At 46.1% G+C, this 144,179-nt stretch overlaps 1 protein-coding gene across 1 annotated transcript; it reads left to right on the top strand.

Annotated features, from left to right (window-relative positions):
* The first annotated feature begins 59,055 nt into the window (after positions 1-59,055).
* On the top strand, positions 59,056-118,576 carry Slc38a4 (solute carrier family 38 member 4). Its single transcript, XM_032885629.1, has 16 exons — positions 59,056-59,119; positions 94,576-94,713; positions 97,957-98,044; positions 98,549-98,664; positions 100,682-100,755; positions 101,202-101,294; positions 103,687-103,768; positions 103,859-103,941; positions 104,034-104,092; positions 104,869-105,144; positions 105,270-105,349; positions 105,491-105,591; positions 107,804-107,928; positions 113,680-113,824; positions 114,832-114,929; positions 116,299-118,576. Exons 2-16 carry the CDS (start codon positions 94,595-94,597, stop codon positions 116,398-116,400), a joined length of 1,641 nt encoding a protein of 546 aa, XP_032741520.1. The 5' UTR covers positions 59,056-59,119; positions 94,576-94,594; the 3' UTR covers positions 116,401-118,576.
* Positions 118,577-144,179: the final 25,603 nt, after the last annotated feature.

Below are 144,179 nucleotides of genomic sequence, written 5' to 3'. Positions count from 1 at the left end.
AGTGGCCTCTCAGGCGGTTGTTTTGTTTTGTAATCCCGTCTTTGGGCATCTTTGGTGTGCTCTCTTGCAGGTGTGTTATGGTCTCTAGTTACGTACTTTTACAAGTTTCACTTTGTGTTCTTTTGTGTGTTTCTTAGGCTTTTTCTTTCTTTTAATTAACTAATTATTTTTTTTTGCCTGTCTGTCTTCTAAAGAGAGAGAGGAGGAGTGGAGTTGGGTGGCTGAGGAGCTGGAAGGACCTTGGAGAAGAGGGAGGGGAACAATCAGGATATATTGTGTGTGAAAAATTATTTAAAAAAAAACTCTACGCAAAGGGAATGCAGAAGACAGCTTCTGTGATTGTTAAGGATAAACCCCGCTCTCCTTCCTAGAAGGGAGGAAGGTGCGCTGAGGCGGGGCCCCACCATCAAATTTAGACAAAGGGTGTGTGAGTAATGAATAAGCTTATACAGCTAGCTTTATCTAATTTTTATAGGTGTGTACATTAAATCCCGTGTATTTTAAGGTAGCAAGAATATCTCTTACATCGAAAAAGAATCCATGTTTTATTCCTTTGGGGGAGTAGTCTTGAAAACTGCCTGTTCTTTCGAATTCCCTTGGCCCTTAGTACAATAGGAATTAAGCACATTAGTCATCAGATACATTTGTTGAACTGTACCACTTAGGAAACGTGGCTTTTTTCAAATTATTTTCTGAGGGAAAGGATTTCTATAAGTGGAATTTCTTCTCTGTTTACTTTTGTTTAAAACCAAAACAAATCATTCCGTTATCAGGAGATATAACAAGTAAATTTTACCGCTACCCATTACAAATAAGTAAGACCCTTCCTCTCCCAAGCATCCCTGAGTAGCAGTGCATGAAATTGTCAAAGAAGCAACCGGTGTTGATATTGTCCCCATGACTGGCGTAGAAGTGGAGACAGAGAGAGACAGCAGCTGCTTGAACTCCCTCGGTTCCTCCTGAGTGACCGCTTGGACCTGAACCCATGCACTACGCTTGCACACGATCTTAAGCAACTCCACAGTCACCGGCCACGGCTGTCCTGGTACCCAGTCAGCTCAGAAGCCTGTGTTGTTGTTCATACTTGAATGAATAGTGAGAGTTACATGTGCCCCGTAGTCCACCAACCCTATTCCAGGTCTGATTCATGAATGCCTGCGAACACAGTGTGGGCATGCTTGCACACACACGCAATGTTTGGTCCCGAGTCAATTACCCCAAAGTATAGCTTGTGTTTGAAGGCTGCGCTTTGCCAAATTCCTTGCATCTGTAATAACAAGGCCTGGGATGCTTTGTTAAGCCTCCCAGCTCACTCCTCCCAACCTCTCCAGTCCCTCACCACGTAAGTGGATGACGCTGCCCCGATGTCTCGTTTCTAGTTGCCCACCAAGTCCTAACTGTCGTCACTTCTGCATCAAAAAGACCTTTATGCTATCTCCTCGTTCTTCCGGATCTGCTGTACACTGATTCTATGTGCGTCTTTCCAAACCGCCGTACCGAGCATCACATTAAAACATTGTTCGTGGGACTGGAGCGATGGCTCAGCGGGTAACAACAGTGCTTGCCGCTCAAACAAGAGGACCTGAGCTAGGATCTGAGCATGATGTAAAAAGCAAGGTGTGGCTGGGTGCTTGTCACACAAGTGCTTTGCTGGGAGGAAGGGGGAAGTAGGAGGGTCATCGGGCTCACTGGCGGCAACTAGTTCCAGGTTTCACGAGAAACCCTGTCTCAAAGAAATAAGGTAGAGAGTAACAGAAGTGGACACTGCCCTCTGCATGTGCTCACGGGTCCACACATGTGTGTGCAGACACCACACCATGCCATCCACCACACCACACCACCCCACACCATACCAAATAAAAACAGATTTTCTGCATTGGCCTCTGCAAACTCAATGCTGTTGTTTGGATGGTGTCCCTGAATCGGTTTTCTCCCTGCCCATCTTTGGTCACCATAAACACTCGCCATCCCCGGTGATCTGGAACAGTCTCAGCCCCTGCTCCTAGCTCCCACTGCTGAGCTCTTGTTTGTGCCAGTGCGTGAGCTGCAAGGCCCTACTTGAGCTTTCCTGTCGGTCAGCACCAGCGATGCTTTGAATATCTGCCCCAGCCAAACAAAACACTTGTTGAAATTTAGTTGTCAGCGTGAGTGTAATGGGTAGAGACACGAGAATGCGGGTCAGGCCTCGCCATGTGTTTAATGTTATAAAGGGTTTAAGATGCCCAGGGTGTTGTTCACATTCTCTCTCTCTCTCTCTCTCTCTCTCTCTCTCTCTCTCTCTCTCTCTCTCTCTCTCCCCCCTTGCCCAAAGACCTTCCCAAAGCTCTTCCTGACACTGACAGCCTCACTCCCATCTCTGGGAGGATGGCTGCCTCCTCTTACCTGTTCCTGAGATGCTAACCGCACAGCACAGCCTACGTTTGCACCTTTCGTCTCCCCAGCCGCCCAGACAGCACCTAGCCCACAGCAGGTGCCCCACAGATGCTGCGGGGGAAACTTGAGGAAAACTAAGCCCAAACTTCTTGGTAGAGCTGTACCGCCGTCCCTCAGCGCGTCCACTTTCTGACCCACTCTGCTTCCTTTTCCACTGTTTTATCCCTACATCCTTGTCCAACACTTGTCCCCAACCCCAGCTTGATGATGGAGGGTCTTGGGTTACTCCCACAATGCACTTGGGATCTGCTGAAAGCGAAGGACAGGAAGGAATCTGCTCCTGTTGGGGGAATTCAGAGCTTTACAGGCGTGAACGTGCGTTTTCTATGTTCCCGATGCAGGAAAAGCTTCTCCTAACTGGACACTGCAAAGGTCGAATTCTCTGTATTTTCCTGTAGATGTTAGCGTTACATTTGGATGCGTTTGAATTCCCCCACGCGTGCAGCATAAGGACAGGAGCTGCTTTGTCCTCTTGCAGGCAGACACCCACTGTCCATCCGTTGAGAAGACGTCCATCTGCCGGAGTGCGGTGTGCCCTGGGGAGGAGGCTGAGTAACCGGCAGAGTGTATACTTGGATAATGACAGTGAGCTAACCTTTCCTCAGAACTCCATGAAACCGCGACACTCAAAGGTAAGTTGACCCTGTCGCTTTACTCCCCGTCATCTGCTGCCTCCAGGTCGAGATCATCCCTCAACATTTGCCTAAGATGTAGCATAAAGTCCTTTGAGGGGAAGTGAACGCAGTGCCCCACCCGGCTAATGGCTGCCCCAGCATTTACTCTCACCATCTGAGAACGCTCGGGGAGCTTCATTCACCAGGACACATACTCCTCTCTGGTTTGGGCCATTTACTATTCAGTGGTGTTCGGAGCCATGGCCGCGCGGCATAGGCCACACTTACGAGTATGTCGCTCTTCTGTTCTAACTGTGCACAGCTTCAGAGGGACCTGGCCACACACAGACATGGTGCTTGGCAGAAAGGAACTCTGTCTTGATAAATGCACATCCACAGTCAGGGGCAGTTGAGTAACAGGAAACGGTCGTGATAAATCCGAGCCTATCTATCAACAGTTAGGTCCCTGACGGCAGGCACCCAGTGTCATCTCCTGTTGCCTTCTCAAAGCCTGGTACAGCATCTCCCGCATAAACGCTTGGCAAACGAAGCGAAAGGTGAACAGGCAGCTGTGCAGCATGGCCGCTTAGGCACTAATTCCCTCAGCAACCCCACTGCTAATTTAACTCATTTTATGTCCTGGCTTGGGAGCGGGAGATAAAATACTGCTTTTCTTCCAGCCATTGCTCCAAAGCTAAATTTATATGTTACTCATACCCACGTCACCACAGGCTAATTAGAGGTAAGAATTTACTCCAGGTTCAAAGAAATCTGACTTCAAAGCAGAGCTGAACTCTCTTTTAAATCAATCATCTCGCATTCTCCCTTCCGCCAACAGAAAAGACAAAGTGTCATTGTTCGCCAGCATGGCGCTGAACGTCAGGTCAGCCACTCCAACCCATCTGGGATATGAACAACTATCTTTGCAGAGAATACAATATTTTATGTTTTATCAACATTATTTTATTTTATGTGTGTATTTGTCTGCATGTGTGCCTGTGTACCACATGCAGGCCCGGTAACCAAGGCGACCAGAAGGAGGCATCGAGTGCCCTGAACCTGGAGTTCCAGTCAGTTGAAGTCTTCATGGGGGCATTGGGAGCCGAACCCAATCGTCTGCAAGAGCAACACGTGTCCCTAACTAGTGAGCCGTCACCTCTCCAGACCCCCAAATTCTTTACTAAGTCTGTGGCAATGTGCAAGGGGACAAGATGGCATCATTTGAGTGGACTTCGGATTTATCTGATCACTGTGACACACACATTGCAGCTTCCATGGTGAGAATTTTTTTTTCAATTTTTAGAAATTTTCTTTTGGGGGTGACAAGGGTGGAGGACTGGGAAATGAGTGGGTTTGGGGTGCATGATGGGAAATTCACCAGAATCAATAAAAAAGTATGCTAAAAACTCCCAATGACATTTAGATACGTGTCACCTAGGGATGATTGTTAGAACTTTGACAATCTGATAAGAAGCCACCTGGACAGCGTGATATGTGAAGCAAGGGAGCAGGAGAGAAAGAGGCCGAGGCCGTCATAGCCTCGTGGTACAGAGTCCTGCTCAGCGTATGCAGCCACAGGACCTGAGGCACAGGTCAGGTCAGGAACCAGAAGAGGCAAAGGAGGAGACAGTGGTGGCCTGACTTCTCAGAAAGCCTAGTCTGCAGACAAAGTTTCATGTGACATTAGACTCACTCTGTGTGCATGGTCGAGTTGGCCTAGGCTGCCGCCTGTGTCTTGGAGAGTTGCATAGCAATTTCTCAGGATTTCTGGAAGGTGTTGGTACCTGTCTTTTCAAGAATAGTTGAGACATGATCAAGAAGAGAACACGCTCCCATTATTCTGAAAAAAAACAAAAGAAGTCAAACTGAAGTGTCTCTTTCCGAGGGGAGAGCAGATTGTTTGATCTGAGCTCAGCCCAGCTCAGTAATTACGAGGCATTTTGTCTGGTGTTAACTTAAATCACTTTCTAACTACTGACACCTATTAATTTTCTCCGTTAGAGTCCAGTGGCTTTGTTTCAAAAGTAGATGGCCATGGTTTTTAAACCTCCCAGATGATCCTAGTAATTTGAAAGGTCATTCCTAATGCTGTCATTATGTAAATATTTTAGCCATAAAGCCAAACACTGAGTTTGGTGGGAGAAAACAAAGTGAGGGATTTTATTATTTATAGAAAACCGGAGACTCTCAGTAGCAGATCCAAGCTACTGGATCCGTTTTAACCTCATTCTAGAATACTTCTTGTCTGAGTTATATTTAAATAATAATATTTCTTGCACCTTAAGCCACCTGTTTTTGTGGGGTGCGGGGGACAGGGATGGTGTGCACACATGCGTGTATATCCCCATGCCTGTGAGGGTCAGGGGTCAATTTGGGGGGTTGTCCCTCAAGGTCTGTACCACCTTGTGTTTGTTTGGTTGTGCATTAGTTTGTCTGATCTAGGGTCTCTCTCACTGGGGCCTGGACCTCATCAGGCAGGCTAGTCTGGATGCCTAGTGAGCCTCATGGATCTGCCGTCTCCACCTCCCCAGATACTGGAATTGCAAGCACGCATCTCTGTGCCCTCCTCATCCATTGGCTCTCAGGATGAAACTCGGGTCATCAGGTTTCACGGCAAAGCACCACGTGGACTGAGCCATCTCCTTAATCTCGTCCTACTCCGTGGACTTGTTCTGTGTTTGCATGCTAGACCTTATGAACTCTCCTATATCCAAGTGCTCTTTTCCCCTCCCTGCCCAAATGCCTGACTATAGCATTCTTTAAAAAATATTCATCTAGGGGCTGGAGAGATGGCTCAGTGGTTAAGAGCACTGACTGCTCTTCCAGAGGTCCTGAGTTCAAATCCCAGCAACCACATGGTGGCTCACAACCATCTGTAAGGGGATCCGATGCCCTCTTCTGGTGTATCTGAAGACAGCAAAAGTGTACATATAAAATAATTAATAAATAAATATTTTAAAAATATTCATCTAAAATCTTTATTTGTACACGTGTGTGCACATGCGTGTGGTGTTATTAGAGCTGGCTACTCTGTGTTTGGCGTGGCAGGTGGTTGTGACCCCCTGACACTGGTGTTAAGAGGTGATCTTGGGCCTTCAGGAAGAGCATTAAGTTCTCTTTAACTAGTGAGCCCTCTCTGCAGCTCCCTGAGCAGTGAACTCTTAAATGCCAAGCTGAAGTTTGTATCATCGTTCTAACGTTGCTGCATAAAACATCTGCTGTTCCCCTGCTTCGCAGTTCTGTCTGTAGCTGTTTTGACTTTCAACTTTTCTTATAATAAAAGTTTGGGGTAGGGGCATATGCCGCAGCTTGTATGTGGAGGTCAGTGGACAACTTTGTGGCGTTGCTTCTCTCTTACCAGTCCCTGCCTCCTTTGACGTACAGTTCTAAAATTTTACAAGCATTCACCTAGATTTTTAAAGTCTTTCTTGGAACCTATCTGTTGCATGTTCGGGAACAGGCCGCACTAATTCCCCAGAATCCACGGATAAAAGACACAGACAGAGCTGTTCATTTTCAACTTGCCTTTGTAGCACAACTGTTGGGCACTACTATCTCCTGCCTGGAAAATTGTGTCCTTGCTGACATTCTCATCTCCGTACCTCCCACCTGCCCTAACTTTAGTCGCTCAGTTAAATCTAGTCCCTGCTAAACTCCCCTGACCACCTGTAGGAACCACTCCATCTCAAGATCTCAGGTGACTGGTCAACTTCTCTCCATCACATGCATGGCGGACTCTCCTCCCCTCCCTTATGTCTGTCTGCATTTTTCTCCAGGGACCCGGAAGTCCCGCCTCTTCCTTCCACACAGCAATTGGCCCATGGCTTTCTTTACTGACAGACCATGAGCCAATCGGGGAACAGGATCTTAGCATCAGCCCCACACTGACACCTATGAGGAACTTTTCTCTACTGGATAGTTTCTGTTCTTATTTCTCAATTATTTCCTTCTTCTGTTCATCTGCTTCCTTAATGCGTGTGTGTGTGTGTGTGTGTGTGTGTGTGTGTGTGTGTGTGTGTCCTGTTCATGTGTGAATGCCAGCAAACACATGCCACAGTGCCTATGTGGAGGTGGGAAAACAGTCCCAGCTTTCTCGGTCTTCAACATCCACATTGTTTGAGACTGGGTCTCCTGTTCATCGCTGTAAATGCCGGACGAGCTGGCCTCTGGGCCTCTCCCCATCCCGCATTACCATAGGAACACTGGGATTGTAGATGTGAGCTTTTGCAGCCAGCTTTCCTTGGTGTCTGGATACCTGGACTCCAGTCCTTGTCATTGAGCTGTCCTCCCAGTTCCTTGGCCTCCTACTCTTTAACTAGGTGAAGCAGGATACTCTATCTTGAGACAAACCTCTCGGGTCAGACTCTGGGTTTGAATGACAGCAGGGCTCTCATCAGCTGCACCATGTTGGCATTTCAGAAACCTCTTCCACATATCCATCGCGAGTTAGCTCTCTGTTGGAGGGTTCATGTTAGGACCACACAATAGCTACAGCTGTGCATACCCCAGCGAGTCAGGAGGCAGGGGTCGAGCGTAGAGGGAGCTCAGCATTCGAGATTGGCCCAGGCAGCTTGAGGCTCCACAGTAAAAGAGTGTGAATGGAAGTAAGTTGTATGGAACATGCTCAGAATAGCCTGGTCACACCCATAATTGCCCGTATGTCCTTCTGTATGTGCTCTTCTCACATTGTTCTATGAGTGAATTCCTATAATCATTTTGCCTGGTTTGTTAATTCATGTTCAGCAAATTAATTAATTCCTACATAAAAATTAATTACCATGTGGGAAACTATATCCAGCAGCATGTGAGACTGCCAAAGCACTTAGGTTCCCGGTTGACCTAAGGCTTGAAACCCCAGAGACCCTGAAGGGACACAGAAGGTGTTTCGCCTGTTCCTGGTCACCAGGCCCCCCCCCATAGATTTGTGGCCATCAGTCATATGGGCAATGCCCCAAGCCCCTCCACATGTAGAGGAAAGACTGGATCTCCATTTTAATGAGGTACCTAAAGGCCTGGAGGGCTTAGCCAATAAGCTTTCCTTCCCAAGCACTCCTCCCTGCAAAAGGTACTTACCCTCAGGCCCACCCTGAGAAGTGGGGTACTATGGTTCTACACATCCACTTTCCGCAATGACGATAAGTGCCTTAAAACCACGGACTGCCTCTTCTCATCAGGATCTGCAGTGAGGAACCGTGGAGAAGACCTTCGCCTATAGGTCACCATATGACTGATGGCCACCATCTAATCTCTTGTAGAAGGCCTGCCTCTCTGTGCTCCCAGAAATGACCAAGCCAAGCTCAAGCCGACAAGCCAAGAATTCTCCCCGTAGGACTGGCCCAGGCTCCCCTTTTTTCCCCCTTGGCCTGGGGCTAGATCCAGCCTGTGGTCCCCCACTCCATTCTCAGCTCTTCCAAGGGATCCAGTGGTGCCTGGGTGTCTGAGAGCCTGAGAACCAGGCGACCTGGCCTTGGGGCAGGCCCGGGGACCCCTGAGCCAGCCAGAGTTGGCAATCCTAAGCCTCAGACTGCTCTTCCCCATTCCCGGAGTGGTGTCTTGTGGCTTCCCTACGGCCTGACACTCACCCAGCGACAGTGTGCGGTAAGCGCAGTCACTTCCTGTATCTTGCCTCCCCTGTGGCAGAGCAGACGCAGGCACCATAACCCTACAGCAGCAAATCTTTTCTTATTTATTAATTGCTCCATTCTCATTAAATTGTAAACTCTGGGTTTCTGATATCAATTCTAGCTTGCTTGCTTATTTATTTATTTATTTATTTATTTATTTATTTATTTATTTATTTATTTATTTATTATGTATATGTATGTGGGGCATGTGTGGGGACAACAGAGGATAACTTGTGGGAGTTGGTTATCTTTTTTCCACTGTGTGTATCTAGGGATTGAACTCAGGTCACTGGGCTTGGCTGCAAGCCCCTTTACCCACTGAACCATGTTGCTGACTCCTGACGTTAATTTTTGCTGTAAACATTATTGTGTGTTCACCACATGACGTGCGTGCATGTGTGCGTGCGTGTGTGCGTGCGTGTGTGCGTGTGTGTCCTGTTCATGTGTAAATGCCAGCATACACATGCCACAGTGCCTACCGTTCACTAGGACTGGCTCTGCTTCCTGGCCTGTTAGTCTTTCGGAGTGCTGGTGACTTGTTTTCTTTCTCACGTTGCTGACGAGAGCTTGGCCAAGAGTCGTAGTCAACTATACTTCACTCTCTCAGTTAAACATCATTATCAACAGGGGTCCAAATAGGAAAAAAGAAACCACGCTAGGTATCAATCATGAACACGGTTCAATCTGCTTTCCAGTTCTGAGTGTGAACTCAGAGACTTGGGCATGCTACCCAAGTGCTCGCTCACTGAACTGTGCCCCTGACCCCGAGCAGGTCAGGTTTCATGAGCAGATTCTTTAAAAGGCTCTTGGAAGGTTCTGGTTGTGCAAACATGGTAAAGATTAAACAAACAAACAAACAAAAAACCCTAAAAACTACAGAAGACACATTTTGGGGGGCCGAAGAGGCAGATTTAAGCAGACAGACAGATGAATGTGGACTGTACTGCTGATATTGGAGCTTGAGTTCGGAACCCAGGGATTTTATCTATCAGATTAGAATAGACAGCTGCAAACAGCTGCCTCCAGGGCTGGGAAGCCTGGTGCTCAGGGAAGCAGGTGGGCTCAGACAGTAAGAGTGGGAACCACAACTTGCTGGTGAGTGCACGCTCTGCCCCAGATCGCTACACATAAGTTCTACAAGCTACTGTGTCAAGTAGAACTGGTTTCAACTAGATCCTCTGTTTCCTGGATTCTTTTCAGAAAATACTTAAAGAGTTATTTTAGAGAAACATTTACTTTTTTTTTTTTTTTTTTTGAGACACAGTTTCTCTGCGTAGCCTTGAAACTTACCCCAGGCTGGCCTCAAATTCACAGAGGTCTGCCTGCCTCTGCCCCTTCTTTCTGAGTACTGGGAGTAAAAGGCCTGTGTCACCACCACCCAGCTAGTGGTCTTTAAAAACAACAAACCACTTCTCAAACGAGAATTTAGAATTTAGTCCCCCTAACGTGTGTGTGTGTGTGTGTGTGTGTGTGTGTGTGTGTGTGTGTGTGTGTGTTGTGTGTTATGGACTGTGCACACAGATAGGCATGTATGTGGGTACACAGTCATAGGAGCCTAGGGCCCAACGTGAGGTCTCTCCTTCACCTTTCCTTTTTGAGACAGGGTTGCTCATGGAGCACTGAGCTCGTGCATTTGGCTGTGCTGGCTGCTAGTGGGCCTCATAGATCTACCTGTCTCCACAAATGCTGGCATTACAGGCCTGTGCCTCCATGCCTGGCTTTTTATGTCGTTTCTGGCAATCCACATTCAGACCCACAGGCTCGTGTGGCCCGTACTTCTTCCGCACCTCTTCTCTAGCCCACAAGTCCAGTTTTACCCTTACGGTTGCCACGAGCAGTCGGTCCCCTCCTTTCTCTTCTTATTCTAACTCTATATTCCGGAAGACTTTGGTCCCACTGGTCTAAGTAGTCGGTATTTTTGCTGTGCCCTCTGAGGCAGACGACGATAATTTTGTTCTCTCGAACGTTTTGTTTTCTGTTATCTACAGAGCTGCCAGACATGAGCTAGAGTATCTTGGTGACTTGGATGCTCTCCAGACACGAGTATCATTTTTCAGACCATAAAAGGAGCCTAAGTGCTTTTGGCAAGCAGGGTAGAGCTGACTCAGCCTCTGAAGGGCTAACTTTATGCTGTTGGGAGCATCCGAGAAAAGGGACCACAGGAAGCAGAGGGGCCTCCACAGATGAGAGTTCTCAGGCACACTGTGCCAAGAGAGAATCCATCTGCAATGTGGAGAGGAAGGAACTGGCTTGTGTGCCCAAGACTGCTAGACCCCAACACTCAGGTTCATCCCTGTATATGACAGTATCTCTTCCTAAGGTCAGAAGTTGGTGACAAACTTCAGATCTCACAAAACTATCAAGAGAGAGAAAACTTCAAGATGTGCCCATCTCCCATTAACGTGTTGAACGAGTTATAATTTTCTGCATTAACGTGTTGAAATGTATTAACAGCTTTGCCCATTTCACTGACTGATTTGCAAGAAGAGCAACTGAGTAGATACCTTCCAGTTTTCCATGAGTAGCTTCAGGGACAAGCCAGGCCTGTCTGGTCCCCTGCCAGCCTTCGCCCTGTTCCACAAATAGAGCAGCGGTGCGTCGTCTGCCTGAGGTTGGTACTAAGCACACACTTGTGTGCACACCCTGAGCTTACTGCCTCCCTCAATGTCCACAGCCCCATCTCAAATCATAGCTAGGAATAGAAGGAAGCCAAGAAGCCAAACACTGCTCTCACATTCCAGAACCCTCACAGGAGCGGAGTTACTTCAACAGGCAACTGAAAGTCGGTTATGGAGCAGGAGAGTTCACGTGTGTGAGGGAACTGTTGGCGAGATGGCTTCTGCTCTGGTCCTAGGTCAGAGGCTCTTGAAAGCTAGGCACTTGGCTCTCTCGTATGAATTCCTTCTTAGACCACGGTGTCTGCTCAGTTATGAACACACAGTAGGACTGCTTAATGCTGCTGACTTATCTAATGCCAACCGCGGGCTCTCTTCCTTGTGTGCCTTCTGATTGATCAGTCGGTTAATCGTGCAGCCCTGCTGTTAAGGAGCTAATTGATCTGGCCATCTGGGTGCGCAGGTGAGGCCCTGGAGCAGGGCTGACAGACACTATCCCACAGAAGCCGCACTCCAAGCTTCCCTTTGCCACATCCTGTTTTTAATGGAAGTACACCTGGGAAGGAAGGCCTTTCTGTCTGCTGACAGAGAATACAAACATCCCGTCTCCCTCACTTCCTCTCCCGTCCTCTCCCCCCAATCCACTCATCCCCAAACTCCATCAAGCGTGGCAGCGTTAAGTGTGATGTACTTGTTGAGAAACAGGTGGCTGGTACCCCACCCCGAGGACACTTCCTTCACTCATTTCTAGGATGGGACCTGAAGCCTACGTCCCTAGCATTCACCTCTGAGATGCCTAAACAAAGCAGGACGTTCTTCAAAGATGTGTCTTTGCAGCAAAAGTATCTACCTCACCCAGTGTAAGTTCTTAGCCCTATAGAGTCTTACCACCCAGGCAGCACCGTGTCCACAGCACCAACCAGGTTCCCACACTGAAAGAATCCTTCAATTTGTCCTTTACAAAAACACCCATCTCCCCTGCTCCCAGGGCCACAGACTGCTAATCTACTTTTCACTTCTGAGAAACGTTGTGTCACAGGGGTGGGGGTGGGGGAGGTGGAGGAAGCTAACTCAGAGGGTAAAGCGCTCACCACACCAGCTTGAGGACCTAAGTGTAGATCCCCAGAGCCCAAGTCAAAGCCTGGTGTAGCGTGTGCTGTAACTATTGTGGGAAGGATGGGAGTGCGGAGGGAATGGGTCACCATGGGGTCACCGCTTCTGAGTTGCATCCCTGGCCCTTCAGCCCATTTGATTATTTTGTTGATGACTTTAGTCTACGTTTTGAAATTTCTTCGAAGATCCTCAGCACACTAATCCATTGGATCTGGGGTTTGCAAATGTTGCCTTCTAGCCTGTGGCTTTTCCTCACCTTCACACCTTTCAGTGAATAAAAGCTTTTCATTCTGGTGATGTTCATTTTATTGATGGTTCTCCTTTGTAGAAAAAAACGACACACAGTAACTCAAACAGAAGTGTGACAAAGGACAGATGAAAGTGACAGTCCACACCTTTCCAGAGTAGCCTGTAAAATACAAGTCAGAGTAACATTGTTTCCATCTCTAAAACATCTTAGGGCTTCCCACTCCTTCCAAGCTCCTAGTGCCTTAGCCTGCCTTTAGCCTGCCCTTAGCCTTGCTCTATGCCATTCTTCTCTGCTTTCCCACAAACAGAATGATTCTGGGTTTCTGGAGAGACCCTGGAAAGGCTAAGACATCTTCAGGGTACTTCCAGCCCCATAAATCCCCTTGGTGTTTTGCTGCATTTCTGTGGTCCCCCTTCCATGTGGTGCCCAATGCTGACATTTCTGAGCTTGAAGCACCGTGTGTGGTAGGATTAGTGCCAATCTTGTCTTGACATAGCCTATCAAAATGTCCACCTCATAGGCAGTCCACACTTGCCTGCCTGGCTTCTGATTCACAGCCTTCTCCGAGTACCACCCTGCAAGGAAAGAAAACAAAACCAATTTGAAAAGTTAACTTGCAAATTGCCGTCGTCATGCACAGGGTTTGTGATAGCCTTCAAAAGACTGCAATTACAGAGCGGCCTTTATTATCCAGTTCTGTGTGGCTGGTCTTCAGGCAAAATGTGTTATAATTAGCTCATCAATTGTTTCTCTAACTCCTTAATGAGAAATATTTTCCCTGTCTTAGAGATGAGGGAACCAAGCCCAGATAGGTCAGAAACCACATCTAAAATCACCAGGAAGTCTCCCGGCTTTGGCTCTATTGAACAACACACTGATGTTGGTAAGGTTCACCAAAGCTGGATGGCATTGGGAGAGCATCATCTAGCACAGTGTTCTGTGTTGGACCATGAACAATCGAATAATTATCATTTCAAATGTCTGTTCAATGCAAGAACCCAACAGATACATCCTTGCCTTTGTGCCAAGTCTAAAGAGCCCCTGCCCAACAGAGCTCACCACCGAGTTTCTGACTAATGGAGCAAACTCTCGTGGTTCCTCCAGCTTCTCTCATATGGCAAGTAGACAAAACTCATCACAAACAACACTAGTTACTTCCTTCCCCCTTTTGCATAATTTGATTTGGCTTCTCTGTTAATTGAGAAACCATTGACTCTGGTTTGATTGTGTTGCTCGGATCAAACACTGACCAAAACAGCTTAGGGAGGAAAGGGTTTATTTGATTCTTGGACCTTCTTGGACCAAAACTGTTACAGATCTCCTCCTAGCCTTGCTCCCTTTTCCAGTAGGCCATAGACCTTCTGGGTCACAGTCTGTCATTGAGAAAAGTTGGAAGCAGGAACATAAGCAGAAGCCATGGAGGCTGCTGTGCACTGACTCCCTTAGCCAGGCTCATGTTTAGCGAACTTTGTCATGTAGCCCAAGACCATGTGTTTAGATATGGTAGCACCCATAGTGGGCTAGGTCCTCCTGCCATAATTAGTAATCAAGACAAACGCCATTGTATACCCAGAGGCCTTTGATCCAGGCAGCTCCTCAATGGAGACTTTGCTTTCTGATGACTAGGCTGTGTCAAATTGACAATGAAAGCAAACTAAAACGCCAAACCTTCTCACATCGTCAGGTTGACTTGGCTCTCCGATCCTGTCGCCTGGCAGAAAAGCAGGAGGGTCCACTTAAAGGGAAGAGTGGACGCTGGAGAGGGAAAGAGGGAGGCAGAGAGGGAGGGAGGAAGGAAAGAGAAGACGGTAGAAATGAAGTAAGGAAGAGAGGAAGGTATGGAGGGAGGGAAGGAGAGAGGGGTGAGTGGAAGGAAGGATAAGGTTAGGGCTCTGCCTTTGATTTAAGAGCTTCTCCCTTGCTCCAGAATTTAAATGCTCCTACCCAACTTCTTTCCCTCTTTGGTGCTGACAGCTATTCCATCCAGCTCCAGTTCCTTCTCTTTCCCTTTCACCTAGATAATCCTTCTACTAAAATCCTCCCAGATTTGGCATCTGTTTCTCACGGGACACAGACTAGCACACGAACCTAATATTAAACTAACCCCATTAAGCTCTGACTCACTGCAACCAATTCCAGGAACTCTCCCATCCCCACACTAATCCTATAATTATACACCATGGTCAATGCTACGAAGAAAAAGAACAAGAGACTCGTTGAACAAATAAAACTTTATGGCATCAGGGATTTGTCACCCACAAAGAAGCTGCACTTAGACTGAATCTTAGAGGATAACAAGTACCACTCCAGACCAGGAAGCACACAGGCCAACTGCACATCTTCACTTCTCTCCTTCAGCAACTCCAGGTCAAATTCTCAAGCCTTATCCCCTGCTCTGGAGAAACCTTTCCCATTTGCCTCCTATTGAGTGGAACATACAGCTCTTCCCCTCCTAAACCCCCTGCATCTGCCCCCCAATTGCTTTATCCCAATCCACGAATCCAGCAGGCAGTCCCCAGGAACCCACAGGGAAAGTGATCACCTGCTGAGGCTCCTTTCCCTCCCTGATGGCCACCTCCAGTAGGTCACATACATCTTCACCCCAACTTCCATTTCTCCTCTCATTATTTTTATCCTAAACCCCCAATCTCTGGGGACCTACAAGCCACTAAGCCAAGGAAGCAGGTAGGCTAGCTACAGATCTTCATCTCTCCTTCTGCTTCTCCACATCCAATCACCCGGTCTCATCCCCAGATCTGCAGCCTACCTTCTGCTATAGCCTCTCCTTGATCTCTGCCCCCATTCCCAGGGGACCAAGTAGATCCTGGTGGAACACCCTGATTTCCTCCCTCCAGTAGACCTAATACTTAGAAGTACATTTTACCTGGAACCTCCAGTGGTCACACCTGTCAGGAGAATTTCCTACAGGTAACACACAAACACCACACTTTCCTAAGAACCAGAGAGGTTGATAGAAACCAATGAACAAAACACCCACCCAACAAAGACAAAACCAGATATCAACACTTAGAATTACAATCTTCCAAAACCCAGATGCCTACACACCAGCATAAAAACACAATAATGGTCAAGACAATATGTGTCCACTAGAACCCAGCAGCCCTAAAACAGCAGGCTTGAGTATTGCAACGCAGGTGAAGCACAGGACAAAGACTTTAAAATGGCCTTTATGACTATGATAAAGATCCTTACAGAAGGAATGAATAAATCCCTTAAAGACAGCTATAAAAATATAAAACATCAAAGGGAATGTATAAAATAGTTCAAGACCTAAAAATAAAAAATAGAATCAATATAGAAACCTAACCTGAGGTAAATCTAGAAATGAAAAGTTGAGGAACTTGAACAGGAACCTCAGAGGCAATCATCACTAACAGAATACAAGAGATAGAAGAGAGAATCTCAGGCATTGAAGACATGATAGAAAAATAGATATCTCAGTCAGGAAAATCTAAAAATACTCCTGGACCAAAACATTCAGGAAATCTGAGGCACTATGAAAAAATCAAAACTAAGAATAATAGGAATAAAGGGAAGAGAAGAAATCCAGGTCAAAGGCATAGAAAACATCTTCAAAAAATCATAGAAGAAAAATTTCTAACCTAAAGAAGGAGATACCCATCAAAGTTTAAGAAACATACAAAGCACCAAATAGTCTGAACCATAAAAGAAAGACCCTTCAACAATCAAAACGTTAAATGTACAGAGCAAAGAAAGGATATTAAAAGCTACAAGGGAGAAAAGATCAAGTAACATGTAAAGGTAGACCTATTAGACTAATCCTTGACTTTTCAGTAGGGACTCTAAAAGCCAGAAGGGCCTACACAGATGTGCTACAGAATCTAAGAGACCACAGGTAGCAGCTTAGACTATTATACCCAGCAAAACTTTCAATCACAGTAGATGGAGAAACTAAGGCATTCCATGATAAAAACCAAATGTATGCAATACCTATTTACAACCCAGCTCTACAGAAGGTACTAAAAGGTAAACTCAAGCTTAAAGAGGTTAACTGCATAAAAGGAAGCAGAAAATAAATGTCAGACCAGCAAAGTCAGTAGAAGGAAAGTGTGTGCGTGCACACACACACACACACACACACACACACACACACACACACACACACACACACACACACACACGGGGAGAGAGAGAGAGAGAGAGAGAGAGAGAGAGAGAGAGAGAGAGAGAGAGAGGAATCAATCATTGGTCATTGATGTCTCTCTGTCAACATCAATGGTCTCCATTCCTGATAAAAACACACGGACTAGCAGAAGGTTTGCAAAAACAGGATCCATTCCTCTTCTGCAACTAAGAAACATTCACACCAAGGATAGAAATCACCTCAGTGTAAAAGGATGGAAAAAGATGTTCCAAGCAAGGAGACCTAAGAAGTGAACCAGTGTGGCCATTTTAATATCTGACAAAATAGACATCAAACTAAAATTACTTAAGAGTGATAGGGAAGGATGCTACATACATGTCAAAGGAAAAATCCATCAAGAGGACATTGCAATTCTTAACATCTATGCACCAAACACAAGTGTACATGTAATTAATTTTTTCAAAACCTATTTGTAATGATGGTTCTTCAATACTGTAACCTCCCTTCTGACCCATCGCCCACCAAAGGTAGTGGAAAAGAAAGGATATGGGGAAAGTGGATCTGTTTAGAAATGGCTCTTTGGAGCAAATCCCATCTGCATTGTCAGGAAATCAGTTCAATTCTCAGGTCAGCAGCAGCAACTTGAGCCACCAGCAAAGACTTCACAGATGCACCAGAAGTCCTGTTCAATAGTGTCAGGAGAGCAGCAGAAGTGACACAACCTGGCAGAGACAGCCAAGCCCCAGCTGAATCAGCACAAGTTGTAGGAGGGACCAGGGTCATCGGAAACACCAGGAAAAGTTCTCAACTATGCCTCTCAATGAAGTAAGATCGGCGAAGATGGGAGACCAACAAGTGTTGCACAGCTATCTCTATAAGCAAGCCTAGCCAAGCCTCTCTCAGACTGTTGAGTTCTATTCATACTCCCTCCAAACATCATGTGTCCTTCACAGGTCTCTCCCCGGCATGTGGGTCTAAGTTAGCAAAACTCCAAGTAAGTCAGTCTCAGCTGACATCACTGCCAATCAACAAAGTCCGTGGAAGCGGCGAGAAACTGCAGCACATCACCAGAAGTTTTTTGGTGCTTTCTGGCTATGGAGTCCTGACAAATGCAGCTCAACTATGCAATGTAAGGCAGACCAATACATGTGTGTCACTAGCGAAGAGTCCTTCATCACGTGTCCTTTCATGTGCTTGCTATAGCAGAACATTCTTTCACCTGTGTCTGCCTCAGTAAAAACACTCCTTCATGTGTTTGCCCCAGCAAAACAGCATCCATCACAACTGACTTTCCAAAGAACCCTTAAGTTTCCACTTCAGGTACCCAAGTTCTTAGAAGATTTAGGGACAGCTTAAATCACATATCGACTCTCACACACTGATAGAGGGAGACTTCAATACCCAAGTCTCGCCATTAGACAGGCATCCAGGCAAAAACTAGAGAACTGCTGCAGCTAACTGAGGTTATAAACCAAATGGGCCTAACATATTTACCGAGCATTCCAGCCAAACATAAAAGAATATAATTCCTTCTCATTATCTCATAGAAGTTTTTCTGAAATTGACTGCATACTTGGACGCAAAGCAAATCCAAACCGATACAAGAAAATTGAAATAATAGCTTGTATCCTATCTGACCACCATGGATAATGTTGGATACCAACAACAACAGAAACAATGGAAATAAAAACTTACAGACTCATGAACCCTGAACAACTGACTACTGAAGAGAAAAAAAGGGTCAAGACAGGACAAAGGAACTTGACCTTTGAGGAGAGTAAAGAGTCACAAAGCTCTAGCCGTATGACCATGGAGTTGAGAAAGAGTGGCGAGACATGAACCAGGTCAGGTGCTGGGACAGAGCAGACATCTGGTAAGATTGAGTAGTGCTTCAGAAGGTCTTTGAGGAGAGTAAAGAGTCACAAGGTTCTAGCCATATGACGATGGAGTTGAGAAAGAGTGTCGAGACATGAACCAGGTCAGGTGCTGGGACAGAGCAGACATCTGGTGAGACTGAGTAGTGCTTCAGAAGGTCTTTGAGGAGAGTAGAGTCACAAAGCTCTAGCCACATGACCATGGAGTTGAGAAAGAGTGTCGAGACATGAACCAAGTCAGGTGCTGGGACAGAGCAGACATCTGGTAAGACTGTGTAGTACTTCAGAAGGTCTTTGTTGCCTACGCTGACTGAAATGAAAGACAATGAAGTATCAGTAGTCCTCTGAAGTCCATTCTAGTCATCGTTGTAGGAATAGATTAGAGAAAAACTATAGCAGGCATAAGTCCACAGGTTGTCATTCCCTGAATATTTCTATCCTGTAATTATGCAGTCTAAGGCCAGTCTAGGCATTGCTGTGAGAGACTTTGCAGATGGAATTGAAGTTACCAATCAAGTGAACTTAAGTAGATCGTCTTAGATCGTATGGATGGGACAACCCTAATCAGTTGTCCAGGAAGAAGTGAAATTCTCGCTGGAGAGAGAGGGTGAGGAACAGAGGGGAGCAGAGGGATGATGAAGCTAAAGAAGATATCAGGGAGATTATGAGGTGTGTCAAGGCTTAGGGCTGATCTTCTTTGAGGATGCAGAAAGATTCAAGGGACAGGGGTGGGCTTTAAACATTGAGAACGGCCCCCAGCAAATGGCCAAGAAGGAATCATGGCCTCTGTCTCATACCCACATGAAACTGAATTTGGTCAACAACTTGGGTTAGCTTAGGAATGGCCATCTGCAATTTCCAGAAACGTGCACAGCCCTGTCAGCACCGACCCTGAGACCTGGAGCAGCAGCCATGCCAGAGGGGATTGCTGTGGAAAAGAGGAAGTTTCAGCTGCAGAATTGCCAATGATTTACAACAGTGGCAACAGGAAACCGACACAGGAGTAAAGGGTATCCGTTAAGAAATGAGGACGAGGGGCTGGGGATTTAGCTCAGTGGTAGAGCGCTTACCTAGGAAGCGCAAGGCCCTGGGTTCGGTCCCCAGCTCCGAAAAAAAAAGAACCAAAAAAAAAAAAAAAGAAATGAGGACGAAAGTCTACCACTCGAAGTACAGTAACATACGTGGTTGGTATAGCTATGTTGAAGGGGGAGGCAGGAGGGTTCTCGTCTGAAGAGAAATGTATGTCACAATACCAGAAACAGTTCAAAAATCAAAATCTAAGAGGAAGTGTTGAAATAATGGAAAGGAAATAGGAAGTACATAACACGGAGTAGAACAGAACAGAAAACAGGAAAAGCCATTTACAGATAAATGTTATTGGGGTGACGTAATCATATGTAAAGGTAGATCATAATGGATTAGAAAATGCAATCTTTTTTAAGAGTTCAGTCTTTGCCATGTGATACAATGAGGCTCCAGTCATGTCCCCCACCGACTTTTCTAGTTTCTGAAAATCGGCAGGCTGGTGATAAATTTTATATATTCGGGGAGACAAGAAGTAACAAAGATATTATGAAAAACAGCCAGTTGTAGGACACCCCAAGTAAAACATACTTTATATAAGGTGGGGGGTAGCAAGGCATGCCACTAAGGTGAACATCCTGGTGGTGGAGCGCCCACGGGGTGTGGGGGTGCCTGATAAGACTGTCGTTCCCTATGTGGCGTGTGATGCTGTGCCCTCTCTATGGTTGCGGTTCCATGAGCCTTGCTACAGGCAATGAGATGTGTAAGAATGCAGAAGCGTCAGGAAATGGAATGTCATGGAGGAGGAGGCAGGGCTTCCAGGGTGTCTTAGTCAGGGTTCTCTAGAGTCACAGAACTTATGGGTAGTCTGTATAGAGTAAGGGAATTTGTTGATGTGTCTGTAGTCCAGCTCCCCAACAATGGTCAGCAGCAACTGTGAACGGAAGTCCAAGGATCTAACAGTTGCTCAATCCCACAAGGCAAGCAGGTAGGTGATAAAGAGAGAGGCTCTTCCTTCTTCCAATGTCCTCATGTAGGTCTCCAGCAGAAGGTGTGGCCCAGATTAAAGGTGTGTACCACCATGACTTGCTTTGTTCCAGATGACCTTGAACTCAGAGAACTCCTGGCCTGGGATTCATAGCCACTTTGCCTCAAGATCTCCAGGCCAAGATCCAGGTCAGAAACTTGTATCTCCCAGCCTCAAGATCAGGATCACAGGTGAGCCTTCCAGTTCTGGATTGTGGTTCATTCCAGACACAGTCAAGTCGGCAATACACAGGGTAACCATCATCTTTCATGTAAGTGATATTTCTTAGTGAATGGAATCTGGCTGTGACCACAGGGACAGCCTTGACAACAGGTAGTGCAAAATGAATTCAGAGTCTTTCAGTTTTGTTCAAGACCCAAAGCCTCTTCTGAAATGCGAGACAACGGTTCAACAGCGAGGCCCTGCACAATTAACAAATAAAAAACAAACCCTGTGTTTCTGAGGCACAGTGGCACAGACCAAACATCTCTGTTCCCAAAGAGAGGAAAGGGAGCACGCAGAGCAAGATCAGGTCAAACAAGACCGTAACCGAGCAGAGCAAACACCAGACTGTGCAGCTCCAGCATCCAGGACCAGCAGCATCCCCTGGACACTGGGCTGGGTGGATCTTCATTGTCAACCTGACTCCATTTAGATTTACCCAGGGGATTCCCTCTGAACACATCAGCGAGAGTGAGGCTTTAATTAAAGAGAGAAGGCTCACCCTGTGTCTTAGGTTTGTATCACTGTGATAAAACACCAGGACCAAAAGCAACTTGGGGCATTAGCTCAGGTTACATTCCATACCACAGCTCATCACTGAAGAAAAACAGAGCAGGAACCCAGAGGCAGGAGCTGATGCAGAGGCCACGGAGGGGTGCTACTTACTGGCTTGCTCCCAAGACTTTCTCAGCCTGAGCCTTTAGACACACGGTGATATGGTTCCTCCCACTTAGATCACTAATTTTAAAAAGTGTGTCACCGTCGTGCCCACAGGCCAGTCTGGTGGTGACATTTCTCGACTGAGGTTTCCTGTCCCCAAATGTCTTTAGCTTGTGTCAAGTTGACACAAAACTAGACAGGCAGCAGACCCTGAGTGTGGATGGCACCATCCACAAGCTGGAGTCGGTTATGTAAATCTCCTCTCAGATTGAAAGGTTCTATCCTGCAGGGAAGCTCCTTAAACAGGAAGGTAGAAATGGCTTCAGGGAGGCCCTGAAGCTGACCAGATTCAGTAGGCCTCTCTTTGACAGAACAGAAAAGCCAAGCTACAAAGGAGACTCTGAGACAGGACCAGCTTCCTGGAAGAAGCAGAAGTCAGCTAAGTTGCCTGGCAGGGGGCTAAGACTGGTGGCTTAGAAAGGACTCTCCCCAACCTGTGGAAGCCTCTCCAGGCTGTGCAGTGTTTTCCAGGTTCCCAGCTTTGTGAGATGCTGGCGTGGGCTCTGCTGATGCAGCTCTCAGAGAGTAAGTAAGTAAGTAAGTAACCCTTCACCCACATTCCTGTAAATAACCTCAATTATCGTTGATTCATCATGTTGGATTTTGGTGGTGTCCATACTTGGCTCTGTCATGGCTCCTTACCTGGAGTGAGTAGATATGGATAACATCTCCTCAGGAAAAGTTTTGTTATACAACAGGGTCCCAGAATAAATAAAGAGAAAAAAAGGAGAAAGGCAGGAGAACATCAGCATGGACCAACTGCCTCATGGATCCATCACCATGATGTCACCACCGTGAGTGACTGCACGTTCAAACTGTGAGCCAACATGACCTTGTCCTTTCTTAAATTGCTTTCATTATATACTTTGCCTCTGCAACAAGAAGAGTGGTGAACAAATAGTGAAGAAAGACCAGACCGAAGACCAGCACCCAGCAGGAAAAACACCAAGCCTTGAAACTCCACGTCAAACACCCAGGGATGGCAGTAGTGTTGCCTAGGCACATCAAGAGCACGTATGGACTCTTTCTTGGTATCCCAATTTGCTTTCTACTGCTGGGATAAAAGTCACAACCGAAGCAACTTGGAGAAGCAAGGGTTTATTTGGCTTCCAGATCTCGGGCTGTTATCAAGGAACGACAGGGCAAGAGCTCAAGACAGGAACCTGGAGGCAGGAACTGAAGCAGAAGGCAATGAAGGACACTGCTGAAGGTTTGCTCCATGTGGCTTGCTCAGCCAGCTTTCTTATACCACCCAGGACTACCACCAAGGATGACACCACCCATAGTGGACAGGGATCTCCGACATCAATCATTGACCAGTGCCCCCTGCAGGCTATGCCTGAGACAATCCCTGAGCTGAGGTTTCCTCTTCTCATATAACTGTAGCTTGTGCAAAGGTGACAAAAGCCCAGCCAACACACTTAGGCTGACTCTACTAAGTCCCTGCAGCTTTCATCTGTGATATCCCACATTTGTGGCATCCCTCATATCCTGGATTCTCCTTAAAATGTCAACATCGCCTTAACAGTTTCACAAAGCCTGCTCCAGAACTCATTGTAGACAGAGGTTCTGACCCTGATATGCATTGCTTGTCCCCAGCAGCTTTCTGGATCCTTTATATAGGTCTCCATACTTTACAGCATTTACATTTTGCATGCTCGCAAAGCCAAAACTGTATGGATGACGTCTGGCTGTACAGTCTGGTTGAGATGTTATCTTCACTGTCTTGGACCAAGGGAGCTTTGGGTACATTTCCAGCTGAGTCTATAAAACCAGTTCCTGGGCTGCCATTCTCTATCAGGATATTGATAGATTCTATCTTTTCAAGACCCTACCTTTCTATCTATCTTCTCCTTCCAAATAATTGTTACCCTTCAGAGCTCTGGACTGGTATGGATAAACCCAAGGTTCACTCAAGATACCTTTCCTCCTGTCTCAGTGTAAGTATATGTTTTCTCTTTAATGGCCCTCACCTCTAACAATTGGTGATACATTGTACCACCTTACCCATTCTGTGCTTGTTCACTGCATCATTAAACCTTCTCAGACTTCTTCCCCTGCCAAACGGAACATTTTTTCGTCTTCTTGCTCACTCTGCTTTCTGTTCTGTTTCACTGTAAACTTGGCTAAGAGCAGTGGACAGTGACCACGGCACAACCTACATGTCGTATCATCTTGTATTAGGCTCAATCAAACAATTTAGTTCATCCCTTTAAAATTCAACACTACTCAGATTTCCAGGACTAACGGAATGTAGCCAGTTTCTTTGCTACAATGTAACACAAATAGCCTCTATCTGGGTCCCAATACTACCCCTGTTCCCCTCTGGATCTCCATGAGCTTGGCCTTCATTACCCATATTTCTATCATCGACTTGGCCTCTCGAACTTCCACAGGAGTGGCTCGTTACAGTCCACTTACAGCATTCTAGGGATTCTGAAGTCCACAAGTCCAGACTCTCTGACAGTCTTTCTGTGGACCAGCTCTGGAGGCTTAGGGACCATAGCCACATGGTCAGGTATCTCCAAGCCTCGGCAACAGCCCTACATTGAATTGGCAACGGTACCAACTCATGATAAAAGTGCTGCCTCTTGGGGTTGGGGATTTAGCTCAGTGGTAGAGCGCTTGCCTAGCAAGCGCAAGGCCCTGGGTTCAGTCCCCAGCTCCGAAAAAAAGAAAAAAGAAAAGTGCTGCCTCTTGGGTTGGGGATTTAGCTCAGCGGTAGAGCGCTTGCCTAGCGAGCGCAAGGCCCTGGGTTCGGTCCCCAGCTCCGAAAAAGAGGAAAAAAAAAAGTGCTGCCTCTTCTGTTTCTTCCACCACGACTGATCACGAGCCAAGGTCAACCCATCCTTCCTTAACTTGCATCTTGGAAGGCATATGGTCACGGATAGGAGAGAAATAGCTAACGCAACAACCTGGTGCTGAGAAGCGGGTAGAGCCGCTGCTGTGGCCCAGAGACACCTGACCACATGTGGCAGCAGGAGCAAGCTGCTGCTTCCCTACCTTCGAGATAACCAGGAAGCAGCGCTAAGCTGTGAACCTCAGACTCCTCCACCCCAAGTGACCTCCTTTCTCCAGCAAGGCTCCACCTCCCAGAGCTTCCACACACAACCTCCCCACACAGTACAATCGTCTGTGGACCAAATGTTGAAGCACAGGGACCTTTGGAGGGAGATCTCACAACCCTTCTGGCTACCATAGTCTCTTCACAGCCATCACCGTGCGAGTAGGAGGTGTGAGAAAGCAATGTGTTCTAGATGAAAATATTAGAGCGGAGTAGGTTGGGCTTAGTGTCTCACTGTTGAACCTGGATGGGGAGTGTCACGGCTGCTTGCTGTGTCCCTGTCTCTGACAAATCATCTTTGTGTCGCGTCCGTATCTAAAATCCCTTTCTTTTCATTTTGCTTCCGTTTTCTCATTTTGAATTATCTTCTGCTTCTCTCCCTGCCGCCTCCAGGACCGGCTACCATAGCAACACCTATCTCAACCATCAGAAACATGTCCTTGTTCTGGCTCAATTTAAATGAATTCAATAAATATTTATTATTTGCCTACAGTGTGTGTGGCACATCTCCATTGTTATTAAAAAAAAAAAATCAGCCACAGATCTTTTCTCCCATCTCCTTCCTCACAGCTCAGGATACATCAAGCCGTGCTGATAAGATACTTGATTAAAAAAATAATAAAAAGTTAAATGAATGGGGGGTGGGTACAAAGGCAAGCCGCACACAAAACACATTAACTCAAAGTTGTCTTGAAAACATCAGCAAGATATTCTTGTCACAGCTCTTGTTGTTGTTTCCTCACACCCAAAGACATCTTTCTTTTAGTGTGCAGTCCACCTGAAAACTCTAAATGCAACTGGGACTCTATGTGTGGAAGGTAAAGCCTTGGTAGAATCATGAGATAAGCCATCCATTAAAAAAATAGTATATACGTTTTTAGCTCTTCTTTATTGTCCAGCGTATGCATTCTTATAAAAATGTGTCACTTTAAGAGATGTGCCTTTCCAATTAAGACATTTCAAAGTTCTGAGGTGTGATTGCTTAAATATGCTAGAGGCCATTTATTGATTTGAATATAGTTCAGATGCTTAAGTTGGCCTAAACCCTTGGGAGGCACAGGCTCAGAGCTTAGCAAAGCTCGGAGTAGGCGCAATGGCTCTGATAAGCTCCCATGTTAAAAATCTCGATAGGGTAGCCCGTATACTATGACTAATATCCATTTATCAGTGAGTACATGACATGCATGTCATTTTGGATCTGTGTTACCACACTCAGGATGATATTCGTGATGATTTTGTTTTTAATAGTCGAGCAGTATCACAAAGTGTGAACCACGTTTCCTGTATCCATCCTTCAATTGAGACATCCAGGTCATTTCCAGTTTCTGGCTATTATGAATAAAGCTTCTCCAAATATTGTGGGACAATCCCCAGAACCAAAGAACCTCAACAAGAAGGAAGGCCCAAGCAAGGATGCTCCACGCTCACTTAGAAGGGAGAACACAATAGTCAAGTGGGCAATTGGAACTGGATGGGAGAGGGGGTGGCGAGGGAGTGGGAGGCAGGATTAGGAGTGGGGAGAGACAGGAGAGAGGGTAGAGGGTCAGGAGAATGAATAGAGATCAGTGGCTGTGCTGGTGGAGATGGGGAGGCATTGCATCTGGGATGGGGGGCTCTGGGAAGTCTGTGGAGGTGACTTTCACTGAGACTCCTGAGCAGTGGGGATATGGAGACTGAAGTAGCCACTTCCTGTAGCCAGGCAGGACTCTCAGTGGGAGCAATAAAAACACCAACCCACCCACAAGATTTGTCCAGTCTACAAGAAATACAGGGAGAAAGATGGAGCGGAGACTGAGGGATTGGCCAGCCAAAAACTGGTCCAATTCGAGACCCACCCCATGGGCAAGGACCAATCCCTGACACTGTTAATGATCCTCCGTTAGGCTTGCAGACAGGAGTCTAGCGTGGCTGTCCTCTGAGAGGCTCCACACAGCAGCTGGCTGAAACAGATGCAGAGACCCACAGCCAAACATTGGATGGTGCCTGGGGGAGGGATTGAGGGATGGGGAGGGGACAGGGACTCCACGGGAAGAACAACAGAGTCAACTCACCTGGGCCCTTGGGGGCTGTCAGAGACTGAATCACCAACAAAGAACAAGCTGGACCTAGCCCCCCCCCACATGTCCAACTGTATCTTCATGCAGGTCCCCTGGAGGGGAGATATCCTTAAATCTGTTGCCTGACTGTGAATTGCATTCCCCTAGCGAGCCACCTTGTCTGGCCTCCTGTGGGAAAGGGTGTGCCTAACCCAGCAGAGACCCGATGTGCCAGGATGGGGTAACCTGAGAGCAGGAGGGCCCCACCTTCTCAGAGCAAAGGAAGGAAAGGGGGAATGTGGGGAGGGACTGTGGGGAGGGGGAGCAGTGATCAGGTGCAAAGTCTATAAATAAATAAATTAATGGGAAAAATCTCATGGGGTCGGGGTGGGAGGATGGCTCAGCGGTTGAGAGCACTGACTGCTCTTCCAGAGGTCCCCAGTTCAATTCCCAGCAACCACTTGGTGGTTCACAACCATCTGTAATGGGATCTGGTGCCCTCTTCTGGCCTGCAGGTGTATATACGGCTAGAGCACTCAATACAGGAAAACAAAATAAAAAACATACAGTAAGAATCCCATTAGGAACCTAAAACCACAGCTGTAGCTTTTAATCCAGATGTTTACCTTCTCCATCCCCAAGACATGGATGAGGACTCCCTGGTATAACTGGTGCAGACAGAAGGCATGTGCAAAAGATGGCTTCGAGTGATGATGGGTGGTTGAGAGGTGCAGCTCGATGTTGGAAAGAACAAGAGTGTGTCACACACACACACAGCCATCTCAAAATCGAGTTCTGGGAATTTGCATTTGGAGACATTGAAGAGTACGTGTAATTCATCATGGCTTGGATAATCGTGTTCAGTCTGGTTTCCTCTTCCTTGCAGCGTCCTTCCCACGTCGTTATACATTTCCAGTCTCTAGCCTTTTAGTGAGCACAGATATGTCTAGGGCAGAAACCTCCCAGAGTCCCAGTTTCATAAACAGGGGTGTAACTGTCCTGTTAATAGCCCCACAAAGTTAGGGATGGGCCTGTTTTACTGGGGGATATAAAGTACTCAAGGACGTGTGGTTTTCCTGGACTAAATATGCCCACTGAGCTCTCTAATTTGCAATTATTTGAAAACAAAAGCTTTGCTTTGGTGTCATATGGTATTGTGGTAAAGCCCTTTGAATGTATCACATTCTACTCAAGGTAATGAGAAGTGCAATGGCCCCGTCCCCCCTTACACGGCACCAATCTCGTCCATTTTAGAGATGACCCTGCCTTCCCTCGTACCCTGGCTTCCAGGGTGTGTGATCTCCTCTGGGACTCATTTCTTTGCATGGGCAGTCAGGGAAGAAGCTTGGCAGGACGGTTCCTATGAGTGGCCAAAATGTGGCAACAGCTGAGAGTAGCAGTGTGCCCAGGCAAAGCCGGGGACACTGAATCAGTCACAGGTTCTTGAGGCCAAATGCATGCTCAAGAAAACAAGAGGCAAAGCAAGGAGCAGCTGGAGCAGTGGCAGGGTCAGGTCTGCAGAGGCAAGGCCAGCAGCAGGCAGTCCAGTTGGGGCTGGGGGGGTTGTGCAGGTGTTTGCTGGGATTGGTGTGTGTGCGTAGGGGGGATGTTAGGGGGCGGAGCACACCAGTGGGCCAGCAAGAGAGAGTGAAAACTTGAGATGTGTTAATCAGGCACTCTCTGTCTAAGTGTAATAGCTATCCCCTCTCTTCTGAGCCTTTCCTCAGACCTCAGGAGTAGTTCTGCTCAGTCCACAGAAAAGGGAAACTAAAGAAACAAGGAAACCATCTGCAGCCTCAGCCGGCTCCTACTTCACTTAGACCAATCTCTGTACCAGCACCAGGTTCGTTCCCCCCAACACACCCCAACCCCACCCCCCGCACTTATTTTTCTGTGGGGCTGGAGATTAAATTCATAGCCTTGTGTGTGCTAGGCAAATGCTCACCATGCACCGCCCCCGCCTCCATTCCCAACGCTTATATAAGCTCACGCATCCACCGTTCATCTCCCGTTCACTCCCCAAGTCCCCTTCAGCATGTTCCGTGTATATAGATATGTATTTTCATAGCCACCTCTTCCTCGGGGTCTCCCCAGCATGCCTTTCTGCTGCTTCTGGTCTCCCTGAGGCTTCTCCATTCATTTATTTTGTGAGATTGTATCCCTCAGCATCTAGCCTTCAGCCATCTTTGAATGGTGGATAGCTAGCTGGTCTCCGAGCGTCTGTCCTGTCCTCCACAGTTCATTGACCTTCCCAGTGTAACATTTTAAAGCAAAGCCTGGGCAGGATTATTGCCCAGGGTTTCTCTAACATCTAACCCATTCCTGGATTATCTCCCTGCCTCCTTTTTAAACTTAACTTTTAGTGTGAAATCATCTTTGTTGACGGTTGTATCATATGTTGACAGCAGCCATCCACAGAGTGCTTTCTGTCTCCTGTTGCTTGCTGGATATTTTGTTTCCAACTATTTGTTTGTTCTGATTTATTTTGGTTTGTAGGTGTTTCTTGTCCTGGTTGAGGCACTGTGACTATATAAGAAGAGAGTGTAAGATTACTTCACAGGCAATGGAGCCAGGGCTTGGTTTTATCCTCCACAGCTATAATGGTTATGAATACACAAGAGAGGGCTGGAGAGATGGCTCAGTGGTTAAGAGCACTGACTGCTCTTCCAGAGGTCCCGAGTTCAAATCCCAGCAACCACATGGTGGCTCACAACCATCTGTAATAGGATCTGATGCCCTTTTCTGGTGTGTCTGAAGACAGCTACAGTGTACCTATATACATATAATAAATAATTCTAAAAAAAACAAAGAATACACAAGAGACAGCAAGAGACCTGGTTCACAGCTCTCCCTATTTCTTTAAGACACTCACAGAAAGGACGGTATCTTTCATCAAGCACCTTTGCCAGGACCTTCCCACCCTTTATCTCATTATGCAAATCAGACCAGACCGGTAGACTGTGGCCTGAAGCTAGATTAGAGACACAGGAGGGAGAGAGACTCACAGCAATGAAAATCCAGAATTCCACAGCTGTGCTACCCGAGTTATCAAACACGTTCCCACACGATCCCAACAAGGCTACCCATAAATCAGACAGCTTGAGGTTTGCTAATTTATTTGTCAATTTATGGAGCTTATAATTAGTAGTAGGGTGTGGGATTTAAGATATTCTTTTATACCTGAGAACAGATCACAGAGAGAAAGACTGTAGTTAGATAAGAGCTGGTAACAAGCGACTCTGACCCACACTGAAGATCAGGAGAGCTTCCCCAAGAAACAACATGTGGCTGACAGAGGTGGCACAAACCTTTAATCCCAACTCTCCAGGGTCAGAGGCAGGCGGATCTCTGAGTTCAAGGCCAGCCTGGTCTGCAGAGTGAGTTCCAGGACAGCCAGGGCTACACAGAGAAAGCCTGTCTCAAAAACAAACAAGCAAGCGAACAGAGGGAAAGCAGCAGCATGTGAGTTGAGACCTCAGTGAAGGGTAGACAAGAGCCCCGAGAGAAAACAGGAAACCTTGAAGGTTTGTGTTTTGAAAAGTTTAATCTGCCTTCAATGTCGTGAACATGTTGGAGGGGTCCAGGGGGGATGAATTGAGAATAGTTCAGAAGCTGTAACTGACGTCTGAACAAGAGGTGGTGTGGCCTTGCTGGTATGCGAGTCGGATAGGAAGAGAAAATGGGTCCATTTAATATGGACTGAGGGTGTCCTGACAAGTTAAATAAGGTGATGACTAAGGTCTTAGGGCGGTATTCTGGGCACGTGAGATGCCTAACGGAACCGTACCATGTCACCTTTGGAAGCAGGGATGAGTGGGAGTGGGAGAAGTCACAGGAGAGATTTGTGGCACCAGATAATGAGCTGTATGTACCAAGCAGGAACTCCAAGGAGACACACAGGCTGAGGGTGGGCACTTAGGAGTTACCGTTATGAAATAGTAAATTCAACCCTAAACATGGACGAGACTAGCCAGGGGGGACAGAAGACTGAGAGATGCCCTGACTGAGCTACGCCCTCTCTCCAGTCTTTTAAAAGCAAACTCCTTTCTGAGGAAATACACTCACTTCTTAAAACAGGTAATTGCTGGGGCTTCTTCTCTCGGAGACAATTTAATATGTTTCACTTGTTTGTAACATTTTGGCAACTTCAAGACAAAGCCGGCTGACCCAGTGGGGTCGGGGACAGGACTCTACCCTTTGTGCATGAATGAAACATTTTACAAGGAAGCAAGAAGGGCAACAGCAACAAAAGTATCAGGCAGAAAAGCCTAAGCTAAGAAAACATCAGAAGAGAACCTTACGTGGCACAGGCAGTTAAGGCAGAAACAAAGAGGCGGAGGAGTTGACAACCAGCCTCTTGGCCCCAAGCGTGAGAGGTTCTGTCTTTATCCCAACAGGAGAGCATGGGACAGGGAACCGACAGCTTCGGAGGGTAGGACTCCTTTCTCTCTTTGATTTTCAATTTGAATGCTTGGTGATACTGTGCACAGGACTAAGAGCCACAGTGGGAGCACGTAAAGCGGGACACGTGACTAATGCATTATGGGGCTAAAGAGATAAATAGGCTGCCCCTACAGATTAGCACCCCCAGAAACCTTTCCCCAAAGTCGCAGCACCCCATTCACGGGTCAGGTACATCCTCCATCCGGGTCTTATTGGTGCCTATATTGCTGATCGGTCTGAGCAGCAGAGGACAACTGGGGGACAGGCAGACTGGACAGCAGAGACCTTTGTGATAATTCTAGTTTCCAATCCTAAAGGCCAAATAATTTCCTAGCAAGTGAGTGAAACAAAGACATTTATTACACAGTCCTAAGTGCAAAGGCCTTTCCTTCTGGTTCTAGAACTTCTATACAGTCACTGTGTCACGTCCGTGCTCTGTTTCATTTCTGGCACGTTGCACTGAGCGGACACTTATGGGTCCACGTCCTTGAGGGCCTTGCACATTGGGTTGTTTGTTTGTTTAAAGAGCCAGGGGTTTTCTAGAGGAGAGAATGTCACCAGGGATCCTGGTCTCCTCGGGATAGCTCCTGCTCGGCCTATCATGGCAGCTGTGTTTGGCCATATTCTGAGGAAAACAGCAGAAAGCAGATGGAAACTATCCTTCCTGTTTACCACCAATCAAGACTAGAGAACAACAACAACACACACACACACACACACACACACACACACTCATTCTCACACACTACATACACACACTACACACATTCATTCTCATAAACCACACCCCCCATGTACATACCACACTCACACACACTCATTCTCTCACACACATACACGCTTTGACAAACACTCTCAGACACACATTCTCTCACACACTCCCACACACTCTTGCAGACACACTCTAGTGCAAACACATATCTTCTCACACATTCTCTCACATACATACATATACTCTTACACCCACTCTTGCACACACACCCTAGTACACACACTTGTTCTCTCTCTCTCTCTCTCTCTCTCTCTCTCTCTCTCTCACACACACACACACACACACACACTGGATTTTGCTACCTTCCACTTAGTGACTTGGGCTCACTCTCAGGGCCAAGTCCTCAAGGCAGAAGTAAGTGCATGTTCTCTTGTATTGTTTTCACTTCACAGCTACTTCTAATATCGACTTTAAGGTGATAATTTTTGATAGTACATTCATTTCTATTTCTTTGTATGTATCACAAATTTTGAGTTTAGTCCATTCATGGATGGATAAGCACTTGGATTTGTTCTGTGCATGTGTGTGTGTGTGTGTGTGTGTGAGAGAGAGAGAGAGAGAGAGAGAGAGAGAGAGAGAGAGAGAGAGAGAGAGATCTGTAACTTCATTTTACACTCATCAGGTAGTTCTCATCCACACTGACTATAATTTTAACACAGTAACATTAAAAGGTTACTGGTGTATAGAGATTGTTTGAAGAATCCTCAGCCCCATTATGTTTTCTGAACAAATGGGCAGGATAAGATACGTAGGAAGTGGTTCTTCACCTTGATAGGAAATCTGTGTGTAACTCTGAAGGTCCTGTTTCCCAATTCATTCTTGATTGATCAATAAAGATACCAGTGGCCAATGGTTAGATAGAAGAGGCAGGACTTCCAGGTTCCTGCAGGCAGGCTAGGGGATGGAGGAGCAAAGGGTAATTGGGGGGAGGGGGGAGGTCTCGAGTGGAGTGGCCATTGGCTGCTTCCCTGACTGGGCCTGGGGTAGCAGCAGGCAGGAAATTAGAAATACAACTTAGCTGAGGGCGGATTTAGGGAGTTGAGCAAGAAATAAAGGAAAGGGGGCTGGAGAGATGGCTCAGCGGTTAAGAGCACCCGATTACTCTTCAAGAGGTCCTGAGTTCAATTCCCAGCAACCACATGGTGGCTCACAACCATCTGTAAAGAGATCCGATGCCCTCTTCTGGTGTGTCTGAAGACAGCTACAGTGTACTTATATATAATAAATAAATAAATCTTTAAAAAAAAAATAAAAGAAGTAAAGGAAGGGTATGCTAGGTGTGGGAGGCTTAGGAGAGCCCAGCCACTGAGCTGTAAGGCAGGCTAAAACTGAGTGTGTGTGTGTGTGTGTGTGTGTGTGTGTGTGTGTTTCATCTGTGGATCCAAGGGAACCAGGACAATGGCCGGTAGTGTGATCCACCCAGAACTTAAAGCAGGGTAATAGAAACTACATACTACAATGATAAAGAACATTCCTTTGGCCCAGACTGGTATGAGTGCACACACCTAGAGTCCCCTCCGCCTCATCACACATTTCCATGTTCCTTGGAGGGCCCAAGGGGTGCGAATCTTGCAGCCCACTCCATGGATGCGCTTGTGAATGTTGATCGAGTATCCTCTGGTCACCTTTTTGTCAGTAGCAGAATGGCCCTTTTTCTCACTCACTTTCTTTATTGTTGACATTCTGTCCGGCTTGTTTTTATTCTTAATACACGTTGATATATTCTTTGAGAATTTCTTACACTATATTTTGATCATATTCAGCCCCCACTCCTCCCCCTAATTCCTCACAGATTCCTTCCGACCCACTCACATTTTTTTAAAAAGAAAAACCCTCAACTGAGTCCAATCTGGGTTGCATATAGTCATGAATATGGGGTCATACCGGAGAATGGTCCCCCTATCAGGGGCCACATCCCTCGGAGAACATCAACTGTCAATAGTGACTGAGGTAGACGTGGAGTTCGTGAGCTCTTCCTCACTCCATGCTGGAGTGTCATTGGCTTGATCTTGCGAAGGTCTTATGCAGGCAACCACAGGAGCTGAGAGTTCATGAGCATGATGATCCTGTCACGACCAATGTCCTCCCAACGCCTGGCTCTTACTATCTTTACAGACACGCCCTTCCGTGAGAGTCCTCAAGCTTCGGGCATGGGTTGTGATAAAGATGTCCCACTTATAGCTGAGCACTGTGCTGACATTTATCCTCTACTGCTTGATTAGTTATGAGTTTCAGAATCAACCTCAAGGAAGTATATCTATAATGCACCATGGGCATAGATGAATCTAGATGGCAGTTTAACAGAATACCAGAAGTAGGTTCACTCCCTGGGTCTCATGGGGGACCCAACCCTGGGCTTGCAGCCAGATTTTCAGTACCACGCATGTTTCTTCCTGCAGCACTGGCTCAAAATCAGAAAGCAGTTGATTCCCCCATAGCACTCACATGAGTATTGAGTCCTTCGACATATGCTATGCTGGTCATTTTTATAGTTCTCTGGGTTCACAGCTGGCTTCGACGGTTAATGACCTCATCCTAGCAGCTGGAATTGTACCTTCCAGGATGTGAGAACTGGCCAGGAGGGAGGAAGCTTCCTGGCCAGTACTCACTGGATTTTTCCATGTCCTGTGCCCAAAGTGTATGGTATCTACAGTGATTGGGTCTTGTCATCAAGTTCTGGTGGCCATGCAAGAACCACAGCAATAGTTTTTATTGTTTTGGGGGTGTCTGCGACATCCTTGACTAGCAACTTGAAGGGAGGTACCAGATAACTGGCATGGGGATTTTTTATTTGGCAATTTATGGCTTCTAGGAAGAGATTATCCCTCATATATGGTAACTCCAAATAAACTCTATAATGTGAACATATGTACACATATTATATGGAGTAATATGTATTCGTGTGTATAAATATGTTTGGCTTTTTCGAACATCTCTGTTACTTTTACCTTCTTATTTTATACCCTCTCCCTGTAGTGATGACTTGGGAGGTTGGTTTCTTTGAAAAACACAGAAATATTCCATGTTTTCCTAGGGGTGGGGTATGGGGCTGCTTCAGATTGTCCACAGCAGCTGACCGTGACTTGCTTCATGCTCTAGTAGGGGTGTGATTTTTCCGGTTGCGGATAACTTCTGCAATTGCGTAACAGTTGGAACTCTGGGGACGTTTTAGCGAATATATAAATGCTGGGGCTCTGAGAGGCAGGGTGGGATGTTATTTATTGGTTGTTGGTCAGGGTTTGTCAAATAGTCATGAGAGAGAGAGAGAGAGAGAGAGAGAGAGAGAGAGAGAGAGAGAGTTAGATATTTAGATAGTGAAGATATAACTTGCCCCAAGAACACTCCTGATCGTCAGGAAGCAGCCTGATCACGACGTCTCCCCATTTCCCTCTATCCTTCTCTCTCCCTTATCTGGTGTTAGGGAGTTGAAAGGGTGGAAGAAATGGGTGGGAAAAGGGTCAAAGAAAGAGGAACCCACGAGGCAGTGAATGTTTGCCAGGAGGGGAATATCTAAAACTATAGAAGCCATAATAAATAAAAACCTTGGCTCGGAAGCCGAATGGCACCTTTTTCTCTGACTGTGCAGAAAGCTGATATGTCAACAGAAGAAGCAGATGTACTCTGTGGCGTGCGTACACAGGAACACTATTTAAAATGCGGGGTCAAACGTCGCTTCAAAGAAGAGTCATCGGAAGCGTAACCTGATATGGACACCACCTTGGCTTCGTCCAGGGCCACCTGTGTTACCAGCCCTTTTGTCCCGTGCCTCCACCTCCCCGAAGGGATGAATTTGGAAGCCCTGTTCTTCGTCTAAGATCCCAGCCCTCACAGAGTGACACACAGACTCACCCAGCACATGACACTTTCTCTTGGTATAAAGGAATACGAACCACGGGGTTCTGAGAAAATCTCATCAAGAGAACTGCCAGCAATTAGAGTCGGGGCAGAGCTTGAGCTCGCAGAGGTGGGGTTAGTTCAGAGTGATTGAGCGTGGGGAGACACTTGCTCTGCCCGGCCGAGGCAGTCCTCCTGCTGAAGGATGTGAATATCTTAGGTTCAGGAAAAATAATCAGTAATGACAGGGTCCTAGTGAACATTCCCTAAGGGGAAGCTGAGCAGGACTCCCAGAGGGAAAAGCCTGTGGTGGTCTGAGACATCTCATGGGCTCATGGATCTGACAATAGGTGATTTAAGTTCCCATGAGACATAGAGTATGGTGGGTTTAATTTCTCTTCTTTCTTCTTTTTAAAGATTTATTTACTTATACTATTTATATGAGTACACTGTCGCTGTCCTTAGGCACAACAGAAGAGGGCATTGGATCCCATTACAGATGGTTGTGAGCCACCATGTGGTTGCTGGGAATTGAACTCAGGACCTCTGGAAGATCACTGAGTGCTCTTAACCACTGAGCCATCATTCCAGGCCAGGGTTTAATTTCTTAAAGACTCTTTGGTAGACAGAGCTCTTATTATTTTGCCAGGCTTCCAACAAAGTATGATTAACTACTTATTTCGTGTAGCGATATTATGGATTGGCCCAAATGGAAGCATTCACGCATCCCCTACAGTGGATTTGATACCTCTCTCCAAGAACTCATGCCAACCGTGGGCCTTGAGATGTGGTCATTTAGGAAAAAGTGTGTGTAGGTGTAACTAAGGAGAAGGTATCTAGATGGATGGCTGTGCAGTCCCTGAATCTGAAGACAATGTTCTTCTACAGAACAGAAAATAGCAGGAGATGGAAACCAAGAGAGAGAGGTCTTGTGACGACAAAAAAAGGGATGGGAGAGACCCCGGTATGGTGGTTCGAATGTGCTGCTTCTGCCCTCCCACAGTCTAGGGCATTTGAATATTTGGTGTTGTTGTTTGGGTGGGTTCAGGATGTGGCACTTTGCTGGAAGTGTATCATTCGGAGGAGAAGGTGGGCTTTGAGGTGTCCAAAGTCGCGTACCATTTCCAAGCTTTTCTGTTTCCTGTTTGTGGTGTGAGATGTGAGCGCTCAGCTCCCAGTTTCTAGCTCCAGGCGCCACACTCACCCCTCTGTGGTGATTGCTACAAACCAGCGCAGGGGAGGTGGCCACACTTCCGCTAGTGACTGGCATCCCTGAGTTTGGGACTGTACAGAGCTGCAGAGTTGACTGACAGGTGGAATAGAATGGGGGGGGGGTAGGGAGAGGCTGAGAAGAACAAAGGCCTGAATGTTGAAGGATTGCTCCTCAGGGTGGTGCCCCTGCCTGTGAATGCAACCTTTTAGGAGTCTGTGAGAGATCCTGGCTCCCTGGAAGGCATGCCTTTGGTGCGACCCGGGACTTTCCCGGTTTGATTTTGCTTCCTGGAACGGAGATGAGTAGTTTTACTCAGCCTGTCATTGTCACCAAAGACCTAACAGCAACAGCCTGTCTGATCGGGACTAGAACCTTTAAATCTGTGAGCGGAAGTAAACCTTTTAGCTTTATAAATCTGACGAGTTGATTCTCCCTAGCATTTTGTCGCAGTAACGGAAAGCTGATTAATACCATGGCCTGGAATCAGTCATGAGCAGTCAAGGCCTCCCCCCCTTTCACAAGAAACCTGGAAAGGGACAGCGGGTTCGAGGCAGAAGACGGACTCCTGGGAGTCATTGTATTCTCCCTTCAGGCTGCGGGGTAGTGTCCCTCATATCCCGCTCCTGTCCTTTCAGAATTCGGTGCTTGGGAGAGACATGCGACTTACCTGTGCCTTCATTCATCTTGGTCTCAAGAGTTAAGCAGTTTGGGATAACAAACTTAAATTCCTATAACATCGTCTAGACGCTCCTGAGCACTGTAAGCTAAGACACTGGTTTTGTTTGCTTTGCTTTTTTTTCTTTGAAAAGGGGGTGGGGTGTGGACGAAGTGTAAAGGCTCTAGCATCCAAGTCTGCTGACCCGAGTTTGATCCTTGGAGCCTTCTTGGTGGAAGGAGGGAATTAATTCTGGAAATTGCCCTCTGGTCTTCTCCCGGGTGCTGTGGTGTGCATGTGCAAACGCACGCATACACTCACTAAATAAATAAATGATTTTTTAAAAAGCTTTAATGATATGTTAATTCGGATATTATGTGCGTGCCTAATTTAAGCTATTAATTTACTAGTTTATATAATTCAGCGGTTTCGAGCTACAAATTTTTCTTAATGAGACTTCCAGGTAAGATGGAGAACTAGAAACCTTTTCTTGTGGCCCAGTGAAGCAGCGTCAGGATGAGAAAACAAACTGTTCTCAGGGTGGTACAGGAGGAAGAGCCTCAGACCCTACGAAATGGGTACTAAATTAGCTGTCTGCAGAGACAGGTAAGTGGTTTGTGTGTTATAAAAAGAAAAAGAAGGAAGGACGGTGTTTGGTGGAGGGCTCTGTGGGACCATGTTGAGGCATCCCTCCCCCCTAAGGTACCAGGCAGTGTAGTATAGAATAGAGTATATTTAGGGCCTCGGGAGGGAAGTTGAGGAGGTAGGAGAGGGGGGGGAGAGAGAGAGAGAGAGAGAGAGAGAGAGAGAGAGAGAGAGAGAGAGGCGGACGACGCCCGCCATAAGCATGTGTGGGGGGGGGGGCAAGGGGAACAGGGAAGAGGGGGAGGAGGGTAAGGGAGCAAGAGCAAGAGGAGAAGAAAAGAGAGCAAGAACGAGAGGAGATGGTGGAGCAGTCCCTTTTACAGTGAGTCAGGCACACCTAACTGTTGCCAGGTAACTGTGGGGCGGAGCCTAGACGAAATGCCGACAAGTAGAGCCTTATAAGACAAAAGTCAAAACAGCGTCAGCCACACAGCTACCCGGGAAGTGGGAAGCATGTGCCTGGTTTGGGAGTGGTCCTGGTGGAGCAGAAGCCACAACCAAAGGTGACTTTGGTGACGACAAACGGGACAGGCCCACAGCGCACAACTTAGTTGAGGTTTTACTAAGACAATGAATTTTTCCAGCGGGCCAGGCCAGCAGTGTGGAGGAGGTCCCTTGGCTCAGAAAGCTGTATATGGCTGGACACTATCCTGAAAAGGAGTCAGGGTCCTGAGCACAGGGAATAGTCATAAACCGGAAAACCCTGATTTCAACCCATGGGAGACAGTATGGAGACCGGGAAGCCCGACACTGCTTCAAAAGCTAAAAATGAGGTGGTGGGTGACTTAGCTCAGACAGTGATCTCTACAGGAGGGGAAGTCTACTCCCGGTGTCTGGGGGGAGATTTCATTAACTAAGAGTGACTCTGGAGTTGGGTAGTCGGGAATTTGAAGTCAGCAGGTACATCGACCCCCGGAGCCCGCTGTCTGCCCCCAGGTTCACTGCTGACGTCTGGCACTCCAGTGAAACCACAGCCATCAGGGTTAGTACTATACATTGGATTTTAAAAGAGCAAAGACGGGTCTGTCTGAACAGAGCATCGTGCGGTGCTACGATTGGTAGCCTCCTCCACTCCCAGCACACAAGGAGCGATCCCACAGCCAGACTGCTAGCCGCCCCATTGGGAGTCTCGGGGGTTAGGGGGTGAATCCTATGAAGCTAAGTGTGGCTGGCAGAACATCCCTTCCTCAAAGAAAGGAAAGTTCAAAGTGAAGACATCAGAAATTGACCCAGTACAGGCTCAGCACTGGCAGAACTCATAGGACAGGCCGGAGCTCACAGATCACCTTTCACCCACTTACATACACTAGGACATCTCCAGCTTTAAGACGCCCAGGGGCTGCATTTAGGCTTCACCCCTTTCCAGTTATTCATAGCCTCCTCGGTATCCCCATCTCCCCCTTTCTATGCGTACAGTAGCATCTTTACTCTATCCTTCTAACTGTGGTTCTAGTTTTTAATTTCTGGCATACCTTTACCTGATAGTGCCACCATTTATCTATCTATTTATCTATTTGCTATTTTTCTTTTCTGTTTTTACTACTTTTTTTTAAAAAAATATTTATTTATTATATATAAGTACACTGTAGCTGTCTTCAGACACACAAGAAGAGGGCATCAGATCTCATTACAGATGGTTGTGAGCCACCATGTGGTTTCTGAGATTTGAACTCAGGACCTCTGGAAGAGCAGTCAGTGCTCTTAACCACTGAGTCACCTCTCCAGCCTTGTTTTTACTACTCTTTTGGCACCCCATGTTTCTCCTTTTTTGCTGCCTGTTATAATTTTTATAATATTTTGATTTAAATGATCATCTCTAAGCCTTTATGCCTTGGCTTTTTAAAATTCCTTTGCGTGACTTGACAGGACTGGAATCACCCAGGAAGAGAGTTTGCAGGCACATCTGTGAAGAAGGGTTTACCTATGAGGTGACTTTACCTCTGGGCGCACCTGTAGGGAGAATTTTCCCCTCCAGGCACCCGTATGAGGCTTGACTTTAACTGCTGGGCACAGCTGTTGTTAGGGACGGTTTTAACCTCTGGACACACCTGTGAGGGATTCTTTTCTTTTCAACTTTTGGGAACACAGCTGTGAAGGATAATTGCCCCCCCCTCAGGCACACCTGTGAGGACTTTCATTTTAACTTTTGGGTACACAGCTGTGAGGGATAATTCTCCCCTTCAGGTACACCTGTAAAGAATCTTTTTTTTTTTTTTTTTTTTTTAAGACTTTGGGAACACAGCTGTGAGGGATAATTGCCCCCCCCCTCAGGCACACCTGTGAGAGAATTGCTTTTTAAACTTCTGGGCCCAGCTGTGGGGGCTGTGTTAACCCCTGAGCACACCTGTGAAAAGGGGTTACATTGGCTAGGTCCTTCCTTCTTTTCTTCCTGGAATTGCTTTTTGTGATTTTGTTTGTTTGTTGGAAATTTAACTAAGACAGAAAATTAGTCCAGAAAACCTGAGCATGCTGATGTGTTTTATAAAAAGACAGGGTATGTTTTGTAGGACACTGTGTGGTGTGGTAGGAGAGGGTACCTCAGCGAGTCCAGGCTGAGACATTCCTTTCCCAGAGGTACCAACTGGTCTGGTATATAACTGAGTTTATTTAGGGGCATGGGAAGGGGAGTTGAGAAGGGGGTGGGAGAGAGAGAGAGAGAGAGAGAGAGAGAGAGAGAGAGAGAGAGAGAGAGAGAGAAACACATGGGGAGAGAGAGAGAGAGGGGAGGGGGAAGGGGAGGAAGGGATCAGGGAAAGCAAGGTAGTCAGAGAGTCAGAGAGAAAAGGAGCAAGAGAGCGAGGAGGAGACAAACAGTCCTATCTGGCTGTTGGGCAGAACGTAGAAGGAATGCCAACACTGTGGCCCTTAGGCCTTTGCAACTGGTTTGAAGGAGGAATGACAGAGTTTGGAACTATGGGGTAGAAAGTCCTTGATTCTGCCATCAGAGCTCAGTGGGCCGTTGGAGGAAGAGAATGTTCAGCCCTGATTGGCTCAGGACCCCAAGACCAAGTTTTCTGCACAAAGATCTGCCCCAGAGAGACAGAAAGCGGGGGGGGGGGGGGTGGGGGATTAAGAGACAAAGGAAGGAGACAGAGGACTATGGTGAAGGGGAAGGAGAAGGGGCAGGGTGGGGAGGAAGGTGGGGATATTTGTTCCTGAGGTGGGCAAAGGACTGCCTTTCCTTGGCCCACAGGTAAATGATGGTTTATGTGGGTAAAGAGGGAAGGTGGACAGAGGGCCTGTGGGCAAAGGGGACTAAGAACTCCATCAGGAACTAAGGTTTGGGTCAAGAACCTAGTTTTGTTCTGCCGGTTGTCATGAGGAGTTGAATTTAAATGTCATAGATTAATTTCTTTGGCAGAAATTTCAAGACAGGAGACCATTCTGCCTTGTGCAGAGGAAGCCATTATGAATGGTAATGAGACCAACGAGGGCAGGAAAGTATCCTGAGGGCAAAACTTCTCCTTTGGGGCTTCTTCCTGAGGGTCCGCATTCATTTCGGAAGAGAAAAGCATAAACTGAAGGACTGCCATGTCTGAAAGCAACCACCTAGGAAAAAGTCTCCCCAGGTTAGCACTGTGGCCCCAAAGGGCTAGGCTACCTCTCAGCTGATAGCAGAATTTGGCAACATCACCCACATACCACCGGTATTAAAGGCGTGGGAATGTGGGACTGAAGAGGTCATGGGGACCTTCTGCATTTTTTCAGAGAGCAGCCAGGACGAGGATTCCCTGAAGGGCTTCTGCAGGAAGCTGTGACTGTGAAGGTGAATTATAACCCAGACTCCTGGTGTTAGAGATGCTGGAACCTGGGAATGCCTACAGGGCAGGCCTGACAGGAAGGGAGGAAGGCGGGGAAGAAGGGGAAGGGGGAAGGAGGAAGGAGGAGAGGGGGAAGGGGGAAGGGGAAAGGGAGGGGAAATGGAGGGGAGAGGTGTTGGGACTACCTAAGCCTTTTGTATGAGAGAGAAAGCATAAGAGGTGTTCAGTAGCTTGAAGCAGAAACCACAGAACAATCCTACCTACTGGCCTTCTTCTTGGCTTGCTCATCTAACTGTCTCATACTTTCTTGCTCACTTGCCTGGGAATGACACCACCCGCAGTGGGCTGGACCCTCCTACATCCATGGGCAAGCAAGAAAATGTCTTACAGACGTAGCTATGGGTCAATCTGATCTGGGTGGTTCTTCAGTTGAAGTTTTCTCTTCCCAGGTCACCCTAGGTTTGTGTTAGGTTCACAGTTGAAGATAACTAGACGAAAGGAAACTATTTGGGGAGAGGGGAGTAGGGACCAGGAAGAGGGAGAGATGAGTATGGAGGACAGTGGGAACAGGAGACCACGAAGAACAAAGTATAATGATCTATCTGTATGTATGAAAAGGACTGAGTCAAACCCAGTTCTTTGTATACTAGTCAAAATAAATAATCTTAAAATAAATCTTAAAAATTCTCTCAATGAAATGCTTTGCTTTTTTCTAGAAAGATTGTTAATGTTGTGTTTTCGTCTTCACTTATTTTAAACACTTAGTAACATCCCTGACACTTTGCTTATAAAGTACTAAATATTAAGGAATTTAGTAAATTTCTTTCCACGTCTGATTTCTAATTTTCATTTCATTTTGGCTGGAGATCGAGTTTTCTGTCTCCCCATTAGCTATAACTTCACCAGTACCTTTCCAACCCCCTTGCCACATGATCTCCTCTGGAGAATGTCCCTTGTGTTCTTGGGGAGCTTTCTGCTGTTGTTGGGTGGTATTCTTTGTCTATGTGTGTTAGGGGAGTTGATGGCGTCAGCTGTTGATGTGTGGTCATGGCAGACATGGTCCTGGAGGAGCCGAAGAGTTCTATGTCTCTTTGCCTTGCTCCTTTTACTTCACTCACGTTGGTGTCTACTGTGAGGTGCAGAGACAGCCAAAGTTGTTGAGTATTCCAGATGGACCCTGTCACTATCTGCCACCTACTATGTATCATTATAGATCCTCTCTCGGTCTCCTCCAGTTACACTGTAACAAGCCCTTTCTGCCCTTTCTCTGGTGTCAATGTAGCCACTGCACGTTCGTTACTCTTGCCTGCCCAGTGTAACTTTTCCCTATCTGTTTACTTTCATCTTGTTTCTATCTTTAAGTCTGAGCTGTGTGGGCCTGGTGTTCTTAAACACACTGTGACAGTGTTTCCCTTTCTATTGTCTACCCATTCACAGTTATTACTGATGATAGTTGGATTCCTGTCTTTGTTTATACTAGTCGACCTATTCTTAAAAAAATAAAAACAAACATTTTATTCTTCACCTTTTTTTCTCTTCCAGTGAGCAAATATTATCTTATAAAACATTTCACTTTTGTATTAGTGATCTCTGGAACTCTAGATTCACTTATATATCCTGTCTTAGTTAGGGTTCCATTGCTGTGAAGAGATACCATGACCAAGGCAACTCTTTTAAAAGACAACATTTAATTGGGGTGGGCTTACAGTTTAATTATCAGTCCATCATCCTCAAGGCAGGAAATATGGTAGGCAGACATGGTGCTGGAGGAGCTGAAGAGTTCTACATCACGATCTGCAGGCAACAGGAAGAGACTGTCTATCATACTGGGCATAGCTGGAACATAGGCCCTCAAATCCCGCCCCCACACTTCCTCCGACAAGGCCACACCTACTGCAACAAGGCCACACCTCCAAATACTGCTACTCCCTATGGCCAAGCATGGAAATACATGAGCCTCTGGGGAACATACCTATTCAAACCACACCACACTGTCTTATTAGGATCCACTTAAGAATAATACGAATGTAAGGAAATTAGAAATTCACCTCCTATGTATCTCTGATGAGCTTTCCATTTCGTCTTTCCACTCTCCTTTCTCCTGTTTGATCCCTCAACAAATTATGTATTATTATTGTTACTGTGCATAAGTTTGTCTTTGTAGTAAACTCAGAGGATGAAGGACAATAGAAAGGCTTGTAGAGTATATTCTATTAATCATATTTCTCAGTTCAAGTTCTCTTCATCCCTTACTGTGGGTCTGAGTCGCTGTCTGGGAAAATAATTTCATACAGCTTTGCTCCCAACCACTTTCTTTGTGCTGTTTTGCCAAATATTGTATTACTATATGTTTTAAATATACAGAATGTGTTTACACAGGATTATATAATACAGAGTAAACAGTATAATACATACTGTTACATACTACTGTCTTTTAGTCAGCTAAGAAAGTATAAATATGCATTTATGCTGTCCTTTGGAAATGGGGAATTAAACACAGTATCCAAGTGTAGAATGTGTCTAGGGTGGGGGCTTGCATTGAAATTTTAGTGTTTGGGACAATGATTACTCACATTTAATTCCCTGGCAATGTCTTTCTTCCACCTTTGCTTTTGAAAGCTGCTTTGTCTGAACACAAAATTCTGGTTGTAATTTTTGTCCTGTGAGAACCCTGTGTACATTGCTGGCTCCCGGTACACGTTGTTTTGGGTATAAAACAGCAGGTTCCTTGCCCCGCCTCCTTTTCATGCTTTTAGGATTCTTTTCTAAACCATGATGTATCTGTGTATGTTCATGCACTAATCCTAGCATCTCAGAGCTAAGGGGCTTGGCTTTTACCAATATTTTGAAGTTGTCAGTCATAACTCCTTCAGGTATTTCTCTTCTTCTCTGTCTTTGGCATTTGGTTACACATATACATGTGTGTTTAGTGGTGTCCCTCATGTCTCTGAGATTCTGGTCATCTTTCCTCTCCTCCCATTCCCCAACGTTATCCCATGGTATCTTCATCATCATACGGTATGATCTTTACCCATCCATGATCAGGTTTACAATTCTTTACTTGGCCTGTTTGATAGGACTGTTGAAACTATTGACTTTTTCATTCCTGTTCTTGTACCCGTACCCCCTGCCTTCAAATTCCCAGGCAGTTTCTTTCAAAAATTTTCATTTTTTCATTTATATTTCTGGTTGTGAGCCTAGCCTTTAACGGCTGAGCCATCTCTCCAGCCCTATTTTTCCATTTATAATTTCTCTTTCATGAGCCTCTTTCTGTGTTTCTTCATTCGCCTCAGTCAGGAGGCTGGGAAGGGATTGTTTCTGCTTTTCCTTAAAACTTTTCGTTTCCTCTAGTCCTTCGGATGCCGCATGTGGAGCTGTGGCTGAGAACGGTTCTCTCTTCTTCTCGTGTATTTCTCATACTTTGTCTTTGCAGAGCTCAGAACTTATTCTGCGAAAGCTGGAGATTAGAGGTGGCGGCTTAAGACAGTAGCGGGGCTGCAACAAATTCGAATCGCCTGCGTAGCGGGTCTTGAAGAGGCATCCTGATTGCCTTGAGTGGATGTGGGGAGACACCTGATTGTGGGCGGTACCTTCTGATAGTGCGGGTGAAAAGGGTGTGGAAGAAAGAGATCATCTCTCCTTTGGCTTCTTGAACTTCCCTCTTGCTGCCTCGTCAGTCTGCCCCTTTCCTGCTGGGCTCACTGAGAGCCTTGTGGACTGAGCAACTTCGGCCCCCAGCCCGGTTGTCAGCCAGCCTCCCTCTACCCAGAGGCAGCCATGATGGAGCTACCTGGCTGCTGTGGAACCCAGCCTCAGGGACTGAATATCTTACCAGGTTCTTGGCTCTCAGGTCTGATTCTGCTGCTGTTACTGTGTTAGAGCTGGTGTAATCAATTTTTAAATTCGTACGAAGTCTATTAAATATTGTTAAATATAAATGTATGAAATTATATCTATCCATCCCACTAGTTCCGTCCCGCTAGAGAGCGCACACTAATCCACGGCGCGCTCCCCTTTCCCTGGCTTACCTTTCCCATCGCTTGCTCATTTGTATAGTGATTTGGGTGGAACTTTTGGGTGCATTCGATGTTCTCTGGCAACAAATTAGAGTCGCCTGTGCAGACGGTCTTACTTGAAGAAGCATCCTGATTGCCTTGATTGGATGGATGTAGGGAGACCCGCCTGGACTACCTTCTGATAGTCATGCAGTGGAAGCTCTGACTCATTTCTACAGAAACCATGTTGGGTATATGGCCACCACGTTGATCACACATCCACCCCGGGATGGCATGGTTTTCCCAGAGCTCTCTTTGTTTCCCCATCACACCCAGGTGTTAGACTTCACTAAGGTCTGGCCGGAGGTTCATGTCTGACAATGCCCAGAGCATACACGGTTGCACAAGTTCAAGTTATATTCAGGAGAGGAGACTTTGAAGCCAACCATTGAGGTTGACTTAACCAGGGAGGCTCTGTCCTAGTTATCCTGTTCCCTCAGAAAACCAGAAGGCCTGTAGTTTAACGTGTTGCTTTCACGAATCTATCTCTCTGCCTCATCTTAGCCACATAAGCCCAAACTCCCACTGCTCCTGAAAGTACTGGGAGTCAAACTTCTCTGAAGTGAATTCTGGAGATTTTAATGTTTTTATTTTATGTAAAGGATGTTTTGCCTACCTGTATGGAAGTGCACTGTGTGCCTAGTGCCTATAGAGGGAGAAGAGGGCACTGGATCACCAGGAACTGAAGTTACGGACCACGTGACCACCAGGTAAGGGCTGGGAACTGAATCTAACCTTTCATAGGGGCTGCCCCAAGAGCGTGGCGGGTCCTCAATCTCCCAGTGGCCCAAAGACATCTCCAAATCTAAACTAAAGCTGCGGCTGCAGCTTAATTGCCGTGGCCGGTCAACACGCACTTGCTACCACGTGGTTAAAAAGAGGAGAATCCTCGTGGTTGATCAGTGGACCAGTTGATTGGTTGATGCTCTATAACGCCAAAGTGAATCGTCCCTCTTGAATACATTTGTAGGCAGAATAAATGGGAGGTTTTATTTTAGATGACTAAATTTGGTAGCCACAGAAAGCAAGAATACTTAGGAGACTCATTCACTAGACGCACTGCACGACTCTTCATGAGTCACATCTCCTTCTCTTCCCTCTTCGCCCTCCTTCCTTCCTTCATCTGAAGAGTAGCTGCACAGAGGAGGAGCTCAGAAGGAATCGGAGGATGAGGACGATATGGTACCGCCATATCGACCACTCGTCGTGGGTGGCAGCCAAGTGGTTTGCCTTTCTCCGGAATGGCAGAGATGGGTAAATACTGGTCATTATCAAGGAGATTATAACCTCTTTGGCTAAAGAGCAACCAAGAAAGGAAAAATCTTCTCTTGCCCCCCACAAAGAAACCCCACCCACATAGGAAAACAAGATCATAGTTTGACTTCTTGTTTGGCAACAACTTCCAGTGGCCTCTAAGAGCACAGCACTTAGGACCCATAAAGTCACACCTGCTGAGGAGCGGTTGGTCGGACCCTCACAGACCTTAGTTTCCTCACCTGTGAATGATGGGCTTAGCCCAAATCGTTTCCATGCTTCCTGCTCCAGTGTGTACACTTTTTGAAAATAGCACGATTCGTCCATCCAGCACCGTTAGCTCCATTACTAGCAAGAACTAAGTGAGTATCTGCAGGCTATGTGCTGAGATTAAAAGGATAAATGAGATGCGGTCTCTTAATGAGCTCATAGTTATTGGTGATACATATGTAAGTAACTGTGATGGTTTAATAAATGATATTAAATATTCACAGAATTAATTATAGTTATGGTCCAGTTGTGTGCTCCCAGGAATACTGTCATGTAACAGGAGCCAGTCCCTGAGAGAGCTCACTTTATCACAAAGCCATTCCCCTGATAGTCTGCTAACTATACCTGTCACAGTGAATTAATCCACCCATCACACAGCCCTCCTCTGAGAGTCCCCTCTCTCAGTATGGCTCCGCTGGGTACCAGGTTTCCAGCACGTGAAATCCGGGGGACACACATGCGCCTTCACTCTAAGCAAAGAGCCACCGGTCTTGCTCTTGCTAATTATGGACTTCTGCCATCTGAAGTGAGCCTTTCTTCCTTCCACAGAAAGCTCCTCCCCGGGCTTCACAGACATGCTCTGTAAGTAGTTATTCGTCTTCACAACTGCTTTGAAACCGTTCCCGACCCATACCGTATCTTGGATGACAGTGCACAGACGTTGAACATCTAAAACGTGCTGCACACCGGGCCGGAAACTGCCTTTCCCAGGCAGTCCAACTGGTCTTAGCCAGAAAGTGCAAAGCTGCCTCTTCCAAGCAGGTCAGCTGGTCTGCATCTCTCCTAGGCAGCTTGTCTAGTCTGAGAGTGTCTCGGAGAAGTCTACTGCTTATAGGCTTGGGAGGGAGGGCTCTGGTGTATCTGGTCAGTTTCAGGGACTTCCTAAAACCATTGAGATGCTTATGTCCTGATCTTGAGTAGCTTCTCTGTAGGATGGACTCCCCGCCACACACACACACTCACACACTCACTCACACACACACACTCACACATACACACACTCACACATACACACACATGTACATACACTCACATACACACATACTTAGAACATCCTATTGCTTACCTCTCCTTTAATATTCTGCATCTTGAGCTTTCTTCCAAAATAGAAAGTTTTAATCTCAGAGGAAGTTTCTATGCAACAGCTCCATTTTGCTACAGGACACCCTCTGTCGTGCTATGCCTTATCAGGACGACCCTCACTAGTAGTCAATACTGTTGGACTTCCCGAACTTCCAGAGCTATGAGCTAAATAAACATTTTTTAATCCAGTCTGTGGGATTTAGTCTTAGCGACAGAAAATGGACTAAGATACCGAGTACTGATTACATGCAGGCTACCATTTTATTGTATGTTAGGTATTTTTAAATTCTATATAGTGACACACACCGTGAGCAGAAAATATTCCTTTGGCTGGAAACCAAAGTTCATGCTGTTCTGCTGAAGTACAATTGGAAAGAGGCAGGTACCCTATCTTAGAGGAGCCTCATCTCTCCGGAGATGACCCAGCTGTGCCCCCTCCAGAGTCAGGATTCCTCAGGTTCCACACTGGCCAGCGGAAAACCTTCCTCCAGCTGAGGGAGACACAGGCGCTTGGGTGCACAGATCTATCCTCGGTTTGTCTCTGCTCGGCGGGACACAGGGCATCACTCATGGCAGCCGGGCTCAAAGGCAATGGGCTCGTTCACCATGTTCGTGCTGCGACTCCAGTAGAAAGAAGTCACTTGCTGAAGACTTGCTTATGGGATACATGTGAAACCCCATCTGTTTACTTTGCAAAACAGAAGATAAAATCGGACTACCATGTTGACTCCTCAGGCCCCTCCTCTCTGGTATGGAAACAGCCTCAGTTCATCCAGTTCATCCCCACAGAAGTGGGTGGCTGAGAAAAACAGCTTGAGAATTCCACGGTGTTGAGGCATGTTACCGCACGAGGATGGGTACTTAATTACACATTATCAATAGGACAAAATTCCAAATGTCCTCTTAGTACAAAATGACATGGAAGAAACAGTCTAAACCATGATATTTGACTCCAAGGCCTTTTTTAAAAAAAGATTTATTTACTTTATGTATAGGAGTACACTGTAGCTGTCTTCAGACACACCAGAAGAGGGCATCAGACCCCCATCCCAGATGGCTGTGAGCCACCATGTGGTTGCTGGGAATTGAACTCAGAACCTTTGGAAGAACAGTCAGTGCTGTTAACCACTGAACCATCTCTCCAGCCCTGACTTCAGGGCCCCAAGAGTGAGAACCATTGCTCCTTGGAAGCTATCTTAAAAGTCTTCAGGAACTAAAAAATAATGCTCTCCTGTTCTCCATAGTGTGAAAGGCTAGCCCAGCATGGACTCAATAGTTAAAAAGCTGGGCTGGGATCTTGTAGCTGTGCGCTCAGTCCTAGCCCTTTTCTCTCTTTTACACCAATAATTCTCTGTCTTTCCCTTGCATGGAAAGCATTTGTGACAGGAGAGGGGTTGGGTACAGGGAAGCGGGGTGGAGGACTGGGAGAAACAAGGAGCCAAAAGGTCTGTCCTTCCTAATACTACAGCAGCCTTCCAGGTCATGGCTACTCGGGAAGAAACTTGAAAATTCCTGCACATCAGACTCTGGGTGTGGGAAGATGCCCATTATTTCCCAATATTTGATTTACTGTGCTAAATGAGAAGCCAGAATATAGAAGAGAAACTTTAATGACCGCAACTGGTCTGCTGGTGTTTTGGGGACATTCTGGGTGCCCCTTTAGACGTGCTCAAAGTAATCGAAAGTGCTTTAAAAGTGAAGAGAGTTCCTTGTGCACGTAGGTTGGAAAATTTGCATACATATGTTTATAAGTAAAATTATATTGTTATGTCTTTCTATACCCTATAAAACCACCGACCATTTTAATTTAAGCTTAGATACAGGCAAAACTTTATGTATTAGAATAACGAGGCAATACAGAGTTTTAAGTGGCATTTAAACATTTAAAATGCTTTTATTGTGATTCATACGACAAGGTGCTAAACAACCCTCTGTTTTCATGAAGCATCGAGGTTGTTCTAATGAAGTCCACTTGGCCGTTTGACGTCTCCCACATTATCAGGTCTCTCCCATTTGTCATTGAAGTAGGCAAAAGCGATGCACACTAATTTCATTGACTGCATGACACGGCCGTTCTCGGAAAGGGAAAATGGAAATGAGCACTTTTCTTGCAACTAATCAGGGTTCTGTTTCCTTCAAGGTCATTTCCTCGTTGGGCTGACGTCATGAGAGGCGATCTTCCCTGCAGAGCTCAGGTCATGACTTGCGCCAGCAGCAGCAGCAGCAGCTGGACGGCTGGACGCCATGGCTCCCACCCCGCTCCAACAGGCTTTCTCTCCACTCAAGGCCGTCTCTTGAAGCTGCCAAAAAACAGGGCCACTTCGGTCTAGGTGAACCCTACATTCAGGGATCCCTCCTTGAGTATTCTTAGAGTTGACTGTGGGTTGCTTTCTTCATGGTTTTCTTCAGTCTAAATCCTTTCCCTGTAGCTTGCCCTGGACCCGAGTATTCTTGGAGGCACCAGCATCCTCCCCTCAACCCCCGCTCCCAATGCCATGATCAAAGGGCCATATGTTGAAACACACTGTTACAGCATTCCTCCACTGTCTCACTCCACCCATTAGAACTTCTGAGCTCATCCCAGAGGCATGACCCATAAGTCATACCCCACGCTAGAACCTGCGGCTCACTCGTAACATAGCACACTATCGCCAGACCCTTCTGGTTCAGCGTCTGCCCCCACCCTAACTCTCCTTCCCCTCAAATTTACTTTCTCAGGGGCGAGCCTGGTTTAGACACTCCTATTCTTAGCATGAACAGGAGCTACATAGGCGCCTGTTACAGTCTGTATGTTGCTGGGGGCTCACTCTACAGACCTTAATTCCTTAGGCCTAGGGCAAGAGTAAGGAATTTCCTATGCTCACATTCAGTCAGGGAGGGCGCCTGCCTTACAGAACTGTGACTCTGTAGGCCAGTTGGCCCCAGGATGCTGAGTGAAATCTGTGGACCTGGTCCCGGGAGGCTCTGTGATAGCTTAGTGAGAAACTGAAGGATTTCTTGGCACTCATAAACAGGAATGAACCCTGAACACCAAGAGCTTGGTTAAGCCTTGGTCGTTCACTGTCACTGTGAGGGGCTTTGGGGAGGTCAGAATGGGGCCTCCCAAACAGGCCCCTGGCAATAGGAGAATTTCGAGAGGTAAAGATGCATTTTCTAAATTTGATGACACTTCAGGGCAGCAGCTCTTGACATTCCTAGTGCTGCAACCCTTTTATACAGTTCCTCGTGTTGGCGCTGCTTTTACAAATCATGATGCAAACATCTGACATGCAGGATACTGATAGGCCACCCCTATCAAAGGGTTGTTTGGCCCACAAAGGCGTCGTGACCTACAGGTTGAGAACAGCTGCCTTGGTTTGCTGGCTGGCGGTGTGGTGGTGTTGTAACTAAACTACAGGCTCGAAGGCCACAGTTCAAACTGTTAGTCGAGCAGTTCCTTCGGGATGGAGTCCTGGGGTCTTATTTCACCGAGCATCCAGATGATTGAGGCCGTCCTCTGTTTGCCCTGTCAGTGGTTGGAGAGCATAGAGTTTTGTACATTTCTTCCCCCACTGTTTGAAATTCCATAGAGATCCATTCATTGTGTGGTCTATAAAGTGATCTTATTTTGCTGTTGAAAAGTACAGGCTTTCCTCAGAAAGCAGTCTCTTCCCAATGTCAGACAACATCAGTTACAGCGGCTGTGCTTCCGAGAAGGCTGTGTTAGGTGTGTTCAGAAATATTCTCCATGAGGCGTCCCTTCATGTCTACTCTTTAACCTGGGCCTCTCCGCCGTCTCTCTGCTTAGCACACTTTGTTTCACCTCCCTCTACCACACTGCAAGTGCTTTAAAACAATGGTGCCTTACTTGTTTCTGTCTTAGATGGTCCCAAAATTGTCACTTAACCAACAATAGGACCTTGATCTGTTTTCCGCTGGATGTCAGTGGGTCTCATGCCTTGCCCCTCAGCGGGTTCTCTATGGAGAAGTGGGTTCTATACGGAGAGGGATGAGAATGTGGGAACATGGGAACAGCATCTTCTACGGGGCGAGAGAAAGCTAAAGACACACCACACAGGTATCTGCATGGCCATGTTGTTTCCCCACTAGGGTCTACCCTGTGCTGGCAGAGCCTCTTTACCGTGGGGAGTTTGTAGGCCGCCATGACATATGTCTTTTCAGGGCTTGCTCCGTAGGAGATCAGGAAAAGAAATCTTTGATGGGCTTTGGGATTGGTGGTTCCTTAGGGCTGCCTGCCCTAAATATTCACTCTACCTAATGAAAAGTGAATTTGTGATAAAAACAAGAGAAGGGTGACTTCGTTTGGGGCTAGAGATTCCACACCTGGGCAACATGAAGCAGGACATTTATTTTCCCGTTTGAGTAGAATAATCCCTCTCCTCCCTCCTTCTCTGCCCCGAAATATGAGGGTCTCTGCAAACGCCAGAACCAGCAGGTTAAGGATCCACATGAGGCAAGAAAGAAATTACCTCAAGGAGACCCAGTAGCCAGCTCAAATTTCTACAGCAGCAGTCCCCAACCTGTGGGTTGAGACCCTGTGGGGGTCGAATGACCCTGTCACAGGGGCTTGCTTACGAGGACTGGAAAACACAGATGTTTACGTTATGATTCATAACAGTAGCGAAAGTACAGTTACAAAGTAGCAATGAAAATAATTTTATGATCGGGAGTCACCACAACCTGGGGAACCACGTTAAAGGGCCGCAGCATTAGGAAGGTTGAGAACCATTGCTCTAGAGTCTGATACTGGGGTACCTATTTCAGCATTTTTAAGTATAGTACAGCTTGGGGAGTAAGTTTCTTGGTTTCATGAGGAGGCATCATTTCAAAACTCTTCTCAAAGTGCTTGTCAATTCTTGTGTGGAGATGCACAGATGGGCTATGAAGATAGACTTACTTCATCGTAAGGGCCTAGGGGAGGATCCAGTGTGGTCATCTAGCTGTGGGAGCTGGGGGAGCCAGGAATGACCTGGCCCTACAGATAGCAGAGATTGCCCAGGTGACTGGCTCCCTCTATCACTAGCCTCAAGGCAGAAAACAGGTTATACATCTTTTTTTCCCAGTCAGCCCTGCATGTGTTCAACATTCCTGGTCTCCCTGGCGCTATCTGTGATCAAGCCTTTGTGCTCCCAGCATTCCTTCATTCCCTCCCTCTGTCCCCTAGTGTGCAATGTCTGTGTTGGCCAGAGGTCAATCTCAGGAGTGTTTCTCAATCGCACCCTACCTTATTTTTTGAGGTAGTGTTTCCTGTTCAATATGGAGCTTATGGATTCGGTTGTACTGGATGACCAGCAAACCCCAGGCTTCCCCTGTCTTGTCGCTTGCCCTACCTTGGGATTTCAAGCAATGCCTGGTGCTTCGTGTGGGTGTTCAGGATGAGACAAACACTTTCCTGACTGCGCCATTTCCCCCAGCCCGGAATAAACTTTCTCGCCTTGTAAGAGTGAATAGGACGGTGAATTGGTACGCCGGGATCAGAACGGGTCATTTAAGCTAGAAGTTAGGATGGAGTCCCAACATCACACTTCGTTCAGTGTACTTCTCTACCAAACAGCAGCCAAAGAGCGGGGTCCTGTATCATCAGACCATCTCAGAGGGAGAGCCTGGGAGGCAGAGAGAGGAGTTTATGGAGAGAAGGAAGACACAAACTGAGGAGGATGCTTGGGGTTCTAATCAGATACCAAATGTCGGCCATCTTGACATCTTGACTCACTGACCCATTCCTTTGAACAGGAATGGTCAAGTTTGGGTTTGGGGATTTAGCTCAGTGGTAGAGCGCTTGCCTAGCAAGCTCAAGGCCCTGGGTTCGGTCCCCAGCTCCAGGAAAAAAAAAAAAAAAAGGAATGGTCAAGTTTACCTAATAGGTACCCCCACCCCCACCCCAATCCTTACGAATTTAACGGGTGGCATGAAAACTGGTTTCATTACGGGCTTCAGGCAGAGCCACAGGCTGAGCGAGATATGACTTTGTCCTTTACTCATTAAATATTGCAGAATCTTGCAACACATCTTTCCTAGCATACGGGCGTGCCGCAATACGTCAATACAGGATTCAGGGCAGATGTGGGCCTGACTGTAAGTCGCAGCTTCAAATCGACCCTCTCGTGTTTTTCTGCTGGTTGAAGGTTTAAAGGAATGTCCCTCGGCTTCGCACTCCACATACCCTTCTCAAAACTGGGATACCTGAGGTCTCCACATAGACCAAGTTCAGTCAGGCTCTCTCCAGGTAGGCTTCTTATGGCCCCCCAAACCTCCCCTGAACTCCTTGGTATGTTGAGGTACAAAGTTCTCCTTTCCCTCATTTTTCACATCAATAGAGGATTCTCTATCAGAAAGAATCCCCCTGCCTCTCCCCCTCCCCCTCCCCAATACAGACACAAGTGAGGTCATTTCCCCTCAGACGGCAAAGAGAAAGACCTGACAGTGAAAGATGATGCTCAGAGTGACGAGGCCACCCAGGCAGCCTGGCAGGAAGGCAGAAATGAAACCAGAGTCCCTCTTTTATCCTCTTTGGAAACATGCACTTGCTAGGCTCTGGGGAGAGTGAGGAGAGGGCACCTGAACAAGAGCAATGTTCTTCCTGCTCCAGAGGGGCAGGCTGAGTGCTCCCACCCTCTCAGGAACACTCTCTGGACAGAGCTACCTCCCACAGGCGCGTGAGCAAGCCTGTGCTACAGCTAGGTGAGCAAGTCAAACAGTCCCACCCCATCTGCCATTTTTCTCCCGGGGCAGAGTTTTCCTCCCATGTGGGTGTGGTTGTGACCCTTTATGCACGACTGAATCACACTTTGACAACAATACTTTCTCCTCCCGAATTACGGTCTCCTCAAGGACAGGGCCGTGCCTGTCCACTGGGAGGCACCCAGTCCAAGTCTGTCAGATAGTGTGGTTTGGGGAGGTGGGGGGGTCACGACACACACGTCGGGGGCTGTCTATAGGCAGACGGAGAGTAGAAGAGAATGACCCCCTCGAGGAGGGGAAGGCAGCACATAAAGGCATGACCTACTCACGGGGTTCCTGTGTGCAGTCCCGTGAGCCCTCGTTTTAGTTGCTTATTTCTGGCCAGGAACATTCTCCTCAGATGTCCCACTCCCCGGGCTTGCCGAATGCACAGCCACGAGTTTATGGGCTCTTGAAGGCTGGCCTGGGAGAATGGCAATGAAAGACCAGGGCCAGCCTTGTGCTGTCCTTTCCCCTAACAGCTTCATCAGCGGTGGGGCTGAAAGGACACTGGCCTCATGGCCTCCCGGGAAACAGAATAGGGAATCCTGGCGAGTGAGCGGCAGTTGCTTGGAGGGGTACAGAGGTACTTCTTCAAGTTTTGTGTAGGCTAAGCAACTTCCCCCTTCCTACCGAAGTAGTAAAAGCCCCCAAAACCACCCCTCCCCCATGGAACCACGGCAGCACCAACACAGAACTCAGGCTTAAACGGTGAGAAATGAGGGGACGTCGACAGGTAGAGCCCATAACAAGGGTTTCCAGGAAGAGGTTCAAGCGTTCAAGACCCAGTGTTCAAGAAACACTGAGCTGTGGAAAGCCACCGGCCTTGGGAAGCTTGACTTTAGAATACTAGCAGTTAGGACTCCGGTGGTGGATGCCCTGAGGGTCAGAGCTAGAATGGAGAGCGGGGGTCTGGGTGTCTGACTGGTTGTCCGCCTGTAGAGTGGCTTATAAACTTTTGAGTGGAGACTTTTTAGCTGGCGAAGCTTTACAGAGTGTGAGGAGACCCTAGCTGCTTCTTCCTCCTCTCCCTCCAACAGCCACAGTTTCTTTTCCTCCATTGATAGATAAGCTTGTGAGGCTGCCTGAAAAGAGTATATTCCAGGCAAATTGTATTAACAATTGTCTGTCTGTTTTTCCGGAAAAATCTAGTCTCTAGAATTTAACTACTTTGTCCCCGTGGGCTGACCCTAAAATTAGGGTAGAGGGTGTCTTCTCCAGAGCCTGAGAATGATCTCACACTAAACCAAAATGTGCGTCAGAGTGTGGTCCTGCACGGACCTTCATATGACTTGTCACCGGGCCTCCTGACCCTTCAAACACTGGTTTCCATGACCCCGGAGGAACCAGGTCACTGCTACGTGGCCTTTCATGGCCAACTTTTCATAGTGGAGAGACCAGAAGGCTTTTCAGTTGCCTGTCGCTTCTCCACATTACTCTGAGAACCTTCTAGAACTCTGTTGAAATACAGCCACCACAAAAGAGGAGCGGGTTGCACTAAATCAGAATGCTAATGCTTTATAGATGAAATTAGCACTGTTTTCCCGCAGCCCACAACCAGATTCATATTTACAGCATATAGAAATAAATAACGCAGTTTCCTATTATACCAAGCAATAGACCATAGTTTTTGATTTTTTAAATTTTTTTTTTTTTTTTGGTACTAGCTAAGTCGCAGATGCCAAGAACTGATTAAATAAAGAGTTCATTTACAAGTTGGCTGAAGAGATGACTCTGTTTAAGAGCACTTGCTGCTCTTGCAGAGGACCTGAGTTCGATTCCCAGCACCCATGTGGTGGCTCACAACTTCCTGTAATTGCAGTTCCAGGGGATCCGACACCTTCTTCTGGCTTGAGAGCACCAGGCATGCCCACGCTAGGCGAATGTGTAGGCAGAATACCCATACGCGTAAGCTAAACAATTTTTAAAAATAAAAATGAAAACAAAAGAAAGATGGACGATAGAACTTCTGTTTTTTAAAAGTTGGGCTCTTACACAGGAAAGTACGTTGGTCATGAGCTGCAGGCACGGAGGAGTTATTTACCTCCAGCCGTTCTCTCCCCACTGATGTTCTATTTACATGCCTGCCTTGGTTTCTCCTGTGTCTCAGGTTAGGCACTGAGAGATAGAAATCTACTTCCTTCTGCCCTGAATCCTCTTATGGTATCCAGCTACTCTGACCTGTAAGTGGCTTATTGCACGACCCTCACTTTAGTGAAGAAAAGACAGTAGCAGGTACCATAGTTTAAATAAAACCCAATTCCAGCAAGTTGAAGGGGACTTTAAAAATTATTCTGCTATATTCTAACTCCACAAAATATGAACAAGAATTCTTGCCAGGAGAAGCCAAATATACATTTGACCAGGATTGCTAACCTACTTTCAGGAAACTAAATATTTCCTATATATTGTGCTTTGGGAGTGGGGTTACAAAAATCATGCTGTTCATATACTGTTCTACCCTGCTTTTGAACTGTTTTGTATGGTGTGTGTGTGTGTGTGTACGCTTGTGTGTAAGAGAGAGACAGAGACGGTGAAAGACAAAGAGACAGAGGCAGAGACACTGAGAGACACAGAGACAGACAGACAGACAGAAACGGAGGGCCAATGGAGTGTTTTGAGTGTTCCTTATTAGCATGCAGACATTTGCGTTGTTAATTTGTTACATTGTTTGAAGTCTAAAGCAGCCGCCATGTCTAGTACTGTTCTAATAACAGGAGCTATAAAGTGCGAAGAGCGAGGTGTTCTTCCAGGGGGCAGTGAGGCCAGAAGCCCTCTCCACTAACTTACGTTGGGCGTGTGAGGGTTCCAAAAGCCCTGTCTGTGTCCCTGGGGAGCCTGTTAAATTCCTGGAGGCCAGTTCTCCATTGATGAATCCCTTTCCCCGCCAAAAGAATGACAACTATTATTAAATGAACGCGAGCTTTCTTTGAGGCGAGAACTATGCTTAGCGTCAGAAATGGTTTTATCAGAAACTGGTTCTGTATGCGTACTTCCCTTTAAGACCCTCCCAACAAGCAGAGAACGCAGTTTATTACAGCTTCTTTATACTCGGAATCATTTGAATTAGGACCCCGGAAGAGAATTACGGGAAGGGTCCACAAGTAGGTGGCAGTAAGGTCGCCCTTGTTTTGCCCAAAGTGACTTTTACTATGACCGCCATTTTCTATTTGTTCGCATTCTCTTCTTTTCTTTATGTGGTGTCAGTCAGCTCCGTAGCCCGTGAAAAAGTTGTTTATTGAATAATCTATACTGAACACGTTTACCTACTTAAAGATGTAGGTAAGTCCTGCACACAGGAAAATCCCTCCAAATGGAGAAACTTCACATCAAAAAAAATGAACTCAGAACAAACTCTTTGGTCACCAGGGCCCAGGGCGGCTGGAGGGGGCCTCCATCGCTCTCCTGGGCTCCAGGCTTCCCACTAAGAGGACAGCTGGTCAGCTAGACTCCACCTGGAAAGATGTTTCTGTTGACATATCAGGTTCCTGCACTGCTATTGGTGGCTCGGCTGGAAGGGAGGGTCCTCAAGGAGGGAGATCGAGATGCCGCCCCCTATCACAGGATGGAAATTTCCACTCTTTAGGAAGCGTAAAGAAAAGAAGGAAGGGTCTCTCACTCTCACCCTTGCCGCCACATCCATTGGATTCCAACCCGAAGAAGGTAGAGGCGGGTGAGTGAAAAGTATTATATTTTTCTCTTAGGCCCGTGTCAGCGTGGACATTTAGAACTGGATCCTAACCTACGTGGGCTTGTGTGTGTCTGTGCGCGTCTGTGTGTGCTCGCCCGCGCGCACGCGTGGGGACAGGCGCACGTGGGGGCATATAGGTCTCGGAACTCCGTAGGGTCAGAATTTGTTGGTTATGCCTTAGAACTAGAGGCTAACTGGGTTATTTCAGTGACTAGAAATAAAGTAAACCAGGGCAGGCGGAGAGGGTAGCTTAAGGGGCTTTTTTGGGGGCTCTTTTTCCTACTGTGCCCGCGTGGCCGTTTCCAGAGACGGGGTGTGGGCTTGCCGACCGGAGGTCCACCGGCGCTGAGATTTTGCAGTGGGACCTCCTAGCTATAGTAGCAGCCTCTTAAAGAGGATTGCACCCTTCCCATGACCTGGCTCCTCGCCGTTGGGGATCGTGCCCACGAGGTGTTACCCGAGTCGCTGGAAGTGCGCCTCTGCCTCCCCCGCTCCCGGGAGGGGGGAACCCGGGTTGAGGGTTTAAAATAGACTCGCGGTCTCTTGATAGTTGATAGTTGAATTTCTGACGGCGAACATGCTCCCGCTGTTGTATTTCCGTACCGCGAGTAGATCAGCAGGCTCCCGGGGGTGCGGGGCTTTGGGTCGCGGACTCTAAGGAGTCCCAAGAGCTTGGAGCAGAGGGGGAATTTGTTTAGAGCCCAGGCTAGTTTCCCCCGTGGTGCGATCGGGACCTGCCGCCCCAGGCGCCGAAACCCCGCAGTAGGGTGGGGGACGCGGCCGGAACGGAAGACTTCGGAGGAGGGGGAAACCTACCGAAGAGTGATTGGGAGGGGACGGGTTGGTCTACAAGAAGCAACTTTTCCACACCGGAGGCAGTGAGCGCGGGAACGGACAGCCGGACCCGAGGCACAGGTGTCTCTTCGGGTTGAGGAGAGGATCGGGGCGGGATCGGGCTGGGTTCCTTGGTCGGATCCTCCCAGCGAGCTACCGGGAAAGGCGGAGAGAACAACTCTTCCTTACACACCGGAGCCTTTGAATGCTTCGGCACTGCTGACCCAGTTGGAGGAAGAGGGGCGAGCTGAACCTGAGACCCAAGCGAGGAGGGATTAGGGATGGATACCTGGGTAGTCGCCATAAGACTAGAGGGATTTCTGAGGCTCTGGGCTAGCGCCTGGATCGGAGTCCTCGGGAAAGCCGGAGTGAGGCAAACTGGCGCTTGCTTGATGTTTGGTTCTCATTACGTGTGTACGGTAAAAGGATAAATCAGGGGTTCTCGAGCTTTCTAACGCTGTGACCCTTCAGTATAATAGCTCCTCATGCCGTAGTGAACGCCCAGCTGAGAATTAGCCCATTGCTACTGCATAACTATAATTTTGCTACTGTCACGAATCATAATGTAACTACCTGATAAGCAAGTGGGATATTTGATAGGAATCGACTGTGAAAGTGTCCTTAGATCCTCCGAAGAGGTCCGGACCCCACAGGTTCCTCCTTGTCTCCTTAAAGAGACCAAACCGGGCGGGAAGAGGACAGAAAGGTGCTGTGTGTCATAGTAGAGGATGGAAGAAACGGAAAAACAGAATCACTTTCACACGACCATAAACCTTCCTGTGGTCTACCTTTTATTTACACGATGATCTAATTCCACTCATTCATTCCCCAGAGTGTAACACCGGCTTGCAGGAAATCTGTTAGGTTGTTTTGTTTTGATTTTTTTATGTATTTATTTATTTATTTTGGTAATCTGTCTCCCCTGACCCTTCACACAGGGCAGAGCAAATTCTTTGTGATCATAAACGTTTGTTGAATAGTGGATTAGTCTAGTGGAGGATAATTAAGCAAACCGTTATGTTCTGTAGCAGCATTTGGTTTTTCAGCGGGGTGGGCTTTGAGCAGGTCAGGTGGTGTCACAAGATTAGGCGATTCTGTTTGTTTGTTTGTTTTTTGAGACAGGGTTTCTTTTGTATAGCCCTGGCTATCCTAGAACTCAATTCTGTAGGTCTTGAACTCCTACCTCTACCACTAATGCGCCACCACTGCCCGACAAGATGAGGTGATTTTTAAAATATTTATTTATTTATTTATTTATTTATTTATTTATTTATTTATTTAATGTGAGTCTTCAGACACACCAGAAGACAGCATCAGATCCCATTACGGATGGTTGTGAGCCACCACGTGGTTGCTGGGAATTGAACTCAGGACCTCTGCAAGAGCAGTCAGTGCTCCTAACCACTGAGCCATCTCTCCAGCCCAATGAGGAGATTCTTAAGCTAAGTTTTGAAGCAGAAGCAGGAGTTGGCCAGGTGAGGAATAAGAGGAGGTGAGGAGGGAAATTGTAGCAAACACCCCAGGGTGAGCTGGAGGGAGTTTTCTGTCCTGATTTTAATTTTTTGTAGTTTTATCATTTACTTCAGTAGGCAGTGCACAAGTCACGAAATAAAAATATTGTTCAAACTGCGGTGACGTGGGGATTTGAGTGATACATGGCAGGACTGCCATCTTCCCATATCCATGGACGGTCATGGCAGGTATGGTCATGGCTTTTCAAACTATTTTTTGAAAACTAGCTTCCGGGGCTGGAGAGATGACTCAGCGCTTAAGAGGCTGTTCTTCCAGAGGTCCTGGGTTCAAATCCCAGCAACCACATCGTGGCTCACAACCATCTGTAATGAGATCTGGTGGCCTCTTTTAGTGTGTCTAAAGACAGCTACAGTGTACTTATATATAGTAAGTAAATAAATTTTAAAAAAGAAAGGAAATTAGCTTCCAACGTCAATTCTAAGGGCGCTTTTGTATGAGTTTTGCTTTTCACTGAGGGTTCGGGTATCATCTTGCGTTTCCACCACACCTGTACTCGTAAGCTCTTGGATCAGAAGGTCAGTAGGAGGGAGTTCAGAGCTATCGAGGCATGCAGATACCCCAACATGTTTCTTTTACTGGATTAGACGTCACACTTTTGGAGTAAGTCTTCGAGCAGGGTTTCTTCCTGTGTGATTCAGGATAGCACGCATGCCTCGTGGCTCATGAGGAGCGAGCAGCTTCTTCCTTGTGGAATGTTTAGGCTGATGTCTGGTGTACCCTAAACATGCGGCGTGAGGTAGCTATTACTAACGATGCTGCTGCTTTATCTACCTGGGACGTTATCTGAGATGTTTAAATGCTAACAAGTGTCACTGTTTGGTGGATTCATGTGCGTGTATTGGTAAGTAGATGGGTGTGCATGATGTGTGGAGGCCAGCCGTCCATGTTGGATACGTGGGTGGGTGTGCATGATGTATAGAGGCCCGCCGTCCATGTTGGATGCCTTTCTCTATTGTGAGTCACTTTAGTCCCTGAGATACTATCTCAGTGAAGCCAGATCTCACTGACTGCCCTGGAGATCTGGGCATCTGCCTCCAGTGATAGAGCTAGGGACGTGTTTTGTAGGCCCAGCTTTTACACAGGTGCTAGGAATCTGACCTCAGGCTCATTCCTCTCTGGAGCCAGCCCATCAAGAGTGGGGGACAGAGGGAGAGGGAGAGGAGGAGAGGGAGAGGGAGAGGGAGAGGGAGAGGGAGAGGGAGAGGAGAGAGAGAGAGAGAGAGAGAGAGAGAGAGAGAGATTGTTGTGTGTGTGTGTGTGCTTGTTTTGTTTGTTTGTTTGTTTCTAGACATCCAGATGGGGTTTCCCTGTATAGCCCTGCCTGGCTGTCCTGGAATTCACTCTGTACACCATGCCCGCTCTGCCTCCAGAGTGTAGGGATTAGAGGTGTGCACCATCCCTACCCTGGATGTATTTGCTTTTGATAATGTGTTTATTTTTTATTTTTATTTATCTATTTTTTTTTTTTACTGTGCTTTCTGACTTTTCCCCGGAGAAATGTGAAAAATGTCTATTTCTCTCAGATAAGCACCAGTGACAGAGCTAACGGAGGATTTCATCCCAGTGTAGCCGAGGGAACCAGTGAGATCCCTGAGATGAGTCACTAAGGAGAGGGTCCTTACAGGAATCTGGATGGAGGAGAGATAGCTACGTACCACAAAGCCCACCCCAGTGTCAGCGAGGGCTCTCGAAAGGTGTGTGGCTGGAGCTCCCTGCTCAACTCGTAGACAGTTCTACTGAAGAGTCTCCCTCAGCTTCGTGTGAGCTGGGGCAGAAGTTTTGTAAATCTTTTAGCTTTCTGAGCTTCCATGGCCTTCTTAAAGTTCTGTTAGTTTCTGAAATCTCGTGAGACTTCTTCCCTCCTGGGGAGAACATTCCAATTCTGAGGGAAAAGTTGTACACACACACACACACACACACACACACCACAACCAACAATAAAAAAATCCAACAAAACCAAAAACAAACAAACAAACAAACAAACAAAAACTACCACAACTAAAATGAAGGAAATTATAGAGGAAGGAAAGAAGGACCAAGTGAGTCGCACGTGGGACAGTCTGGCTTCGGGATTCTGCCATTTAGCAAATGACACAAAGGCGGTGTGAACTGCGTGCTGGCCTCCCACCATCTTGATCAATCACGCATCTGTGATTCAAACAGAAGTTGTCTGCAGCTCCTCGGTGTTCTCTAATTTTTGCATCTTGTTGACTAGTGCAGTGCATTGCTGTATACATTCCAGACACTTGGTGCATGTTTGTTGAACAAAGGAAAGAAAAATGGGCTTCTTCTTCTTCTTCCTCCTCCTCTTCCTCCTCCTCTTCCTCCTCCTCCACTGCCAGTATTTGTTCTTCAAACAATCACTCTATGTTTGACTCTTGCTGACAGCCACTGTGAGCATTTATAAGCCACAGTCAACATAGAGTTGGTCACTGCATCTGGCTGGGGAGTTCGAGCCCAAGGCTGTTGGCGGGCTGAGCTTTAGGAGCTCACGGCTGGGCTGTGTCAAGTGGGTGTTCCGGGTTCATTCTCTGACTCTTCCGTTTTGTACTAGACTGACCTTGGGCAAGTTGGCTTGACCTTCACTGTTTATCCACAAAACCTGAGAACATTCTGGTTCCCGGGCCCTGGGGGAAGCAAAGGATTTCACATTTGTAAAGCACTCGGCGTCCTGCAGGGGGCTTTGTAACCCTTGGGCTGTTGAAGGTGAGAGAGATCAGGCTTGCCCTTCCCATGTGACTGAAGGGTACACCTTATAGATTACAGGGATGCTGTACTGAGTCTGGTAAACACTGGGTGGAATGTTCGCATCCTGCTCCCTACAGTCAGCCTTGGGCTGTGACTCCTTCATGCTGAGCCATTGAGAGCCTTGGCTCTGTCTTACCTCCCTCCTAAACCTTACACCCGCCCGGTGCGCCTGCTGTTTGTCCTGTCCTTTCTACCCTGCGTCATTCGCTCCTTTTACGCACCCTGCTCCTCGGGACAAGGACTTTGCTCTTTGTTTTGGCATAATTTTATAACACTGGGCACACTCCGGGTGCTATAAAATGTTGAAGAAGAAAAGATAAAAAACCGGTAACTCACCTGGGAGGCAGCTGGAGTTGCAGCAGCACCAGGGGCGTCCACGAGGCCAGCATGAGCCTCTTCCCGTGGAGCAGGAGGACCAAAGTCACTGGCCGGGGATAACGCATACACAGGTTCGCCAGATGCTTTTGCTATGACTGGGTGCTTCAGAGAGAGGGGCCAGCAGGGGTGGAAGAGGGGGCAGTGAACTTGACAGGGACGTGTGGGAGAGCCCTGCAAAGGGGACCCGGTGAGGACAGAGGCTGGAAACCCCTACTCTAGGTGGTATACACCACAGGCTTGGGTCTCATGTGTCCACAAAGCGGGGACCTGTTGCACCCATGCAGGGCTTGCCTAAAAGCTGTGTGACTGACCTGACCTTTGCCATTTAGGTAATGTCACCTAAGGGTTAGAGTTTCCAGCCGGGCTTTCTGGATGCTGCAAAAGCATCCAGTTGGCACAGAATTAGCCAGATAGAACTGCTTTGTACTGGTCCGGGGAGGCATTGACTTTGCTCTGGCTTTCCAAGGAGTAATGTTATAACAGCACACTTTAGGAACACATCAGGTGCTTCATCGTCTCTCGAGTTGTTTTACTGTCATCCAATCATCCTTTCTACCGAGGGGAGTCCATACTCCTGTGAGTTCTCCACAGTGATAGACTTATTAAAGCAAAGGAGACAGAGAGGGCTAGGTATCCTCCTCACAGGTCCCTCAGAACCATTCTTCCCTCCTGTCTCATTCCCTCTCCCTCCCATCTGATGCTGGGGATTGAAGAGAGGGCCTCATGAATGCTAGGCTCAACGCAGAATGTATTGCCAGCTCCCGGTTCTCTCTAGTAGCGTCTGACACGTTTTAACACGGCATCAAAACCAAACTTGATATTGTTTGGGTGGGTGTGGTCTCTAATTTTATCACGCACATATATGTGTGTGACTGTAACCAGTCAAGATTCAGAACTTGCATGGGTGTGGCCTATGCTGACCCTTTATTATGAAGTCCATCTCTTTGTTCCTGCCCCTGGGAACTAGGACTCTCTGTGACTTACTGATGCCCCTTTTGAGGATCTCACCTGAGCAGAATCATCCCGTATGTTCCTTTTGAGACGGATTTATTCCACTCTCTATACCGTTCTTACGATCCACTCAAATTGCCAGAGAAACCAATAGTTTTGTGTTTTCTCATTGCTAACCAATACCCAGGTACTTCATTTAGTGCCACATTAAAAAAAAAAAATCTGTGAACGTTCTTGTTTAGCACCCCAGTGGAAGCTGCTGGGATTTAAGGGAGAGAAGTCCTTTCAAATAGTGCCCAGATGAGTTGGGGTCCCTCTCACCTTCAGCCAGTGCCCACCGGACAGCTGTACACCCCCCAGTGAGAAGGGGAAGATGAAGGTGTACAGTACTGTCCAAGAGAGTGGATTTTAGCACCCCACATGTAGACTCCAAACTGTTGACAAGTCACAGCACTGTGTGGGGTTCTTTCCCAAATTTGCATCCATGCTGCCCTTCCATAAGCAAAGGACGCAGTCCTGATGGTTTCTGTCCCCAGATAAAGATTCCTTAGCTTACACTTTGTAAGAAGAGGACAGGTGGGTCCAGTCGAAACATGGTTGAAACATGGCTGACTGACTGCCACTGCCTCTGGCAAATCTGCCTTTTCTTATCCCCTTTCAAATGTCTTATTTTTATGTTTTATTTAAAGTAAACATTAGGAACTGATCATTTGCACTGCTTTTCTGGATCATAACTCCTGAGGCGTGTGTGTATGTGTGGGTGTGTGCTGCGTTTCTGTGCTGTGTGTATGTCCTGCATATGTGTGTGTGTGTGTCTGTATCTATGTATGTGTCTGTGTAGGTGTGTCTGTGTATGTGTACATCCGTGTGTGTCTATAAAATATCTGTGTATCTCTATGTCTACATGTTATATCTGTGTGTGTCTATCTATTTATTTGTCTGTGTACATCCATGTGTGTCTATGTCTGTGTGTGTGTGTGTGTGTGTGGTTGTATGTGTGTGTGTGTGTGGTTGTATGTGTGTGTGTGTGTATGTCCATGTGTGTCTGTCTGTGTGTGTGTATAAAATATCTGTGTATCTCTATGTCTACATGTTATATCTGTGTGTGTGTCTATCTATTTATGTGTCTGTGTATGTGTACATCCATGTGTGTCTATGTCTCTCTCTGTGTGTGTGTGTGTGTGTGTGGTTGTGTGTGTGTGGTTGTGTGTGTGTGGTTGTGTGTGTACGTGTGTATGTGTGTTCAGGAGACCCTCAACCTGCAGCAGGGTACTTACCTCAGTCCCACAGTCTTCTGCAGGGAGCACCTGAGGTAAGACAGACACTGAGTATTGGTTTCCTGTATCTTGTGCTTGGCCCTTTGCTAACTGGGCTAATGAGGGGCCAGGCACTCAGGAGATTCGATACAAAATGCAAACACACCCATCATTCTTCCTAACGTCGCAGGCTTCAGTTCTGTTTGTTTGGTTTTTAGTTTTTTTGCTTTTTTTTTTTTTTTTGTAAACATGATGGGAAGGGTGTTTGGTTTTTTCTTTAAAGAGAAGAAAAAGAGTTTTCTGAGGTAAACGTGAAATTTCTCAGCATGGACAAAGGCCAAGTGTAGGCAGTGTAGTTGCTCTCAAAGTATTTTATGGTACTATCTTGATATTGCCGCTTTGAAGAAGAAAACAAAATATGATGTTTTTTTTCGTGATTCTTCACGACAAAATCCCTTCAAAGTTTAAACTTCCCAAGCCTGGGAATTAAAGTCAACCTTAGCCAAGCACTCGTTGTTTTGGTGACAGTGGGGCCAGTCATCTGCTTCCAGGTCTCCTGCCAGGACCCCAGCCTTTCTCCCTGAAGTCAAAGTGCTCTCCCCACTGAAACCCGCTCCACTGCCCAAGCTCTCACTCTAAGCTCCCCAGTTCTGAGCCACACACCTGAGAGACAGAGACCCTGCTGTGTGCACCGTGACTGTTACCGTTTGGATCTTAATGCCCACCCTCCACCCTGGGAAGACCCAGGTGCCAACAGCTCTGTTGAAACCCGTTGGGACCATTTCCTGTTGGTAGAACATTTAGGAGGTGGGCCTGGCTAGAGCAAGTAGGATCAGTGTGAGCGCTCAGAGGAGACAGGGAAAAGAGATCGTTATTTAAAACTCCTAGAACTGTGAGGCAGAATGAATCTTCCCTTTGTTTAAGGCTTCTTGTCTCGGGCAGATTTGGACAGACGTTAGCTAACAATACAGTGTCCAGCACAAAGTAGGTACCTGAAGACGCTTCCATGGTGAGGTCTGCTTCACTACCCTCATCGTCCTGGGTTTGGGTTATGTCACTCAAGCCTTTCTGAGCACCAGCTGCCTAGCTCATAAGTTAGGGTAATAATAACCCCGCCTACAAACCTCGGTGGTTCACTGCATTGCACAGGTAATATTCCAAAAGGCGTCCAACAGGAACTCACCCTTAAAAACCACACTTCAGTGAAGTATTCAGACGTAAAGTTAGGCAGAGAAGTCCCAGGCTTGCAACAGAAAACTGTAAAACGCTGATGACGAGAATCGGAGGCGACCGATAGGTGTGAACATCAAATCATGGATTAATGGGTGGGAAGCTTCATGTCACCCGAACATTCATAGTTCCAAAGTAACAGTCGAGACTGGCCCTCTCAAAGTCCCCCTTACTTACAATTGAAAGCAAAAATAAAAAAACTGAAACCTATGAACCAAACGGAAAAACGACCGTGAAGTTCGTATGGTACCACAGAAGAGTCAAGATAGCCAAAGTGACCTTCAGAAAGAACAAAATTAGAGATGATTTTGAAACGTCTTGATTTTGAAACGTTTTACGAAGCTTATGTAGTTAAGACTACCTGATGTTGGCCGTGCAGATTGCCGCATAGATCAGCAGACTAGAACAGAGATCCCAGAGTTAAATCCTGCAGTGTGGCCCATTGATGTTCGACAATGATTGATATGCCAGAAAAAAAGACTGTCTCTTCAATAGATTGTGTTGGGGAAAATTGGTAGCTAGACAGCAAACAATAAAATTGTAATAGTGTGTGCACACGTGCACACGCGCAAAGACACACACACACACACACACACACACATACACACACAGGATACCGTCAAAATGGCTTAAAAACCTGAACACATGGTATGAACTATAACCTTGGAAGATAACATAGGTCGAAGGGTCTTTGACATTGGCCTTGGCAATGAATGGCATCAGACGCACAAGTGAGACAATATTCACCTCAGAAGCCTAGTTGTTCAGCAAAAGAAATGGGAGAAAGGATACTGTAGAATGGGAGGAAATGTTTGCAAACTATTTATTTCTAAAAGAAGCAATCCAACTGTAAATGGGCCAAAGACCTGAAGACAGTTCTCTGAGGGAGGCACACAGGAGGCCAGCAGCGCCATGGAGACACAAAAGCAGGGTAAGGTCCTGCCTCTCGCCAGTCAGAACAGCAGATTCAGAAGGAGAACCCAGAAGATGGAAAGTCCTGTTGAGAATATGGAGTCATTGCTGCTGCTGCTGTGAACGTCATGAAAACAGGACAGGGGTTTCCCCCAAATTAAAAGCTGGTCTACCATGTTACTTAGCAGCCCCACTTTCTGGTATTTATTCCAAAGAATTGAAATCGTAATCTCAGACAGGTAGCTGCGCCCTCTTTTCATGGCAGCGACGGTCACTCTCACCAAATTACAGGATGACTTGTATTTAGCTGGACGGGTGGATGGTAGGAAAAAAATACATCGTAGTGTAGAAGTCCTTTTCAGGCTATGACAACATAGAGGAGAAAACATACCCAGTTGTTCACATCCTGCAGATTCCATTTGTCCAAAATAGCTCAAGACAAAGGCACCATAAAATACATTAGCAGGTTACTAGGGAATATGGGGAACGGAAATGTGGGAGCCCCCGATCAACGGAGAGAAAGTATGAGCTCTGCAAGCCTAAAGCTCCACTCTACAGCCCGGCACCTGCAGAACTCTTTAAGAAGAATTAAAATACTGTCAACACTTGCTTGATATCGCTGAACATTCAGACGGTTCTTTCAAACACTGTCCAGGTATCCCTGGCATTCATTCTTCTATACCCCACACCTAGCCCGACCCTTAGTTTGAGTCAGAATTCAAGCAGGGCCCAGCTGGTGGTTAATGCTCCTCCCAAGTCTCTCCCAGTGCCTAAGCTCGTTCACCTCTCACCCTGTCCCTAGCAGTTCATTCGATGGCGGAACTTAGTGATATTAGCATTACCCATATTTCAAAGAAAAGCTAGAAGTTTCCTTTCTTTTGCGTGGTGCCTGGAGGGCCATTCAGCCTATAATTCTAAGTTTCCCCAATATCATCCCACATTAAGCTTGCAATTGTCCCGAGACTTCCTCCTTCGGGATGTGGATGACCAGGAATGCACTCTGAATCGGGTTTCAAAATGTGTCCTGCTCTGTTCACCAGAGGTGTTTGTTCAACTCTCCCCAAAGATTGCAAAACACAGCGCGTAAACCCAAGGCGTTGTTTTGACTTAAGACTGTGCCACGCGGCCGTGTTATAAAAGCACTTAGGTTACTGATGTGTACTGAAACACTTATTCTGAAAACATAGACTTATGATAATAGCACAAGAGGCAATGGCTCATTGGGTGGAGTAGAATTGGTCACGGTTGACTGTACATGGTGGAGCCTACACAAAACTCTATTATTTTATACTTTTACCCAAATTTGAAAATGTCTATGAACTAAAAAGTAAAGCCCAGTCATACCACACTATCTGAACTAATGAGGCATTTGTGGAGTCTATTTTTTCTTTTTGTCAAATATCTTTTTTTAATCACATGTCTAAGGAGCAACGGACTGGCTTTTCTCACACTGCAAGCCTGTTCTGTGTTAAAGCAAGTCGGATTTCAACTTCGAGGTCAGCGTGTAAGTATACCGAGACCGGGAAGTGACTTGGGGTGCGTGAGACCGTGACTTACACACAGCTGGTCCTAGTTTTGGCGGCAGCTTGATCTGAAGTGGGGATGCCTTTGGTTGAACGTTTTGGAGATGTTACAGTTGCCCAGGGGTAAGACCTCAGGCTGCGTCTCGGTTGGCAAAGAGGGAGCAGCCGCATTGCAGAAGGGTGGGCCATGTGTCCTGGGATGCCGCTTTTCACATTCCAAGCGAAAGATCTGCCTTGAGAGGCAAAGGAATAAAAATCTACTTAAATTCGGGCCTAGTAGGTTAGTTGAAAGTTCCTAGACGTTCCTTCATATTAAGCAGCCAACTTAGTCACGCTCTTGAGCTCATGCCTGGAGAGCAAGCAAGAGCTAACAACTTTAATCTATAGAGCAGCATAGCGCGAGGGATGTGGACCGACGGGAGAGCGCTTGTCTAGCACATCAAAGGCCCCAGGCCCAACCTTACCACTGAAGGCAGAAAGACAATGGATAGCAAGGCCACACCCCAAGAGTGTCCCCGAATGTGGGTGAGAACTACCAATTGTTGGAGCTCTGGGTGAAACAGACCAGCAAGAGCTGGAAAAGTGAACAGTTTGTATTTATCACTGCCATATTAAAGTATGTAAAAACAGAAAAAGACTCATCCTATGATTCTAGTCTTGCAGGACTTTGAGCCTCTAATTCTTCTACACTGTTACTTCCTTCAAAGATGCTCAAAAAGTGCTGGGCATGAAAACTAAAAGTATCTCTCCTGAGAGACAAAACCCCCCTCCACACACACACATACCCGACTTTTCATTCTCATCTTTGTGACGTCTCTTGTAAATCATCAGAAAAGCAATACGTTCATGAAAATACACATTTTTTTTAACAGTCCCCTTATTCTTCACCAAAATAGGATGGGGGAAAACAAAAAAGCAAAAAACCCCAAAACTACAACAGTAACATGTCCACGCAGAAGTGAAGAGGTTAGACTCCACTGCCCCTAGGACTTGATGGGCTCATAAAAAAAATGGGGCTGAACCACCTCGCCTGACAGTAATGTAAAAAGAAAAAAATATTTTCCCATCACAAATTGGAAGAAATGTACTGTACCTGTTCTTAGAAACGTAATGGAGTTTTTGTTTTTAAAAATCTCTTTTAAGTTTTACCTTTAACAAATAAGAGAAAAGAGTAGGCAAAAAAAAGACATTCCGTTTATGCACACTGTTCTGTTTTCCCTGAGTCACTAACCCAGACCAGGGGACTGCCCTGGTTGTGTGCCCTTCTCACCGCTTGCTCTCTAGATGCACTTAACACTAAGATTCCGCTTGTTTAAGTAATGGAAACGATGGCTACAGTAAAGATTTCAAAATCATACAGTCTGACAGTAAATCATTGCAATGCCACACATTTCCGTTCTGACGGGCAGCTAGCTCGCAGGTATAAACTAAAACGTGCTCTCCTGTTTCTTTAAAAGTACTCCCCTTCTCTTAGAAACACGCAGGTTTGAGCTGCTGAAGTTGCTATGGTAAGTTCATACATTTTGTTAAATACCAGGCTAGAGTAAACAGACATGACCGGGGCCAAAGCTGAGTCGCAGACAGTCAGCATGCGGTACAAACATCCCTTACAAAGATCTTTTTTCAACCTAGAAAAGGTTAGCTGTTCGAGGTTAATCAGGCCAACGGCTGGGTGTTTTGAGGGCTCATTGGGGAAGCTATTTGTCCCGATGTCTGTTAACATCTTAAGTCAAAATGCAGGGAGTGATTCGTGAAACGCTGGCCCCAAAGCCCGGGAGATTAGACACACCCTCTGGATTTTAGCCAAGGATGTGGAATGAAGTGTTTGAATTGGAATTCAGTGATTTTTTATGTATAGTCAGTGATTGGAGTCAAAAGTAATCCACTCCCTAGGAATGGGTGGATTCCCTTAAAAACGTTCAATTCGATGCCTGCCACTTTACGTGGATCATGTGGAGTTAGACTACGTGGTCAGCAGTAACTGAGATGTATTTAGTATTTACTCCACTCAGTGCGTTCTAAGGTTTTATATAAATTGTTTGATTACTGCACACACGCGCACACACACACACACACACACACACACACACACACACACACACACACACACAGGGTGGAGAGAGAGAAGGGAATATTCCCTATAGTCACTTAGAACCCTTTACAAAGTCATGTTTTGTTCCCAAGTCCACTTAATTCACGCATGACACCTCTGTATTTCATACACAATTATTTCTCCAGCAACATTCTCATGTAAAGCACGTCTTTGTACCGCCTGCCCTAGGCATTGAAGGATCTCATGCTGGGCCCCTCTCACTGGGCCGGCAGCAGTAGTGGGTGGCATGGAGACTGATGGCTTGGCATCCTCAGAACTCAGAATGCAGGAGACGTGCACTTCGGCCTTAGGAAAATGTGTCTTCGTTCGAGTCTCGAGGTTTTGTCAGACTCACCAGAAAGAGTCTTGACACACAGCAAGACCAAACACTCCCCATGCCCAAGTCTGCCAGGACAAGTGTGCGTTTAAACACTGCTGAAGGCAGGTTCATGGATATTGGCACCGTGGCTCTGTTCTGTTTCACATGTTGGTTAATATTAAACAAACACACATTGCAGGCCATGTCTTATTACAAGGTTGTTTTCCGAGGTTCCGTGGGTCAGGGCCAAAACCTGTCCTTTTCCGACGGTGCCAATCAATATCCCACGGGGTGACATCGCAGCAGCCTTCCAAAGTGAGAAGTGCCAACGGACTTAATCCTACAAGCGAGTTTACGAACATCACGTGACTCATATAGGCAAACAATAAAATACATTAGTTAGTTGTTACCTTGTTTAGTTCTCAAAGTAAACTGGCATCCACTTTGCTAGATCTGGTTATAAGGAGAAAATGGGGGTTCCATATATTTACAGGGGTTTTGTTTACTTCAGAAATCCTTTTGTTGTTGTTGTTTGGGTCTTTTTGTTTAATTAGTGTTTTTTTTGTTTGGTTTTTTTTTTGCTTTTTTGATGCACTGTTGCTATGTAGCCCAGGCTGGCCTCAAACTTACGATCTTTCTGCTTTGGTCTACCAGGTGTTGGGATTACAAGTGTATGCCACCATGCCCAGACGATCAATCCCTATTAAGCACAAGTATGGGGGCCATGAATGATGCTGGCATTTATAAATATACCATCTTCTTGGTGTGCCAGATGCCTGTCAGAACACTGTATAGACATTAGATCGGTTAATCCTTGTAACGGAAGTGTGAGGCAGGCATTATTGTTCCCTTTGTAAGTGAGGGAAGGGAAGACGGGAGGCGAAGAGAAATGGCAAACAGCTTGCCCCAAGTCAGAGCGCCAGTGAGCAATAGAGACTGTTGTCAGGAAGTCTAGGCAGGAGTCTCTGGGAAAATGCAGTGCGATCTGTGCTCTTGCAGAAGGGAGGCAGACACATAAGCATCTGTGCAGCTCAGCATGCAAGTCTGTCCTCAAGTAGGCACAAGGTAGAAACACAAAGGAACAAGACCTTAGGCTCCTGGGGCTCCCGTCAGAATGGTTGAAAGTGGATGCCAGAGTCACTGCGCTCGTGTCTTTAGCCAATCTGTATTTGGTGAGGCTTTGGGACTACAGGGAGACAACTGCGCATGCGTTATAGGGAGACAACTGCGCATGCGTTCCATACCTGAGTCGAAGGAGAAGCTCAGCTTCTGTGGACAGGAAGTCCTACAGTGTCTAAGGGACAAATGCAGAAACAGCCTTCTGTGTAACATAACGCAAAGTTTCATACATGGACACATACCCACTATGTTAATATCATGTACATCAGCTCAACTCTAAAGCTCCCCGAGAATTTCAAGGCTTGTGACCCCTCATAGGAAAACACAGCCGCTCACTGGGCAGCAGGAAGAAAGCCAACCAGGGCCGTGGAGATGAGAGGCGCTGCTCTATACAGCAGGTGCCTAATCATTGCTTGCTGATGGAATGGGGGTGGTGGATTGACAGGGAGCAGGGAAGAAAATAGCACTAAACACCACGCATCTTTTCTTTTTGGCGAAAATTTTAATGAGGAGAGCTAAATCTGAATATTTGAAATCGAAATACGCCAACAGAGACTTGGGTCTTGAACATGTTCCTAGCGAACAAACGTTTTGGCGACTCTGATTCCTATGTAAGTATGGTCACCACTTACTCTGTGTTAAGACGTTGGTAGTTTTGGTGGCAGAGGAGGTTATTAGCAGGAAGGCATTTGATCAGGTCGAGCTGTAATTATGCATATGCCTTATTTTAGAGTTGTGAATTTCAGGTTTTTAGCTCTTCACATGCATGTGGAACGTAGCTTGTGCTCAATGGTTCTGTCTGTTGCCCTAGGATATCTGCACGTCTCTTAAAAACTATTTCTTTCGGATTTTGAGATTATAACACAGTCACACCATCTCTCCCTTCCCTCCCCTTCCTCCAACCTCCAAGCCCTCATATATATATATATATATATATATATATTCTCCTTGCACTCTTTCCAATCCACGGCCTTTTTTCATTAACAGTTGTTACAGAGATTCCTAAGTGTATGTGTACAACCTATTCTGTCTGTCTGTTGTTTTCAGGGGTGACCATTTGGCATTGGATAGCTAACTGATATACTTTTCCTGAGGAAAGCTGCCATTCTTCGTCTCAGCATCCTTACAACCATCGCCTATTGGATGTCTGTGTGGGACTGAGGCATCATGGGCTTTTCCCATCCACATTAGCTTGTCCATGTCTGACTCATGTTTATAAGCAGTCAGGTTGGTGAGACTCCATGGGAGTTTGGTGACTATCAAGGGGTTATTTCTAGTCCGTGGAAAGGGAACTCATAAATAATGTGTAAAGGCAGGTTTGGATGGGCGGCTCGAATCAATGCTTTTAGCGAAAACGTTTATTCATCCAACATTTATTTATACAGCACCAACTATCATTATTCAATGCAAACACGGTGAGCTGTTTATAGCTAGTTTAAATTGGTTGTCTAGACAGACTGACACCCTTCCCCAAACCTAAATATACCATCTGTCTGAATGACTCCCTTCGGCTCCTATGCCACGGAATAATAAGTCAAGACATTGGCTTAAAGGAATATTAGTATTGTTAATTCTATATTCACCCTCAAGACTTCTCATTCTTTATATATAACCACTTTATTATTATTATTAATTATTATTATACAGTTTCTCTGTGTAACCCTAGCTCTCCTGGAACTCATCCTGTAGACCAGGCTGGCCTTGAACTCAGATACTTTCCTCTTGCCTCTACATCCCAAGTGCTATGATTAAAGGTGTAAGCCACCACTGCTGAGCCAGAGTTATAATTCTTAACTAAAGTAGCCCAGCTACGAAAAGCTGAGTTATGTTGACAGCCTGGGCATTGCCCAGCTCCTTGAGGAGAGCAGACTGTCGGTGAGTGGGCAATGAGTGCAGTGTGGCTCTCAGGAACTCAGCAGGAGCTCTTGGAACCCAGCAAAGCAAGTGATCTCTGTGTCAGAAACCCGAATTCTCTCCATTGAAGAGACTCACTTCAATCAACCGTCCCTGGTTCACAGATAATGTATGCAGAAACATCAAGAGCCCTCCCCTCCCCCCACAGTCTACTACCCCCACCCCACCCCACCTTCACCCTACCCCCACCCCGTTCAGATTCCTTTGAACGAGTCTGCTAAGCATGCATGTGTTAGTTTTCTGTTGCTAAGTGTAAATACCTGAGGAAAATCAGCTAAAAGGACAGAAGATCCTTCTGACTCATGGTTTGAGACACCTCAGTCAGTGGTCACTTGACTCTGTGGCTTCTGGACAGAGTGAGGCAGAGCATCACGCAGAGGAACTCGTGGTAGAGTGAAGGGGTTCACCTCATGCTTTGAGTCAGAGAGAAGAGGAGGCCTTAGGCAAGATACGTCCTTCACAGGCGCGTCCGTGTGACCCGCTTCCTTCACTTAGGATCAACTTCAACAGCTTCTACTGAAGGGCGCATTAAAGGCATGTGCCTTGAATCCCAGCACTTGGGAGGAAAAGGCAGGCAGATCTCTGAGAGTTCAAGGCCAGCCTGATCTACAGAGTTCTAGAATAGCCAAGGCTACTAAGCAAAACCAATAATAGTTTCTACTGCCTTCTAATAATCCATTCACTTATGATTTGCTCTAGGAAAGGGTTAATCCATTAATTAGGTTAGAACCTCATGAAAACCCCACCTCTGGTCAGTGCACACTAGGGGCCCAGCCACAACATAGGAGCTGCATGGCAGCCTAGCAGCAAAGAGTCCTTAGTTCATCATTCTGGATGGGATGCTTAGAGGCCAGCGTCCACACGGGTCTGGCCAACAGGGACACAGATTCTTCTATAGCCCAGATCTAGACTGTCACTAAGTATGACAGAAATTCCCTTCTCAAGTCCTGCCAGGAGTGCCTAGTCTATTCACTCACTAACAGCCTGTTGGGCCACAGTTTGAGGATCTGCTGAGAGCTCAGATTCCAACCGACCAATACCAGATTTACAAAGCCCGGTGGGTAGCTAATAACACTACAAAACTGAAGGTTCGTTAGAAAACCTGTTTTTATAAAGGGAACACATCTGCGGATGGGAAAGAAAGCAACAGGAACTAGTGACCTGGGACCCAGAGCAATGTGGGTTTGTCGTTGTTGTTTAAAGTGCCAGTTGGTATTAACTTGAAAGGCAACTACGGCAACTCTATCGGTATCAGTATGAAGACCAGAAACGGGCAGGGTGATTAGTTGTGTTGGACACAATGCTGTCCCTGTACAGCTTTGAGCCATGTTATTTTATCTAGTAGGTATTTTTATGTATATAATCTATGTATGTGATTAAGTATATAATCTACTTGTATAATCTGTTTAAATGCGGGTGCGTGCTGACAAACAGGTAGACAGACAGACACACACACACACACACACACATGTACGTCAGAGGGTGAGTTTGTTCTTCACCTTTCACCTCGCTTAAGGCCATTTCTTTGTTGCTGCATCTGATGATTCTCCTGCCTCCACACCCTATCTTGTCAGAAGAACATCAGGAGGTACACGGTACATCACACCCTGCCCTTCGTTCTGAGGTGTGAAGCCGGGTCCTCACCCTTGCATGGCAAGCCCGTTACCCACGAACCATCCATCCCCACAGCCCTCTAGGAGGAAATTTAAAGGCTAAACTTGCTATTTCGGGCAAAGCTTTTAAGAAGTCTGCTTGAATATTTAGGATTTCCACCGGTTGTCTGAGTTTTCCCATCCCTTAAGTTTTAAAGGCCTTGTGCTTCTATTCACCATATCCACTTGAGAAGAATGGGTTTTCGACACTTTTTTTCCCCTGCGTGATTTCGATGCGAGTTTGAGAAATGGGTCGGATCAGGAAGGTCTGCTTCCCAGGGGAAAACAAAAATATCATGGCCGTAGACTATCTTCTGACAAGTGCTTCTGTCAGCTGAGGCTAAATACAGTTTCCTACTTCGGTCGGTGGCAGAGTCAATACATTTGTCAACCTTTACCAAAGTTGTTTGCTGATGTTGCAACGTATCTGTTGGTCACTCAAACATTTCTAAAATAGCCCATTGTATAACCGTGGAGGTGGCATAGGCTGGGTTGAAGAGAGGCGAGTGCCACCAAGGTAACAGTTCCCTGAGAAGTTTCCAGTCAGTTTGGAACCATTCCCTTGGAGCGTTCAGAACGGAAAATCAGCCCCCTCCTACCCTGAGACCTAGGCTCAGAAGCCCTGTGGGGGGTCTCATATTTGTGAGGGTCATAAATTTTGACTTTTGAAGATTTCGTTGGATGAAGCTAAACATACAGTAACTTACAGTGTGTGTGTGTGTGTGTGTGTGTGTGTGCACGTGCGTGCGTGCTAAGACATTTTAAAAAAAAAAAAAGATGTAAAAGCATTCATTGCAGAATTCCACTGGGCAGAAACATCAGGAATCTGAAGGAACCAGCAGGAGAGCTCTAACAAAGTTGTGGAACTTACAGGTATCTCTCTGTGTGTGTGTGTGTGGGGGGGGGGGGGTTGTTACAATGAAAAAGATGTCCTGAAATTCTAAATCTTAAAATAGAGGCATCTGCAATGCACTACATTTTTAAAATCCTCTTTCAGATTTTGTTATTTTAAATATATTTCTTGTTTCAAAAAATACCTCTACTAGGCCGACATGCCATGGGCACATGGCACCTTCTAAAGGGGACCTGGGACAGAGCAGGAAGAGTGGTGGTTGCGTAGTGTGGGTGAAGAAGCTCTGAGTTCCAGCCGAGACTAAATGGAGTGTGACGGTGCACTCTTGGAATGCAGTGGGTGCAGAAAGATCAGGAGTTCTAGGTCAACCTCACCTGTACAGGAAGCTGGAAACTAGCCTAGGATAAGCAAAGAGAGGAAAGAGAGAAAGAAAGAAAGAAAGAAAGAAAGAAAGAAAGAAAGAAAGAAAGAAAGAAAAAAGGAAGAAAGGAAGGAAGGAGAGAGAGAGGAAGGAAGGAAGGAAGGAAAGAAAGGAAGAAAGGAAGAGAGAGAGAAAGGAAGGAAGGAAAGAAAGAGGGAAGGAAGGAAAGAAAGAAAGAAAGAAAGAAGTAAGTGAGGAAGGGAGGGAGGGAGAGAGGGAGGACGGACAGGCATGCGGGCAGGCAGTCAGACAGATGGAAAAATAGCCATACTTTTCTGCTTACAATTAAGGTGATGTATGTAGCTCTTGAAAGTAATCGATTTTGTATTTTGTTACTTGGTTTTATTATTCTTGTGTAAGCTTAGGCAAAGACTACAGAAGCATGGGAAGGTACCTGTTGGGCGGTGGTGGCCCACAGCCTTAATCCCACGAGTTTGGGGCCAGCCTGGTCTATAGAGTGAGTTCAGGAACAGCCAGGGCTACACAGAGAAACCCTGTTTTAAACTGCATCCCCCAGAAGTGGCAGAATGTTGCTTGCTGCTGAATGCTGTGAACCGCCATGTGCTGGGACAGACTTGGTGTGTTGGCACAGTGGATAGTCATTTACCTGCACCATTACAAAAATACTTGGAATAACAAAAGTGCTGTGAGAGCGTACCAGAGAGCCTGTCATCTACTGCATTAGATTTTGAGTTGATGACCTCAAGGGCTGGAAATGACAAATGGTGACTCTTTTTGAAGACTGGAACCTTGTGAATACAGCAGGGTCTAGAGAAGTTAAGTGAGACGTGGTGATACAAACCCATAATGCCAGCCCTTGAGAAGTAGGGACAAGAGGGTCACAAGTTCAAGGTTACCCTAGATGACATACAGAAACTCAATCTCTATAAACAAATGATTTAAATAAACACATAACACAGAGCCTAGGAAAGTTTAAACAAACAAACAAACAAACAAACAAAACCAAACAAACAGAAACAAGAAGGAAGGTTGGAAACCAAGAAGAGAAATTAAAGACAGAGCCAGAACAAGGAGTGTGTGGTTGCAAGTAAGAGAAAACGTGTGGATGTTGTGGAAGGATTAAAAACTAAACCACTTTGTTTCCTAGCCACCGCTGGGTCTGTGTGTCTTCCCTGACTTCGGCTATAGCTAAAAGTTATTTTGTCCCATGACTAAAGTCAGAAATTCAGCTATAGTCAAGATGGGAACAAGAGGTTACCTTCCTGTACCTTCCTCTACTGCCCTGTTCCGGTACAAAGTGCTGATGTGATTGGGCTGGGGTTGCCTGGGTCTTTGTTTTTGTTGTTGACTGATTTTAAGCTGCTCCTGTGACAGTCCTTTGAGGACATTGTTACAGCCTGCACCAATCTCTCTGAGGACACTGTTGCAGGTGAAATCGCCAATGGGATACTTTGTTCCTTTAAACACAGGCAAGACAAAGTTTGATCCAACACACTGACATGTTCTAAGTCTCTTGTAACTCCATAGTTTTGTGCTTTCAATTAATAACATTTTTGGGGACACGTATTCTAGGAGCTTCTCTCTGTGTGGATAACAGCCAAATAAATAAATAAACAAACAAATAAATGGAAGCTCTCTGCTATGTGAGGAGAAGATTTGATTTCAAGTTTCTGGTTTCTCATAATTCAATCATATAAAATTCATAGCATGTATCATGAGCTCAAAAAATGAATTTTTCTACTTGTCTCCCTTTCGGTCATCATTCTCAGACAGGCAGATTAAACCCCAAACCACCATGTCAGTCACCCTTGTCTCCATTTCCAACTCCATCCATCATCTCCCTGTGCTCTACCCTGACTGCTTTCTTGGGAAGGTTCAAGGTCCCTCATCACAAGGGTCTGAGTTCCCAAACTCTCTCCTTCTGTTTGGATTCCTTCATTTTGTTCTCCTGTCTGGGTCAGAGGATCTCCACTCTGGCCAGGAGGGATCTCGCGTTGTCAGAACGAATCCTTCTTCACTCAGGAGGCCTCTGCCCACTGGGATCTCAACCAGAGGCCCCAGATCTCCCTGAGAACTTCCTGGATGACCGCAGCCCCCAGCAGCTCCTCAGTTGGACAAGTCCCAGGGGACGCTGTGCAGTTAAGCTGGTATTAACTGTGACAGAGCCTGGGAAGCTAAGGATGTCTTCATGTGGGCATGCAGCAGCCTCAGTCCCAGCCAAGTGCTCATGGAGACCATGAGCGCCTGTCCCCATTGGTGGAATTATCTACTTATGGGTTCCCTTTAAAGGGGGTCCATTAAATTTTCACCTCAATACCCAGATTTGCCCTATTAGCCATATCTAAGACCCAGGTCACTTTTCTTTCTATCTATCTATCTATCTATCTATCTATCTATCTATCTATCTATCTATCTAGAAAAGGTCTCTCTATGCAGCCATGGCTGTTGTTTGTCCTAGAGTTCACTCTATGGACCAGGCTGGGCTTGAACTCAGAGATCTGCCTGTCTCTGCCTCCTAAGTACTGGGATAAAGGTGTGTGACATCATGCCTGTCCATTCTCACTTGTAACAGACGACGTTTGTGAGCCTTTACTATCGTCTACAATGACAATCCAACCGTCCTAGATCCTGAATATATTGTATTTACTACGTTTTTAAGAGTCAAAATGGCATACATCTGTCCCTGGATGTATGTGAAATTACACTATGACATCATTAATGGGAGGCATCATCAGAATGTCACATTATCAGCTGCAAGCCTGCTTTTCCTACAGAAGGGAAGTCTTCTGCCTTTTGTCCAGGACAGATCATACAATTTCTCCACTAAGTTGGCGGCATTTGAATGTGTGGAAATGTCTACCAACAGGCTAGTTTCCATGTGTGCCAATTTGATTTTAAGAAGTGTTATACATTTCATGATTAGAGTTTTTCACATAATTGGAATTTTTTTTAAAAAGACTGGGGAAGTGTGCTAATTTTAATTCCGTGTGCACTTGGACGTAAGAATGATAAAAGTCGACACAGGAAATGTTGAGGGAAGTAAAATGTTTGGAGTATACACACGTCTATTGGCTCCCCATTTAATATAAAGACACGACCCAATAAAGTTCTCCTATCGGGATGACATCATGCTGGCTCTTTCGACCCAGCAGGAAACGGGATTTTGCTAGAAGCATTTGATTTCCTCACAGTTGCCACTGCAAATCTTTCTTGCTTCTTCTCATCTTCATTGGGTAACTTTGCAAACGGGATGCATTCCTAAATGGGAAGAACGGCAATTACGGGGTCGAAACGGTCATTTAAAAAGGAGTACTTTCTCTGACTTCCCTGAGATCCACGAGGCGTAGTCCTTTTTTGATGAATTATGATAGCACTCATCTGAGAGAAGGAAAGCAAAAACACACCAGAACACACCAGAGTAAAGAACACGCTGTCACGGGTGAGGGTAAGAGTGCCATTTTAGAGTTACTAAATCAAACGGGCACGCTAGAGAGGGCGAGGGGAGCGGGCGGGTCCACGTGACCCCGATGGTTTGTTTATTGCATCAGTTTGGGACTTTCTTAACCAGGGAACAGACAATGTTTAGTTTTTATAGGAACAGGCGTTGACGGGCTATTGTAACAGAGTTTCTATTGTAACAGAGCTTCTGATTGGCTATGACGTTATTTACGTCATACACATTTAAAAGGCAAAGATCCCGGGTCTGGGTTGGTTTCTGCTTCTTTCTCATCTCCATTTCAGCATGTCTAGCTGATCAATTTTTATCGCAGATAAGTTGTTTGTCAACACATTAAATCCCTCTTCTGGTGTTTAGCTTGTTTGCTCAGCACATGGCGTCTAGCGAGGCAGCCATGGCCAACAAGGTCTACAATCTCCACCTCCTGGCACCTTGAGTAACTCGGTACTGTTGGACGTTCTGTCATCCTGTAAAGTTTCTACCGAATGGGTCAGCAAGGCAAAGGAAATAAATGACCCTCCCGTGTAACCAGTACCACCTTTCCATTCTGACTCCGACATCCTACGGTGTGACTTTTTAAATGTCTAATTCTTCATATGGTTCATTCATAGAACCTATGAAGCGAAGCCTCTAAGATCAGTCCCCTGACCACACGACGGATGCTTTTTATGCAGTGAGACACTGAAGTGAGACTTTCAGTAAGAACCTCCTTGTATGAGAGCCAAAATTCTAAAAGCAAATAGAAATCGCTGTGACCACTGTTTAAGCCAAGTGACCAGCAGCGGACCAAGTCAGCGCCTCTCCTCTAGGCTGACGCAAGCAGAGGTGAGGGAGGTGTTGGGGCCAGGTGATGGTGTTGATTGGCTCATGTCGTTCACTCCCACTGGCCTTTAAATTATTGTCTTGCTTTCCGAAAAGTTCAGATAAGTCACCTCTGACAGGGGTCTGCCATCCCAAACAATTCATGAAAGGCTGCACAGGACTGGATAAATAACTAAGGTACAGTTCGTTTTACATACGTGTTCACAGGCTTACAGTCGTGCTTGCTTTCTTCCTTAGAGCGTGCCGATTGCTTACTCATTACAAATTAAAATGAGCTAAAATACTACACGGATAACTGTGTGCTTAAAGAGATCAACCCAACATTATTACCGGACATTGAAATTATTTACCCAGTTCCCGGCTGCACATCTCTTTTGCCAGTGGTTCTGGGTCTGATCAGAAAGTTGGATGGTGGATGATAGGGGAATAGAGGCCCTGCGAAGCCCACAGGCGGTCTCAGTCCTTGTAGCTGCTGCTAAGTCACAGACCGGGCTAACCGTTAGGGAAAGACGCTCAAGTGTAACTGTCCTGGCTTCAGCTGACACAATGCAACCAAGCCCACAGAAACTTGATCACAGAGAGAATGTCCCGTGAGTGAAGGTGGGGTGGATGAGTGTTTCCCCTTCTGAGAGAGAGAGAGAGAGAGAGAGAGAGAGAGAGGTCTTCCTTGTCTTTTTAATCGATAATTTTTTTTAAAAAGGACATTTTTAAAAGGAGCAATATCATAACAAGAGTCCATGGGACTGAATGAATATAAACAGGACTTTAAGCTGTGAAGATGTAGAATCGGCAGCTTAGAAACAACTCTTCTCTAAATGGCCACGTGGGCGGAGGCTTTGCACATCCATACATTGAGCATCTGATTGTGAAATTGGCGATGGTTTCCATTAAAAAAAAAAAAGACTAAAGCAAAACCAAGAGTGTTAGAACCCACTGGGAACACCCCAATCTCAAGAAGCAGCTCATCTCCCTGTACGGTGGCTTACAGTGAACCTTCTGGACACGTTAAATGAAGTTAGCCAGGATTTCTAAAGAGACTGCAATTCTTCCGTAATGCAAGAGCCTCCGGTCTAGATTTCTGCTTAAATTATTTGTAGAAGGTACTTAAAAAAAATACGAGGGCATCATTTAGGGTTGTGATAGTCAGACTTTAAGGGTTTCTTCGACTGCGTTTTACAATATGTGTCAAAGGTTATTGAGTTTGTTATTTTTAATATGTCAGTTGCTTTGAAGGAAGCGAAAATCATTTATGTTGGGGAGAAAAAGAAAAAGGGTCTCTCCAGAGGCGGCCTTGAATCTGTAATGGAGCGTAGACGTTTGGGAATCTACTGTAATCACAGTCGGGGTGAGTTCCTAGACATCACTAATTTAATTGTTTCACACAGAGTTTCCTCTGACAAAGTCTTGTATGCTGAATGTCCCATAGGCTGGCTGTTGTATGAGAAATAAGGACCAAAGATTAGTTGTGGGTTTCTGCTTATGATAACTATGTCTTCTGGGGAAAAAAAGTCTGTCAGGAAGAAAACATGCTCCAATTTCATGAATGGTCCTCTATTCCTACCATTGCAGATTATAATTTTTTGTTTTGTTGTTTAGAGACAGGGCTTCACACAACAGCCCACGGGGGCCTAGAAAGCACCCCGTGGACTAAGTTGACCTCAGACTCAAAGCAGTACTTCTGTTGGGTTGACAGCCACACACCCTCTCTCACCTGCTAAGCAATAATCCTGGCGGAGAACAGAGCCTCAGCACAGGCTGTTAACGTTCTCATTCTTCGTAGCTGTTATCTCTAAGCTGTGGGTCCGCATGCGATAAAGGGAGTTCTAAAATACTGAAGTCAATCACTGGGGGTCTTCCTTATCTACTCTCGCCCTCATTTTAAAGATAACCTCCTTAGTGCTGGGACTGCAGACACCCATCACCGTGTCTGGCTTTTTTTGTTTGAGGATCAAACTGAGGTCCTCGTGCTTGTGCATCAAGCGCTTTATGATGGGAGTCATCTCCCCAGTCCCAAAAATGTTTCCATGTGTCAGTAAGAAACAGTGAGTTGGAGGAACAGTTTGTTTTGCTGTCCAGCTATGAGTAGGAGTGTTCCGTTGTGGAAACAGAGGCTCTTTAGCACGGAGGTAATATCAGATGCATTTTCACGCGAACTCTACCGCCGTTTGTCTAAGGCACACCTCAGATGCGATTTTTATTTGGTTCTTCAGATAGAAGACATTTCGGTTTTCAGTCGCATGGGCTGCTGCTACTCACTCGCCCAACCCAAGGGTCACTGCCACGTTGGCCGTCAGCTGCCTCTGCCCGGCTTTTGGAGTAGACTGGTCAACACTGAGATGGTCTGAAGGACCAGACCTATGGCAGCGGTGGAAAGTCCACTCTGATGTCACTAACTCCCTCCACTGTCACTTATCAGGCAGAGCAAATGTTTGCCGTCCTCACAGAAGGTCACCACTCCAGTGTCTGACTCAGGGCAGTTTTGTTTACCATTTTGTGGGGTCTTGGCTTGGTGCTGAGCCACAGCCACAGCATTTGAGAAGTTTCTCGTTTTGAGGACCCTCCACCACGAGCTCCTTAGCAGCAATTTAAAGGCTGAAACCCGAACACATTCGATAACCAGGGTTTGGGCGTAAGGGGTTTGCCGCTCGAGACACCGGCAGGTACATGGGCTAAACTGAAAGTCTGCTAACTGAATGAGAAAAGGCAATAAACTGGAAAGTGTGCGGTACGCCACTGCCCCTGGTATGGTAGGAGACAGTTCAGGGAGCGGACAGAGGGGAACCAGGTGCAGCAGCCAGGAGGCCCAAAGTAGACAGCAGGCAACCAAAATGGTTGGATTGCATAGAGAAGAGCAGCCCAGCCCCTGGGTGGAGGGTTCAGGGTAGAGGGTGGGTGTGCCAGCCAGGAGGACTCTAACTGGGAGGGACTGAGGGCTGAGGGATACAAGGAGAACTTGGAAGCCAGCATCCACTTTGATAGGTTAAAGTCCATTTGTCCTGGATTTAAAACCTAACACTAACATGACAGTGTCTTGTGCCACCTTAAATTTGACTTTGCATCTGCACACATAATGGATGACACCCGAGCTTCCGAGCTCTGCCTGTGCTGTTAGTTCTAGCCTACTTAGTCATGGAGAGATTGAACTCCGATGGAAAGAAAGGCTGAAGGACAAACAATTCTGTCGTAAATCTGACTTTTAGAAACAGTCGCAGCATTTGGGGGGTGGAAGCATGCCTGTACTGTGTTTTCTCTTGGTCATCAAGATAAACTTGCTGCTCAATTTTGAGGTATTAGTGTCATTCCTTGGTACGCACGCCCACCTTCTCCCGCTGCATGCCCCAAACCAGCAAGCACGTGTGCCCATGTCTGTAATGAACACAATTTCAAATTGCTTTGGTATTTGCAGAATATAACAGCAGACACAGTACCAGATGCTAGGAGTCTGCAAACCTGGCACCCACTCCATCCCCAGGAAGCTTCCTCCCTGGCTAGGCAGATGGCTTTTTGTCAAATAAGCCCACAAGTGAAAGTGTAAGCATGGACTATGAGGAGTCCTGAGAGGGGAAGGAGAGCATGCTGGGAGAACATGGGAGCTCTCCTTCAGTGAGTCTCAGAGGTGCTTCCCAGCCACATGGCTTTTAATTCCCTGGAGTTGCCCTAGTTGAGCCTCGGAGGCCTCCTTGAGAGTACAGAGGAGAGAATTCTATGCAGAGGAGACAACGCATGAAGAGGTTCTGAGGGGCAATGGGAAAGACAAGATGGCCAGTGACTCTTTGAATGACAGCTGTGATGGAATTTGCTGCTAAAGACTATGGAGTCCAGAAAGTCATGGGGACATCACTCCAGGTTAGTGATCGAGGGTGACTATGAGGTGGATGCATTCTAAATAAATGTTGAAAGACTGGTAGGCTTTGTTCTCTTGGATCTGAGTAGGCGGATAAAGGACAAAGACTCGTGATGGGGTGTCCAGGTTGAAAAGACTATCTGCGTCCAGTGAGCTCCCAGGAAATTGAGTTGCGGAGTACTGAGGCAAGGAGCAAAATTTAGAGCTACACGAAAGGGGCCTTCTCAGCCCTGGTGGTTGCAGGCATCTTTCCTTCCTTTCTGCTTTCAGCAAGTGTTTACTCAGAGAGTAAGAGCAAGAACCTTCCTCGCACTCTCTGTAAAAGCTGCTGCTTTAATAGGGTGGGTTCCGTGTGCTTGGGGCTCTGTCTTAAGCCATTCTCTGGGATTTCCAAAGTCTCCGGTTTGCACTTCATTCTGGACATTTGCTGAATGAGTTGCTGAACGCCCCGGTGAAACACTTTCACGCTGAAAGTCTATTCATGTTGTGAAGTTACATGTTGGCAGCAACAATGTGATCAAGATGTTTCCAGTTGCTTGCTTTGTGATATAAATGCTGTTTAAATCACTCTTGTAGCTGTTAGTCCTTTAAACCAGATCCCTAGTTGGGTATTCAGAGATGCAAATGGGCTACACATTTTGTGACTGATGCCTGGCAATGGCCAAAATCAGGATTGGGAGCTGAGGGCTCAAACTCTTATTATATATAGTAAGAGTACTATACAAATAAGTTCTTCCCCCACTTTACTTACAAGCTTTGCAAGAGTTCTGGAAACAAAAAGCCATCTGTCAGGGTGTCTAAGATGAAGTACACATGCTAGTGCGTATGTTCCAATGTAGATAAAGACATTGGTGGGATTCTGATTATTGGAAGAAGGAAAAGGGATCGAGTGTATTGAGGACCTCCTCCGTGCTAACCTTTGACAAACATTACTGTACTTAAACTCTCATGATGCTAGTTTTGTGGTAAATGGTATTACTCCCATTTTTTTTTCAGAAAGCTGGAAGTCACCAGTTAGGTAATTTGGCCAAGATTTAGACCTAGTGCTGTTTGTCATCAAAGGCAGAGGCCCTGTTCCACATTCAGGCGTTCCTTCTCTGTGGAAGGAGCAGTAGGTGACGGCCACTCAACCCAAATGTCCATTTCTCCTCCGTATATGCAAGAGCAAGACTGGTACCTACTCAGCGCCCTGCCGTGAGGATTCCCCGGGGTGATTTATACAAAGCCTTAAAATAGTTCTTGGCTGCTGTATGGAGTAGGCACCACATGAGGTTTGGTAACTTGTGGCTTTGATCCCGAGATTAACATGGTTTCAGGCAAGCGATGTAATGAAACCCTTACAGTGGAGTGAAATAAACTTCGGCTTCAGATTTTTTTTTTGAAGCGTGATCAGAGATCTCAGACCTGAGCTTCCACAGAGGGCCTTCCCTGATTCTCAGACCGGGTCGGACTCTGTGGTAGACTCTTGTAGTCCTGCAGATGGGAGAGCTGAAGGAGAGATATCGTGGGAAAAGAAAAGACGTTTTAGTCACTGTGACTGGTTTGTGCAGATGGCCTGGGTGACAGGACACAGTCTATCCCCTCAAACTATAGTGTAGCTATAGACACCAGACGAGGAGGGCGTGGCACGAGATATGAGCAGAGGCTGGGGAAACACAGACCTTAAAAACCATACAGCCGGGTTCTGCTTGTTTGATATGGATGTTGTTAGAAGGCATCCAGCAAAGAGAGGATAGGATGAGCTCCAGCGAGCCACTCTGGCTCGTGTGTGGAGAACCTATGTGTGCAGACTGGATATGGGATAGGGCAGGCAAGAGAGTGTTCGAGGAGCTCGATCAGCTCATGTCTACTAGAGTGGTTGGTGGTGGAAAACATGGAACAAGGTAGACCAGTTGGAGAAAACTTGAGTTGCCTGTAAAATCATCCAGGCTTTGTAAAGGACTGGAAGTTGGGATCGAAGGAATATTTGCCACATTCGACTCCTGCTTCTGGTCCAAGGAGCTGTACCCATGTGTCGATATTCTTAGAGAGGCTTGTATTGGAAGACGAGGAAGATTTTAGACATGTGGCATTTCAATGTTGAGATGTGGAGGTACCAGCTAGGCCACTGGTCACATGGAAGCATGACTTAGAGAAGCCTGGGCAGAGTGGTAGCTTGAAAGTCTGCTGTGTGCACTCAAAGTCCAAACAGGACAGGTAAGAGGCAAGCAGTAGAGCTAAGAGACGGGGTCTCAAAATATTATGGGGATTGGCCCCTGTGATGATGAGGACCCAGTGGTCGCACTATCTGTCACCAGTAAGGTAGAGAACTGGAAAACTTGGTTGAATAATTTATTCACAAGCTCAGAACCAGGTAGTTATTTGCATAAGCTCCTGGATGAGTAGGCCTGGAAACAAACATGGTGGGTGTTCCAGGTTTAGGAGAGAAGGTGGATTTCCCCGTCCCCCTCCACCTTTTTGTTCTGTTTAGATTATCAGGCTCAGAGGCATCGCTGATAGAATTTATTCTTTACTGGGTCTATTGATTCAAATGCTACATTTTTTTCCCAGAAGCATATTTATGGAGGCTCCCTTTGAAGTACGGCGTCTTACCAGCATTCTGGCTATCTCTTAGCCCCATTACCTTCGGACCTTAAAGTCTTAGAAGTAGGCAGGAATGGGTATGGGGTATTGCCTCTAGAGAATCAAGCAAGGAGACTTAAAACAAAAACCAAGCCCATAGAAAGTATGACAAGGAGGAGCTGGTGATGTTATCAGCTCATGGAGACTTTGAAGAACTCAAAGAAGCCAGAAGGGTGGATTGGGAAACCCGAGAAAGGGAACAAGCCCCAGGGTAAGTGCATTTTTTTCTAGAGGGGGCTCTGTAGCAGCATCAAGCCATGCCAACATAATCAAAGGGGAGCTGAGGTCACAGGTGACCAGTGACAATATTCACCAAAGAATATCACTTTGGAGTACTGTAGTCTATTTAGGTTGCCTTTTTTTTTTCCTTTTCTTTTTTTCGGAGCTGGGGACCGAACCCAGGGCCTTGCACTTGCTAGGCAAGCGCTCTACCACTGAGCTAAATCCCCAACCCCAGGTTGCCTTTTTTTTTTTTTTTTTTTGGTTTTTTTTTTCGGAGCTGGGGACCGAACCCAGGGCCTTGCGCTTCCTAGGTAAGCGCTCTCCCGCTGAGCTAAATCCCCAGCCCCCAGGTTGCCTTTTTTAAATTATCTTTTCTGGGGAAAATTTTCACACGTGAGTACTGTATATCATGTTCGCCCTTCCCGTCTCCCTGTTCCAACTTCTCCTGTGTCCTACCCCCTGTCGAGCTCATGACCTCTTCTTCTGTAGTAAGAACTGGTGCACAGAGAGTACAAACATTTCTGAAAGCCTTCGGAGCCCACTTAGGGTTGCTTGTGTGTTGAGGGCTGACCGCTTGGGCTCGTCCCTGGAGGGGACTGACTTTCCCTCTCCCCACAGCCACTGATTGCCTTGTGTCTTCATCTGTGCGTGGGTAGGCCTCGTGAGAGTGCCCCTCTCCGAAACTGGTGTGTCAGCTGCACATTGCATTTAGGCGGCCCTGTTGAGATTTCGTGGGCACACTTTCCCTGATGATGTCTAGAAGACACCATCTAATCCCAGGAGTCCTGGTTTTCTGGTTCTTTCGGTTTGTCTACCCCTTCTTCGGTGATAATCCCTAAACCTGACATCTAGAGTTTACGTTGTTTATGTGCGGGCTTGGACTGTGCGTCCCATGGCCACTAGAAAGCTCTATATTTTGAACAAGTTAGGGATTTCTGTAGTAGCTTCCTTGTATTGAAAAAAAAAAAAGCTCGTTCGATGAGGGGTGAGAGATGCATTTTTAACAGAAGGCCCAGACCCGGTGGCAATTATACAAAGGAGTGGGTCCTGCAGGTGCTGCTCCCCGACTCAGGGTCTCCCTACCCCTGCACACTGCAGAGGAACCAGAAAGACCAGCAAGAGAGCGGAGGGCGATGAACCGACCAAGCCCATGGTGGCACAAAACACAGTGACCTAATCCGACCGATACGCTCTTCACTCATAAACACAGCAGATGGCCTGTGATCACAGGAGGTTAAGGGAAACCAGCAACAAGGGGGAGGGTGGGGGAGGGGAACCTCCAGATGTGCAAACTCTCCTCATGAAACATGGAACTTAGGGAGCAGTGGGGAGTATTGGACATGGCAGTTCGGTCACTTTAGAAAGAGTTTGGGGAGCATGGTGTCCATAAAATAAGACAGCAAAAATGACCTGAAACTAAGGAAGAGGGTGAGGGGAAAAAATATAGGTTGAAATTGAAAGCGTGTCTTGTCAGGTCCAGGAGAAACTGGGGGCAATGGCTGACTGTGGGGCTGGTTAGTGTACTAAAGTGTATTTGGGACTCCATGCTCTCCCAACATCACAAATACCTGTCATAGAGTTTGTGCCCTCATCCTGGCTCTTCTGCTCCCCAACTTCTCCAGCTCTCGAGGGCTTCCTTTCCCCCAGTTTCTTTTGGGCCACGTGCTCGCTCCCCCTCCCCTTTTCTCCCTCTCCCGCAATATAACCCTCCCATTTTGGTCTTGTGCTCTCTCTCTTCCTCTTTCTCCTCCCTCCCTCTCTTCCCCTTTCTCGCTCTCCCACTCCCCTCTCTCCTCTCATGGTCATGTTCAGTCTCCTACTTTCTCCCCCAGCTCCAGACTCTTCCAGATTCCCATGGCTGTACTCTCCCTCGTATCCACAATAAAAACCTTCCCCTCAACCGCATCTTGGAGCTGTCCTGTCTTCAGTTTATACGCTGTTGCCGAAACCCGTCAGCTAGGTTGAAAAATAAAGATACACCCTGATAGGTTATCTCTCCCCCGCCGGTGAGAGGAGACAGTTTAAGCCAGATTAGACTGTATTAAAGGCAGGTTTACTGGGAAGCTGCTTTCTGGTGGACCCCAACTGGGACCAGGGAAGTCACTCTAGGGAAAGGAGTGTAGGGGAGGGAGAGAAAAGTGAGAGGGGGGTTCTCACACAGAGATGAGAAGCAGGGAGAGAGAAACAAAAATGTCTGGATTATACAGGGAGGAGCCTCTAGGGGAAGGGCAGCCCAGCTCCTGGGCTGGAAAGTTCAGGGTTGGAGGCAGGGTATACTAGGTAGGGACTGAGGGATGCTGGGAGAACCTGGAGGCCAGGTCTGCTCTGGTATGTAAACTATGTACCTCAGTCCCTTGTCCTGGGGTCAGAAACCAAACACACCCTAAGATACATTTGCTGTTTCGGAGGTGACGTAAGGAACGGAAGCCATGGTTGCTACTTGATTTGTAGTGAAGCAACAACTTGATCCATCTATTTTAAGTTGAAAATATCCCTGAGGTGAAGATGTGTTTAGTACATCTAACCCACTGCGACAGTCAGCTTTCTGTTATTGTGACAAAGCACCTGAGGTAACCAAGTTAAAGGAATAAGGGTGTGTTTGGGCGGATAGGTTCAGAGCCTCCATTGGTTTGCCCTTCTTGATGTGGATCTGTGGAAGTGTTGTTTACAAGGCTGTAGCACGGACAGAAGAGACTGGTTTACCACAGGGCAGGGGAGGGGGCAGTGAGCGGGATATAAAGTGACCTAAAGTTTCCTCTCCTTCCTAATAGTGCTACAGGCTGACAACCAAACCTTCAACACATGGGTCTTTGAGGGACATTCACAAGCACAACCGTTTATCCTCACAGCAAACTGGAGAATGGGCTGTTTTTACCCTCAGGAGGACATAGCTGACTGACCCTGGAGCTCACCACTAACCCCTTGTGTCCAAAAGGAGTTGTACACAGCCAAAGAAAAGATCAAAAGTCAAAGTATACTTTTATGAGGGCAAATGGAGATTGTGTCTCTAGAGTTAGAAACATTGTAACTTTATAAATAGTCTCGTCTTGACTTTCTGTTATTCTGCCTTATATCAATAAAGGATTCATTTTCATCCCTTTGGCTGAAATGCATGTCTGTCCTCTTTGAAATTCTGGGAGCTGCTGTCTTTCCTGAATTCTGAACCAGTTCTTTGTTAGTTTCTCTTTCCAGTCTGTCTGTCTATCTTGTGATTCTGTCCCTTGAGAACAACTGTTAGACCCTGTGTCAATCTCTTAACTTCTCCCTCACATTTTTGACTCTTTATCCCTTGGTGTTACAATTTGAGTGATTTCTACGACTCTATCTCCCACTTTCCTAACTCTCTCTCCAGCTGACTCACCTGTTCCTATAGCTATTTTTTTTCTTATTTTTAGAATCGCTTTTGCATAGACTAAACTTTCCTTGTTTTACAACATACTTATTTTATAGATGCTATTTCCTTATTTGGATATTATTATGATCATCATGTAACTTTAAAAACCTACTCTATATTGCTACATTACTTGGGAATCTTGTCGTTTTTGTGGGGACTGACATGCATGCTGGGGAGTGTCCGCATGTGTTTTGAGCTCTCATAACGTCAGGTCCCATGCTCAAGCGTGCGAGCTGTCTTCCGAAAATACACTGCTGGAGTTGGTTGGGGCATTCTCCTGTGTAGGTTCGTGTTTCTTGGGATTTGTGACTTTTTGAGTTCTACAGCAATTTCCACGTTGTATCTCTGCTCAGTATGTGCTTTAGCGGGTGGGCAGCTCACACGTTAGAGCCACTCCCTTAGAGTATATCTATATTTCTGTCAGTAGAAGAGCTCAACAGCAACTGACTGCATCTAGTGTGAGCATCTCAGGAAATTTCTATCGATAGCGTAGGATGCTTTGTGATATTTTACACAAGGCAGAGCCAGCCGGTCTCCCTCATCCCTTTGTTGTCAGGGAGAACGAGGTCCAAAGTTGTGCTGAGACCCATGACTTAAAAGACAAGGTGCAGTATAAAAGATGAATGTCTCTGTGGTTAGTTTACATCTCAATTTGATGTAGGTGATGTCTTACGTCATACACGCCAAGGCAAACCCGAGCATTTGGTGTGTTAGAGGCTTCTGCTGTGGCTTGTACTCGAAATTCCTAGAACACGACTTTCTACCTTGATCCCGTCCTGGGCCATGTTTTAATGAGCAGTTTGGTGGCTTGATGCTCAAATTAAGGCACTAATGTTCTTTCTAGTTGCTGCTCATAGGGATACCTGGCAGGCTTTCTTCCTTTGTCAATAATTTACTTTTGTCCTCTCCCCTCCATTTGAAAAAAACCATGCAACAGCTTACAGAGACACCCAATCAGCACCGTGTTTGCTTCCACCATGGAATTTTTTATTCCCATGGCCGGTTGCAAAATATCTCCATCTTCTTTTCTCTTCGTTTCCTCTCCTTCCCTCCCTCCTTTCAGCTCTTTCTCTCATCCTTTTCTTTCTTTCTTTCTTTGTAGTAGCTGAGGGAAACTTTCGGGGTGTGTGTGTGTGTGTGTGTGTGTGTGTGTGTGTGTGTGTGTGGTTTTTCAAGAACTTCGTTTTGTTCCTTTACACGTTTTACAGCGAGCATCCTCACAAAGGGATTCTGATTCATCGATCCAATTCAGAGCAAATTGTAACGATGTGTTTTGTGCTCTGTTCTCAGAACAGAGTGTTCTGAGCGTCAACAAAGTGGAAAAGCCTCGAGCTGAAGGTGCCGTGTATTATTTGTACTCAAGAGTCTTTTCTGTCCACAGGAAAGGGCTGTGAAGTCAAATGGACCCCATAGAACTGAGAAGTGTCAACATCGAACCGTACGAGGACAGCTGCAGCGTGGATAGCATTCAAAGCTGCTACACCGGGATGGGGAACTCCGAGAAGGGAGCCATGGACAGGTACGGGGTGAAAAACTGTGGAGGCTCCGTGGAGAAATGAGATGGGCCATGGGCTGGGAGAACCAGGGTCCTGGTGGAATGATTGCGTTTATTATGGTTCACCAGGAGATAACAATGTTGATATTGACACATTAGCCCTGTGGCTGGTTGGAAACTGAAGTTTCAAGGTCCGAGTCTCCATTGCTGATGTAACCCACATTTCCCTGAGAGCAGCCTGTGCCTCCCTTTATCTTTTGGGGGATTCCTCCTTTGACTGTGCTTTCAATGTTGTCTGTCTACAGAGGGGTTTTGTTTGTTTGTTTTTTGTTTTTGTTTTTTTTTGCTCCAAAAGCATGTCCTGAACAGTCTCATTCACAAGCTATCACGGGGTCGCTCACTCACTAAATCCAGGGCTCATTCTCAGCCCGTTAAACCTTCCATCTGAATTTCCGGTCATTATATTCCTCCACCAACCACACTTCTCTGCAGAAGCCATGCCGTTTCTGATAAGGACCTCTCACATCCTCCTTCACAGAGGCAGGGAAGGGCAATCAGGAAGCAGTGCTGTCCCTACAGACTCAGTGAGTGTTCAGGGTTTGGGGCCAGCGGAGGTCAGTCCCTAGACTCAGTGGCTCCTGAATGAAATGAAGCACACGGCATTGATGTCTGCAGAGTGGCTGCTCGACTTAGGGGCCATTTATCTTCTCGTGAGCTTCCGGGCAGTGTGGGCTAGCAAGCAGACACCTTTTCTGAAGAATAAGTGAGTATATAAAGTAATATTTAGCAATCTTGGGTTCTTTCTCCTCTCCATCATTGCTGGCCCAAACCCATGGTTCTTTGGATACTGACGCACTCAGGTGAGTTATGCAGGGGGTGGAGGAGCTAAAGGGGATCTAATCCCAACAACAGCCCAAGTCCACAGTGGATGCCTCACACAGCATCATCTTAGCTCTGCACAATGATGCATTGTTTTTAGCTGCTGGCTTGTGCCCCAGTTGTCACTTTTGTGATTTTTATATTCACTTTAAATAGATGGGTTGTGTTTATATTTGGTTTTGAATGAAAGCGTAGTTGTGCATTTTTTTTTAAATTTCAATTTACTGTAGCCTTTGGTTGAGCTCATTTCCCCTGTGCTTTCACTAGATGTTGGGTCTGCCTTCAAGCACTTAACCCGCTGAGGGTTTCCCTCACGTGCTTTGTCCGATCCCTGTCTGCTTTATGTCTACGTCGCATCTCAGAAACAGTTTCCTAACTTCCAAATTCTAACTCTCAAAACCCAATGCAATGAAGATTTTCATTGGCCGAGAAGAGTCAGGTTAGAGTGCTGGACTGTTCTGTAAGAAACACTTGTGTCTATGTTCCCTCATCCCATTGTACCCTATCGTCCATCCCAGGCTCCAACTGTGACCGTTATGTAACGGCCCCTCAGAGCTGGCGTATCAAACACCGACAGTTCAATCACAAGGCAGCAGCGGAGGGCTCCGGGTTTCTTGGGAGGAACGCATCGGGCAGGGCTAGGGAGTGCTCTTCTCCTGTACACGTGGGGCTGCCTCCTCTGCGTCCCCAGAGACACGGAGAAGCTTTGTGGGTGCACCTGATGTGTCCCAGCCTTACCTTGTATTGCACTCTATTGTCCGAGAGTCACCGCCCTCGTGACGCCTCTTTTGCTGGGGCTGTTTGCCGTGACTTCTCCCTGTCTGTTTAGGATTAGCTCCTGCCATAAAAGACAACTCGTCAGGATCTCCCAGAGCGATTCACTTTTCCTTTTAATTCCAAGGGTCTTCTCCCTAAAACCATCCGCCGGCTGTCTGGTCTTACTCTTGGATATGAGAAATGCCTTAAACAACCCCGACTGCCAGCTAGAACATCTTTTTGAGACACATGCGGAGTTGACCGTGTGATGTAGCAATGAAGGCTTGTGTTATATTTTTTTTTTGTAGATAAAACTGTAATGGTGGCGGCTGGTCTTGCTGGTCAGGCATCTCGAAAGTGAGACTGACCCTCTGGCCATAGCCTCAAAGCCCCTGTATGTGCCTGCTGGAACTGGCCAGAACAGGAAGGGGACATCATCCATGAGTTTGTGCAGCCTGAGTCCAGGCAAATCATAACCGCCCTGAGCCTGTACGGCTCGTAAATTTTTATTCATTCATTTAGTTAGCTAGATAGCTAGATAGTTATCAAGTTAGCCAGTTAGTTAGATAGCTAGTTAGATAGTTTTTCAGTGTATCTGCGGCTGCCCTGGAACTCTCTCTGTAAACCAGGATGAGCTCCAACTCAGAGAGCCCCCTGCCTCTGCCTCCCGAGTGCTGGGATTAAAGTCATGCCGTATTGTTGTCGCCGCCCCGACTTCATGCCTTTTCAAAGTCTACTTTCTCTCCCAACTTTTCTACCAATTACTTTGGTTTCATTAATAAGTTCCCTAGTTTCTTTTATTATCTAATAATAACCAGAATACCTTTTAAGAGTAATTAGTGTACACGTGTGTGCACATGCTTTCACACACATGCAACCCAGTACCACCCAGAGTTGCTATGCAACTGTCTTCCTATTGGAAATACAGGTATGGGCAGATGCAACCTGGAAAAGGGGGTATAGTAGTCCGGAGCCCTGCTGGGGCTGTGCGATGAAGGGACAGACCACAGGATGTGTCCAGCAGGTAGACACACGCTCCTTCCCTTTCCTGAATGCAGTCACCTCACCTTTAAGTAGGACCAAGGAAGTTCCCCTCACAGGGATATGTTGGGCATCATTTGAGAGGACAGCCTGAACATTTACCACGTATTTGCTGTGTCAGTAAAATTAGGGCCTGTGGCCATACAGAACCCTTGCCTTAAAGAAGGCTTCACTCCAGTACCATTAAAATAATTTAATAATAATAATAATGATAATAATAATAATAATAGTAATAAAAGTTTCACCTCATTGTGGCAGGACAATAGTGTTAAAACCTCTGGGACCATGGCTCCTAAGAGGGGACAAAATTAAGCCCAGGTAATTAATCTCTTCTTTGCACAGTCAGTGTTGGGCGAAAGAGAGATAGCATACACAATGTTCAACTGATAGCATGTCCTTCCTCGTAACACCCTCTCCTTCCCCAAATCCGTTCATGAAGAGTTCAGAGGTCGGTGGGGAAGAGAAGGAGGCACGGCTTGGACGTTGTCTTCCCTGATTCAGTCCGTTACGTCACCATGATCTTAAATGCAAGTCAGAGCATTTACGGGGCTTTCCCCGTTCTGTTTTTTTTTCTTTCCTGTGCTCATACAGTCAATTTGCTAATGAAGATGCCGAAAGTCAGAAGTTCCTGACGAATGGCTTTTTGGAGAAGAGGCTAACCGATTACGCGGATGAGCACGTAAGTGACTGCTCTCAGGAGGTAAACAGGACAGAGGGTGTCTGACCTACCGAGGTCTCGGTGGGAAAACAGTGTGATTGAAATTTTCCAAGCCTTCATCAGCACATTCTCTGTTTATTCAGGCCGTTACTGGAATAAAGGCTTGTTTTTCTCGTTTGCCATATGGCCGCATGAATCATTTATGAAATTTATTTGTTTTTTCAAGAAATCATTCTAACTCAAATGTAATCCACGGCCATACCTCGTTCCCCTTCCCCCCCTTTTTATCGCTCATCTGTATTTCTAGTTTTTCCTGCGATCTATACTGAGGCCAAGCCTTGCGTTCCATTCAAAAGCACCTGCTCTCCTTGACCCTCGGAGTGATTAATGGCTTTTGCTCATTATGGTTTTATTCTACTCTTCCACTTGGGGATATAGTCTCAGGACATATAGTGGGCAGAGTCACCAAAGCAAAGACTGACCCTTTGGCAAACATTTGCTTATGCTGCACTTCTTTTCTTCAAGCACCCTGGAACGACCTCCTTTGGAATGTCCTCCTTTAACCTGAGTAACGCCATCATGGGTAGTGGTATCTTGGGCTTGTCCTACGCCATGGCCAACACGGGGATCGTCCTTTTTGTGTAAGTGAACATACATGTCTGTGAGTAGCATGACACCTCATGAAAGCTCTCTGTGAACGAGACTAATCTGAGGGAGTCTTGGTGAGTCGCCCTTGTCTTCTACGCCAAGTAGCGGAAGGTTTGGGTATCCAGCCGCTGAAGGTCACGCCATCCCATCATTCTGCAGGAAGGCGACACCACTTCACGGGGTGTCTCGTCACTTGACAGGTGCTTAAAGTAGTGTAGCATTCAGCAATCAGAAGTATCCCACCCCAAATTCTTGAATAATGTCAGGAGAAAAATAACTCATGTCATCTAAGAGCCCTGTATGTGCCAATGCTATTCTCTGTGGCTCTGGGCACCGGACACCAACACTGGCCTCTACATGCGGCCTCAGAGCCTTCTTTTCCTCCTTCTTCATTTCGTTAACACCTCACGTCTCAGCAGAGCATTGCTTTGGTGCGGCCTTCCCTGACCTCTGTGACGGGGGCCAATGTATTATACACGTCTCAGTGGCAACACCTTTGTGCGTCTGTCTGAGTTGCTTAGTTGGTGCCTAGCTCCCTTGCTAGACAATGAGACCCAGAGAGTTGACCCCACGTCTCACCACATACCTTCTCCTGAAGCCTAACGCAGTGCTTCAGAGAACACAGAGGATGTTTGTGGAGTGACGGAAGCCGGTTTCTAAATCCGTGCACTTTCGCCACACTTGGACAAAGGCTGCCCGAAAGTAGTTAACATCCCACAGCTGACCAATAGGATGGCCGGACAGGAGCCTCGCCTGTGATGGACAACCACAGGCGTCTGCGTGGCTACACAGAGTTTGGTATTTTCCAAGACACACTTGTCCGTAGCCGTCTTCTTCGCAAGCATAAAGTCGCACACTGGGAGCTGTGTGAACACGCAGCCTGGTCCCAAACACTGTGCCAGAGAGCTAACTGTCTAAGAATGCCACACTTCCACTTTAAATATATGCTGTCTGGGCTCTGACGTCACAGATGATTATGTAATCACACAGCTATTTAAGGACTGAGGAGCAGAGCTATAAATATTTACCTTGTGTCGAGTGAACTATTTCATGTATAATAGTCTTTAGCTGAATGGATTTTTATACCAACTTCCGTAAACCGTGTTCGAAAACGATTAGCCCTTTACCACCTGAATGGTAGGCTCGTAATATATTTGCCTGTCTCTATGACTGTGTAGTGAACACAACCTTTGAGACAAAAGGCTGCCTTCTCATTAACCGTTCACGGCATTAAAAATAGTTATGAAATTATCACAGATCATTGATGAGCAGGACCACAAAATACTTTCCCCAACCACAGAGCCACGGATCAACTTCTGGAGAACATGGCATTCCACACGTCAAACAAAGCCTTCATTTCGTTTAGCATGTTGACTTGAGCAGAGCCGTCACACTGCTAAACACCACAGGACGTGCTTTGTGGGTCTAGGAAATTAAGGAACAGGCTTGGCTGTCCCCCCACTTAATTCAAAGCAGGCAACATAGCACTCCATGAATTTCGTTTTCTAGAATGTATGCCGCGGCGGGCACCCATTTAAGGTAGAGGAACCGATGCACATTATTTTTCCATAATCTAGACTACGTAAGTTCTTTCAAAGAGGTGCATGCACATTGCGCAGATGAGAAAGCCATTGGTTAGACTGTTCTGGAACACCTGCTTTCTGGAAGAGGGGTTACACCCACACAGCTAGAGCAGCTCCAAGCGTGTAACCCAGCGGTCTGAGTGCACAGAACGAAGTGTCAATCTCCCTGGGAGTGCCAGAGAAGGAGCCTTAGGTAGTACTTGAAGCAGGTAGAGTGTAGAAAAGTCCCAGTTGTACGGCATCAAGGGGACATGTGGCAGTGTGAAAAGAACTTCCCAGAATCCTCCAAAAATCCATATTTATTTTTTTCTGCAGAGTTGGTGACTGAAGAGACAGAATTACCATTGTAGTTTGTATTCGCAACGTTCAGCGCAACAGTGTTTTACCTGTTACAAATCTGTCTTGTCTGCTTTCCGTCTCATTGCAGAATCATGCTTCTCACTGTGGCAATTCTATCGCTCTACTCGGTTCACCTTTTACTGAAGACAGCCAAGGAAGGAGGTACTCCACCCTTACGTCCTAACTGCTGCCAAAGGCTATCTTCCGAGTCTGATTCTCACGAAAGAATCCGGCCACTCACACGGCGTTATAAGCTAAAAAGGATGTTACTCAGTGTCACGGATCATTTTTTTTTCTGACCCCAGCCATGCTTTCTCTCAAAATTTTTAGTTAACCAGTCAAGTGAGAACCAAGGGTGAAAGCCAAATGGGGGAGGAAAAGATTTCTGGCAAATGGGAGGAGATAGCTGTTATTACTAGGGGTATACAGCTCAAGCGAGTGGCGCCATTGCTTCTGTTTGGAGAGCATTTGGCATTGCTCCTGGGTCTCTGGGGATCATTTCTCTGTACTGTTTAGTTATACGTGCTTAGTATCCCAGCGTTATATAAGGAAATGCTAGGGGCATGAAAACGATCCCCTAACACTGAAATTTTATCTTTTTCTTATAGGGTCTTTGATCTATGAAAAGTTGGGAGAGAAGGCGTTTGGATGGCCTGGGAAAATTGGAGCCTTTATCTCTATTACAATGCAGAACATTGGAGGTGAGGGGGCGGCGGCTTGCAGTGGACCACTGGTACTTTCTGTAGGATGCTCAGCAAAATACAGAAACATCAAATAAAGAAACTTCCGAAACAAACAACTGGCGGCACAGGAAAACAACCACACTGTAGTCTTTAATCTCACCACACCTCCAGCACCTACAACTGAACCCATCAGGGTCTGAGTATGCATGAGCCCTAACACTGAACCAGTCCCATGGTGCCCACTGTGCATTCATTGATCCTTAGGTTTTTAAGGTTAAAGTCTTGTGTGGACGTCTCCAGAATCGCTGGGATTGTTTTTTGTTTTTTATTGTTGTCGTTGTTTATTTTTGGCTTTTTTTCCCTCTTTTTACTGGATTGGAGCCATTCGCATGTAAGCCCATTTGGTTGAAATCTTCAGCCTTAAGCCTTACGGGGATTTAAATTATCAAGCATTTCATAAGACCACCTCATGCTCGCTCTAGCTTGCGACATGGGATGGAAGGAGAAATAAGGAGACCTGAATGTGTTTATCCCTTAACTCCCCAGGCCCGGCGATGGCACCATGGCTGTTCAGAGCGTCAGTACAGGCACTGCTGAGCATCCAGATGTAGCTCAAAGTGATCTCTGTGTCAAGGCAAACACAAGTAGTGTGGCTTTAAGAGAGATAAGGTTGCATGCTACCACCCCAGCGAAAAAAAATGCTCTCACTTGGATGATTTCATATGATTAATGATTTGGCATAAGGGGAGCCACTGGGATCCCTTAAATTAGCAACTCCACATTTAGAACAGTTCGACTTCTCCGCCCCCTAAGGGATTGCCGCTCACCCCCATTGCCTTAGCACCAGCAGGATGATGTTGACATTACCCGCACGGGTCTGTAGCACCCTGAATTTCCAAAGACCAAACACATTAACGGCGGTGATGTCACTGAGACTCAGCAGATATGAGCTTTATAATCGAATGGTCCCTCAGCGAGCCAGCTCATCAGAAACGTCTGTTTACCCTCTGTAAGATTCTGCTCTAGCCAAGGACTTTGTAAAGATTAACCAAACCACGTGGGCAGAAGACACGGCAGGTATTGGAGAAGTCAGGGGCTCTGTGCTTCCCATGTCGTCTGCCCTTTGTCACAGTATGCTCTTGCCTGTGTCAGAGGTTTATCAAATCCTGATGTCCTGAGCATCAGGATAGGGTAAGGACCTGTCCTCTCCAAAACATATCAGATGGTCAAATGAGGACCCCACAGAGTCGGGCAGCATCAGAAATGATAACCACACATCTTACCTCCATGGGACCTTAGGGACTAACTTGGAACTAGTCAGAAGTCAGTGTACAACTTTAAGGTCTGTTCTATAACCATGCCAGAAGGGTAGAGCACACACTGACAGCTTCTAGGTAAAACTGGCCTTTCCCTGTTGCGGTAGTGTGGGACCTAGATCTCCATGCATGCTAGTCAATTGTTCTACCCCTGAGCTACAGCCCCCGACCCGGTCAGTTTTAGTCTTAATTATACCTTTGACCATGTGTCAGATAACAAGTTAAGAGCAAATTGCACCCAAGAGTGGACTGGGAAAAGAATGTCGCACAAATGTCTCCCATAAGAGATCTGTTTTGTTTCTTCGTTTGTTTTACATACACACACATACACGCAAACACATACACATGCATACACACACACACACACACACACACACACACACACACACACGAGGGGGATATACAGGAAGAGGTCTTACAGATCTTATGATATTTTCAAGATAGTGTAGATGAAGTTTGACCCTTCCTGTGATTTTTTCCCTTGACCAATGGGAAATGGGAATGAGAGGAAAAGGAACAACCCCTTAACAGCAAAACAGGGTTAAGCTACTATGTCTCATACTCTGTTGTTGGACTCTGCTGTGAGATTCGTCATGTAGCTCTGGGAGAGCATGGAGGACCAGAAAGCTGTCACTTGGGGAGAGCTCCAGTGACTGAAGTGACAGAGATTCTGCTCTCTTGCATTTGGCCTCCGCCTTCCTTTTGTCAGACCACCACCCAGAGACACACATCCCTCCGTCTGTAATGGTCTCTAGTGACTGACAGTGAGGACATGGGACCAGGAGTTCCCTTAGAACCCAAGTAGGATTTAACGCAGAATCAACATGGGCACTGCTAGCAACTGCCGCCCTGTGTAGGGGATGAAGGCCAGGCGTCTGCTTGTGAAGGAGACTTGGAAGCCTTGTAGAGAGTGTGGGGCCTTCCCGTTCTTCCTGTTCTGTTTTAGAGATGAGATGCTCACCGTTTCAAGGAGGATGGATGTCCCAAATGCTGGGGGAGTGGGGAATGGGTGTCCCAAATGCCCCGCCTTCTCTTGGCTTGCATGGGACAACTATGTGCAGACGGACACTAATCTGTCCCTTTGTCCATTTCAGCCATGTCAAGCTACCTCTTCATCATTAAGTATGAGCTGCCTGAAGTGATCAGAGTGTTCATGGGACTTGAAGAGAACACTGGGTATGACTTGCCTTCTCCCCGCAATACCACGGGGCTCGTGTGTGGTTGATCCCTTCTGTTCCCAACACCCCCCCTCTCTTTCTTTTCTAGGGAGTGGTACCTCAATGGCAACTACCTCGTCTTATTTGTGTCCGTGGGGATCATCCTACCGCTCTCTCTCCTTAAGAATTTAGGTATCAATTCATTGTTTAACCGAGAGTGTGTCTGTCATTTACTTCATCTTCTAGTAGACAAGCTCTTTTAAACTATCTGTGCTAATTCCTAGGCTACCTTGGCTACACCAGCGGATTTTCCCTCACCTGCATGGTGTTTTTCGTCAGTGTGGTGAGTGCTTGGTTGACTCGATCCTCATAGCCTGGCGGGCGTGCCGTGTTTTATCCGTGTCCTCGTTTTTTTTGTTTTTTTGTTTTTTGCCCAAGGTCTTCGCTAGCATGAAATAACTCTTGCATCACAAGCGATTTCATTGTCTTCTAGTTTGGAATGAGAAAAGGACGGTCATGGGTTTAAGAATAGCTGAATCACCTCACGGTGGCAGGGTCCTAGCCAATGGCATATTCTGGGTGAACGTTCCCACAAAGGAGCGTGGTAGCGATGCAGTGTTTAAGAAGGTGGGGGTGGCAGACAGGAGGAAGCTGGGGCTTTCTACTCAGTAAGAGGGGACGACCGCAGCAGAATCAAAGAAGAAATCAATTCCAACGAAGGTGAAATTCCTTGAAATATCATGGGTGCAAAATTTGTAAGTCGTTTCCCCCCAGAGTCGTAAAGGAAGAGGAAGGACTTTTGGTTGACTCGTGTAGTTTGATAGGATACGTAATGAAGAAATGATCTTTGTCACAGAAGAGTCAGAAAGGTCTAGAGTGCGTTCACTGGAGCCTAGAATGTGGCCAATCATAGTTCCCGATCTTTCCTTTGAACTGAAACCAGACGGAGTCTTTGTGGCCCGGTAGCTTCAGCAAACCCTCAATTGAGTGTTTCTCCCTGCATCCCTCAAATCACATGGAAGGATTTTTATTCCACTGTTCCCCACCCCCACCCCCACCCCCTCAAAGCTTGACGATTTTTGTTTTCTGTTGTTTCGATTTGGTAATGACTGACTCTAGGTGATTTACAAAAAGTTCCAAATACCCTGCCCTCTGCCTGTTCTGGATCACAATAACGGGAACCTGACATTCAACAACACACTTCCCATGCACGTGATCATGCTACCCAATAACTCGGAGAGCACAGGCGTGAACTTCATGGTGGACTACACTCACCGAGACCCGGAAGGGCTGGATGAGAAGCCGGCCGCAGGCCCTCTTCATGGCAGTGGTGTGGAGTATGAAGCCCACAGTGGGGACAAATGTCAACCCAAGTACTTTGTATTCAATTCCCGCGTAAGTGACAGGCCCCTGGCGGGCGGAGTACTGTGGTCTCTGAATCTTATTTTATAAGCTGAGGCTCTCCGGAATCAGCATCCATGCTGGACCTCTAGCTTTACACTGTTGTGTTTGTTTTGCAGACGGCCTACGCGATTCCAATCCTGGCGTTTGCTTTCGTCTGCCACCCTGAGGTCCTTCCCATCTACAGCGAGCTTAAGGAGTAAGGCAGCCGTTGTCTTGGCGTTCTAATGTGATTTGCAAAGTTCATTTGTTCAATGACGCTTTGTATGAGTAGGCTTACCCTACGGCTTCTGAGCAGGGGTGGTCTTGAACTGAAGCTCCATGTTCTTCTTCTTCCTAGTCGGTCCCGGAGAAAGATGCAGACGGTGTCCAATATTTCCATCACAGGGATGCTCGTCATGTACCTGCTCGCTGCGCTCTTTGGCTATCTAAGCTTCTACGGTAGGTCACCCAGTCCCAGTCGTTCTCTCTGTGGTTGGACTGGTAGTTCGCCTGGGTGAATACAACTCTTTTCAGTTCCTTCTGTGAGTAGCATGGTCTGTAGATGGTGCCCTCTCCACACGCTGGTTAGCTTTGCCACTTTCCCAAAGACGGTGGGCTCTGGATCCACCTGGTGAATAGATTTTAGCAATTTGTGGAGGTTTGTTGATTTTTCTTTTTTTCAAAGTCTCTCAAATTATAGCTAGGATGGTGGCTTAGGAGGTAAAGTACTTGGCATCTGAGCATGAGACCTGAGTCTGGGTCGCTAGCACCCATATACAAATGCAGGCATGGTAGTGCATGGTCGGACTCCCAGCACTGGACAAGCGGAGGGAGACAGGAGAATCCCTGGCACTTGTAAGCGAGCTAAGCTACGGAAACCTGTGAGCGATGGTCAGTGAGAGAGCCTGCCTCAAGGAATAATAGAAACCAGCTAAGGATGACCCTCAACGCCAACCTTTACATGCATATGTATGTTCAACTTCACTCACCCGTGTGTATGTGCACACACACACACACACACACACACACACACACACACACACACCAAATCCCTCAAATTAAGTTACTTTCCTCCACGTTTAGGTGATATTTGGATATTTGTCAAGTTTCTTGGCCCACCTGAGGCTAGAAACCACGAGAACAAATGCCCAGGGAAACTCTTTTTAGGGAAAAGTGGTTGCCAGGAAAATGGCAAAAGCCCACAGTCCTCAAGTTTGAAGCTGCTCCTTCCTTACCAGTCGGTGAAAGCTGGCACCTTAATGCATTAAACAGAATGTCTGCTTCATTTTGTTCCATTCTATTAGGGTAATCATATCCTGAGGAAAGGACACAAGAGATTTCCTTCAAACACTATTCTAAATTGTGTTTATATATAAAATATTTATATAATAGTATATAGAATATGTATGCATATACAGGTTCCTACATATGTATGTACATGTATGTGATGTATGTAGGTATGTATGTATGTATGTATGTATGTATGGCCACATATGCATTGAACGCCTCGTCTGGTGTGAGGCATCTTTTTTTTTTCTTCTTTTTTTTCTTTTTTTCGGAGCTGGGGACCAAACCCAGGGCCTTGTGCTTGCTAGGCAAGCGCTCTACCACTGAGCTAAATCCCCAACCCCTGGTGTGAGGCATCTTAACAGTTAGCATCATTTACTCCTTCCAGAAAGGGTAGCCCAGTAGAGAAATGATTCTAATCAAATGCAGGTGTGTTATCATATTTGCACACTGGTCAAGGCGTCAATACAAATAGACATTTTAATAAGCACCTGCAACTTTTTTTTGACTTCTGTCATCAAGTGTTTATTGCCAAACATGTGACACTTTGGAAGACTTCTCAGTTATTTTAAAATAGAAAAGGAAGTATGCATATATAGTACATTGGAATCTCGAAAATTGGCTGCAAAGTTGTAAATAGTTCTTCCTCCTCCCAGAACCTCCATTTTTTTAGAAAGCCGATTTGGTAAGTTTAACGGAATGCATGACAAACCAGGAGGACGTGACTCAGGAGGAGCCACCGTTGCTCAGGAGTCTTTCCTCTTTGGTTAATGATTTGGTATTATCCTCTCGCTGGTTATCCGTTAGTCAAGATCAATACCACTGAATGCGTTTGCACCCTTAGTCTCATCTTGAGAGTAATAGAGGGGGAAGCCGGCTGCCCGTGATTCCTATACATCCATGTGCCATTCGTGTCTTGATTTCATAGGTATCTATGTATGGTTGGGTCTGGAATTCTGCATGGCTGTCTTCAAAGATGGCACCAGATAGATCTTAGAGTAAAATGGCTGACAAGCCAGTTTTAAAACGAAAACCACACAGCGATTGATCCTTGCCTGTTTGTCTAATGATTTTTGTAAGAAACAACCTTTTAAAACCTCGAATGACCTGGGTTTGAATCCCTAGTGCCTGTGTTAAAGGCTGGGTATGAAGTCAGAAACCCCAGTGCGAGGACTGGATCCCAGGGTCTTGCTGGCTGACCCGTCTAGCCAAAATGGCAAGCCCAGGTTCAGTGAGAGACCCTGCCTCAAAAATAAGGCGAAAAAGTGATTGAGGAAAACATCCCAACATCAGCCTGTGGCCTCCACATGTGAATGTGCGTGCCATCATGTGCTCCTGTGAAGAGCTGGTGCCAACTTGGTAACCCCACCCCCAACTCTTTCAGGGGAAGTTGAAGACGAGTTGCTCCATGCCTACAGCAAAGTCTACACATTTGATACGGCTCTCCTCATGGTACGCCTGGCAGTCCTGGTGGCGGTGACACTGACTGTGCCCATCGTCCTGTTCCCCGTAAGTACACGGAGTTCTGAAGGCTGGGTGCAATGTTCTGACTCGGTGTGAACTTAGGTATCTATGCGCTTGCAGCTGTGTGTCCTGGCCAATTATTATTTTCTCGTAGAATGTAGGTCAACTTAAGGGTGACCAAATGGATGAATGGATGGATGGGTGACAGATGGATAGATAGATATTTAGATAGATAGATAGATAGATAGATAGATAGATAGATAGATAGCAATGTTAGTGTTTTAAAGTATGAGAAAAACAAGAACTTTATTTTTAAATTCAATTTTTAAAAAAAAAAAAAAGGTAGAGCTTGGGCTGTTATCTATTGACTAATACGAAATAAGAGAAGTGCTTCAGACTCTGGAAATGTGAGAGCCAAAGCCATGCAAACCTTAAAGATCACCCCGTGTCTTGCCACAGCTTTGATGGTATTTCCGTTTGTTCCTCGGCCTGTACTGATGTAACATCTACAGGTCAGATTATCAAATCTGACATCTTGATGGCGAATGGGAGAGACATAACAGAAGTGATTTCTTTTTTAGCCTCTCCCCCAGAACTGACACGTGCTTTCTGGTGTTTGAGCTTCCTGCTCCTTGTCTCTAGTCAGGGCTATCGGTTCGTCCTGGGTTCACACCACCGGACTGGTGTGGGTGAGGATGTGAGCCACACCTACAGACAAACACAGGTTTCCACCTCCCTGCCAACTCTGTCCCTTCGGTAAACATTCGGTTTACTCATCCATTTTAGGGATGCAAAAATAATCGAGACTCAGTAGCCAGCCTCGCTGGTGTACAAAATGTTCTGCCCAGGACCCGGCATCACAGAGCCACTTAAATAATGGGCCGTGGTCACTTTAAGCACGGCTTGTGTGCTGAAAGTGTATTTTGGCACATTCCTTTTTCATGAGCACATGAAATCAAATCCCTGCCACTATCGTGCCTAATACTTGACGCTCAAATAACGCCTGGCCTCTAATATATCTGAGAGCATTCTGCATGCCATTTGGGGAGCTTTAGCATAAAATGAACTCGGGCTTGAACGGGAAGTTCTTTGACACCTGTGTCACTGTTTAATTATTTTGTGCAAGGAAATCTGTTACATACTTTTCCTTTGCTTTACCCATGGGCTTTACTATGGTGTTTTTGAGCCGTAGTCTCGAGAGATGGATGGATGTGGCTGTGCTCAGTTGTCTAGCAGATAACTGGTGAGCTAAGGCAAGGCTAGGTTCCAGAATGCGAAGTTCTAGCTAGCCTGGACAGAGTACATCTTGACGTTGGAAACCCAAACCTCCCTTAGAAATTGTTACCTTGTATAAGAGCAAATGCCCCGGGCTGGATCTGATCATAGGGGAACTATAGTCATTTGTTAGTGGTAGATGCCATTAGGACTGAAATTGGTCATAAGAACTATCATCCAGAAAAATAACCCATGCCCACCCTTTCTAGTGCAGTCTCACTCTGTTAGCAGTAAGACCTTGTGCACAACATGGTCTTTCGCTGGCACAGTTACAGGTAAACTTTAACAGCAGTCACAGACAGAATAGTGGCCGCACAGAGGATGAACCAGCAGTGTTGAATATGAAAAAAAATTTTTTTAAGTGAATCTTGCCTTTCCTGTATGAACTGGTCTTCTGGTGTATTCATGTGCCATTAACCCATGGGAATGAGGATCTGGGTGAGAAAATCAAATGGCCGCGACAGTGACAGAGACAGATGCGTGGCGACTGCCTTGTCCCAGTCAAGGTCTAAAAGGCCAAATTCTGATGTGTTTTGGACAAAGTTGTGTCGATTGTAGGTTTTTGGTTTTCGGAGCTGGGAACCGAACCCACGGCCTTGCGCTTGCTAGGCAAGCGCTCTACCACTGAGCTAAATCCCCAACCCTTCAATTGTAGTTTTAAAGCCATGATACTGTCTTTGCCCAGGAGCTATGATTGCGCTCTGGCTACTCCCTGCTTAGCTCGCCAAGCCACCAGCACTGATCCGTCTGCTCTGCTTCTCTCTATCTGCCTTGCGCCCCACTAGTCCACTCCTGTGACCCTTGCCCCAGGGGTTCACGTTACCAGCCCCACCCGAGACCTTAGAATCTGCGGATAGCGGATAAAACACTCAGCTTGTCACTTTACAGCTCGCCTTTTTTGGCACAACGGCTGGACGCTGAATCTCCTGCACCGAAAGGCATGCCCTCATCAGTTCATTATACCCGTCTCTCCTCCACATCCTTGGCCACCCACCTGTAGCGGAGGCTGCTGTACCTAGCTGTCCCCAAGGCCTTACATGATTGCAGCATCCCTTTAACTGCAGTGCACCAAAGAAAAGCTCCCTCTCTTACCCTGCATCCGTCTTTTCCTCCAGGGACCCGGAAGTCCCACCTGTACCTTCTGCCCAGCAATTGGCTCCCAGCCTTCTCCATTGACAAAATCAAGAACCAATCAGGGAACCGGACCTTAGTATCAGCACCTCCCCCCTACAGAGTTGTTATGGATAGTGGTTTTATTTGTTTCTTGTAACTTGAGGGCAGGACTTCTGTGAATCAAATACAGGGTGTGGCTCTCCTGGATGCCTGACGGCTCTCTTGGACTGTGTTCTTTGCATTCAGAAACATTTGACCACCGAGAAACGTCTTTATTGGCTTTCATATTCCCACGCACAAGTAGCAAAAGAGACCTGGTCTGGGTTCAAGTCTACCAGTTTTAGCTACTATTCTGCTTTCTTTTTCTTGCAACAAATGATAATGAGGTTCTTAGACGACAGGCTAAGAGTTTATCTGCTCGGTTTTCTCTTATCCTATTTGTCATCTCAAGTTGGGTTGGGTTTTTCCTTCTTACCGCAAGTGTATAGGAGCGGTCTGTGATGTTTGCTGGGCAGTTCCGGGGGTTAAATGAATTGAGGCTAGCTTCCATTAGCAGCTTAGCATAGCTCTCCTTAGGCACAGGGTGGGCCGGCCACTATGGGACACAACTCCTTCCAGAGGATGGATGGCAGCATTCATAACTGCTTCTCTTTGTGGAGTCAGGTTCACGTGTTACCACAGAGGATAGAAAAGCAAGTAACCTTTTACAATTTATCCTAAGTGGACGGGCTCACGTTCTAACTGTAATACGTTCAGAAGATCACCGCCCAGGTTCTCTAGAACCGTCTATTTCATTTCTCACAGAACTATCGCCCCTTCGGCGCGTACTGCCTTCGGGTCTCCTGATCTGAGGCGTGCACAGACTCAGGCATGGCAGTATGGTGGGCGTTGGCAGGAAGTCCAGTAGAGTTGGTATTCCTAAGATGCTATCCCCAGACAACCCTGAAATGAACATGATGTAACATTTCTGCTCAGTAGCAGAATCTGTGTTTATGGAGAGTATCAGTCAAGGCTGTCAGTTTCTAGTTGACTCCCACATCTATGTCCTTCACACTGGGTCCCCTCACAGACTGGGCTGGAGACACACACTGTGTAGGAACAATTGACTTTCTAAAGTCATTCCGGGTCAGGAGCCCTGGCTGGTGCTAGGAACTTCCCTGGCCCGCCTCTCACCCACATTTTTATATCCTCATCAGCTTTCATCAGTAGAAAAGGGGTACATGGGTAAGGGGAGCACCAGGGCCTGTGGGTAATAGGACTGAGATGCCTCTGTTGTCCTGACGTGGGTAAACAGAGCTGCCTCAGCTGTTTGGATCCACTTTCTTCTAAAGGTGGCGGTGGCGCTGTAACATGGAATGATCACCGTTCCCTTCTAACCCTTCCCAAGGCCACTCTCAGCCAGCCTCCTAACCCACGCCCTCTTCAGAGGGGCAATAACACTCCGTGTTTCCTCAGTCCTGTGAGGGATTTTCTTTCCGCTCACTCACCGTGAAAGCAAAGCCTTCCCCGTCTGCTCTAACCTTGCTCTGTTTATTTTTTTTTCAGTACTTTTTTTTTTCTTTTCTATTTTTCGGAGCTGGGGACCGAACCCAGGGCCTTGCGCTTGCTAGGCAAGCGCTCTACCACTGAGCTAAATCCTCAACCCCTTGCTCTGTTTATTCTTATACATTTTCTGTCCCCTCATTTCAGTAGACCAAACCTTAGTCTACCACAACGATTTTAGGAAGCCGTGTTCATTCTCAGAGACCATGAACAGACTGGATTGCCCTTGACCCAATTTTTTTTTGTTTCTTTCTTTACTTTGGGGGCTATTGTTGTTGTGTTTTTTAACCCAGTGTATCATTTTAACAACAAATCAAAAAAAAACAGAAACTTTGTGTCTTTAGGAGCCATGGGTCTGCATTCGGCTGGATTCCCAGTCAGAAGCACTCTTGAACAACACTCTTCACTACAGAAAACTTACCACAAGCCCACCGACTTGTGGACAATATCAGACAGGCATTCTTCACGGGTCATAATGTAGACTGTCAGCGTCTGGGGAAAGGGGTGGAACTCTTGCTTTCCTCTTCCTGCTTCTCACGGCAAGCTTCATATTTTTCACTGTTCCGACTTTTAAATCCTTTCACAAAGTCGCTGTTAAGCCATTTGCAAGACTGGACTGTGTAGCTTGCCACTCTAGAAATGGAGTTCCCTTTGACCCACACAGATGGCTTTAATTTTCCGGTATGGTATGCAAGGAATGCCTCAGGAGAAACTGGGGGCCATTTAGCTTGCATTTTTTTTGGTTTGCCCATACACGTTTCAAAATGGAGTTCGCATTTGCTGTCTCTGCCGTGAGCTTCCGTCTCCACACCACTATTAGAGTTTGGGACTGAGATTCGATCGATCGCCTCCGAGCAAGAGAAGCTCTTGCTTACCCACCGGAAGGCAGACAGAGTAATTCTACCAAGTCCAAAATGAGTGGCCTCATAAACAGATGCCAGAGATAAGCATGTGTGTGTGTCGGGCTGTCTGAGCCCAAATGCTCTGTCCCTCTGTCCATAGTGACCTCTTTATCCACTGACACGCCATTTACTTGGGCTCTGCAGCAAGTGGAGCCTCTCTTGAGCCTTTGCATACATATTCCAGCTGCTGAAACAGGGCTGGAATCTGTGGAGAACCCTCAAGGGGGCGGAAAGATTCCTGCTGTCAGTTTAACTCAGCGTTTACTGAGCGTCTGCTATGTGCAAATGACTGGGGGAGGGCCTCTGAGGAATGTCGGGATTATTACGTTCCATTGTTTGACTTTTAGGGATCTGTAATCTATTAATGTGTGGGGGAGAAAGGAGGAAACACAGAAAGTATCACATTTTTCTTTTTTCAAAATACCAGCGGAAAACAGTAAATAAAACGGAAAGTTAGGGGAAAAGCCAGGTCTACAGAAATTGCTTCAGTCTGTGTAAGCCATCCCAGCATGTTGTCCTAGATGCTTGGTCTAATGAGAATAAGACCCACTTAGATCGCTAGGCAAGGGCTTCACTCGCTCCAAGTTGCTCGAAGCTGTTACTTTATCTATTCTGCCCAAAATCATTTTTTTTTAGCGAAGAATACATTCGAGAACTCATGTTATACAACTAAGAAAAAAAATATCACTCCCAGACACGAAAATCGGTGTGAAGTTTGCACAGCGATGCGAATGGGCTAAATGCTGTTCAGTCGTCCAAAGTTAGAAGCAGTTAAACTGATAAGTGCTTTTCTCACAACCAACGTGAGAGAAAGTTAAAGAGATTTTTAAGTGTGTGTGTTGGGGTCCGGGGGTGGGGATTAAAATAAAAACAAAACGCTTTCTGCTAGAATACTTAAAACCGCAGCAGAGATCAAAAACAGAAATTAAAGAGGCGACTATGCCTTTGCACGCCCTCGTTGCAGATCCGTACTTCAGTGATCACACTGCTGTTTCCAAGAAGACCCTTCAGCTGGGTGAAGCATTTCGGGATCGCTGCAATCATCATCGCTCTCAACAACGTCCTGGTCATCCTCGTGCCTACCATCAAATACATCTTTGGATTCATAGGTAAGTTTCAGAAAAGCTTTTGTTTGGTCGGCACAGACTTACACCTCCTTAAATGGCAAACACGGGGATGGTGCAGTGTAGACAGGGATCCCAGTTCCCTTCAGGCTAATAAGAACCCTGCCAGCCCCTGATAGGCTCAGAGACTACGCTGGCAGTGCCCCCTCCCTCCCAATTGATGCTCGGAATCACCTATAGCCTTAGTCCAAGGGCCTTTTCAAGAGATGGGGAAACTGAGCCTCAAAGAAACCAAGTCGCACGCCTTTTTTGTGGACAATGGATTTGGGCATGCGCAGTAGCTCTGGCTTCGACTCATGATTTGGGCATGCGCAGTAGCTGTGTCTTCCAGCGATGAGTGAGGACAGGTGTTAAGTACCGCAAGCTCTCTGGAGTCTGTGAGCATTCAGGATACTTTTAGAGGAACAGGAGGCGGATAGCCCAAATCATCTCATTTCTTTTAACCGCATGGTCTGTTATAGTACATTTAATTTCTCAATCCAGGCAGAGGGTTTACTAGATTGTAAGGACAGAATGACTTTTAAGAGAACCAGGTGTGGGGGTTGGGGATTTAGCTCAGTGGTAGAGCGCTTGCCTAGCAAGCGCAAGGCCCTGGGCTCGGTCCCCAGCTCCGAAAAAAAGAAAAAAAGAAAGAAAAAAAAAAAAAAGAGAGAGAACCAGGTGTGAACAAGTTGCAAAGTAAGAGCGGACAGGAAGCATGCATGGTGTGTTCGGCCCTCTGAGTACGTAGTTACATTTCCAAGTCTTTACCAACTTGTATTGATTGGCCTTTTACTGCTTACTATAGTTATACTTATGATGCTATGGTATGAGGCACATTTTAATAGGAAGAAATAATCAAGATGACCTATGGCTTAAACGTTGCTTTTAATGCTGAAAATAACAAGGTAGCATTCTATTTGTTCGTGCTGAAGCCCGGGCTTGCAGAGATGATCTTTTCCAGGACAACCAGCCTTGGGAGACATTAACCCACCCTGCATCTCTTTCCACAGGGGCTTCTTCTGCCACCATGCTGATTTTCATTCTTCCGGCAGCTTTTTATCTCAAACTTGTCAAGAAAGAACCCCTTCGATCACCCCAAAAGATTGGGGTAAGTAAGACTTGCCATATCCCCTCCTGTATCTATTCAGCTACTCAGAGTAAGCCAGAAAACGCATGGTTTAGAGAAACGAAGCAGTCGTTCAGAAGACAGAAAAACTAAAGCTAGAGACAGAGTGGCAGGGAAGAGAGAGTTTCTGACCATCTGAGGACGCTAGGGTTTCTCTCCTTCAAGTAACAAATATCTGAATATTTTGTTGAGTTCTGTGTGGTAAATGCTGGCTTGGTAAATTTGCCACAGGCACGCATGTCATGTGCACACTGGTGTCCAGTGCCAGGCTAGATGTGATTTGTGACATACTAAGCTATCAGGTTCCCTTGCGGTGTTGGGGTAATGCCAGAGTTTTAGTCCCTTGTGAATTGCTAGATTCACAAGGGCGAAGATGGCTCTGATTTCCCTTCCACCTACTTATTGTCTATTTATCTCCCTTATATTCATCTCCCTATAGACTCTGCTGTTTGGATTACAATATAAAAAAATAGAACCACTGTTTCTTTTTTGCTAATATTTTCAGATGTAAGCCGCTATTGATATTTTACCAATAATTAAGTGTTATCAGTGACCGGTTAAAATAGGTCTTCTATTAAGGCTTGAGAAAGTGTACTTCTAAATGCAAGTTGGCCCTTAAAGCCATTCATTTCTTGGGGTTCCCGGGGACATAAGGGCAGCTTGATAGTACAGACCCCTCCTTTTCCCAAGTCTGGCCTCCGTGTGCTCCACCCTTCCCTGGGTGTCTGCTGTAGTGTCCCTTGGCTGTGACCCACTGTGATTCGGACCAGATGAAAAGTGGGTCAAGTTGTCCCCTAGTCCCCTGCTAACCACAGTCACCTACCTGCTGCTCCCCAGCAGGTAGAATGAAAAGATGGGTCTATGTGGAGTATATACGAACTCGGAAAAATTCTGAAAGACAGATGTGTTCTCAATACTCCTACTTAGGACGATAGCTACATTTTTTTTTTTTTTTTTTTTTTTTTTTTTTTTTTTTTTGGTTTTCCAGAAATGACCAACACATACTGGGCTTCCATTTTATCCATACGGTTTATCAGTTGGTGATAACACACACTGCTCTTCCTCCGTCAGGGTCATGAGTGTTTCCTACCACATTCGGTCTCCGTCTACCACCTAGGTCTTTTTTTTTTTTTTTTGGTAACCCCCATATTTTCATGTATCCTGTCAGTCAACCTTGGCTCTCCCCTCACCCTGTATGCTACGTGTTCCCCATTTTCTCTCCTTCCTTAAACGACTTGCCATTTTTCACTAAGAATATACAAGGCACAATGCCACCCGGTGACACTGTTGTAAAAGCAAACTGTTGTTCCCCGTCTCCACTCCTCCCTAACGTGCTCCCTCTGAATTACAGGCTTTGGTGTTCCTCGTGACTGGAATTATCTTCATGATGGGAAGCATGGCGCTCATTATAATCGACTGGATTTACAACCCTCCAAATCCCGACAACCACTAATCCTTGGGGGGGACGCTCTTCTATTGGAAACGGCCGTCATTATGGTCTGAAGGACACTTTAGTTGTCTTGGTTGGGATGTTAGTCTGAGGAATTAACGAGATTCCGAAGACATTTTCTAGCTCTATCATCTGACGCATGTGAAAGAAAAAAAAATATATATGGGTTTTCTTGGGAAGGGTTTTGCCGGGGATGGTGAAGGATGCATTAAAATTCTGTGACGCACGTTTTAACCCAGGCCGTCCAGTGCAGTGTGTGATGCCCACGTTGTGTTCGCTGCTGTGGAAGCTGAATCCCGTTGGCTGCGTGTCTCACGTCAGCAGACAATAGCCTGTCCCCATGCTCACTCCACATCTCACCACCCCAGATCAACAAATAATTCTATTCTCAGACCATCAGACAGAGATCCCCTGGTGGGCAAAGCTCACTTAGGGCCATCTCCCATTGTACACCGACACTAAGGGTCGGCTGACTGGCTGAGGCAGGGGCATGCCTTGAGCTGTCCCTGTGAGGTTCCTGAATGGCAGATGCCATGATAGAGTACTTCCTCTCAACACTTAAGGAGTAGTTTGCCCAACCTGCGTATTACACTGAATTAGTGACTTTTTCATTCAATGTTTTAGTGACGAATGCTAAAAACATCTCACTAAACACAGAGGGTTTTTTTTTTAATTATCAAGAAACAACTGCCCAACAAAAATGCTTTTTAACATCTGCCTTTTCATGATGTTCCTGATATTTTTGTCCCTCGTTGTCTTTGAACAAGGCTTCCCCTCTTGTCTTCCGTTCTCATTCGTAATTTTCAGAAAACCGCAGTCCGTGTGGAGACACACTACCCAGTATTGTTTGATACATTTTTATTTGATAAACATTTCAGTGCAGGAAACTGTGATTTTTGCTATATGTTTATGTACATAATCTCATCCTATAGCTATCAGCACGTTGGCATTTGATACATTGGATTTTTATTTTTTATATTTGCAGTTCTCTTTCTTCACAGACAAAGCATTTATATTACCGGGGACAGGGAATTAAGCTGGCGGGCTCAGAAATCCATGTGTATGTGTCTATCCATTGGAGACATCTAAAAGTTAAAAACCTAAGCTCACCTAGTCCGGTGATGCTCTTTGCTGTTTGCAATACTCTGAAGATCTACAGCAAAGCAGCAAAGGAAAGGGATTCTCATTCGTAAATCATTTCCAGCGCTAACGACGGTCTTTGAATTTACCATGTCTAGAATAGAGTTCAGTTTATTTTAGCTCACATAGGAATTCACTGGCATCCATCTGCCGTTAAGATAATATCAAGTGGTTAGAAATAAATGCACCAACGTGACCCCAAAATACAGGCTGCCGTTCTTGTTCACAGCCATAGATGCTTACATGGGGTGGAGTTCAGTTTCCCCTCACTGCCCAGAATCTCTGGCTTTGACCGTTGTTTTTCAATCACTGGTCGTTTATTTTACATTTCAATACGAAGCCAGGTCTGAAATGCACGAATCATCCAGGTAGTGATAATACCATCACACTGAAATAGTTTTTCTGCAGTGGGTCTCAGAAACATGTTTGTTTACTTGTCATTTTCTGGAGTTTAGTACTATAAAATGGTGTGCTTTGGGATAGAAACCGAGCATTACTAGAAAGTATCACAAATTCCGAGTTATTATCATCCGGGAGGAAAAAAAATCGCCAAATAGGATCTGTGAGATGTCTTTCCGTTTTTCATTCACCCAAGAAATAAACCAAGATTAGAGAGTGGAAAGGGTGCATTGCAAATATTAAATGTGTTTCATCTGAACATATTAAATGTAAATAGAAAAGATTAATCCAAAAATATTGGGAGCCTGTACAATCTGTATATATTTCAAATATTTTACATTTAGAATGACTAACTGGGAAGCATCCTCTTGTGTAGTCAGACAGATACTCAAGAGTAATACAGCAGTGCCAAAGAGTACACGCAGCTCCACTCACTCGCGTGGCCGTCTTCAGGACCGGAGCTCACACAAGCTGCAGGGCAGATACGCAGAGTACATTTTTTTTTGGTAAATTTAACCCATTTGTAAACAGATACAAATTTTATTTTCTTACAGCCTTTATAAGATGGTTTGATGTACTGGGAGGATTTTTTTTATTACAGAATGTATATTGGTATATAATAAATGAACTTTTCAAATGACCTGGCTGTGGTTTTTCTCTTCTCGGTAAAGGCTGTGAGTTATTTGTACGTGAGACAGGATCAGAAGTAGACATATTTATCACCTGTCTTAAACTGATGCACGTTCATCCCCGCAAGATAAAGGGCACAGCGAAACCTTCATCTCACACATGCAATTGCTGCTGTTACAAATGACTGCACACTTAATGGCATAGACAGGAGAGAAAATCTAAAGCCAGACATGGTGTCACATACCTGTGATCTAGCCCTGGGACGCAGAAGCAGCAGACTTGTCAATTGAGGTCGCCCTGGGCCGCACGGTAAGGCACAATCTCAGAAAGTCGGGGGGTGTAAATACCTTATTGAAGAAGTCTGCAGTCCTCAAATCAAGGTTCTGGTGGCTCTGCCTCTTTCCACAAGTTTTAGGGGCCGAATCTAATCTATTCCTTTGCCTTTCCCAACTTCTAGAAGCCACCTACACCCCTTGGTTCATCGCCTCTTCCTCCATCTTCAGAGTTCATGTACGATGCATCGTCTTCCTATTCAAATCTGTCCCACTTTTCTGTCTCTATTGCCTGTTTCGGTCATCGACTGTCTGTCTGTCTGTCTGTCGCTCTCTTTCTGTATCTGTCTGTCTGTCTCTCCATCTGTTTGTCTGTCTCTCTCTTTCTGTATCTGTCTGTCTGCCTCTCACTCCATCTGTTTGTCTCTCTGTGTGTCTGTCTGTCTCTCACTCTGTCTGTCTCTCACTCTGTGTGTCTGTCTCTCGCTGTCTGTCTGTCTGTCTGTCTGTCTTTCCCTTTCCGTTTCCCTCTCCCCTTACTTCCTTCAAGGATCCTTGTGAGTGTATGAGGTTCATGCAGATAACCCCTAGTCACATCTGCGACATCCCCTTGCCCAAGCTGCAAGGACTAAGACATGAACATTTGGGGAGGGTCATTACTCTCTCTTCCACCACATTCCCCATCCTTTCCCACAGACCATGCTTGCATTTAACTTATGTGCCTGATGCATGTACAGGTTACCCCGGATACTGCAGGTGTCTCTGACGGATATAAAAGGAGGAGAAAGATATATTTTAGAAAGACGATCCCAGCCAGAGGAGAACGGAATGGGAGGGGGCTAAGATAAAGAAGAAAGAACATGTGAGGGGTGTTGTGAGCCACCGAGAACAGAAAGAAAGATCTGTTCTTCCCATTGGTTAATTCATTCTGCCTTAAACTAGAGAAGTGCCTCTGAGTTTAAGTCTTGAAGATACACGTTTCCCTGGACTGGGTTTGTTTTTAACATTTGAATCATCCCATTCCCCTCATTTTATTTTTTTAATTTTATTCTTTACTTATTCACTTTACATCCTGCACACTGCCCCCCTCCCAGTCACCTGCTCCCACATTCCTAGCCCCATCCCCGTCCTCTTCTCTGAGCGGATGGGGTCTCCCCTAGGGATCCCCACCCTGCACTTTAAGTCTTTTCAAAGCTAGGTGCTTCCTCTGCTACTGAGACTGGAGAAGGCAGCCCAGCTAGAAGAACACATTCCACGTGGAAGCAACAGCTCTTGGGATAGCTCCACTCTGGTTGTTCAGGACCCACACGAAGACCAAGCTGTAACATCTTGCTACATATGAGTGGGGGAGGCCTAGGTCCAGCTGGTATGTGTTCTTTGGTTGGTGGTTCAGTCTCTGAGATCCCCAAGGGTCCAGGTTAGTTGATTTTGTTGGTCTTCCTGTAGCGTTCCTATCCCCTTCAGGGTCTGAAATCCTTTCTCCTGTTTTTCCATAAAGAGTATCCAAGCTCCATCCACTGACTGTGGGTGTCTGCATCGGTCTGAGTCAGCTGCTGACTCGAGCCTCTCAGAGGACAACATGCTCCTGTCTGTAAGCGTAACAGCCTATCATTAATAGTGTCAGGGATTGGTGCTTGCCCATGGGATGGGTCTCAAGTGGGGCCGGTTATTGGTTGGCTGTTCCCTCAGTCCCTGCTCCAGAGTCACCAACCCACCCACAAAACTTCCAAGCCAAATTTCCTTCATTTTATTAAGGGAAGGAACACAGCCTTATCCTGTGGTGTGGATGTGATATTATGCGCTTTTCACATCTTGGAAGCTAGGAGGTATCTTGTAGGTACTTTAAGGAAGCAGTGTTTACCCACACTCCAAATGTGAGTCCAGAGTGTAGAAGAGAAGCCAGCAGTGTGAAGGGACATCACGGTGAGAGCAGCGGCCATATTGCTAAGTACTCCTGCATCAAGAAGCCCTGATGGCAGAAAGATAATTCTGTGGAAATACATAAGCATGTGTGATTTTTTTCAATAATTTATGTTTTTATTTACTTGCCTCCTGATCATAGCCCCCCCTTCTCTCTTCCCAGTCCCACCCTTATAAATATCTCCTCCCATTGCCACCTCCCATTCTCCTCAGAGAAAGGAAGCCCATCTTGTATACCACCACCACAGGACATCTAGTCCCAGCATGAGTAGGCACATCCCCTCTCACTGAGGCCCAACCAGGCAATTCACACCAGGGAAGGGGATCCAAAGGCAGAGAACAGAGACCGAGACAGTCCCTGCTCCACCTGTTAGGGGACTCACATGAATACCAAGCTGCACATTTACTACAAGTGTGTAGGGGTCTAGGCCCAGTCCCTGTACATGCCGTGGTTGGTGGTTGGGGTCTCTGTGAACCCCATGGGTCCAGGTTAGCTGACTCAGTAGGTCTTACATCTATGATTCTTAGGCAGAAATTAAACACTAACCCATAAGAGTTGTACTTTACATATGAAAAATATGGACACACTTTAACCAATGTATTTGTTTTCCTTTTACATCTAGACAGGGGATTTAAATTTAAGACTCGGTCTGATCTACTAAAAGTCCACTTTCAGTAATTAGATCATTGCAGCTTGGTATGGGAAGACACCTGCACGTGCCGCCAGATAAGCGAGCTCCTGTGGTCGGAGCCTCTTCCACTAACCCTCTGGGACAGCAGGGGTTTAGCCACAATGAACTGTGCAGAGATCTATTGCCTGGGACACCTCTGTCTTGTCAGAGACCACTTGCTTGGGGGATCATTTCACACCAAGCTCCCAGATAGCAAAATGTTTGTATTCCTTAAAGCAGCAAATACCCACAACCTGGCTTGGGGAAAACATTTTCGTGTCCCAAACATCATTAGAAAGAATCAGTGGTCAGGATAGAATCATGAAAACCAAACAAAACAAACAATACAACAAAATTCTTGAAATTAAATTGCAATTAGTACTGCTATCACAAGATAAGCCCTAAGCTATGTGCTCCAACAGAGAACTGAAATAAACACGTGATATAGAATGTCTTGTACATGACTGGAAATCTCCTGTTCACTAAGAACCCATAAAACCACAATTTGAGTGAGAAAAAGCTAACTAATGCTAACACTAAAACAAATAAAAAGAAGTTTAAGGTAGCCATCTTAAAAATTTAATAATAAATCATAAATTGCTTTGAAAAACTAAGATATTCCAAAAATGAAAATGGCTTTAAAGAAACAAACCCATATAAAATGTAGTGTTGAAAAACATAACAGCAGAAAATGAAGTTCATTGGATGTGCTAATGGTAGGTGGAGACAAAGACAAAAATCAATGAACTCAAGTGAATTTAGTATATTAACAGTAGGAGGAAAGACGGTGAAAACAAAAGATAAATTCCCCCAAATACAATGTCTGTGTTGCGTGGGACAAATGTCAAAAATAATTTCAACATTTCTGTTATTACATTTTCAGAAGGACCTTGAAGCCAAAACATACATATTCAGAAGACTGAGGAAATTCCAAATAGTATAAACCTCCTAAAATTTTATGCTAAGTTAATCATGTAGTCTTTGAAAACTAACGTCAAGAAAAAAAATCTTGAAAACATGTTGAGGCAAAATAACACACTAACTATAAGGAAACACTGGCACAAAAGTCTAAGGATTCCTCGTGGAGATCAGAAAGAAGTACACTAGTTTCTTCAACGAATGAAAGAGAATTGGCATGTGACTTCTATACCCAGCAAAAGTATCTCAGGCAGCAAATTAAAATAGCTACACTCCCCCAAAAGAGAAACAAAGGGGAATTTGACCTTTTCAAATTATTAACTCTAAGAATAATAAAATTTTAAAAATGAAAAAGAGGTTCTTTAATCAGAAAGTCAATGATAAAAGAACAAATGTTAGAATGCAGGGAAGAAGAAAAAAATAAAGACAAGAAATACAGGTGACTACAATAGAGTATCTCTTTCTTCCCCTCTATGAACTCTATAAATACATATTTTTGAGAAAGGGTCTTATTGTGTAGTTCTGGTTGCTCCGCAACTCACAGTGTAGACCAGGCTGGCTTCAAACTCACAGAGATCCACTCTGTCGCCTCAGTTCTAGGATAAAGGGAAACATGACCACATCTGGTCATAAATATATTTTTATTTAAAGCAAATCATCATCTGATATCAAAGAGTTTTTAATAGTGAAGGTAAAGGTGTGAACTAGAAGGGATGGTCTATATTACATCCAATTTGGACGACGTTGATAGCAGTAGACTGTATTAAATCACAAACATAGACATAAAAATGCACCTAAACACATCGTATAGGACCACCACTTTATAGCAGCAAGACAAAGACATATTCAGCAACATAAATAAATAAATTTAGGGGATTACAAAAATATATTAAGATAACCCACTAGAATCCAAGAAAACAAAAGGGGAAAAAAACTAATGTAATGGATAATAAAATAGAAGGCTATGGCACTGACACACTAATGGCTACTTTATTGACAAGTGTGAGTTAAATGCTCCAATCAATAGTGATTGGAAAAACACAAACAGCCTACAACCTCATAATATGTTCTATTTGTAAGAAACTGACTTCAAATTCAATGACCTGGGTAGATGGGAAGAACGAGGTTCAAACACTAATGTATTAGATATACACTAATAAAAATTAACTATAACAAGGTTAATAAAAAGATATAGATATAAAAATTAATGATAGAAAAAGGAACATCTGTGTTAATTAGGTGACAGAAGAGCTAGGCATATCTTTTAGCCTCTATTGTGTGCATAATGACAAAAAAAAGATCACCTCGGCAGACAGAGAAGACCATCCAAGTACAGCTTAGCATAGCCTAGCCCAACAACAGAACTCAAGACCAGGGCTGGAGAGATGGCTCAGCAGTTAAGAGCACTGACTGCTCTTCCAGAGGTCCTGAGTTCAAATCCCAGAAACCACATGGTGGCTCACAGTCATTTGTATTGGAATCAGACACTCTTCTGGTGTGTCTGAAGACAGCTACAGTGTGCTCATATAAATAAAATAATCTTAAAAACAAAACGAAACTCAAGACCCTTCATGCAAAACTTGACAGAGATAGAAGAAAAATAAGCAAACCCACAATTACAAATGAGGACCTCTCAAAAGCTGATAGAACCGCTGTGACAGAGGCATCAGAGTGTGCAAAGTACTTACTGAGCAAGTGCGGGGACCCAAGTTCAAATCCCAACATTCACATAAAGGCCAGGTGGCCACTGTGTCACATCTGTAATTCCAGGCCTGAGAAGGCGCAGATGAGGGTTACCCAGGGCAAACCAACTAGCTAGACCAGCCAGGTCAGCCAGCTCTGGATTCAATCGAGAAAGCCAGCATCAATAAATAAAGTTGAGAAAGACTGAAGAAGACACCTGATGTCAACCATCGGCCTCTGCACACACGTGTGCCCACAGAGGTGAACACATAGCTCTGTGTACACACGTGTATGGGCAAAAAAGAGAAAGGGGGAAAAACCCCAGAAGATAAGAGAAAAACAATCAACCAACAGATCCTAGTCGGTAGGTATAGAACATGTTACTGTCAACAGCAGGAAATACTGGTCTTGAAGTTCTCCCAGAACATCGCTAAGGTGGACACAGAGTTCAAAAGAGTGCGATCACACACGGTGTGTTTGCTGGTTGCCACGGAATTATTTAGAAACCAACAGAAAAGCCGTGGAGAAATCTCTAAACACATGGAAATTAAACAACGCACATCCACATCTGCAGGGAACAGAACGTGTATCAAAGAAGGAAAAGAAATAATATATAGGTCTGAAGGAAGTCTTAAAACATCAAAAATACGTGGGGTGCACCTAGGCATTGCAGAGAGTTGGAACGAGAGCATGGAGTGACAGAAATGAATCAAATATGGATAGTCTAGGTTTGTACATCCAGAACCTCAACATGACCTGGACAAAGGCAGCAGCACCACAGACGTGCTCACATGGACAGAGGAGGCGTTTACTCAGAGCACCAGTGCTGTAGTTCTGAGAGGTGTCCCCAAAGATCCACAGGCTGCAGGCATGGTCCCATCCCATAGCACTATTGGGAGACGTGGCATCTTTGAGTGAGAGGAAGCTAAGTCCCTAGGGTATGTGCCTTAGTTAGGGTTTTATTGTTGTGAACAGACACCATGACCAAGGTAACTCTTATAAAGGAAAACGTTTAACTGGGGCTGGCTTGCCGTTTCAGAGGTTCAATTCATCATCATCATGGCGGGAAGCATGGCAGCATGCAGGCAGACATGATGCTGGAAGAGCCGAGAATTCTACATCTTGATCTGAAGGTAGCCATGAGGAGACTGTCTTCTGCAGGAAGCCAGGAGGCGGGGAGGAGGTGTGTGTCTCTTCCACACTGGGTGGAGCTTGAGCCGAGGAACCCTCAAAGTCTGCCTACAGAGTGACACACTTCCTCCAACAAGGCCGCACCCACTCCAACAAGGCCACACCCACTCCAACAAAGCCACACCCACTCCAACAAGGCCACACCTCCTAATAGTGCCACTTCCCATGAGCCAAGCATATTTAAACCACCGCAGTATGTATGCCCTTGAAGAGGATGTGGGACCTTAGCCCCTTCCCCGCTTCTTTCTTTTTCACTTCTGAGATGCCACGAAGTAAGCCTCTTGCTCGGTCACACACTCCCGCCATGATGCATCATCTCGCCACTGGTACCTAGTGAAGGGACCAACTGATCAGAGCTCCAAACCGCCCAGGTTGTGCGCCAAAATTAGTTTTCTGTATTTCTAAGTTGACTGCTTCTGGTTTTTCTTGTCACAGTAGTGAAAGCCAACTCACGTGAGCCGCATGAAGAGTCATTCTTGCGGGGAGCGGGGAGCGGATGAAATCCTGACAGAACATGTATTGTAGATGCGGGCAGATGCCAAGTCAAGGACACATCCCATGCCTCCGACTCAGGAGAATAGAAAAGACTTTTCCAGATCAGCCTCGGGAAATTGGCAAAGCCTTCCTCTGGCGCCTCCAGAGACATCCTACCAAGACTATCTAACCCTTCCTGCTTGAGCTGTAGAAGATAAACTTCCGGAGTCACCTAGTGCGGTAGCAGCGCCCTCTGTCGGAGCAAGCGCAGTCCACCCAAGCCCAGCCTCTCTGTGTGTGTCCTCACGTGCCTGTCATTTCTTCAGTCCTGTATGGCTCCAACCAAGTTTCCAAGATCGAACCACCCAGGGCGGGGCACATTCTGTTCTGTGCAGGCTTTCAAAGTTTATTTTATTAAAGTAATTGACTGTGTTTTTTTTTTTGTTTTGTTTTTTTTTTTTTTTTTTTTTAGAGCAGGTTAGACTACTTCTCATTCCTAGTTTCGACATAAATACCTCCCATGTAGGTCTTTAGCCTTTTACAGTGCGTTCTCACATACACTATAGAACAAAATCGATGTGAGACCTCACAAACACTGAACAGAACGCCACTTGTGCTAGTCAAGGGTTATTTTTAAAGGTTTGTTTTTATTACTTTATTAATAGGCGTGTGTGTGCGCGCGTGAGTGTATGTCACATGAGTGTAGCACTCCTGAAGGCCAGAAGAGGACTCAAGATCCCCAAGAGCTGGAGTTCCAGGCAGTGTGGGTACCGGGACTGGAACTTGTGTCCTGGAAGAGCAGTGCGTGTTCTTAACTGCTAAGCCATCTCTCCAGCACCACAGTTAGCTTCTTTGACAAAATACAGACATAGATCATGTACAGCCGGGAAAATCACTTCAGAGATTTCAATGCAGAAGAGCTCACCTCCGAGAAGATGGGAGTCAGGGGAAACACGTCTTGGGGGTGAAGAGTCAGGCAGGCAGGTCTTGAACTTGAGATCCTCCTGCTTCAGCTTGCTAGCAGCTGGGACGGTGGACCTGGATCCTTAGTCTGGGCTTAGACTTCCTTCCTTAAGGTTGAACGGCGTCCTGCATGTGTGCGTTGTGCTGTCGTCATTCGTGCTTCCTTCGGTGCCCCAGAAGCAGTCAACTTAGGAATGCCCCGATTACCGCAGGTCGCAGGTGTCGAGTGTCTAAGAACCTCTTGTCCTTCTCTCGCTTACGTGCCTAGAAGTGGGACTCCTGGGTCACATGGCAAGTTTGATGTTAATGTCCTGAGCAGTCCCCGCCCCATTTTCTACAGTGGCAGTGCCATTTCACACCCTCGGCGACTTGGTTCTTATATATTTGTGATTTAAATGTGTCTAATGGTAATCATATGCATATCACGAACATTTCCTTCAAGCATTCCCTGATTCCTGTAGCTTTTCCTGTTATGTCTTTTTCACACAAGAGCATCCTAGTCTACTCTATCCTCTCTTTTTCCTCCATGCCCAAGGACATCATATCCCTGTGTTTTAAACTTTTAGGTGTACCTAAACTATTAAGATACTTACCAGAAATTTATTTCTGAATGCGGTGCTAAGAAGAAGTTGTTTTCTCTCTGAGGACTCAGATGTCTTTCTCCGATTTGGGAATGCCATTTTTGTCTAATAGAATTCCTTTATAGGGCAAATAGCTTCTCAGCAGTTACGCTGAGGACGGCTGCCTTCTGAGCTTGGGTTGAAGTAACCACACGATCTTCCCCAATCCTTCAGCAAGCATATAATTGAATGCTTTCAGTGGGCGAAGTCAATCACGATCCCAATTACACCCAAGAAGGGATTTGAAGTAAACGAGAACACGGAGGCTTTCTACGAAGAGATTACGATCAACTTGGGAGCTATAAAACAGGCAGATAATTACTTAATGGTAACAAGGAACATGGAGAAAGCATCAACACGAGACGCACACGTGCACAGGAAGTGCTGTGTCATCTACTGTGGAGCAGAAAGAGCTCCCTGGGAAAGGAAACGGGAGTGATTTTCAGAATATGGAGAAGGGTACGTCTCAGCTATGAACTACAAAAACTTGGGGGAGAGAGGGCAGAGGGGAGGAGGGAAAAGGAGGAGGGACGGACAGAGAGGAAAGGAGGGAAGGAAGAGGAGAGGGGGAGAGAGAGACACAGAGACATACACAGAAAGACTGAGAGACAAAGAGAGAGAGAGACAGAAACAAAGACACACACACACACACACACACACACAGAGAGAGAGAGAGAGAGAGAGAGAGAGAGAGAGAGAGAGAGAGAGAGATCCCCATAAAGATACTGCTCTAATGAGCAAATCAGATTGTCCAGACCAGAGGCTATGGTTGAACATGAGGACTGCAAATCTCACAAACAGGCTGCCTGGGTTAAGAACTGATTCCACCAAGTCCTGCCTTTAGTAAGCCTGACATGTCTTGCTTCACTGTCGGTACCTCAACCTACTTACCTACGGATTCAAAGGAACTGCTAAGAGTCCCCGTCTGTAAGTCTGTCAGCATGGTACCTATCACCTACTTATTCCCAACAATTGCTCTCACCCAGTATGGAGGCTTACATGCCCAGCCGTCACATTCTGATGTTTGCAACGTCCTTCAAGGGAAAGTATCTAGAATCAGCAGGGAAGACAGTCTCAATGGTGGACCAGGTTGGACTACAGGGGACTGTCTTGTAACTTACTTGAGATGAGAAGACTTTCCCTCTGAGGACAGCATTGTTCCCTGGGTTGGGGTCCTGCCCCGTGTAAGAGTAGAGAAAATTCTCTGAGAGATGAGTTTGCAAGCCTTCACTCTCTGCGGCTTTGGGATGTTCGTTTGGTTTTGGTTTTTGGACAGGGTCTCACTATTACCTCTATACGTCCTAGAACTCACTGTGTAGATCGAGATGGCCCCAAGCTCCCAGAGATCGGCCTGCTTCTGTCTCCTGAGTTCTGGGATTAAAGGCGTGTGCCACCGCACCTGACTTTCTCTCTCAGCTCTTGACTAGTTGACATCATTAAGCTTAGCCTCGACTTCTCTGCAGTGACAGGCTGTAACTGGAGTTCTGAGCAAATCTAATATTGCTGTACAGGATCTGAGTGTTCCGCACACTGTGTGTATCACAGGGACCAGTCCTAGTAGAGGGAAAAAAATTGGCAGGTCCTGTAAAGACAGAAAAACCACAAATAGTCTATTAATCCAACTGCACTTGACTCATAGAAAACAAAGTACACAGGAGAACTAGACTCAGGGGTTCCTGCTCAGGACCTTGGGCCTGCATACTCCACATCTCCATGGATAGCTTTGTGGTCATGTCTGCCCAGCAACTGAGCTTCACAGAGCCTGAAGGCAGGCTGTGGTACCTGTGCACAGCGACCTATCTTGCCTGTGAGCCCTCTACTCTCTTCTTATCTGTTTTGGTCGCTTTCGTATTGCTGTAGTTAACACGCCTGCTAGAAACAGCTCCAGAGAGGAAATGTTGATTTTTGGCTCATGAGTCCAGAAGGTTAGGCCTGTGGTAGTGGGGAAGGCGTGGCTGGGAAGATCAGTTCATTGAATAGTGGGTCAAGTAGCAGTGACTGGGGGTGAGGGATGCCACTCTCTGGATGTCTTCCTTCTTTTGCTCCTTTTATTCTGTCACGTGGGATGGTACCGCTCACTTTCAGGGTACCTCTGTTCCCTCTCAGTTACATCTGTTTACAAATGACCTCGCAGACACACGCCACCAATTTCCTAGCTGTGTCTAAGTTCCATCAAGTTAACCAGAAAGCACTCATCGAGATAAAACAAAACACGAAACAAAACAACCATGTATTTAAATTCTGATTTAAAATATCCAAGTTAAAGCGTATGTGTGATGAATAATGGTTCATTTCAATATATTCCTAGTATTTGCTCCCAAATGAAGACCCACTCTTGTTAAGCAGAAGTACACACAAGTAGAGAACCAAGTGTTTGAAACGGTGAAAGAGGAAACCTTCAGAAGAATGGGCTTGTTTTTATTTACAATGCCTATATTTAATTACATGAAATTAGACCCAATACCAGCATCGACTGGTTTCCTTGTAATATGTCATCTACTACAATAATGAGATCTAGGCTTTCTGTCCCAAAGCCAAGTTCCCCCGTGCCGTTTTTCACTCAAGAGAAAGATGGAGAAGAAAATCGGTCCTTCTTGGATAACATCCAAAGTAGTTCAATCCCTGAAATGCCGAAAGAAAATGGCTGCAGGGCAAGAAGGCCCCAGAGTACAGCTGAAGAACGTCTGGAAAGAAGTAAGCAAAAGCAGAACGTCAGATGGCGCCTAGCCTGGGTCTGCAAATGCTTAACATGCTTGGCAAACTTAACTCATAGTGAAATCAAAGGCGAGTGATATTAAATGTTTCTGGTAATCCAAAAAAGCAAAACAAAACAAAACAAAACACCCCTGTACTCTTAAGGTAGAAAAGGAAGATTAGGAAGGGAAAAAGAAGGAAGAAAGGGGTCGACCAGATACCTGGGAGAAAGAAGCAAAGATGAGATGTCCCTGAAGAGTGCGGCTGAAGAGAAAGCAGGAAAACCACCCATCCAAAGGCAGGCCTCCCGGCACCAGTGCTCTGAGAGCATTTCCTAAGAACCAGGTCACAGGAAGATGAAAGTGGGCAGCACCTGCCCGGTGTCTGCTTTTTCCCATCCACAAGCAGTGCGGGTAACAACAAAATAATAGCTAACATGGCCTGGTCGTCACCTCTTTTTTTTTTTTCTTTTCTTTTTTTCAGAGCTGGGGACCGAACCCAGGGCCTTGCGCTTGCTAGGCAAGCGCTCTACCACTGAGCTAAATCTCCAATCCCGGTCGTCACCTCTTTTATTCGTGTCGCCTTGTACTAAACATATTTCTGCCATGTGCCAAGTCCCCCTCCCAGTTGACTCTAGGTTGTGTCAAGTAGACACAAGTGAGGAGAAGGAACACAGCGCATGCGTTCTTAATGATAACATTGTATTACTTAGTATACATGATACATTTTTGTTTGGGAGAACTTCTTTTCCTTTTGAGGATTCAGTCGTATTATTATGGAGAATGAAAACAAGGTAAAATTCATCCCTCTTTACTTCATTAAAATCTACATTATTGCCTTCAGGGGGAGCCTCACCTGTAACGTGATGGTTTTCCCGTCTCCAGTCCCTCTTCCTCCTATCTTGTGGTCATCACCTACTTTACAAGTGTCAGCCATGGTAATTAGTCTACAGCACAAGTCACCTGGGGAGCTGCTCCCTAACCCTCTCAGTTAAGATGTTGGCCATCACAAGGTCAGAACAGGCAGGTAGGCACCACATCCTGCTGATAAGGTTCAGTATGTCTGCCAGTCTCTTGCTCTGCTCTGAAACCCCAACAGCTGGGCAGTTGAAGAATGCCAGAGATCACCGTAGTTGGCTCACGTGTGCTCTCCAGGCACGGCTGAGTACCTGTCTCTGCCCTGCACTCTTATCCTCACCTCCAGCCAAACTCCACTGCAAACCTCCGCCATCTTCCGTCTCCTAACACATCAGCCTCGTGTGGCAGTTGACGTTACAGAAGCCATGAATCTTACACTTACACATCTTCTGTATCCTCTGCTCTCCTACAGCCTGTGCTGCTCCTGGGTCCTACAACTACCCACCTAGTACACAGCGCTCTAGATGGGAGACTGCTAATTCCTTACCAAGGCACTCTCAGCTAACTACCAATGCTTCATTGTCGTCTCCCTTTTCAGATTTGTTTCCGTCAGAAACCTTCTGTGACAGAGCCTCTCTTTGTCTCCATTTCCCAGTGTCCACTCCCTTCAAATGTGTCACCCATGCATGTAGCCTTTTGGACCAACTCAAACCCAGTTTCTGCCAAGTCACTCCTCACTGACTGTAGTATATGAACCCTAAAGTGTAGGTTAAAGTGTGAGATAAAGCCTCTTCTCTTCCTCTGGTATTTCACTGTATCACCAGGAAGATGGATGTTACAGTCACCCCTGTCTTTCAGCCAATCAAAATTAGGCAAGATAAATTTGGTTTGCCTCCTTTGAAAGGGGGAAGGGAGGCAGCTGAAGCTATAATGGACATACACTGTTCCAGTTTGTGATGGTTTGAATATGCTTATCTCAGGGAGTGGCACTATTTGGAGGTATGGCCCTATTGGAGTAAATGTGTCATTGTGCATTTGGGTTTTAAAAGACTCATCCTAGCTGCCCGGAAGCCAGTCTTCTTGTAGCAGTCTTCAGAGGAAGATGTAGAACTCTCAGCTCCTCCTGCACCATGACTGCCTGGATGATAATGGACTGCATCTCTGAACTTATAAGCCAACCGCGATGAAATGTTGACCTTGTCAGAACTGCCTTGGTCATGGTGTCTGCTCATGGCAGTAAAATCCTAGCTTAGACACAGTTGGTTTGTTTTTCTGGTTCCAGCAATGACAGAATGGACCCTGGGCCTTCTTGTGTCTGTCTGTCTGTCTGTCTGTCTGTCTGTCTGCCTGCCTGTCTATCTTTCTTCATTTTTCTTTTGTTGAAAATATTTTTTTCATATAATATGTTCTGATTATGGTTTCCCCTACTTCTACTCCCCTCATGCCCTTCCCATGCCCCTCCTATCTGGATCCATCCCCTTTCTGTTTCCTTAGACCCAAAACAGGCTTCTAAAGAATAATCATGGCGGGGGGAGGTGGGGAAAAAAGAATAATCATAAAAAAAATACAGTACGGTAAAAGAGCCAAACAAAAGCACAAGGAAACACATATAGGCACAGAGACACATACTTTTCACACACAGGAATCCCATAAAGACCCTCAAATCAGAGGCCATAACACACGCAAAGAACCCGTAAAATTAAAACAAAAACAGAGACAACCTCTCCCCCACCAAAACACCCAACTTAACATTATGATACAAAGAACCTCCAAACATCTCTACCGTTTTGTATTGGCCACCACGAGAGCCAGCCCTGTCGTGTGTAGAAAGTGACTCTTTGGTGTCCCCCATCCCTTCTGGCTTCTACACTTTTCCCTCCTCCACTTCCCTGCAGTTCCCTGAGCCCTGAGGGGGAGGAAGCTAGTGGAGACATCTGTATATGCTGAGTTTTCCAAATGTCTCTCACTCTGTACTCTGTCTGGCTGTCTCTGTATCCGTTCCCATCTGCCGCAGGAGGAAGCTTCTCTGATGATGGCTGAACAAGGATGGATCTTGTTCCTTTAGGGAGAATGGGGAGTCGGGGTCTCATGTACCCCACACTGGTCTCGAACTTGCAGAGTAGCCAAGAGTGACCTTGAACTTGTGTTCCCCCTGTTTGCTCGTCTGGAGTGCTGGGATTCTGGACGTGTGTTGCCAAGCCCCCCTCATGTCTAAATACTTGTCCAGCTGGCATAGTATAAACCAGGCTAATTAACAGACACGTTCAAGGAAAACATGGCATATGATAAGAGGAAATTGCCAAGCAAATTATTTTCTTCTGCAGGAATCATGTCAGATTCAAGTTAAATTGGGTTTGTGGTTTTTTTTTTAAAAAGGCGTTCTGGCACCTTGGGGTGAGGATGTCTCTCCGCTTACGAGCCTGTTTGCACACGCCTATGCATTAGCAAACTGCTTGATGCGTGCTGCTGGAGTTAACACAGCATATTTGATGGACCTGTCATGTCTGGAAGCAGGAGCTTCCTTTTCTGGGGCTCAAGGCACGTAGCTGCTTGCTTCAGTTCGCTTCTTCCTTCCCAAAAGGCTTAGCGCATCGAGGAGAATGACAGCTCGTTTTTCAAGAACTTGGACGCGTCAGGGTTGGCAAGAAGGAGCCTGCCTCCTTCACGAAGGCCGCCTCCCTGGTGCTTGATTCAGTTTCATTTAACCACACAAACATTCAGCATTTGGTTCGGGTATAAAAGACCAGGCAGGATGCCTTAGAGAAGTAGCGCAGTTATATATTACGGAAATATCCACGAAGCAAAGTACTATTGTGAGAGATGCTTGAAGTGCTAAGTGGGAGTGTCCCCGGGGGGATGCTCTGAGGCTGGGGGATGAGGTGTTACACCTCTGCACAAGGCTGCAGTCAGATCATCTGCCTCTTCCTCTGGGTGAGGAGAGAACTCACCTTGAAGCTCGCTCCCAGCTGGAAAATGGACGCGTCTGTTATCCTGTGTCAAGGAGTTAGGCTGAGGATGGCATCAAATGCTTTGTGTGCATTTCCTTAAGGCGGCCCCTAGAAGGCAGCATGGGCTTGGCAAGCATTCGGCTCTTTTGCTTTGTCACTGAAAAGACATAGGCAAGGAAGGGTGAGCTGGGGACCACCCCAAGGGAAGCGGTGTCTGAAGGGGCAGAATGGGTGGGTGAGCCTGGGCTTTGGAGCCCTGTCTCTTGGGTCCAAACACTGTTTCTATTGCAGAGGAGTTGGTGTGAGGTCCAAGCCTCAGATCCCTCATTGTCTTAGGAGGCTAATGAGAATACCTTTGCCTTAGTCCTTCCCAGACGAATAAAAGCCTGAGCTTTTGTGAGGCAAGGAGAACTGTGCCTGGCACACAAGGAACAGCCAATCAGCACTAACCAGCTCTTTTAAGCCTGATGGGCTATTCATCAGGAAGGGCCATGGCCAGAGGGTGTGTCACAGATGTCCCAAACACAGGAAACTAAGCCTGCCTTCACAGGTTGAGCAAACTCTTGAGACTCCGAATGCTCCAGAATCTTGGTGAGCCTTGATGTAATGTCCTCAGTGGAAAATTCCACAATGAGGAACTTTGTTTCATGCACACACAAAAAACCATATTTTTAGATTTTGCTAAGCTACCCCCAGCCAGCGTGTAAGCGTAGATGATGATACCCCACGTGAATCTTGGGTTTGGTTTACTCCCACCCCTAAGACGTTTTATGCTGGATATGCAAATATGTCTGGACCCCAAATCTATACATTCTGGAACCGTTTAGATGAGGCTATTCAAACCACACTGAGGTAAATGGATCTTTCAGGTCTGAGGAACAGCCCACACTGTTGAGCTGAGTGTCCTGCTCAGTGGTTCCTTTGCAGAAGATGAAGGGCAGGGATGGCCTGTCCCCTTAGACTCCCTGTTCCTCGGTTGATGCACAGAGGCTGTCTCAAGTCCACCATGGTTTCTAGCGCCATCTTGGAAAGGTGGCCACCCTGGAGCTTCTGTCAACAAAGGACATGACTGCTTCTTCCTCTCTGGTGACTGAAGATGTGATCATAGCCTGGCTAACAGAGAGATGTCTTAGCAGCAAGAGTTCTCAGGAGTGGTTAAGTCTCACCTCCACAAAATAGTGACGGGGGAATTTGGGCTCAGGGATAAAGGCTATGCATGGACGGGCCCTGCTTGGCTGATGTCCAGAGGCTGACTGGCAAGAGGATGGTCCCCAGAAGAGACCCCTGATGAGGTCTAAGAGGATCATGAGCCCCCTCTCCAAATGTAATCTCCGGCTGACTGGCATGTCTCAGGGTAACACCCATCCTTTGGATTACAGCATGGAGTAAATGACTGGTGGTTGGGATTAATATTTTCCTTTGTGTAAACCTATTGAGAGAAAAGATGCATTCCACTTCATTTACAGAAGAGAAAATGCAAAGAAACTGGGAGACCCATAAGTGTGAGAGTGTACACGTGCACTGTAGGACCATAGTGAGGTGGGCATTACATATTATAAGATATGTAATACAAGGATAAGGAAAAGAAAGTTGGGAGACCTTGACCTACTCAGAGTCCCGCAGGTTCGGATTGGAATACTGGGTGGTGCTGCCTGGACAGTAGTCAGTAGTCACCATGTGACGAAACATAGCCAAGAAAAACAACCTTAGATAAAGCTCGCTTTGAAAGACTGAAGCCCATAGTCCCTTGGCTCCATTGTCTCTGGGCCTGGGGCATGGTAGAATATGACATCATTCAGTAAAGCAAAGCAGCTTTCCTCATGGAAGCCAGGCAGCGGGGAGGGAGCTGGGGACACCATATACCTTTCAGCAACTCCCCAGTGACCTTTATCTCCCAGCTAGGCTCTGTTTCCTGACCACTAGCTTGTTACTCAACAAATCCATCAATGGCTATGCCCATGGATGAATCCAAGGCTTCGAAAGACCCAGAGCTGAACACTGACACTGGGGTGCCAAGCCTTTAATATATGATCTCTGGAAACCATTTAATATCTGAACCATAATACACATGAGTTTGGATTGCAGGGGCGGGGCTTTGAACTGTGTCCTACCCCTCCGATAACATTGAGGAGGGCACAGTATTAGAAGTATTGAAACTCATAAGCTCAATAGTCTGAATTTAATTGTGTGCTGTTCTGGGAGTTGTTGAGAAATGCTTGTTGCACACAACCTGAGGAATTCAAGAGCCTGTGGGTGTTTGCAGCCTCTCCCGCCATGACCAATCCAGAGGTCACACCCATTTCATTGGCAAGTACGGCCCAAGTGCAGTTTCCACAGGTGATCTTAAAGGGGTCTGAATCCCAGTCAACTGCTCCTTCCACGAGCCTTGTCTCTGGAGCTCACACAATGGGGAAACACATATTCTGGTCTTGAGTGAGAGATTCTGAGCTGTGTTCCTAACTCAACAACCAAGAGAAAGATGGGCTGTAAAGAGGAACTGTTTTAGCTAGGGATTTTATTGCTGTGAAGAGATACCTTGACCAAGGCCACTCCTGTAAAGGCTAACATTTAATGGGGACTGGCTTACAGTTTCAGAGCTTCAGTCTGTTGTTACTATGGTGGGAAGTATGGTGCAGTCATAGTGTTGGAGGAGCTGAGGGTTCTACTTCTTGATCCGGAGGCAGCCAGGAGGAGGTTCTGATTCCACACTGGGTAGAGCTTGCCCATAGGAGACCTCAAAGCAATGACACACTTCCTCCAACAGGGCCACACCTACAAAAAGGCCACACCTCCTAATAGTGCTACTGCCTATGGCCAAGCACTGAAACACATACATCTATGGGGCAGGGGGCAAACCTTTTCAAACCAGCATTTTTTTTTTCACACAAACGTTGTCTTTTTTCTGGATGTTCAAGATAGGACAAGACTCACATCCTCTGGTACTTCAGACTGTTTGGCATAAAAGAACCAGGCATAACCAATGACCATTCACATACAATCACAGAGAATGAGCATTTGGCGATGAGAAAACTTGACCTCAGCATAAAACAAGATGAGAGCAGTATTGGGGCTCCCCGGGAATGTAATGCATGCCTTCTTCCAAGAGAATGAGTCATCACTAGGGATGCTGAAGCAGAGACTTGAGGACCGCTGTCAACTCTTCTGCAGGTGAGACTTCTGCATTGGAAGATGGTGGGATAAAGAGAGGGGTTTGTCCTTGACTGACAACCACCGAGGATGTTTTTGCTCCTTCAATAGCCCAGATCTCTTAAATATTTTAAATGATTTCACACAAACCCATGGAGTTAAACTCTTCTGTTTGTAAGGTTCTACAAAGCATCTTGGAAGTTATACATCTCAACCTCTTTTTTTCTTTTCTCTCTCTTTCTTTCTTTCTTCCTTTCTTCTTTCTTTCTCCCTTTCTTTCTTTCTTCCTTTCTTTCTTCCTTTCTTTCTTTCTTTTTTCTTTTTTTTTCTTTCTTTCTTTCTTTCTTTCTTTCTTTTTTTCTTTCTTTCTTTCTTTGTTGGCAAGGTGTAGGTGGAATTTTGCTGACTTAATGATTCCTTTTTCTCACCATCCTTCTCCACCCCAATCCGTTCCAACCCCCTAAGGTAGGAGAGGAAGAAGGATAGAGGAGAAAGGGGGCATTGATCTCAATAGACTAATTCCTGCTGATTAACATCCTCGAGTTCCTTGGGGCAGTGTCCTCCCACCAGCCATCAGCAACCAGCAATTGCAGTGGGAGCACCAGGGGAGCAGGGGCAAGGACAGGGGCAGCTGCAGGGGCATCAGGGACAGCAGCAGCGGCCAACACTCCTCTCAAGGCTCTAGCATTTTAAACCCTCTCAAGAGTCCCCAGAATTCCAAATGCCATACATTTGCAGGACTTATCTCTGGCTGGCAACCTCACGCCCCTGCCAGAACATGACGCAAGCCATTGTCACCTGCTGTGGACACTCTAAAGCTGCCCCATATCCCATACCCGGGGTTAAAACAAAAACAGATTCCTGCAAGATTCTTGGGATTAAAGAAACCAACATTTCCACTACAGCAGGGGACAGAGCAGCAACATGAGGCTACGATCTGTAACTCCATTGTGAGCTCTTTCTGTCTGTTCTCCCCCGTCCTAACAATCCTAGACATACACCACATTGGCGACACTCCCAGGCCATGGCCCTGATTTGTCGGGAGCACGCAATTCCTTGTGCCCACAGATCCTCAGGGAAGCCTGGAGTGCTAAGCTCATGGAATTGTCTTCTACAAAGGAAAGAATGTAAACCCCGTTCTTCCATCCAGAGGGCTGGGCATTGTGGGTAATTAACAGCCTGGCAATCTGTGTTATCTCTTGGGCCTGGCCTTATCAAGCTCTCACAACCAGAACCACGGTTAGCTAGTCTAAACAACCTTCACATTGCCGGTACAGCCAGGGGCTCCCTAAAAGTCTGAACTACCCTTACTTTATCTGTATAGCCAGAGGCTCCCCTGAGCTCCCACAACCAGGACCTTGATGCTCTCTATCTGTGTGAACCAGACCAAGCCAGATCTTTCCTTAGGCTCTGAAATTTCTAGAGCCCATCTTCTTGGAACAAATGGCGTGGTCTCTGAGTGCCGATGTAATTATGCCTCCTTGTGCACAGGGGGCTGTATTACACCAGAAAACCTTTTTCCCCCAGTCGGTACCATGTTTACGTATGCTTGCAATAACTCACCTGGTGTGAGAGACTCAGTCTAAGACAGGCTGAGTTTTCATTTTCAACTCTTCACAGATCATTTCACTGCTGGCTGGAGGGATGCCTCCCCCAACCCCCTGCCCCCTCACAGTGATCACGTCATTGCTGTGATTAAAAAATGTTCAAAAGCTCCCTATGTTCTTTGAAGACATACTTAGAGTTTTCTATGACAACATTTAAGACTAGATCTTGGGGCCAGAAGGACGGTTCAGTGGTTAACAGCACTGCCTGCTCTTGCAGGGGCCTGGGTTTCATTCCCAGCAAACGCATGACAGCTCATAGTCACCTGTGATTCCAGTTCCAAGGGATTTGATGACCTCTTCTGGCCTCCTCAGGAACTGGCCGATCCACAGTATGTATTTATGTACACACACACACACACACACACACACACACACACACACACACACACACACACACACACACACACACACACACACACACGCACACACACACGATTAGTTCTGCTTGATTTTATCTCGCACTATGAAGTCTCGATGCTATTTCTCCACTCTACATTCTCTCTATTTAAATATGGTTGGTTTGATGAAAAAACTGCAATTTTCAGACTAATTCTTGCCATGTTTTTCTTTTGTAGGGTGTCCTGGTCATCTGGAGTTGAACAGCATGGGACAAGCCTCTGGATAACAAGTTGGTGTTGTGGCAACTTCTTACTGCGTTTAGAGAAAAACCAGTGTCTTTCCGAGGGTGTGTACAGTCAGCCTCAAAGGCTGATGCTTTCTTCCGTCGCCACGCCCTGTGTGCCTCCCTCACCACGTTTAGGGGCTGGATTTCGTGACCCACTTTTAATAGCTTTTAATAGCTTCAGTGCAAACGAGGAGGAATTACTTCTATGAGTCGGTTATAAAAAGACTGCACCTTCTGACTCTGGGAGCCCTCCCAGTTGCTCTTGCTCTGGGAAGCACGCTGCCATGTTATAAAAAAAACTTTTGGAGAGACGTATGTGGCAAGAGAAATGATACCTCCGTCAGACAGACAGACGGCAAAGACCCGAGGCCTGCCAAAAGTCCTGAGATTGATTTAACGTCGCCCACCTTCACTTCAGCTTTAGGGGACCTTGAGCCTAAAGCACCCACTACTTAGATCCCTCCTTGCCAAACGGAGGGGATAGAATTGATTGTTTTAAGCTGTGAACCTGGAGGGCAGATTTGTCACTCAGTGGTGGATGAGCGGGCCCAGTAGGGGGACCTTTACTTTAATCCTCATGACTTAGCTTACAGTTCTATGAGTCAGTCGGGTTATTGTCTTGGCACGGGCGAGTTCTTTTCTGATCCTCCCTGAGCGCTTTAGGGATCTGCGGCAAACTATTGATTTTGAGGGTGACTTTACGACGCTGGATGGCTCTATGCACACCTAACGGCTAGTGCTCACTGGCTAGTGGTCACCACCCCACCCCAGTCATCTTAACATGGTGGTTCCTGTTCTCCTGGGGTGTGTCTTGGTGTTGCCAACACAGCGAGAAGGGGAGCACCAATATAGAATACTCTGCCAGCTCCTGCTTATACCTGGCTGCTGACGGCCTATTTGTCAAAGTGAGTCACATGACCAACACATACTCAAAGTGTGGGGATACATACTGACCCTCATTACAGGGGGATATGCCATGTCACTCTATACAAATGAAGAGAATGAGGGGGAAAACTTGGGGGTTCGTTTAAGTAATCTACCATACAGAGAAAATCTGACGGAAAAAAATAACAAATAGTGTTTCATATTTCCTTCTATTTCCTAAGACAATCCAAGTATCCCCAAGCGCTTAAGAATAAACTGGGAAGGGCCCACAGAAAAGGAAACCAGGCTGCTCATCTGTCCTAAGTGCATGCAGGTCTCCTGGTGATTCATCACTCAGCATTAGTGCTGACAGGAGCTTATGGAGGGAGCTGGGAGCCTCTGTGACTCTCGGTAACCATAGGTGCTGTCCTCACTTCCTCTCAAGTTTTACATTGTTACCTGATCAGTTTTCTCTTCTGGCTTCTTGTTCAACCTCTCAGGTACTCACACGGGTTCCCCGTCAATCTTCTCCACGTGACCAGGCTGGCTTCCACTCTACACAGCAGCATCTCTGTTTCATATCCATGACTACTGGGACAGTAGGTTCCAGCCACCTCTAGAGGAGCGGACCAATAAAATATTTTTTCAACTCACCCTAAGGGGTAGGGCGGGGGAGGGGAGGGAAGAAGCAACATAAGCAACATTCAATATATTTCTCTAACCTTGTAAAGGCAAGGTTTCCTTTTAACTCTCCACCCCACCCCCCTTTCTAAATACTTATTTATTTTACGAGTGTGTGTGTGTGTGTGTGTGTGTGTGTGTGTGTGTGTGTGTGTGTGTGTGTGGTGTGTGAGTGCGTGCTCGGGCTGGAGAGATGGCTCAGCAGTTAAGAGCACTGACTGCCTTTCCAGAGGTCCTGAGTTCAAATCCTAGCAACCACATGGTGGCTCACAACCATCTGTAATGAGATCCGATGCCCTCTTCTGGTGTGTCTGGAGATGGCTACAATGTACTCATACACATAAATCTTTAAAGAAAAAGAAAATGAAAATAGCGTGTGTGTGCGTCTCGTCGGCAAGTGTGTCTGTGTACTACTTGTATGCCTGGTGAGTGAAAAGGCGAGAAGACACCGTCAGAACCTCCTGGAATGGAAATCACTAGTGACTGTAAGCCACCATGAGGATGCTGAGAACTGAACCTGGGTCCTCTGCAAGAATGATAAATACCTTTAACTTTAGCCCTGCAGAAAGATTCCCATAGGATATCCACATAGGTCAAACTGTATAAGCAAGACGGTAAACATATAGATTAAATAGAATCTGTAAAACAAAAATGACATGGAATCCAATATAATAGCTATGTTTTGGATAATGTATGCTGTATATTTTATACACCTTGTTATGTGCCGGACTTTTGTGTGCTGTTTAATTACAAAATGCAAGATAAAGTGTTTGTACACTTCCAGAAGGTGACGCCTATCTGGTAGTTTCTTGTTCATCAGTCCACATCTGCTTCTAATACCTTACCAAAGCCACCAGCATTCCCTGGGACACTGCAGACCTTTGAAGGACCCAGCCTTCCTCCCTCACCCCATCCCTTCGTGTCAGTTGCCAATGCCAAAGGGCATTCTCTACCTGGGAACCCTCTGGTTACGCTGGCCTGGGCATCGGGTAGGAGAGCTTCATTCTCCTCCCTGTTCTCCACTGCAGATTCCTCAGTGTCACCCGGGCCCTGCAGCAGGCCACCTGCGCAAACCTGGCTTTCCTCTCCGACTTCACTCCCTGTGGGATCAGCAGATTCCCCTGGCAGAAGCAGCCCTCCTCCTTCCTGTGGACCCTTTCCCCCTCCTAGTCTATCCTCAGTCCTTCCCATCAGTTCCTAATACCTAGAAACAGATTCTACCCCAGATCCCCAGAGCCCACGCCTGCCAGGGACTCAGAAGCACTCTGTCCAAGGCAATCCACACCAACACTAAGACCAGGGACAGCAACGGGAACCAAAGAACGCCTAAGATGGAGACAAGTGTGTGTGTGTGTGTGTGTGTGTGTGTGTGTGTGTGTGTGTGTGTGTAATGTGTGTATATGTGTGTGTAGTGTGTGTTTGTATGTGTATGTGTGTATGTGTGTGTGTGTGTGTAATGTGTGTGTAATGTGTGTATATGTGTGTGTAGTGTGTGTTTGTATGTGTGTGTGTGTGTTGTGTGTGTGTGGTGTGTGTATATGTGTGTATGTGTTTGTATGTGTGTGTGTGTAGAGTGTGTGTGTAATGTGTGTGTATGTATAGTGTGTGTTTGTATGTGTATGTGTGTATGTGGATATGTGTGTGTGTCTGTGTGTGTGTGTATAGTGTGTGTTTGTATGTGTATGTGTGTATGTAGAGTGTGTGTGTGTATGTGTGTGTGTGTATGTGTGTGTGTATGTGTGTGTGTAGTGTGTGTGTAGTGTATGTGTGTGTACTGTGTGTATGTGTATGATGTATACAATGTATACAATGTATACAATGTATATGATGTGTATGATGTATATATACAATGTGTATGTGTATGTGTATATGTATATGTACATGTATATGTATATATCCAGAATTACAATCATCCCAAACTGAGATTCCTGGACACCAGCATAAAAACACAATAACAGCCAGGACGTTGTGGCTCCACCGGAACCCAGAAGCCCCATTAATGAGGACCCAAGAAATGTAACGGAACTGAAGCACCAGACAAGACCGTCAAAGCATCGATTATGAACATGTTCAAGGTCCTTAAAAGGGATACGGTGAAAACACAGACGCGTACTGGAATGAAATGAAGGAAGCCACTCAAGACACGGAAGCAGAAATAGACTCACTGAAGGAAACCAAACCTTGGGGAAACTGGGCGTGAAAACTTTAGGAAGGAAAAAATAGAGCAAAGCCCTACCAGCAGAAATCGAAAGATGTCAAGGAGGGTTAAGCACAGCAGACAAGATGGAAGAAATGGGCAGCCCAGTTGTGTCAGTCAGGGTTTACTGCTGTGAACAGACACCATGACCAAGGCAACTCTTACAAGGACAACATTTCATTAGGGCTGGCTTACAGATTCAAAGGGTCAGTCCATTATCATCAAGGTGGGAACATAGTGGTATACAGGCAGGCATGGTGCAGGAGGAGCTGAGAGTTCTACATCTTCATCTGAAGGCTGCTATCTGAATACTAGGATGAGGGTCTTAAAGCCCACGCCCACAGTGACACACCTACTCCAACAGGGCCACACCCCCTCATAGCGCCACTCCCCGGGCTGAGCATAAACAAACCATAACACCAGTCAAAGAAAATCTTAAATTAAAAACAAACAAACAAAAACAAACCAGATACTCAGGAAATCTGAGACAGTATAAAAAAGACCAGATCTATGAATACTAGGAATAAAGAAAGAAGAAACCCAACTAAAAGGCACAGAAAACATCTTCAACAAAATCATAGATAGAAAACACAACTAACCTAAAGGAGGAGGCACCTATCAAAGTACAAAAACATACAGAACACCAGGAAGAAAGTCACCCAGCACATTATAATCAATTAAATGTACAGGACAGAGAGAGACTATTCAAGGCTCAAGGGAAAAGGACCAAGCAACATGTAAAGGCAAACCCATTAGAATAACACTTGACTTCTGAATGGAGACTCTAAGACCCAGAAGGGTCTGAAGAAATGCTCTACAAACTCTGAGAGACCACAGATGCCAACCCAGACCACTATACCCAGCCAAACTATCAATCACAATAGATAGTAAAAGAAAACCATTCCACGAGAAAAGCCAAATTTAAGCAGTATCTATCCACAAGTCCAGCTCTACAGAGAGCACTGGAAAACTTCGATCCAGGAAGTGCCATATCCAAGAAAAAGGGGAATAAGTAATCCCCGGCCAGCAAGTCAAAAGAGCAGAGAAAACCCCAAGTGTAACAACCAGATAACAGGAAGTGGTAAACACTTCTCATTGATAACTCTTAGCATCAATGGTCTTAATTCCCCCAACAAAAAGACACAGACTAACAGAAGAGATTTGAAAACAGGATCCATCCTTCCACTACCTAAGAACCACACTTTAACATCAAGGACAGACATCACCCCGGGGCAAAAGGATGGAAAAAGATGTGCTTTGTCTGGACACTTTTTCCTTACA

Source organism: Rattus rattus, chromosome 1 (assembly GCF_011064425.1).
Source record: "Rattus rattus isolate New Zealand chromosome 1, Rrattus_CSIRO_v1, whole genome shotgun sequence".
Lineage (NCBI taxonomy): Eukaryota > Metazoa > Chordata > Mammalia > Rodentia > Muridae > Rattus > Rattus rattus.
This window is presented reverse-complemented; position numbering and strand designations above follow the sequence as displayed.

What these genes read in the sequence shown, in the direction of transcription:
- Slc38a4 (XM_032885629.1), top strand. Translation starts at nt 94,595, where the DNA reads ATGGACCCCATAGAACTGAGAAGTGTCAACATCGAACCGTACGAGGAC. An exon ending in GGACTTGAAGAGAACACTGG is followed by an intron (nt 103,769 to 103,858) that starts GTATGACTTGCC and finishes TTTCTTTTCTAG; the next exon opens with GGAGTGGTACCTCAATGGCA. An exon ending in ATCTACAGCGAGCTTAAGGA is followed by an intron (nt 105,350 to 105,490) that starts GTAAGGCAGCCG and finishes TCTTCTTCCTAG; the next exon opens with TCGGTCCCGGAGAAAGATGC.